General features: G+C 41.4%; 1 protein-coding gene across 1 annotated transcript; it reads right to left on the reverse strand.

Moving 5' to 3' along the window:
* Window positions 1-20,113: 20,113 nt before the first annotated feature.
* On the reverse strand, window positions 20,114-104,423 carry LOC103189819 (sine oculis-binding protein homolog). Its single transcript, XM_007910343.2, has 9 exons — window positions 104,280-104,423; window positions 94,796-94,984; window positions 77,196-77,347; window positions 67,877-67,942; window positions 62,163-62,252; window positions 50,130-50,150; window positions 45,568-45,693; window positions 34,414-36,377; window positions 20,114-20,549 (listed from the first exon to the last, which is right to left on the reverse strand). The coding sequence occupies exons 1-8, from the start codon at window positions 104,398-104,400 to the stop codon at window positions 34,416-34,418; spliced, it is 2,727 nt and encodes a 908-aa protein (XP_007908534.2). The 5' UTR covers window positions 104,401-104,423; the 3' UTR covers window positions 20,114-20,549; window positions 34,414-34,415.
* Between the last annotated feature and the right edge of the window lie 26,371 nt (window positions 104,424-130,794).

Below are 130,794 nucleotides of genomic sequence, written 5' to 3' on the forward strand. Positions count from 1 at the left end.
ACTGCCAGGGGGGATAGAAAGTGGCACAGATTTGGCACAACAACTCAAGAACATATTCAAGAGGAAAAATACCGTCATTCAAAACACCCTCAGTCAAGACATGTTTATTTAACGTGAAGCAGTTTTCTAACTTTGATGGTTTGACTGTCTGTTTTGCAACCACCTGAAGGAAGGGATGTTCAGTAACATTCCTTCCCTATTGCACACTGGCTAGTGTTACACAACTGGATACCTCTTGTAGCAATGCTACAGCACTACATGGAACCTGGGAACTTGAACTCTTGCTACTTTTAACATTAAGTGAGTAGGAGTGATTAACAATGGTGCTTATTTTACTTTGTTTTGATAATTGTTTTCTAACTCTTTAAACACCCACCCTGTGCCAGATCTCACTCCTCCACTGAGAGGGCAAACAGAGACAATCTGCTCACAGCTCTATGCTTGGGACGTTCCTGAGAAGCACACTAGGAAGCTTGTGAAAGCAGTCCAGTACTCTTTGACCTATTCTCTGTGCATTACCTCTCTTAGGTGCTTTAACCATTTCTGTTGAGATCTTGTGAGATCACCTGTCAGCCATGTTATAAGTTTTGTAAAAAGAATCACACAATTTCTATAAAATGACATTGAATCTGTTTTTAGTAAACTAGGAAAGAAATTGGATTTAATATAGCTCCTTATCCTTTATCACATCAAAGGATCTTTGCAGTAATGTACTTATTGTGTAGTGATTATTTTTGTATGAAACCTGAGAGAAAAGACATAGGGCGCTTTGGTTTAACATCTGAACCAAAGGACATCTGACAATGTAGCATCTCCTCCCTCCCCCCACTCCATAACTGCACTGGACCAGGGATGGCCAACTTGCAGCCAATGGTTACATGAGGACCGCAATACACATGCATAGTCACGGTCCGCGGGCTGCAAATTCACCATCCCTACGCTAGACTATGAGCTCAAGTTTAAGCAGGGCAAGGACAGTAGTTCTACAATAATAATGATAATCCTTGCATAGCGCTTCTCGTGTCTTCTAGACGTCTCAAAGTGCTTCACAGAATATACTGTAAAGTGAATTGACTGTATATTTGTGGGCGAAATGCAGCAGCCAATTGCGCACAGCAGTGTCCCACAAACAGTCGTGGATTGAAGTAACCAATTTATTATAGTTCTGTTTTTTCTACTTGCTTTCTTCTGCTAAACAAGTTGTTGAGTTTTGAAATCCTTATTTTACAGTACTTATAATGTTTAGACACAAAACAGATTCACGTGACGTTAGCATAATATCTGACAAACAGGTAGAGCGATTTAAAGAGAAGTTTTCATGATGGTAAGGTGTTCAAGTAAGAGCACTATGCTGTAATCTGAAGGTGACATGTTGATGTTAGGCTGTGTAATGATTGAGTGCAAGTTGTCACTCCAGATCAGGTCAGTTTTTAATCAGGATTGCTGATAGCACAGGTCAGACACTCACACTATAGCAGAGGCAGAATAATGCAGTCCAACCAATGTCACAATACATCTGAAGCGTTCTTTTGGAAAGTTCTTGCCTCAGGAACTGAGTCCCTTCAAACACAAGTTTTGCAATAAAGACTTGCATTTGTGTTGGGTTCTTTGATCTGACAGGACCCAAAACTGATTGATAAGCTATCAATTTCTACTCATCCTGATTAACAGTTATGATCATGCAGAATTTTGAAACATTCTTAAATCTTGGCTTAATTTGGAAGTGGGATTTCCGTAGTTATTTTTAAGCTTATCTTCAATGTTATGCTGATTGTCTTAGGGCTAAGACCGTAAGATATTTTGGGGCTCAAATGGGTAACAGTGAGGGAAGAACTGTAGCAAAGATACGCTTATAGTAGCATTAAGCAGAGATGTACACAAAATGCACTTTAGAGTAATTCAATAGGCACACAATGGTACAAAGTTGTGTAAAACATATTGTTTACATCACAGATTTCAACACAATACATCACTTCAAACTGGGGATGTTCTAGCAGCTAAATTAATTAATTCTATCTCTGAGGTACAAAGAGATAGGGAAATAGCACAGTGTAGGTTTGTGAGGATGATACCAGAGCTGGCACATTACTGCTGTCAGGATAGACTGGATAGGTTAGACCATGTTTCGCTAGTGAAGAAATGTTTAAGGGGGACCTAAAAGAAGTGTTTAAAATTATAAAAGAGTTTGACAAGGTTAACATAAATAGGCTGTTTCCACTGATGGGGAAAACTATAACCAAGGGGAATAAATATAATATTGCGACCACGGGATCTAAAAGAGAATTTAGGAGGAACTACTTCACGCAGAGGGTAGTGAGACTGTGGAACTCGCTGCCTGAAATAGTGGTTGAATCAGATATTGTAGATGCATTCAAGAGAAAGCTAGACCTTTAAATGAGGGAGAGGAGAATAAAAGAATATGGGATGGAATAGTAAAGGATGTGTGGAGACTCGTGTGGAGTATAACCACCACCACTTACTGAGTGGCCCATTTCTGTGCTGTACATTCTTTGTAAGATTAAGGAAACAGGCCACCTGACAATCCAGCTCCCCTTTACCTAGAGGCTGACCTGAAGGGTGAAGTAGCAGTACATTGGGACATGATACCGTAGGGTCGCATGACAAGCTCACATTGATCACACACCCGTCTTGATTCATTTCCTCAGCAAAAAAACAGGGTCACTGGGCAAGTCAAGGCTACCGTCACAGGCAATTGGATGTGAATTGTTTGAAGTGTAGCCACTTCTCAGATGAAAGAAAGCTGTTTTGTTTGAAATCTACCAAAGAAACAGGAAAAGGTATCTAATAGTACACTCATATGTTTTGTGTGAGTTGTACTATAGGTTACAGCCCTACTGTTTCTAGTTTAAAGACGGGTCATTAATACTGGAGTTTGTGTGCTTCTCAATAGCTCCTTTTCCCATGGTTATATATAGAGTATTTCCTTGTATATTTGTTTCTGTAATAATTGATATGTTGGTTAATTGGTATGCGAGGTTCAGTGATACAATGCAGGATTATGCTGCTGACAAGCCAAAAGACGAAGAGCTTCACTGGTGAAGTTAATGCCTGAATTCCTAGCACGGGCTATGTAAATGTGCCTAAATTAATTAGCAACTGACAAGTCAATCCAGTAACAACAGCAGCTGTATTTTCACTGTTTTTTGGAAGCATCTCTATTCTAGACCATTACCAACATACTGCAAGCGTTCAAGACACGGTCTGAGAATGCCAAAGAGTCTTAAGTGCACTAATCATGACTACTTTAAAGGACCTAGATGTTTTACTTGTTGACCTTTTTTATTGAAAGTTATTATAACTGAAATATATATCTTTAGCAGGTTTCAGTAGCATTTTCTATGGAAACGTTTTAAATGGTCAGCCTTTTGTTTAATGAAATAAATGAAATTGTTTACAGTGGTGCTAGATTCCATGCAGAACACTGTGTGGGGATTTGATTCCAAAATGCCAATCCTGCAAAACTGTCAACTACATAGATTTTTATAAAAGAATAATTTTATTTTTTAAAAGCACTTGTCGTTCAGACAGGATCTGAACTTTTAATCATTTCAGGTTGCCTTGGGTTTAGTTATAGCAGCTCAATTGTTTAGATCCTTAGAACTGCCAACACTGATGCAAAGGGTTGGATTCTCAAAACCTTATACATTGCACCCATTTGTTTGGCCTTTCTGCAAGTAAAAGGAATAAATGATGAACTGAAGTACTTCCGTATAATATGTTGAGATTCTAACTAGTACAATCAATGCTGTCTGTTCTTTCCTTCTCAGTTAGTCTTGAGTGGGCAAGTGGGATATCTTGCACGTGTCATTATCTTGCAATAGTATGTGGACCTCCCCTCTTCCTCAATAACAACAACTTGCACTTATATACTGTCCTTTACATTGATGGGGTAGGACACTGAGCATGGGAAAATTGGGAGGAGGTATATGGAAGTGCAACCTTGATATAACACTCTGTATGTTCACTGTTCTAAATCAATTCCATTTCCCTTTTCATTTCGGTTTCTCTCAGTTTGTTGGCCCTGTTCCTCTATCTGTTTTCTTTCAATCTCAGCCCCACTTACGCTTTCATATGACAGTGATGTTACAATGCCTTTTCCATTGAACTCCTGGCATTTGCTGGATGAAGTTAACATCACTCGGAGCTGCATTGATTAATGAGCGACAGGTAAACAAAGGAGAATAACATAAATGTTATAAACATAAGCCTTTGAGCAGTTCTAATGCTTTAAACCACATGAAACAAACTTGAGTACTTTATAATCAGCATCCACGTCTAGAGGTAAGATTACCTCCTCGAGGTTACTTTAAAGTAGGTTTTTTAGTACAGGACCTCTCTGCTCCTCCCGTTTTATTGGAGCTTTCCTCATAGTGCTATGGACCAGAGCTAACAGGAAGTGTGGTACACCTATCTTCTGCTCTGACTGACCTGCTTCCCACAGTAAAATGACTGACTTCCAGTTCATCAAATCGCTGTTGACATCACTTCCTATACAAATACTATGTAATATGCACAGAATGTCCTGTTGATATCCTGCTAATGTAACTTCCTGCACTGTTCAGTATGTTTAGTAGCGACTTGATGACTCTAAAGTCGGCCATTTTTCACTCTTTACTTGGAACACAGCCTCTGAGATACTCGATGTAGGTAATTGCGTTATAACTGTATGTATTGTTATAATGAGCAGTTTATAAGAGGTAGTTTTACTTTGATTTGGGTCCTTTGTGACTGCAGCTGTCTTGATGTTCCTTATTCATTTCTGTGTAATGTCATATGGCATATTTACATTGCATGTCAGCACGTTATGTCAGTTCAACAAAGCAGTTCTGGGCAATTCGCAATGTTTAGATAAGATGGCCCTTCAGCCCATTTGATTTAATCTTCCCAGAATACCCACTCAACCTTCTTCCCATTTCAGCATCAAGCAGCTTTTTAATTTGTTTTGGGGGCTAACACATGCGGAAAACCCATCACCGTGTTTTAGAATATCCAAACAAGACTGAGAGTTCCACATATGTCTACCATGGAAATTCCCATGTTTTGGAATCGAATGAGCACTCTCCCTGGAGGGACATATCTGCTTATCTAATTATGGAGAGCATTAGGTGCAGGGTGACAAGAGCCAAGTCTTGGGGATCCCAGAGCATGCGTGGAGTCCTAACCAGCTAAAACTGCAGAGCTTGCCATCAAACGCACTGTCTGGCAAGCTTCTCACTCTTATTCCAGCTAGGAACTCCCTACCCATTAGGGCTTTGACTTGCAGGGTTAACGGAAGCTGAGTGGAAAGAATCCCTGTCCCAGTGACTCGTCTGACCCCCCGAGTGCTGCCAATCAACCAGGCTGGCGAGCTGTCCTCTGCATCGTCTGTATGGCCTGGGCAGCCTCCTCATGTCAATAACCAGAACTCACAAGATCACACAAGAGAGATTCAGATGAAGAAGACACCTCTGCCCATTTGATCTCACCATCCAGAATACCCTATCATCATCTTCACAGCATCAAACGTTTACTTAAACATTCCAGTGTCCTGGCAACCTGTTCCAGCCATTAATTGTGTTCTGAGTAATACATATTTCTAGGTGCCTTTCCTGAAATTGCCCTTTGCAATCCTAAACCTGTGTCTCTTGTCCTGCTATCTAATAATTCTAGGGCCTTGGGGCAGTGTTGCAGTGATCAGAATTATACACTGCGGAACTGTAGGTATATACAAGACTTTTGTTGTAGCCTAATTTGAGCTTACTTCTGTTTTTATAGCCTAGACTCCTGGTTTGTCTTGTTTATTGCTGCCTTATTCTGTTTGGACATGGTGAGCCTACACAGACTCCCATGGTTTGGGGTTACTAATCAACAAAAACATAAGTTGTGAAGTGAACAGGACAAGTAGCTGTCAGTAACACTGAGAATAATAATATCACAAATTGACCTCTTTATTGTTTCTGGCCTTGTTGCTTTTTGACACTGCAGCATTGGTGTCAATCAGCATCTATGTCTCAACAGCTATTGGGAACTTGGAAATTGGTAATTAACCTCTGGGGATTTAATAATAATAATAATAGCACTTACACTTGATATGGTGCTTTTCATGTTAGGAGAACATCTTAAAGCACTTCACAGGATGTTCTGAAAGTGTAGCGACTATTTCATGGGAGAACTGACTGGTCTATTTATTGGTCTAGTTTGTAGCCTATATACTGAGAAATTGACCATTAGATACAGTTATAGACTGAAAAATCAATATAAGATTTTACTTTGCTGTAAAAGATACCTGGGTGGGGAAAGTCTCTGGATAGGATTTGCAAACTGAAGTGGGCTATTTTGCACCCAGTTTCGGGTAACATTAGAACTCAAATATTCATGTCCCTTTTCTAAAAATAAGTGGTGCTGTGCTGAAAGTTACAAAGAGGGTTGAAATATTGTGGTACACGTGTTCTTTCAAATATTTTGGACCATGGTTTCTACTGACATTTCTTGAGGTTCCAGCTATTGTAAATAAAGTATGTAACCTGGGGAAGAAATCTATATATACCAGATCACTGACTGGAACAGTCTGTCAGCAGTAGGGACGGGGCTTCACAACCACTTAAAGATAAAGCCTGACTAAAATCCAAACCTTGTCCCTGCAGAAATCATGCACCTGATTATTCACTTTTTGTTTGATTCATGCTGAGAGTCTACCAACTTGTTTTGAGTGGATTTACAGTAGGTGATATATTTAGTGATAGAGCCAACATTTAAATGAATTTAAAGGAAGCCATCTGCATATTACTGCTGAGGGAAATGTGGATGGAAGTCCTCTAGATAGATTTTCAAAGCAAACTTCTGATAGTCATGAAATTACCTTGTTCCAGTTGTAAAGTCTGCATGTGTGAGTGCATATTTATATATTCAAAAACTGTCAAGCTGAGGATATGTTTGATTGCCAGGAAGGACGACACCAAATCAAGCCTGTCAGTCTTCCAGTCTAATCTCAACTGTGATAACGCCTTCTACATTCCCTGGATTCAGTACAGTTATTTTCCCAAACTTGAAAAACTGCTATATTTGAGATCTATATTTTTTAACTAATTAATTTTTTGTTTTAACAAATAATTTATGCAGCTCTTTCTTTGGTGCTTGTCATCAATTACAGTTCTGTAGGCCGTTTTGGTTAAAATCTACACCATTCAGCTAATCCAGTTTCACTCTTCGGCCAAGGCAGGACTGAATGTAACATGATGGTAATTGGTACTGAAACCTGTTTGTGCACAGTTTCCATCCAGATTAGTCTCTACATTGGAAAAATTCAATGGAGCGACATTGAACTATCAAAATGTCTAAACATCTCGGTAAACTTGTACAACTGGGAAGGTTTAAATATTTGTTAAATTGGGATCGGAAATGAGGCACTGAGAGTACTTTCCAAAGATAGTAGTCCATCACTCAGATTACCGTCTCTTAAACAATTTCTTAATAAGAAAACCGGAAATACTTCACGCGAGCCGCATGGCATCTCCTTTCGGGGACAATCTTTCAGAGCAGCGATCCGCTGGGACAGTGTGACATTCACATGGTTTGCGGAGGATGTCTCCACTTGGATTCTTGATTAAAAATCCTATTAGAAATCATCATCAATTATATCTTGCCTTCAAACCTTACGTCAAAAAGATCTGTGTGGAGAAGCTTTTGTTAATTTGCTTTTTGATTTAGAAGTGCATCTATAAATGTACAGGATGTATTTTTATCTGTGTAGTTACTGACGACAAACATCAGTGATCGCCTGGCAATCTGTCTCCCAACTTACTTTTTTTAATTTCAGTGTATCAAACTTTTGAGATCTCTTGTTATATTCAACTGTTATTAAGTACTTTAATGTTATAGTTTCATTATGTAATCCAGTATAAAGTTGTCTACTCCAGGAGCAACCTACAAATGTTTTGAAATCAACCGCCAATCCTATAACATTAAATGCCAGTATAAGCATTAAAACTCAGTCAGCATTAAAACCATTTGCTGGTACCCCATCGCAATTCGTACTGTTTTTTCTTATCTTATCAGCTGACCACTGCCTCCCACCATCGTACGTGACCTCTGTTCATATGTAGTAATAAGTGGCAATGACTGACCAGGCAGTAAATAAATAAATGTATGGCTGCCTGTACAGTAATGACTGCAGCGGTAGCCTTGCTCCCGTCCTGTTCTTTTTGCTGAAGTAAAACATGGTGTAAAACGTGTTTGTGTGGCTTGCCATTGTGTTTCTGAAAGAACTGACAATCATTTAATGTATTTGTTACCAAGTTTAAATAAAAAGATGTATATCTATGTAACCTATGTATGTACTGCTGTAATCATTTGATGTCTAACAATAATAATCCTTTCAGTTGATAGAGCCTCATCATGTTGATGAAACATCTTAGAATTGTTACTGTGAAGATTAGTAACTATTTATAGGCCAATGCAGCAGCCACTCTGCACTGTCCAACAGATAGCCATGAAGTGAGTGGCCAATTTTATTTGGGGTATTGTTGCTCAGGACACTGGGAGAAACTCATAGAAATAGGAAGGAACATAAGAACTTCTGTTTGCAAGTACCACAGGATCTTTAACATCCACAAAACCTCAGTTTAACACCTCAATCGAAGAATGGCTCCTCTGACAATGTACCCCCAGCACTGTATTGTCCTGTGATCCGAGTCTGCGAGCTCAAAGTCCTGATGTGGAGCTGAACCCACAAACTTCTGACATTAGATTGCAGGTTGTGCAAGTCCACCTGGACTCAGCAGATACCGATTTCATTGATTGCCTGGACATTGAAGATGAAGTGATGAGTTATGCGTGTGCTCGATATTATTTGCCACCACTATATGTCCACAGGGAAAGTAATTGTGAAAAATTACGACTCAGCCACACAGATCAGGAAGGCCCTGTCCCTGGTTTCATCGCGTCTATGGTGAGCTTTTGCTTGCCTTGTTAACAAGTGGCAAAACCGTGATAAGATGTCCCACCCCACGTCTGACTATTAATTTACAAGAGTGGAACATGTGTTTGACTTTGAGGCAGAACCTAGGTGAAGCCCAAAGCCCATTAAACTATCAAGGTTGAAAAGTGTAGCAGAGAAATCCAGACTAGAAGCAGTTAGTTGATGCCTAGTTTGGGTTATGACAGCTTGCAGCCTGCAAGAGGAAGGGAAGACTCAGAGGTGAAGAGTTCTGTAGTGGTGTAGTAAAAATAACAGCCATTGGAGCTATGCTTGAGTGTATTTATCAGAGAGGGACATAGACAGAAAGAAATTGGAACATTTTCCACATTTGCAGCCAGTATTGTCATTGATGCCTTGAAGTCTTGCACCATATTTGGTTTCAGTTCAGTCAAAAGAATCCTCCCCAATTTCTCAACAATGTGCCTCAGCCCCATCCTCTTCAACGCAGCAATGTCAATGTCACCCTGGAGTTTTCATCCACACCAGTAATTCTCAGGGTTTGTCTGAGTGAAATTTCCAATTACTGCTCCATTAAGCATAGCTTCATGCTGTGGACCCAGTAGGAAGTGGACAAATTAAATTCACATCATATTGTCAATAGTCAAGATCTTAGGAGAGATTTACACGCAGTCAACACCTTGCATTTATGTAGTGCCCCTCACGCAAGGAAGCGTCCCAGAGTGCTCGACAGTGGCGGAGCATGACTCTGACCCAGGGGAGGGGGATGTGACCGTAGTACGGTCGAAGAGGAAGGTCTTCAGGTGCGACCTGAAGATGAGGAATGAAGGGGCAAGGCGAAGGGATAGAGGAAGAGTGTTCTAGAGTTTCGGGGAGTAGTGGCTGAAAGTGCAGCCGCCAAATAGTGGAATGGAGGGCACGCAGAAGGGACATGCAGAATGCCGGAGGCAGCCGGTTGTGGATTGGGGGGTAAGCAGGTCGGAGAGGTAGGGAGGTGCCAGAGCATGAAGGGGTTTGAAAACAAGTGTGAGGATCTTGAAACGCAAGAGCTGAGTGATCTGCAACAGTCAGTAGGCAACGGTGAGATACTGTATCCTGAGCATTTAGCAATATACAAATGTGAACGAGACAAGGACAAGTTCCTTCTATTGCCCAGTGGGGTCAATAGGAAAAACACTTTAAAGGCAGTAAAGGCCCACTATGAACTTACTCATACCAAAAGTTTACAAGTGTTAACTGCTGGTCGGTACTGAATTAACTGATCTCAGCCGTGTCAGTGGTTAGGGGTAAAATAGGTGGCCTCAACACCCTGGGTTTCGATGGGAGAAATAGTTAGGGATCCTGTTTCTGATCGGTGCCAAAGGCCACTGCTGGAAGGCATGTGCTTGTGAATATTGGGTGAGGCCAGGATTGGGCTTAGCTGTGATGCTCCCAGCAGCTGAGTGATCTGTTCACACTCACTGTCAAGACTCATGCATGAAAAATACCAGTTAGGAAGAACTGGAGGGCTTGTAAACAAGAATGAGACAACTTGCAGAACTGTGCTCAGAAAGCAAAATAAATCAAAAGAAACTGTCAGAAGAGGAAAGTGGGGGAGGAAACTAGCGGAAAATTCACAACCAAAAAAAATGATGTGAAATCAGTGGAACAACACTGCATTGGCCGATTGTTATAGGAATGTACACTGACTTTTCAAGCATTTATTTTTTTGGCTTCATATGTAATACACGGAGGAAAGAAAATCACAAATACATCTTTTTGTTTTGAACGTTACACGGAAATAAAATCCCAGGACTTCCTCGTTCACAACCTGAATGACACCGTCAATCTAAAACTTAAATTAAAATTGTATTATGCTTGGCCACTCAGTCTCTATTGTGAGGTCTTTTCAGACTACATGGCACTGCCCACACAAGAACAGAGCTGCAATGCACCCAACATATATCCATCCGCCTCGCTAATGGACTGAAAGGTTTGGTTGCTTTATCCAAACTTTTTTTNGAAGATTTTTAATAAATAATACTATAAAATGTTTAGGAAGCATACTGAAATGAGATATAAAAACACTACAAGGTCTCATTTACATTTACATAACTGCATTTGAATATACAAGTAGTTAAAGTTCTGTTAAAACAGGTCACATAAATGTTGAGAAACCATCCAACACTAGCAAGTATAACAAAGTTTTAAAACAAGGTCGGTAAGTGACACCGAAGCAGGCATTCACAAAACAATGTAATTACGCAAGCATTAAATTAAGGCAGCATTTGTCATCGTTCCATACAGACATCCTAAAAACATTGCGTTCAGCATGAATTGGGAACTTCTCCGATAGACTGGGCCTCGTATCTGCTCACAAAAGTATCATATCTGCAACCTGCACGGATACCTTCTCTTAGTTCTACAATTACAGGTATTTATTTTTATATTGGAGATCTGTGCTTTCATTTTTTTAAAACAATTAAGTCTATGGTTAATTTGCTTTGTGGGATTCAAGTTTATTGATGCAGAAAAATAGGCAACTCACAATATTTTTACAGCATTTCACCACTTGCCAGAAATATCTGGTAAAAGAATACCTTTTCCCTCGGTTAGTAAAATTAGGAGGTGAAAACGTGTTCCTATAGTCTGTATCTTATATAGGTGTATGCATCTTGGTATATGCAGGTGTGTAAACACACAATGTGCATTTATATATATATTGACACTGAGGCACCAGATCCCACACTGAGGTCTATCATACCCTAAATGCTAAAAATAGTCAACAAAATGATCCCCATTTTTAGTAATAGATTTACGCTGGACTCTATTGTGTGAAGACACACAAACGTTGTTGGTGCAGATAGGACATGTGTGCAAATACATGGGCAATACATGTGTATACACGGTGTATCCTGTGGAAAATGTGCCTTTACAGATACATGTGTGCAAATATAGACAGAGGTCTAAAATTCCACCTAGTTTAGTGATTAATTTTATCCTTTGTGGTGACCATTTTGTCTTGAAATATAAGACAATAGAAAATATCAGAATTGCTGAATGTTCATATATTTAGCCTTAAATTGGAAGCTGGTTCTTTGTAAGAACTGTGGGAAAACGTTTTCTGAATCAAGACTGAATTTAAGAATTCAACAATTCCGCACGATCTTAAATTTTAAGATAAAATAGTCTTCAAGGCTAAGACTAGGTGAAATTGTAGTTCTATTACATATATGTGTGTATGCCTATCCAGAGACACTTTTGTGTCAATATATTTAACTAGGTCTAGATATACCTATACATCACGTAAATATGCCCTGGTTCTCAGAGCACAGATTGCATTTCTAATTGAATGGATACCCTGTTTTTCTATAGAGAAGGTCAATGTGCCTTTGCCAACCACTGAAATGGGGGGTGGAGGAGGAAGAACATTTTCATATTTTCAGCGATGGCATGCCCAAATCTTTAATTTGAAAGTATGTTTTAAAAAAGCAAATATTATTTAGGATTCAAAGACGTTTTCAAAACCAATTTGGCACTGAAAGAATCCTTAGCATTTAATGTTTAACCAAACAACCCAGATACTATTTGGGGATGGGGAAAAGAAACAGAGAGGTAAGATAGTGGCTTTTGCTGGAGTTCCTCATCATTATTCAGGTTATGCTTTGGCATTGTGTTATACTTAATGTGACTGGGTAACCTAACACTGTTGTTGCCTCAGAAGTACAAGGTAGAAATCTCTCATGAGCAAAGAGGAGACCCCAAATTTCTCAAGGTTTTTGGCTTAAGATAATGCAAATACTTAGAAAAAAGATTCCAGATTAAGAGTGAATTTAAAAATTTTCCAAAGAATTTTCCAGAAACCAGCTTCCAAATCAGAAGCACATCATACATATTAAGGCAATGGTCTTAAGTCAGAAACCATAAAGATTTTCAGGCCACTGAATGTAACATGTGATGCAAGGACTCATAAAGGAGTTGGTACAAAAAAGTGGCTCAACAGTTATTCTGAATTCTAGAAGCAAAGTCTGCTTAGAAAATATTCCCTGTAATACATTTCACTTTCTGCTCCAACAAAGTCACTTTACTATACATTCCTAAAGTTCCTGTATTAGGTGATTGAAATGTAGGTTTCAGTGTTCACTGCAGGTGAAGTTACAGGAGCTCATGTAAGAATTAGACAAGTCATTGTGGGGGAATATATATTAACATAAAACCTGAAGGAATCATTGACCATTATTTGTTAAATGTCTATTCATTCTGCGTTTTAATTTTTAAAAATACTCCTTTTACTCCTTTCAAGCCAGGAACAAATGTTAGGCTATATTCTAGGCAGGGTTACAGGGAGCAGTTTGTTTTGTGAACAAATTGGAGACTGGTAAGGTGCATCACAAAGCTGCAACGTTCTCGATGTTCGGCCAGTGTCACAAACCGAGAGAAAGGCTTTCAAGTGTATCAACAACAACAAAATTACATTGATACAGCACTTTTCACGTTGAAGGACATGCCAAGGAGCTGGTGTCGAATGCTGACGTCCCCCAAACAATTTAAAAAATTTTATGTACTGGTTAATAATATGAACTTTATCAGGGATTTCTGCTAAGTTTATTACTGTCTCATTGTAACTTCCATCAGCATTGCTCCTTGAACGCAAAACAAATACTGGATTTCAATTTGAATCTCCAAAATATGACAGGAGTACAACATTATAACACTGGAGCAAAGTGAAACAAAACCAGTTCAAAGGAAGGAGATAACTCACCGAGAATTAATGTGCACTGTTTTAAAGAGATACAACTTCCCTTGCACTTAACATCAGATAGTAACACAACTAGGGGTGATGGGGAACAGCATTCAAGAAATGTCAGACTGTAAGAGCATCAACAGCATTGGGACCTTGATATGCAATAGTGTCTTGAAGCACACTCACTCCTATGTGTATCAATCTATATTAAACATATATAAAAATAGTTACCATTTTATGAAAACCTATTGTGGGGCTGAGTGGTACATTTCCAGACAGCAGGCACCTGTGACTGTATCATACAATTCAAACCAACCACAATGATGGGGGCTTTGACCTCAGGATCACCTTGTGCGTGATGCAGGAAAGGTTAACCTATTCCATGACAGTGCAGAGCACACACATGGTATAGAAATTTTCACTGCAACACTGGGGAAAAAAACAGTACTGACTGTCTCACATCATTGTAAACATTGCTTTCAAAATCATTGCTTCTGCAACTGTGTGTTTAAGAGCGCGCCCCTCAGTTGTTGCAAATATCTAGCTGTCGTCCCACAGCGTCATAGCTGCTGTGTCCCACTTCTTTCACACCCCGGGTGAAGTACAGTACCAGCTCCTTGAGGGAAGAAGATAATCTACAAAAAATATTGTTAGTCACAACATCAGACAACCTTGTTTAATTCAGTGACCCACTAGTCCCACAGCGTTGGCTGTGGACGCCTTGCCTACTATTGAATGTGCCAATGAACCTCTTTCTCAGCAAGGAGACTGAAGCCCTGCAACACATTAAAGAGAATGGCGAGGAGGACAAGGGGAACGACATGGCACAATTACACTGACATATCAAAATAGGAAAGTAAAATAAGTCTGACACCAAGAAAATATAGCTTTGCACGGCCACCTTAGTCTTTCCCTCCCTCCCCCCAACCCCCCACAATGTTTTGTGTTCAATGAGGTGAGGGAACGGAACATTTTCCCACTAAGCCCCAAGTAACAGTATCAAGCACTCATTCACTGGTAGCGCTAGTCAATGCAGAGCAACATTCACTACCTGGCCCAGCAATATAACAATGTACTTCAGTGCCAAGCTCAGAGATCACCCCTTACTGCACCAGTGCAGCTTGTTCCATTTTTCACACCTAAGGTTGCCAGTTTAATGTCACTGTGTTGTGGAACCTGCTTTAAACTGCCCGAAGGGTCTCATAGAGAGTCCTTCATCTGCCAGTTGGGTTGGATTGGTACCATTCCCAGAGAAAAAACGTGTGCTGTTCCACTCAGTCGCTTCCTTATATCCTCTTTGTTTAAGTTAAAAATGTGTTTTATTTGAATGCCTTCTACAAGATAAAGAAATGTAAACATCCAAAATATTGGAGGACTCTGTCGACACCATCATTTTTCTGTAGAATTCTTGGCTAAAAATGTGTCTTTCTGAATGCTCAACTCTGGGAGTGTTCAGAAAGTACTGGAGCCATTGTCGTGACATTTCGCACTCCTTCACCGGTTCAGTGACCTCCACAATGGCACGGACTCACTGACTGCTTATATGAGAACACTGCAAAATCCTAACACATAAAAATGTAACAACTAGTGCACACCTATGACTTTACATAATTTACGCACCCTGCAACCCATTTGAAAGGAGAGGCTGACAAAGGAACTGCAACATCAATGGGAAATCCGCTCATGGTCTAGAGTCAAGATTGCTCACACTCGGACAATTAACATTTGATGACTGTAAGGCCAAGGCTGTTAGGCAGAGTATTAACACAGGAGGAATCTTAACATTATTGTCATCAACTCATTCTTGCACTGTTTATTATTTCCTGTTGAAATCTACTTTCTTTTAAAAAAAAGGTTGAGTCAGATCAGGGTTTATTGGGAGGAACCTTACCAGCTGAAGTCTTTCTTAGTAGGAATTTAGTTAATCGCATACAGACAGTACACAGCAGTCCATAACAGCCATTGAAATCCATGTGGGGAGCTTGCAGAGAGCAGAATAGCCAAGGACTCTTACAGACTTCTGCACCTTAGTTTTTCAGAATTTGGAATTATTTTGTTTAGTTCCTAACAGTCATTTCAAAGGTGGTTTCATGAGTCACATCTAATCTTCCAAACTTAATTTAGACTTTATCAACCGATCAATGATAACAAAAATCTTTTTTTTCAGGTTTTTGCTCAGCAATTTTCGTTCCCCCCCGATAGCCCTCAAATGCTGTGGAGGGTTCCACAGGTGCTCTCTGGACACTCACTGGGTGCGCTCACTTGACACTGGGTTTGAAAAGATGCACAAACAGCAACACAGCTATGTTACTGGTGCCTCACAAAGCAACAGTGATGAAAATGATGTGCTGTGCCAAAATATTTTTACACTGCAATATCCCTTATCACATCACAACACGCCAGCTCCAGAAACCGCAATTACAAATAAAATATTTTTTTAAATGGTTAAAAGGAAAACTTGGATTTGAGCAAAAAGATTCCTGAGTCAGAGTGGCATCCGTTCATTTCCCTCAATAAACCTCACTCAGTTCGTATTAAGGTCTTTTTCTGGCTTGAGGCTCCAGTAATGTGTATTTTATGCTGATTGACCACTTTTTCAACCCCATTAACTGTGGAATTACGAAGGGTGGGGGCGGGGGAAGGCACATCACAGCAGATCCTGTCCCAGTCATCGCCTGATGGTCCTGGATCAACAACATCCAGCAAGGACCCTGGCTGATTCTTCCCTCTCTGAATGTAGTTCCCAGGGACTCTGTATCTAATTATATATCTCAATTGTTGCCATGACTCAGATCAGCCAACTCAACAAGAACAACTTGCATTTAAACAGCGCCCTTCATGCAGGATAGCATCTCGCAGCATTGAGAACTCAGCACAGGGCAAGAGTTTTAACCTGAGACCTTCTGCTCCTTATGGGTTTGTGCTGCACTGGGTGACGCCTTCATCCATTGGGCCAGGAGAATCGAATTGAAAACATTTCTTACAAAATTAAATCAAATTATTGAACGTTGATCTCAGTCATTAAATCTTCTTTTCCCCACACCTGCCCTGTTGTGTAAGCCTATTACTCACTGGTGCAAATAACCTACAAATAAATGCAAGATGTGGAGTCCTGTAGCTCAGTGGTTAGAGCACTCGCCTTGTAAGCGAGAGATCTGGGTTCTGTTCCCGGCAGGGCGAAATGTTGAGCAAGTTTCCTTACTCCACACACCTGTTTACCTAGCAGTAAGTAGGAACCCGATTATTAGTCGATTGGTGGATCGCTTATCTGGGGATGATAATCTCTCAAAAAAAATACAATAACAATTTGGTCACTCAATCCACGACTGTTTGTGGGACACTGCTGTGCGCAATTGTCTGCCGTGTTTCGCCCACAAATATTGTCAATCCATTTTACAATATATTCTGTGAAGCGTTTTGAGATGTCAAAAGCGCAATATCAAATACAAATTATTATCAGACACTGGATTCCCTACCACAAAACTCAAAAGGGTGTCAGCATTGTTCACCTTAGTAATGGGTTTAAAAACTGGCCCTTCTGTTCCTTTGTTTGAATAATCTTAGAAACTTTAATTTAATAATCTAAGGTGATCTTCAAAAGTCAGATTTGTTACCAATTATTAATTATTTCCATAAATACCCGGGGGGGGGGGTGGAAATCGATGAAAGTCTGTTGATAAAATGTTTTTCCTGGGAAGAAAATCAAAACGACCCGTTTGTTTCCGAGATATACTTGTAGTACAATCAGCTGCAAGTTGTTCTCTCATAAGTGACCTCTGAACTCTCTGGTGGTGTACAGATGACCTGTCCTCAGTATGTACATTACATGCACCTGGGGACGTCCTCTCGATATGAAAAGTGCTATATAAATTTAAATTTGTATTGTATGGTTCTGGAGGCGCTCTTGACCTACAAGTATGTTACTTAGTGCCAGAATCGCTGGCTTTGTCGGCAGTGATGTGAGAGTGATGGAGGATCTGTTTGGAGTTGTATGAATCATGTTGTGGTGTCCTCTGTCTTCCTTTAACACGGGAACAAAATGTCAAGCAGTGGCAGGTCTTTTACTGATTTTCACAAAATTTACTCAAGGCTTTTTAAAAAAAACATTTAAACCCCCTCAATTTCCTGCCAGTTTTGATGCAAAGTATAGTCCCTGTGGATGTTTTTAAAAAAACTTGATCATCCTAACTAATTTGAGAGGATTTTTCTGCTCCATTCTGTGCTAATCAGTCCATCAGTGAACCTCCCTACCAGTATTCCAGTTACACTGGGACTTTGATTTAATTGCAGTTTAAATCCCATGCTTCCAGGAAACACTGCTTGATGGGCCTTATCTACTTAGCAATATAAAGTAGCTTGGTGCTGGCACTGCAATATTGCTCAAAGAGTCCAGTGGTATATTTTTTTATAAAATGGAGGGCGGAGAGGTATGGAAGACAAAGTTGGAGGGGGTGGAGGGGGGGAGAGATGGTTGAAAATAAATTAGTCTGATATTTAATCCCTCTCTTGGCATAAGAAACCTTGTCCACCATCACCATCAACTCAAATTTCAACACCAAATCTCTGACTCAACGATCTGTGATCTGCAACCCGGGTTCACATTACAACTCAAAAGCAGACAGAGACAGACAAACACTTTTCTTTCCGCAAGTCCATACACCCTTGCATTCAGAATACATGGTGTTCTGTCATCGGGAGATATACCTTTCCACTCCTGCATCCTTGAAACCTTCTTGCTGTCTGAGTCCAAGAATCAGAGAAACACGAAGAGAATGGGTGTGAGGGGGCTAGGGCGAAGTAGGGGGGAGACAGTAGTGGGGCCTGGGTATTGTCTGGTCTCACAGCTCAGATTTGCAATCCCTTTTCATCTTTTGGTCACCCGATCCGATGACATCAGCCCCGCCGCTCTCCAGCTATAGAACATTTCTGAAAAGTTACACCCAGAGAAATAAAACCCACTGATGGATCCGCACTTTAAAAAAGAGATGGATAAAAACATGTAACAATTAGACTTAAAAAAAAGGTTAAAAACTGAATTATACATTCATGAAACAAAACTCTTGTGAAAGATCAATATTTCCTAGTAGGTCTCAGGTTGCATCTCGCTGTGTCCATTCTATTATCCCTCCCTCCCCACTGCCTTACCCCCTCCGCACTCTCCCAATATGTGGCCTGGGTATCACATGCTTTATAAGCACAGGTTGGCATCTGTCAAGAGAACAGAACTGGCTTTGGGGGCCTCCTCATTGCTATATTTCACTCCCAGGTTAAGGCTCTCCCCAAGGGCCAGGCACAACGTGTGTGATCATGGTAGACATGAATTTATTGTTTTGTTAATTACATTGGAGAGGTGATATTACACTGATGCTAACTACAATTAGACAAAGAAAACAATTGATGGCATCATTTTATCTGATTTTCAAAAAGAAAATTCTCACATAAAACATTGAAACAAATGTTGATTGCACAACTTAAATAACCATGCAAATAATGGACACCTAAGAACCCTGTCCTGCAAGGACAGTGCCCGCAGGTTCTTGGCTTGGGACTTATAGTAGTGCAGACAAGTACATCCTACCCTGTTTCCTCCACCCAGCATCTGAGGATTAAATTGCACATTTCTCTTCAGCTCAGACGGGAGAAAGCAAACTCATAAATAAAAAAAATCACAGGCTCATTCTCCCTCTCCTTGTTTTTCCGATGTTTTCGTTGGTTTGTCGAGGCCGCTGCACTGACCAGGAAGGGGGCTGTGTGTGCGGGCAGATTGTCTGATCAGCTTCCTCCAACCAACTGGGGCTGAAATTTCATCTCAGTCGATCAATGGCACCTGACAAATCCTTCCTCCCATCGCAGGCTACGTTTCACCTTTCGTCTTCAATTCAATGCTTCTCCAGGGGAAGCCACTGGGGGCAGGAGGAGAAGAGTCTGAAGGGAAAACCCCACAATACTGAACAATTGTAAGGTCCTCTTGGCATAGAAGTTAGCAGCCACAGTTTAAAAAAAACACCTCCTCGTTCAGCTTCTCACACCAGTCAAAATAAAACCAAGGGTCAGAAAAGTGCGTAACACTGAAAAACATATTTAATCCCTCTCTTGGCATAAGTGGCTAAAGGCAGGAGTAATGAGGGCTGGTGGGGGTGGGTGAGGGAAAGAGAACGTACAATAGAAATAAAAAGATAAAGAAGCTTTCAATGTTGACCCTAAAGTCTGTCGCTAATTCTGAGAAGACAGTTAATCAACAACCATCTGTCTCTGTTCGCTCACACGAGAAGATTCTGCTTTGTGCACATCAGTTGAGGTTCCAAGCGCTTGAGCAAGGTAGAGAGCAGGTCCTTGAACAAGCCAGGGCAGCAGTAAACACAGCTCTTCCATCCTCACATCCTCTCAGTACAGTATGCTCTGTAATCCAATTATTCAGAGTGACCTCAGCAATGGGGAGAGGGGGGTGGGGGGGGGGGTGGGAGTGGGGGGGAGGGATTCAAAAAGAGCTTTGCGAAATTGGTCCATATACTTAATAGGAAAACAGCAAAGGGTAAGAGGGGTGGAGAGAACAAAATAGGCCCCAAACAGGTCATTCCGAGAATTGTTCAAAGTCACAAGAAAAAATAGCCTGAAAGAGGAATGCCACACTCTTGTTCTGACGGCTGTAAACCCTGCCCTTGCTCCTCTAGTCTGAGGACGAGACAGGGGGCTCGGTTTGCTGCTGAACTGAATTGTTCCACGTTGTTTCTTTCAACTCAGAACACTGTAGGTAGTGCCGCTTCCTGTGCGAGGTCAGGTGGCTGGCAGCTTGGCGGTCTGGGCCGCTCTCTGGAGAGCTCCTGGTGGAGGGGAACTTGACTGCACTGCTCCATTTCTCCAGGCAGGTCAGAGGACTGTCAACCGAGATTCCTGCAAACAGAACAGAGCTGTGGGTAAACTATCTCTGGTTCTTTTTTAGGCCGACGAGAGCAAGATGTTTGAGCTGATTGACGATAACCACTAACAGACCTGTGAAGCCTCACAACTCGCAAACACAAGAATTGGAGTTGATGCTGTTTATCAGACTAAGTAAAAAATATATCTCAAGGCAAAAGCTGGGCGCTAAGTCGGGTAGGGAACTTTGTATGTTCACCTCAGTATCAGCTTTCGTTGGTGCATGCTATAGAAAATGTATCCCCATAACAGAGGAGCCAATATTTGAGAGGAGCACAAGCTTTAGTCAGTGGTGTAATAGCCACTGTTCACTTGGTTAGTGCAGTGATGTATCTCCACTGTGTGGCATCTGTTCACATTACACAAGAACCATTGTCAATCCTGGGGACTAATTTGCAAGTCGTGTAAACCACTGGTGATCATGGGGGAGAGGGGGAAGGTGAAAGAAGAGAAACTCTTTAGGGGGACAATTTTTTTGTTTTATTTACATCATTTTTTGCTACAACAGCTTGTATTTATATAGTGCCCCTCACACTGGGCAGCGTCCCAGAGCGTTTAATATATACATTTTTAATTAACTTTTAATTCATTAATTAATATATATGTCTCAAAGACGTGAAAAGTGCTATATCAAATGCAAGGATTATTATATTATTACCTTGTATATATTGCCGCCACCACGCCCCGATCGATGACCATGAGCAAGGGGATGGTAAAGCAGAAACAGAAATTGATGTTTAATTCGCAAAATGGATTGATTATCAAACCACTCAGGCTTGTCAATCAACTGTCAGGATTTCTGTACTTATTAGTTCTGTATTTGATTTTGTGTTTGATCGCAGTAACAAATGTTGTAGAAGCGCACACCGGCCGTGTCACTATTATAAAGAACAAGCTCGGGTCGACCATGTCGATACAAATCTTTTGGTTTTGCCCTGTGCAAGTGATATTTTAGAATCAATCACAAACAATTAGATTATATTGAGTTTTGCACTGATACGCCCAATGAGAAAGAAACTCCTATCTTTTTAATGGTTTTTGCTACTTTTAGTAATATAAAAGCTTAGCATAATGATTGTCTTAAGTATATGGTTAAATATATATTAATTTAGTTCTAGACACTGGTGGGCTGGGGGGGGAAATTAGCTCAAATGAGGGGGCCTCTTCCAGGACCAGGGGAACTATGGACACCATGTATAAATGCTGGTGAACCAGAGGAAATTACTGCTGATTTTTGAATCCTATTCATCGATTGCTAGTTACATAATTGAGGGTTCCTGCAATTCCCTCTGTACGATTGCATTATACATAATTTACACAACTTGCAAATTAAAGCTCTCACTTCTTCTTGAACATCATAAAACCTAAAAACAAGTCTGAGTTCATTGAAATTTGTAGACTTTTGTCTAGTAGACAGGATCAACTTCAATATGCATAAGAACTTCTGAATTTTAATCAGAATAGTGCGGAAAACAGGTAATTGCTCTATGGACTGAAGCATGCTTCAACTTCTATATCACAATACTCACCATCACAAATCTAAAGGAGAAACAGAATGATTTTACAATAGGTAATATACATGCAAAGACAGCTCAGAAAAAAGTAAGTGTTCAAAAGGGAAAAAGTGCAAAGAAGATTAATAACAGTCATCGAAAGCCAGTTTTCAAACAAAGTAATATCTTATGTAAAGCAATGTAACAATGCCTTCCTTACCTGTGACACACTTTGTTAAACACTAAAAAAGGTAAGTTACACATCTAAATGCCACTATTTTACTAAGGTCCTGTCATTAGTGATATGCAGCACAGATAATCTATCAGGTTAGATATTACAAAAAATATTTTCTCAACAAGAATAAGAAATATTCCTAAGTCTAACTAATGTGATGTTAATATAATTCTGAAATTGTCCTGGTGTAACTGAGATTAAAAACATGTGCACTGATGTTCCTGTGAGACACTATGTCTGTCACATGCTGATCAACAACATGGTGGATTTCAATTGCAAGGTTATAATGGGGTTCCCAATGAAGGTATGGAAATGGAGAGAAGATCAGGAGAGGAGGCTCATGTGAAATTTAAACATCAGCACAGGCTAGAAACGTAGTCACATAGAAATTTTCTGCACAGAAGTGGGCCATTCAGCCCATCATGTCTGTGACACTTCTGCCTGTTCCTCTAATTAATTTGGGCTGAATGGCCTGTTTTTTTACTTTAACAGTTTATGTAATCCAACGTTATATGGTTTCACTTTGCTTCTGATACTCCAATAAACACTGACATTTCAGAGTGCTGTAAGGATCTCACTGGCTCAAGGAACAAATGGATGCTCTGGGTAAGCTCTAAGGAACAAAATGGATGTTAGTGGCCGAGTGTAGTCTCTTTCTCAGCAGATAAGAGTCTCAGGTTCTTGAATGCCTCATTCAGTTATGATTGGTAAATAACATGCGGAGAAAGCAGATATAGCATTCAACACCGACGTTTACTGGAGTAAAAAGCATACACTATCTATCGCCCTGTGTTTTTTTTGCTCACCAAACATCAAATGAGAATGTCGTAACTACCACTAATTGGGAAATTTCTACCCTGTACTCCCTAAATGGTTAACTTTTAAAGCATTTAAATGCATTGTGCTAACGTGCTGTAAAGGCAGGAGTTTACACTAGCCACTGTGACAAACGATTAAAACATTAAATATAGTTCTCAAAGCATTGTCTGAGGCTTTCTGGGAACCAAGGATTTAGGAAATCATCCTTGGCCCAGATGTCTGAATGCAGTATGCAACGATTCACATCACTAACACAAACCTATTCATGCAAGTGGTATAACAGTATTTCATGTTTGCACAATAACTGCTTTGTGAGCTGTTCAGCATCCCCCACCTCAGGAGATACAATGTGCATCATATCTAACTCCAGACCATTAGTGGACCTTAGAGTATTGAAGTAGAGAAATACAGAAGAAAGAAATTATGGTTTCACTGTTATACTGTCACAATTGGAAATGCAGGTTTGCAGTTTCAGCGAACTTTCTAAATCCATTAAAACTACTAAATAAACACTATAAAACTGAAGTTGAAAATGAGTTGCAAAGGCTAAATGGCTTGCATCCAGGCTGAGGTGTGATATGATACATATCTCAATTGGCAAGGTAAGATTCTGAAGCAGAAAGAGTGTCTGTATCTCACTGCTGGTCACAGTGGAGCTCACCCATCTTAGCACAATTGTGATCTTGCTTTTGGCAGCAATCACCTGTTACATGGCTGACCAGAACATACCCTCTACAATCATGTAGCTTTTTTAAAAAAAAGTTTCTCCCATGTCTCAACAGAGGATTTTGACTTGTTCCCATCTTCTGGAGCAAGGAACCATGGTCTTGGATCCCCAATGATTCCACCAAGTGGTCATTTTTCAGACGTGATGCTCAACAGTTAGAGACAACTGGCTATTCAAACCCTGGGGATGGGGGAAACTGCAGCTCAGCCTGATATTCTTCACACACAAATACATAGTTATCAGGAACAGAGTGGAACCAAACTTGGGCTGATTTCCACTGTTGAAAAGTTATCTGGAGTGGAAACCGTGGTTGATTTATCCCTCCCTCCCCCCATTAGCTTAATGGGTAGTTGGGTACTTCAAGTCCTGCCACCCCCGACCCCCCCCCCCCCCAACCCATATTAGATCAATTAAATCACCATAATCCATGAAATCAAACCTGAGACTCCCAGTTTGTATGGTTCAGCTACTCACTGAATAAACTCTTTAAACCATTAGGGGGCCCTTAGCTAATTGGGGAAAGCGTTAAGACACGGTAGAAAGAACTACTCTTGAACTCTACCTACTGCAGTGTGGGTTAGGAAGGAGACACGAGAAAGATAAATAGTATTAGTCCATACACATAAATAAAATATATAATAACCTTGCATTTGATATAATGCTTTTCACGTCTTCTAGACATCTCAAAGTGCATCATAGAATATACTGTAATGTGAATTGATTGTATATTTTGTGGGCAAAACGCAGCAGCCAATTGTGCACAGTCTCACAAACAGTTGTGGATTGAGTGACCAAATTATTATTGTACTTTTTTTTCTTGAGGGATTATTATCAGGCATGTGGAGTAAGGAAACTTGCCCAAGGTTCGCCCTGCCAGGAATTGAACCCAGGTCTCTCGCTTGCGAGACAAGTGCTCTAACTACTGAGCTACAGGACTCCTATAGCACATGCACGCAGATGTGCACCTAACTCAGTTAAAGCCACAAGTCATACATAAAGTTCGCAGACTTTTACTGATCAAAATGAATTTAAATAAATAAGAACACTTTTGCATCTTATTGATGTTGGGAAACTGCTAACACATTATAGCTGCTGGACAGTACAGCACAGGGCTTGTTTTCAGCACTGAGGATACTGGACGCCTCCTGGTAAATTAACAGACAGTAATCCAATCAAGGGGTTCAGATGGCATCAGAAACCATGTGTACAAAGTCTGAGTGCTTTGCATTTGTCATTGGAACCCCTTCAATAGGATTACTGCCTTCAATTCATTGAAAGGCATCTGGTATTAATGTATAGAGAAGCGATTTTTTCATGCAAAATAGGTTTTACATTTCAATGTTGGTTGTAAAGTTGAAAATAGCTCATAAAGTAGTTTTTTTTTGAAGTGCAGAGCAGTACAACGCATTTATTTATAATAACACTATTTTAATGGAAATTATAACATATTTGGGAGAGACATTGTTTACATCACAGTAAGGTCAATACTTTGGGTGTTTTTGTGATTTGAATGAAATACAGATAGAAAACTACACTTTAATTCAAGTCACAACACTTAACTTTAATAGTTATTCCACTTCGTAGCTTCGAGTCGATCATATTCACTACTTTGCATCATGCAAACATAACTGGAGAAAGTTGCACCACCAAAGAACATCTCTTCGTCAATTCCTACTTCCATCTTATAAGGATGAATTGATGACTAATAATATAATATTAATAATAACCATCATCATCGTTCCTACATTTGATATATCTACAATGGTAAATTTATAATTATTTTTATGAATGAATAATAATTATAATTTGAATAATCCTTACATTTGGTATAGAGCCTTTGATGTTGGAGGGACATCCTAAAACGTAGTGGCTGTGTGTTGTGGGTATATGGGGCAGCCAATTTGTGCACAGCCACGAAGCTAAATTATTTTTTTTAGTTGGGGGAACATTAGCCAGGACACTAGGAGAAACTCCCTTCTATTTTTGAATAGTGCTAAGGGATCTTTAGTGTCCACTAGGCTTAAGGATTACGAAGTCTCCAAACCAAACTACTGAGAGTTCCACATATGTGCAGTTAACTGCTTGTCTAGTATGGCACATGTACTTTACCGCAGAGTCGCACTGATTACGCAAACCCAGACAATGTGGAATCATGTACCCCAGTGGTTAGAGCACTCGCCTCGCAAGCAAGAGGACCTGGATTCGATTCCGGGCAGGGCGAAACATTGGGCAAGTTTCCTTACCCACATGGCTCTGTTTATCTAGCAGTAAGTAGGAACCCGGTTATTAGTCAATTGGTGGATCGCTTTTCCAGGGTAATAATCCCTTAAAAAAACAATAATTTGGTCACTCAATTCATAACTGTTTGTGAGACACTGCTGTGCGTAATTGGCTGCCACATTTCACCCACAAAATATACAGTCAATTCACTTTACTGTATATTCTCTGAAGCGCTTTGAGACGTCTCGAAGATGTGATAAGGCGCTATATCAAATGTAAGTATTATTATATTTATAATAATTATTATATTTATACTAATAATCCTTGCATTTGATATAGTGCCTTTTACGTTTGGGAGGACATCTCAAAGAGCTACACAGTATTTACTGCAAAGTTTATTTTGTGGGTGATTGCGGCAGCCAATTTGTGCGCAGCAGTTTCCCACAAACAATTTAGGTACATGTTGGCAAGGATGCAGTGCTAGGTACCAGATAAATCTGCATAGCCTACCATTGATAGCATGTCTGGCAGGTTTTCCTGCTGCTTGTCCAGCTAGGACCACCTTACCCGTAAGGGCTTTGGTGTGTAGTGTTTGACAGGAGCTGAGTGGGAAGATTCCTTGCTCCCAGTAACTGATCTGCTCCTTCGACTCCTGCCTATGAGTCAGGCTGGCTGGGCTGTCATCAACGGTGCCCTGGAATACTGCGAAGCTGCCTGGCTCAGGAACTAGCCTAACAAGTCTGCCACAGAGGGCTGGCTCGATTCCGATATTCTGTTGTCAGACAAGTCGTCTTGGAACTGACTTAGCCCCAAAGAGACCTAGTGTAATTCCTCCACATGGGGAAGAGTCAACTAGCTACATATACAGGTCTTTATCAGAGCCTGGTAAAAAGTGACCCCTAATAATGAGTGTGAGAGGCTCCAGCGATGTAGTATCATGCGCAGGTGTGCTCAGTCATTGGGGTGGTCAATTTTTTCTGCGGAGAGAAAATAAAAGGCAGCTATTAATATTAATAACTAATTTGTATAGTAATTATTAACAGAATTAATAATTCAGAGGGGACAGACAATGTTTGGGTACAAGTGGTTATATCGAAAGCAAGCAATTGTCATGGGATGTTTCTCAACTACAGTGTTATTGTTGCCCAAGCTTCATATCAGTTAAGATAAGGGCAAATGTGGCAAAGAAAAGAAGACTCACCAGTTTCATTGCCAGTCCCCCAGACTCACGAGGACTAAAGGTTGCTCTATCGCGATTCCCGATTTGTCAGCACTGCAAGTAGCATGATGGTCTCTTTATCTTCTTCTTGATTGTAATCCTTACATCCTGCTTGGTTCTTTGCTTGGCTGGTTACTGCTTTTCTTGCCATGCTTCTGGATGCATGGTTTGATGATACCGGGAGCTCCCATACTGAAGGCTCTTACCTCCTGAACATTAACACCTGCCAATTGGAAACTTGTGAATTGTGGATGGGTGGAAGTTGGCATTATAGATCTAGGCATGGTTGGGAAATGGGTGGCTGGGGCTTTCACATAAACCACCAATGTGGGAAACACAATATCCACTAATGGTGTGAATTACTGCTGTTCAATTATTGCTGTTGTAATAATATAATAATTGTTTCGTTAATACAGCCTATAATATTGTGGATGTCTCAAAGCCTTTCATAAAGTTTCTGCAAAATTGTGTGTCTATGGATTTATAGGCAAATGTAGCAGCCAGTTGGCACACAGCAATGTCACACAAACAGCCATGAAGTGAATGACCAATTTTGTCTGGAGGATTGGCTAGGACATTGGGAGAAACTTTATTCTCTATTGAATAATGCCATGGGAATACAGAAATTCGTGGGTAATGTACTTCCTTTTATCCCAGAGCTGCTGTTGCTGATCCCTGCTGAGTGTGAAACTCATTCTAACAGCTTAAACTACAAAAAGACAGTAGATCAAATCACAAACTGCACAAATCCTGCCTTGAAATAACTCATCTAGATTGCATCACTGTTCAACATCTGTCAAACAAGATTAATTCCCACTTTCTGTCTCAAAGGTTTAAAAGACTAAACATGGAATTATTTCATTTGTTGTAGTGTGTGACGATATTTCACAGCTTTCTGTCAATTGCCTTCAGGCCCACTGCACTTTCAGCGTGGCCTCATTCACATTCAGAAATTACTACTGCACATTATTTATCAGTGATAACTGGGTTAATGCAATCTTGCTTTTCTGATACACTGAATATCCCCAACGTACTGTACATAAAGCAGCCCTGACATTCATTCATAGCCTTGGATGTTATCTTAATCTCATCTCACAATTCTCCACAATGTGGGCAACAAAACTCTCAATCGAGTTTTACAAACTGGAAGTTGTAATTAACAGAACAATTCTGATTTGGGAATATCACTTTTTGAGACCAATGTTGCACATTTGGGAGGCGAAATTCCAGTAGCCATACAACACTTCTGGTAACTATATGGTAAAATTATTTGGACATTTTTTTGGGGAAAGAATGTGAGCACATCAAAATTCTCCTTTTTCAGTGTTAGTCTCTGACAGGGTCAATATGTACGGCTGAATTGTAGCTAGTCAGAAGCCATTTTCAGAAAAGGCTTTGACCTCTGTTCAACAAGCAAAACAAAGTGATAATTGCCACTTGGACATGTTGTTCTTATGTGCATACACTATAAATTCAAAATTAATTAAATGGAAATAGATGCACAATTATAATCTCCAGCAGAAAGTATAGAGAGTGAGGAAGAGACTGAGGTCCAGGGACAAGTGGTCCTGGCAGTGTAGCCCAGTGCAGACGAAGGAGTGAAAGAATAAAATGCTGGAGGTCATGCTTGGAGCCACTGGTCAATTCTTCAGTGGCTCTAAGTTGTCCCATCTGAGGATGAGGATGGCATCAGTGAGCTGAAAGCTAGTCTAAAGGTAAGATGGACAAAATGTACTGATGTTTAGGCCATTGTTTTAAAACATATACACATTCATAGCCTTGGATGTTATCTTAATCTCATCTCACAATCCTCCACATCTTCCATGTGTTAAAAACTGGGAACCAGCACAACAGAAAAATTAATGAATGTGCATGAGTTATTCTCAGAAGACTATTCTGTACAACTATAGCCAACGCGAAGGGGGTTAGAGGTGGACGGGGGGGTGAGAGAGGCTGAGGGCCCCCACAGATGCTGATGACAATGGAGGAAATCTGACTTCATTGATATCCCCAAAGAGAGAGGAAGAAAGCTATCACCAACTCAATAGTTATAAATGGTTAGTAATGAAGTTTTTAGTTTGAAGTTGTGGACCTGTACCTTTATTCCCATAATGATGTAGCTCCATTGATAGCGCTTTGGATTACACTTATCCATTTGCTTCTCATTTGTTTCTGTCAGACTTTCTGCCATCATTTACTTGGGAAAAACTCTTTCACCCACACATCAGCGCAGACAGAAACAGGAGCGACACCCTCGAGGAGGATGTCAGTGGCTTCACTCCCCAAGGAGAGTAGGAAGATGACGATGCCGACGACACCAAAGAAGAAATGGAAATGAAAGAGATCCAGGAGAAAGTTAGCTTGTTCACATCCTCCTCCTACCAAAAGCCTTGCATGACAAAGTTTCTTTCAAGGCTAGGGTGGACAATTCACCCTAATCTTGTGCAAAACTAAGATCTTTTTAGTAGTTCGCATAAGATAACCGTACCTTCAATATATAAGCACAAAAACCCTCACCGGTATTTAGGGTTACAATCAACACTTGATTTCCGAATAAATCCCCAAATTGTGTTAGCCGTCTTCATTTAGATAACTAACGTTCAGCACGGAATTTCGATCCCACGGTGAGCACAGGAAGATTACAACTGCCTGCTTAACTCAACTTTACAGTGACAATAAGCTCTTATGTTTGAAGCTGAGTCAGCTGAACTTAAGATGCTCATTCTGTGGGTTCTGATGGATTCACTGACTCTCTGCACACAGTTTCCAGATTTGGCTTCTTTACTTGTAACAGTTACAGTCGAATAGTTGATTTAAATAAACGCAAATCGCATGTGTTCAGTTCAAGAGATGCCCTCCCTCTATCCCTGGCTCATTTCTTAAAGGCTGTTTCTTTCTGCTGTTTCCTCTACAGAAATCCACAATAAACTTCTATATTTTACCAAGTTTCTGCCTGGCTCAGTTGGTTAACCCTTGTTCTGGATCCATATTCTGGATTATACAGAGGGAGTACTGCATTGTCAGAAATGCAATCCCCCAGATGAGACTTTAACTGAATTCTTATCTGCATATTCTTCAGGTCGACATTAAAGATCCCATGACACTTTTTCTGGTCAGCTAGGCATCTGATAGAAACCCATCACAATGCTTAAAGGGTCTCCAAAGTAAACTACTCAGAGTTCCAAATACAGTGCAACGTAACTCGCATTTATGTAGTGCCCTTCATGCAGGATAGGATCTCAGAGTCTTGCAGTGAAGCCCTGTTAGAAATGGTGTTTGGGATCCATAAAATGCCAACCCATGTCATAGGGAGACAGAATGGCTGAAAGCACGACAATCATGGAGTGATAGGGTGGGGCACATGAAGCAGGCCAGCATTTGCTGAGCAAAGGGATTAACATTAAATGGCTCCTTAAGCACATATACAATAGAAAATTACATTTGTTTCACACCTTTCATGTCGGGAGGATGTCCTAAGGCGCTGAACAGTCAGGGATTTGGACCCGAGCTGGGGGTCGGGATCGGAGAGGGTAGAGGGCAGGGAGGCTAGGAGGGTAGCCAAAGGCTCGGTCGAAGAGGAGGGTTTTGAGACATGCCTTGAAGAAGAGAGCGAGGCGAAGGGAATGTGGGATGGAGTTCCATAAGGGTGGGGGCAGAAAAGCTGAAGGCCGACCGCTGATGGTGGGGAGGTCAGGTGGAGGACTCGGAGCAGGACAGAGCCTGCTGAACGGAAGGATCCTACAGGTTGATATGGGGCCAACAGGTCACAGAGGTAGGGAAGGGCAAGGCCATGGAGAGCCTTGAAGGCGAGAACAAGGATTTTGAATTCTATCCTCTGAGGGATGGGGGCCCAGTGAAGCCGGGCGAGGGTGGGGGTGATGGGGTCACGGAGCCTGGTGCGGGAAAGGACATGAGATGCAGAGTTCTGGATGATCTGCAGCTTGTGGAGGGAAGAGTTGAGAAGGCAGTCAAACGGAGTTGGCATAGTCGAGCCAAGATGTGATTAAAGCGTGGGTGAGCGTTTTGGCGGCCTGAGGGATGAGTGGCATAGCCCGGCAACGTTGCTGTGGTGGGGAAAGGCAGACGTTGGCAAGGATGTGGGGTCGAAGCAATAACAAAAGCAATAACATATTCCACAATAAAAGATAATTTGCCTCATAATGTTTACTGCTTGCACAGTCCCCCGTAAGACCTACCTTTTCATGACTTTCACCTCATATAGGTTACTCATGCAAGGATATAGGGCAAAGGCAGGTAAATGGGACTGAATGGAATGTTCTTTTCAAAGAACCAGCAGAGAGGTGATGGTGATGGGCTGAATGGCCTTTTTCTGTCCTGTAAATTTCTGTGGTTTGATACTCAGACCATCACAATAACTTGCAGTTATATAGCGAGTAGGGTATACCTCCATGCAGGTAGGGTCTCAGAGCACTTCCAGAGGGAAAAGCTTTCTGCAAAGAGACCCTTTGGTCTTCAGTCAAACAAGAAACCACCTCAATACCTTCACTGCTTCTCTATGTTTTATGTAAAGAGAGCGACTTCTTACATAAAGAGAATCAGATGGCAGGCACAGACAGTGGTCCAAATAGCCTCCTTCTGTGCTAAACATTTCTAGGTTTCTACTCTCGCTTCCTTCGCTTAATAGACAACAAAACAGCTCAACTGTCCACTGCCAGTTTTAGCAACTTCTAAGTCATTTGGTCTTTGATCTCTCTCACTCTGCTCCCGCAATACTGTTCTCAAAGCAGAAACTACTTATCCAATTATTTTTTCCGTAAGTATCAACTTTCAGATAATTTAAACTGAAATTACTAACATTTTGAGAATTAAATACACACCAACAATTTACATTTATGTAGGACATCGCCTAGGATTATTGCTTCACAGTGGCAGGGTTGGAAGCCAAGCAGGGGATAAGGAGGAGGTGACTATAGGCCTGGTTGAAGAGGTGGGATTTAAGGTGGAATTTAAACATATTTAAATAAATTACACATTGTGAAGATAAAATAATAAATAAATAATAATAAGATGAAAAGTTATTAACTCCAGCAAGTAAACACTGCTTTTGATAACAAAACTGACACAAATAGTTTGCACACACCGCACTGCATTACTGGAGAAACGTTATCTGGAAACTCAGCACTGAAAGAGTTAATGTAGGTGAGTGTGATTAAATGTAACTGCTGGCCAGCACTGAGCAGCATGTGGAAAGCTGCCAGAGTGAAAGCAACCACATGCTGCAGCTGAATCTCAGACATGGACCTCCTGCGCAGAACAATTTTCGACTGAACATCAGAATGACTGTGAAAGACAGGCGCTTTCAGGATCTCTTGCAACCACATAGTCCAGGAAATGTGAGTGTAAAAGAAAAAGCTGAACAGCCTAATAAAGGCAGCTTTTATTGCTCCTAAATAAATTGATGACGAGAGTGCAGAGAGCAAAATAACGTTAACATTGACACTGTATTGGAAGCCAAGAAATAAAAACGATATTTTGAGGCTAAACTTAGGAACACAGGAAAATACAGGACAGCAAACAGTCACTGCGATTCCTTAGGATGGTCCCAAATTTCGACTAATGCTGTACAATACTCTATTTTTCAGTCAGTCAGGTGGTTGGTACATGCAGAAACCCATCACCATGCTTAAGGGTATCCACACCAAACAGATCTGTCTATCACCCACACATGGATATTTCCGTGTCTGGAATGGAATGAGAATTCTTTCCCTGGACGCATTCCGCTTACCCAATTTCGGAAAGTATTAGGCAAAGGTTGGCAGGAGCCAAGGTTTGGGGACCCCAGAGTATGCGCTGGGACACCATTGGAAATTAACCAGCTAAACCTGCATTAGCTTGCCACTAATATCTGTCTGGCAAGCTTTCCTGCTGCTTCTCCAGTGAGGACCACCCTACCTGTTGGGGCTTTGGCTCAGGGTTAACAGGAGCTGAGTGCTCTCAGTGCAGCTTTTGTATTGCTCAATCACATTGGATGTCAACAACGTGTTTATATTCTAAAACAAAGAAAGTATTGTAACCATGACCTTTGTTTATAGTTTCCCAGTGCTGGGGGTGTATGTGGAGGAATGAGATGTTCTCCGACGCATTTTACAGCTGTTAATCAAAGCTGATATACTAAATACAACAATAACAAATTACATTTATATAGCGTCTTTCACGTCAGGAGGACGTCCCGAGGCGCTGGACAGTCAGGGATCTGCACCTGAGCTGGTTGTTGGGATCAGGAGAGGCTGAGGACGGGGAAGGTAAGGGTAGGAGGGTGACCAAAATACTTCAGACTCCCCAGTTTCCTTTAAAAGAAATTAAATGGGAAGAAAGGGAATCTTTCTATGAGGCTGGGATACAGAGTTTCCCAACAAACTCAAAAGAGTGACACCCATCAACCCATTTCAAGTAGTAAACATTCAATAATAATAATAATAATATCTTGCTTGCAGGTTGTGGGTTTTTAGTGCTTAAAGGTGTCACAATGAACCACTCATTACTATCCTTGCCACAAGCATCCAGATTAGTCTTCACCTTGCTCCAAAATCAAATCACATTGAGAAAAATAATTTTCAACTCGAATATTATAAAGTGCACATATAGCAGTCACCAACTTTCAAGGGTACGTCTGTGCTCTTATCAGAATGAAGACATGTTAGAAAGCTCCTGAATGATAGAATACGCTATTATGTTATTTCATGCTTTTATAGAAAAACGTTTCATACCGTGCCATGTTTGAAGAGATAGTTTTTAGAGAGTAACAATTTAAAAGTTGAGAATTTCATGCTGTACTTGTGAGTGATTGATGTACCCAGAATCAGCAAGCATGAGAGAGCAGTGTCAGTGTACCACGATCCCAGTCATCTGCATATCAGCCATCTACCTGATCAGTGCTGGACACAACTACCAGTTTGAATGGTTAAAGCCTCACCAGGGGAGAAATGTTAGGCGTTGAAAGGGTTAAACACTCCTCAACCCCAAAAATCAATTTGTTATGTATTATTATAAGTGAGTTTGAAATGCTTTGCCGTCTTAACGGTCAGAAATGTCTTTCTGGAGTCCCCTTCGTTGTTTACTCTAAATATGCTGCCTTGCGGTTTTGGTAAACGCATTTCAAAACAAACCTTTACTTGTTCTGGTTTCGAATCCGAAGACATCTGCGTTTCAATGGCGGTTCAATGTCCTCAGGCCCTGTGTTGAGTATTGACGTTGAGGTTATGCAGGGTGCTATGGCAGTCTTTTCAGTCAGTTTTGGCACAGGCTGAATCAGGCAGCCCGTCTTGGGTACTACTCTCAAGGCATATGCATGGTCCTCATCTGCAGGATTATGATTTACATCCTGCTTGTCCACCCCACCCAGGGGTGATTCAATTGAGGCCTTCTTACCTGCCTCTAACTCCAGCTGACAGTTTGATGTGCAGTTCTCTTTGACTGATTCCAGCTCGTTGACTGCGGTCTCCTCCTGTTGCTGCTGCTCGTCCTGTAGCTGTTGCTGCGGCTGGTCTGATGCGTCGTCGGAGCAGGTGGAATTGTCCATACTCTTTGTGCCGTTCATAACCAGATTACAAGGCGTTAGACTGGAATCAACATCTGAGCTTCCAGAGTTTACCTGGGCAGTGCCACAGTGGGAAGAGTCACTACAAGCTAACACCTTTGATTCAACAAGGTTCAAACTAGGAAAATCCCTACAGTCATTACAGTTCCGTTTGTCCGGAATAGAAACAGTCAAATCTACAACACTGCTGCCTTCATTTTCGACTTTCACAGGTGGATGTAAAGGCCTGTGAGCGATGTGATTAAATCTGCTTCTATGACTAACAGTCAAGTCTATGACTTCATCTTGTGGAAAGTTTACTGCATTGGAGTAAGTAAAATCACTCTTAATTGGACCATTAGGCTTGACGGTTAGATCAACAACCTCGCCCCTGCTGGTGTCGAGAAGTGCGGCTAGCTGGTTCAAAGAATGGCCTAAGCAGTTAGCAGAGACTTCATTAGGTTTTGAATGTCGGTGCTGCCCCTTATCGGATGTTAAAGAAGCGCTTGGCTCTTTTGTTTCATCTCCATCGTTCAATGTGTTTGGAATGCGGCTGTCAGCATTGCTGGAAAAGCCATTGGTAGACTTGGAATCGAACATGTGTGGAATGGGAATGGGGATCGGAATAGGTACAGGCAGTGGAACAATAACAGGGTAGGGCACTAGAAGCGTTGGAGGAGGAACCAAGGGGGCAAGTGATGGCACGCCAAAATTTAAAAGATGCGGCATATGCATGTGGCCATTTGGCATCATATTTATGGGTGGAAAGGGAACATTAGGCAGCTGTGCTCCAGGGGGAAGTAACCCTTGATGATTCCCTGGTAGGGAGGGTGTTGATGGAGGGTGTAAGTGTGGTGAGAGCATTGGCCTATGCATGGGACTAGAATTAGGACCAATAGTTCGAGGTCCTCCTGGGGGACCAAGCCCTGGGATCATGTGGTTCGACAGAGGACTATTGGGACTAGAAGCATGAGGTCCTCGGATAAATGGTGGACGGATTTGGTGCATCATCTGCTGCTCCATAAATATTGGCAGAGGTACAGGCCCTCGATTTGTCATTACCATGGGGGGGCTCCCTGAAGGGACACCCACTGGAGGCACAATGTTGGCTGGTTGTTGGAGCTGCATTAGTGCAATATTTGGACTTCCGTTCACAGAAGCTGGCTTGCAGAGTGGAGTGGAAAGTTTGGCAGCAGAGCTACTGGCAGGATCAGATGGGGAGACGGCAGCAGAAGCCGAGGGGACTGTGACTTGAGTCTGCGCGGAAGGTGCCACAGGAGATGGGGCTTTTCTCCTAGCATCATGTCCTTTCAGTGGCATGTTCCAAGACTCTGGGGTCAGTAGTTGCACGCCTGTATTGTCTGATTTGCTTTCTACTGGAGGGTGCACATTGCTGCACAAGCCAGCAGGAAGGTTGGCCTGTGTCTCTTTGTAAAAAATGTCCATTTTGTACTGATTGAGGCATTTTGCACTGCAGAATTGTAGCCGCCGTTCCCCATCTCCAAAGTCCAGGTACTCTTTTGTGTGTCGGATGTGCTTGCACCAGTCGCATACCTGCAGTCAGAACAAGTGAAAACACATCAGAACATGCAGTCATTGGGAACTGAATAGTGATATATTACAAATAGTTCAAAAGGACATTTGTTCGCTTTCTCGTCACCTGCACAGATTTATTCTGTCATTTAAAGAGACAGCATTATTGTCAGTTGACCTACAGATGTCCAGTTTGCGGTAGAATTTCTTATTCCCGCAAACTGGATATCCTTCTGGAAATACTTTACGCAAGTCCATGGGAATTCTAATCCAATGTTATCCTCACATTTGATATAGTGATAATAATAATAATCCTCACATTTGATATAGTGCCTTTTAAGTTAGGAGGACGTCTGAAACCACTTCAGAGGATTTACTGTAAAGTCAGTGACTGAATTTTGTAGACAAATGCGCCAGCAATTAAGGCTGTGGGCGGGCAATGGGGGTGTGGACGGGCAATTGGGGTGTGGGCAGGCAGCAATGGGGTGTGGGTGGGTAGCAATGGGGCTGTGGGCGGGTAGCAATGGGGCTGTGGATGGGTAGCAATGGGGTGTGGGCAGGTAGCAATGGGGTGTGTGTGGGCAGCAATGGGGTGTGGGCCGGTAGCAATTGGGTGTGGGTGGGTAGCAATGTGGTGTGGGTGGGTAGCAATGGGATGTGTGTGAACAGCAATGGGGATGAGGCTCAGTTTTTATTTGGATCCTTCTCTGCTGGAAGCAACTCAATAGAAGAACAGTGGAAAACTGTGGGTTGGACAGTAACTCCTGAGCTCTGGTGGTCACACCGTTGGAGCTTGGAGAACAGCAAAAGAAAACAAATTACCTGGGGGCAAGCAAAATGTTTAGTGTTATTAATCCATTAAAAAGTTTTTTTGGTGGCATTTGCACTTCCCATTGCCATTGGCAGAAAGCTCCTCTGTCCTTTAGGAGCAGCTACTTAACCTTCTCTCCCATGTGTTTCTGAAGAAGTTGGCTCATGCTGTGCGAGCAGTTCAAAAGAGGCACTGGTCTATTCATTATAGACCTGCACTGTGAGAGTCCAGAGGTTATTGAGCTTCTAAAGGCATCACAGCCGAGATCAATCCAGCCTTTGCCCAAAGTTTACACCAGTACAGCTGCAACATAGTTAGCGATCAGGAATCCTGCCCCGTAGCTCATTGACAGTGATGTCAACATTAGTACTCCATGGAGGCTCTTAAGTGACTAGTTTCTCTTCTCTTTGTAGGTACATACAGGACATGTGCTGACTCTTTACATTCTCATATCATAAAATTATACAGCACAGAAGGAGGTCATTCGACCCATCGTGTTTTTGCCGGATCCACGACTAAATTACGGAAAGGCAGCACACATAACACACAGAACAACAAGGTGCATTTACTGAGCAATTCTTACAAATTAGATCGATTTCTGTTAGGAAATAATATCTCGGGATACAATATATAGCTTGGGATATGACATGTCATACAACTGCCAAGATGGTGGAAGGTGAAATGCATGGACCTTAGTCTTCTTGCGCCTAGCAAATTCTTATGTTCTTATGTTCTTCACGCATGTTTACATCTCAGAGCAGCTTTCTGCCAGTAACATATTACTTTTCTCCTGTTCAGAAGCTGAACAGCCCACTCTCCCGCACCTCTAGTAAATGCTGTACCATTCACTCCCTTCAAACATGACAAGGTGCTAAATGCTTCTTCTGTCCCTATTGTGTAAAAAATGCAATAATTTTAATATAAATGCAGATTTCATAAGTGGATTTCAGAGCCACAGCACCATGTAACTCTACTCCCAAATCCCCAGTTAAACCTCCACTCCCCAAACACTGCCAAACCCGCACTGAGAAATATTATTGCTGCTCAGATTTCACTGTAGCTTTCAGTTTCTGTGAATCAATAAAAATGAGCCAGTGGAGATGAGAAGGAAGCTTGCATCTCAGAGTTCCCCTCTATTTTATTATCTCTCATGTACGTTATCTCCTGCGTCTCTTTAGTCCTGCCTGTTCCTCAACCTCTACTGTTACCCTGTAGTGGTGCAAGGTGCAACTGGTAGATGTTATCCATCTGATATCCGAATCTCTGCTTACCCCTCCCTGCACAGAGATGGCACAAGCCCTGTTGAAACGGAATGGGGAAACAAACAAGACCCTCCTCTACGCCCATGCTTTCGGCCACTCTCCTACCCCTACCCTCCTGATCCCAATCCCATGCTCAGATCCAAATCCCTGACTGTCCAGCGCCTTGGGATGTCCTCCTGACATGAAAGGCACTATCCAAATGTAATTTGTTATTGTTGTAAGTTTAAAGGGGACAGTGGTTTAAGTACTCAAAACACTTTCTGCGAGAAGGAAGCTAAATACATACACGTTATGTCAGCCAGGCACTTACTGGAGTCGGGATGGATTTTTGTTTTGTTAGGCCAGGGTATTAAGAGATACAGGGCAAGGGCGGGAAACTGGACTTGAGGTACAGATCAGACATGATCTTATCGAATGGCGGAACAGGCTCGAGGGACTGAATAGCCTCCTCCAGTTTCTATGTTTCTATGAAACCCATCAATTCTCATAATGTTCTTGCTTACCCACCAGAAGGTGGAACCATGCTTAGTGTCTACTCTAACAACGATTCTATAACAACAACAACAAAATTACATTTATAGGGCGCCTTTCACGTCGGGAGGACATCCCAAGGCGCTGGATAGTCAGGGATCAGGACCTGAGCATGAGGGAGGGGTGGAGTAGGGGTGAGGGAAGGCAGAGAGGTGGGAAGGCGACCGAAGGCACGATCGAAGGATAGTCTTGAGACTGGCCATGAAGGAGGCAAGGGAGGATGCGAGGCGAAGGGACTGTGGGATGCAGTTCCAGAGTGTGGGGCAGAGAGACTGAAAGTTCGGCCACCGATGGTAGGGCAGGTCAGGCAGGAGACATGAAGTAGGCCAGAGCCCGCTGAGCGGAGGGAGCAGGCAAGTTGGTAGGGAGTCAGCAGGTCAGAGGCAGGAGGGGGCAAGGCTATGGATGGCCTTCAAAGTGAGGACAAGGTTCTTGAATTCGATCCTCTGAGGGATGGGGAGCCAGTGGAGTCGGGCGAGGGTGCAAGTGATGGGGTCACGGAGCCTGGTGCGCGAGTGTACATGAGTTTTGGATGAGTTGGGAAGGCCAATGAGGAGGGAATTTCCATAATCGAGCCTTGATGTGACGAATGTGTGGGTGAGGGTTTCGGCAGCCTGAGGGGTGAGGCAGTGGTGGAGTTTAGCAATGTTGCGGAGGTGGTGGTAGGCAGTGCCGGTCAAGGCAAGGATGTGAGGGAGAAAGGACAGTTCAGGGTCAAACAAGATACCCAGGTTCCTGACTGGCTTAGTGAGGTTGAGTGTGTAGCCGTGGAGGCTGATGCTGCCAGAGCCTGAGGTGCGGAGGCGCTGGCGCGAGCCAATCAGGAGGGCCTTGGTCTTGCTGACGTTGAGTTGGAGAAAGTTGTCCCTCTTGATGCCAGACAGGCAGGTCAGGACGCCAGTAGTCCTGGAGTTGAGGGTGGAGGCAGAGAGATAGAGTTGGGTGTCATCTGCATACATGTGGAAATTTACCCCGTGTCTGCGGACAATGTCACCAAGGGAGAGCATGTAGAGGGTGAAGAGGAGGGGACCGAGGACAGAGCCCTGAGCAACACCGTACAAGACAGTGTGGGGGCTGGAGGAGAAGCCGTTTGCTGAGACAAAGTGGAGGTGGTGTGAAAGGTAGGACCTGAACCAGTCGAGGACAGAACCTTGGAGGTTAAGGTGGGAGGAGAGGCGGTGGAGGAGGATTGAATGGTGCACACTGTCAAAAGCGGCAGAGAGGTCCAGGAGGAAGAGGAGACAGAGGGAGCCCTGGTCACACATGGTCAGAATGTCACTTATGACCTGGACCAGAGCAGTTTCCGTGCTGTGGGCAGCACAGAAACCCGATTGGAGGGGCTGATGAAGGGAGTGGGAGGAGAGAAAAGAGCGAAGCTGGGAGACAACAGCTTTCAAGGTTGGAAATGGGCCAGTAGCTGGATAGCTGCGATGGGTCAAGGAAAGGTTTCTTCAAGGTGGGGGTAATAGTGGCTGTTTTGAGGGGGGTACGAACAGTGCCAGTTGACAGGGTGAGGTTGACCAAAAACAATAATAAATTGGTCATTTTCAATCTACGACTGTTTGTGGGACATTGCTGTGCGCAATTGGCTGCCGTGTTCGCCCACAAATATACAGTCAATTCACTTTACAGTGTGTTCTGTGAAGCGCTTTCGGATGTCCTCCCGACGTGAAAAGCGCTATATCAAATGCAAAGATTATTATTATTATTATTATTATGATGTCGGTGAGTAGTGGGGCGAGGAGGTGGAGCTGGGATTTAAGGAGAGGGATGGGGATGGGGTCCAGGAAGCAGGTGGTGGGCTTCATGGAGGATATGGTGGTGATGATAGAGGAGGGGCTGACAGGTTCAAAGGTGTGGAAGAGGGATGGGTAGTGGTCGGAGTGTTGCGGGGCTGGTAGGGAGGGAGTGGAAGTTGGAAGGGCAGTGGCAGCTGAGCGGATTCCCTCGATTTTGGACTCGAGGAAGTCCAGCATTTCCCTGCAGGAGAAATTAGTGTTGCATTCCTCTCGATTATGCAACTGGTAAAATAATGTAAATACTACAAACGGGACAACAGTTTTCTCAATCAACTATACATCACAGCCTCTCTCATTTACAGTACCGCATTCAGCAAACTAGATGCTAAAAGTGCCCAGTCTTCTTAACAAGGAATTTGGCAATTTTCCCCCCCAAATTGATAAATACTTAACAGAATTTGTGATGAATTGCAAAAATACTGCTCAAGTGGTCCTGAAAATGGAGTCATGGTTTACAAGTGCACTACTCTGATTGTATACAGCTCCAATTAGCTGTGCTTGAACTTGAGGCACTGAAATTTACACAAATGGCCTCTGTTTTTATTCAAAGGGCACAGATATAGACTGGCACAAATGGCCTCTGTGCTCAGAAGCTGCTGATACAGACTGGCACAGACTGCCACTTTGCCTAAATAACAGTCACTACCCATGGAAATCATTTCTCATGAAGTGCTTCGAGATGTTTCCATTTGAAACGGTGACATTAGCGCCCACATTCTTTCTTTGAAGAGGTTGATTAATGCATTCAGTATCTCTAACCTGGGTCGCTCCTGAAATCTTGCACCAAAAACTCTGCTCTGTTTTTGCTTCAGGGTCAATTCTATTTAATATATTTTTTCTGCTCATCCCAGTTTTTATTTAACACGGACATTAGATTCGCAGGTACATAGTGATTGGTGGCACAGTATTAACGCTGAGTTTCCAACCAGATGGACTGGCCCTGCTCCTTCCTATGTTCTTATGCACTTTGACTGATAGTGTGAACAGATTGTCATAGCCCGCTGACACATAACTTGCCCCATGTGTGAGGCAGACAGGCTGCTATACCGACTGGACAAAAACTGACGCTCCAGTTACTGTCTATAACAAGGAGCAGTCCTATCATCAGTCGTTGAAGCACATTAATGCTTTCTCTCCATTGATAGACTGAGACCAGCTCAAAGCATTAACAGAATCAAAAAAAATCTGTATTCAGGAAGCAAGATTAGCAAACAAGGTTGGAGTTGACAGCTTGGACATGTTGTCATTTATCAACTCTCTGGACTGCTTCAGAAAGCACTTTCGGTCATTGTGTGATGAAGGTTTTGTCTGGTTAAATAAAAAATTGTGCGTGTATATGTGTGTGTGTGCTTTTCTATCCAGTCCTCAGATTCATGATAATTCTGCCTGGTTGTGACTTCATCTGGAAAGTGGAGCCTTTTGCTCCACTTTTCAGATGAAGCCACAGAAGGCAGTATCTGTTGCCAGTACATATAGTCCTGGTCTCACACACACACACACAAAGTACATTCAAGTGGAGGGTTTTGACTCTCTTTACTGCAGCTGCTGTGTTGACATTTAAAAATCCTAGGGTTTCTACTTTTTATTCTGAGCATGTGCAGAATGTATGTCATTGATAAGTTTTGGATCGCTAGCTATCACAAAATAATTTTTTGCCCTCAAAATATCCAGTCAATTCACTTTACAGTGTATCCTGTGAAGCGCTTTGAGACGCCTCAACAACGTGATAAGGCACCACATCAAATGCAAGGATTATTATTTATTATTATATTACCTCTATACCAAGTTGCCATTGTCAAAGAATAACACTACCACAGCCATGAGCTAATGCAATAATGATCCACACTTGTCTCAATGACTTTGTATTTTTGTGCATGTGTGGGTCTTTCCTTGAGACAGCTATTTACTCTGAACACGACTACCTGAATATTGATAGTAGAACCAAGGGAAAAAAGCCAGGAGCAAAGACATCTGATATGCAGGCACACTTCCAGCCTCCACTAACATTACTTCAGAACTGGTTAATTGGAAAAACACTGTCATGAAAGTCTCATGCATGCGTGAAGCAAACAGCATTTACTCAGTGATTTCATATGTTCCACAGATGAGTGGAACAAAAAACAGGAACCTTGAGGACTTTAATGTAAAAGCAGCAGCTGTACTAAAGTTCACTACTCAAGTATCAGTGTCTTTTACTTCTACACTGCTTTGGTTCTGTAATATAAGAGTAGTATTAAATGCTCTGTTTAGCACAAAGTTTTTAACTAATGTCCAACTCATTCCAAATTCCCATCATTTACAAATCCCAATTGTGTTGAGACCTTCAAATGGCTAGAGTTGAAAAAAAAACAAGACGGATAAGTACTGCACGTCTGGATTTATTTAGCGATTTGAACAGTCACCTCATACCCTCCCTCTCTGCTTTCAAAATTTATCTAAAAATCTATTTCTTTGGCTGTGTTCTCAGTCACTTCACACCATTTACCTCCCAGCTCAGGCTCCATCTGGTTTTAAGAAGTCCATTGAAAACAATTTATTCCCTCCAGGTTTTCCAAGGAAATAACCAGGAAAAACATTATCCTGCAATACTGACACTGATATACAGAGGGTATTGGGACCAGATACTCAAAGAATTGTGACCTCCCACAACGTAGCTGATCTGTGAAACATGCTCCTAAAAAGAAATTGATGCTGCAAAGATAATGATTATTGCTATTCATAATAATCATAATCATTTGTATTTGATATAATGCCTTTCATGTGAGAAGGATTTCTCAAAGTCCTTCATAGGATTTATTGTAAAGTATAGGGACTGTATTTTGTCCCTACACTTTACAATAAATCCTATGAAGCACTTTGAGAACTTAGCGATTGGCAAGTTTTAGCTGGTTAGATTTCAGCAGTATCCCAACACACACTCTGGGATCCCCAACCCTTGGCTCTTGCCAACCTGTGTCTAATACTCTTCCGAAGAAGGATATGTCCCTCCAAGAAGAGTATTCATTCCATTTCAATGCACATCTCAGAAAATTCCATTCGTAGGTGGGATCTATGTAATTCTAAGTTTGGTTTGGATACTCTTAAGCAAAAAAGTCATTTAATCATTTTTAAAGAGCTTATTGAACATTCACATTCAAACTATTGGTCTCAAATCCAGTGTTCAACCAACTGAGACACCTGGATATTCTTTTTCCTTTATTATCCACACTCGAGTGCTCTCAGAAAATATCTCCTGTGGAGTCCTGTAGCTTAGTGGTTAGAGCATTCACCTCACAAGCGAGAGATTGTTTGATTCCCGGCAGAGCAAAGTATTAGGCGAAAACATTTCGAGCGAAATACAGTTCCCTTATTCCACATGCCTCTGTTTGCCTAGCAGTAAGTATGAACCCATTTTTTAGTCCTTTGGCTGATCACTTTTCTAGGGGTCATAATCCCTTCAAATATAGATAAATAATCCTTGCATCTGATATAACAGTTTATCATGTCTTCGAGACGTTTCACAGAATATACTGTAAAGTGAATTGACTGTATACCTTGTGGGCGAAACGCAGCAGCCAATTGTGCACAGCATTCATTATAGCGCATTGCAAAGCTGGGAGATGTTGGAAGGGAAATCTAGACATTGTTCCTCATGTCCTCAGGTGACCCCTCTGCTGGAAGATACTTGTGTGTGGACTTCAGGAGATTCAGCTCAGCTTTCTGAGGTGAAAAGGTTACTCACTCAACAATAATGGTTGCTTGAGGGAGGTATCAGAGACACCCGTGGAACTGAGGGGGAAGTGTAGAAAAGAGAGACTGGTGGGGTATAGAGATGAGAGGATAGAAATGGGAGGCTGAGGGGAGGTTTGGAGGTGAGAGTCTCAATATTAAGGTCCCATATTTTGAACCACACAAGGATAAGGATTGCTGCAGGATTGACCAAACAACTGAAACACGTGGAAGAACGATGCTAATTGTGTTAAGTACACTATTGACGCTAGATGTAAATATACATGTGGAATCCTGTAGCTCAGTGGTTAACGCGCTCGCCTCGCAAGCAAGAGGACCTGGGTTTGATTACTGGGCAGGGCGAAACCTTAAACAAGTTTCCTTACTCCACACACACACATGTCTGTTTACCCAGCGGTAAGTAGGAACCCGCTTGTTAGTCGATTGTCGGATCACTTTTCCAGGGGTAATAATCCCTTTAAAAAAAAAAATAATTTGGTCACTTCAATCCACGACTGTTTGTGGGACACTGCTGTGCGCAATTGGCTGCTGCATTTCGCCCACAAAACATAGTGTCAATTCACTTACAGTGTGTCCTGTGAAGCAGTTTGAAACTTCTCAAAGACGTGATAAGACGCTATATCAAATGTAAGGATTATTAATATTATTATTATTAGGTTTGTGGCTGTAAGATGAATGTATCACTGACTATGTGGCAGATATTGGGGGAGGGAAATACAAGCTTGGTTACATTTTGCAATTTGTTGTCAGTGTCCAGAGATATCGTGTGAATTCGACTTGCTCAGTGAAGGGAATGGGTTCATTGGGCGTTTCCTCATCTTTATTCTTTAACGTTGAGCTTCCCTTGCCTGAAAGCTCTGGATATCCAGGTTACTCCTTGTAGCTGCACTTAGCCAAAATGATCATAATAAAAAGCGTTTTCACTTTTAGGTTTAACAGCTAAACTGCAAAGCAAAGTCTCTACCTCGTGTGAAAGGTATTATATAAATGCAAGCCATTGCCCTCCCCCCACCAATTTACTTTTTGGGCTAGAATTACAGATAGTAACGTACACCCAGTTGCGACTTTTTTCCACTCACCATGGAAGTTCTCCTAGGAATGGGCCAGACAGACTGACATTGCTTATCCTGTATTGATGATGTGCCAAGGTGGGCTGATATGTCATCATGTCCCCGGCCAGAAAGCACACAGGTTACCACTGCTTCCTGGAAGTAAGGTAAAGAACCAACTCTAGAGACGATAACTGGAAAAAGGCAGAAAAAGGCCAAGCGACCCATCAATTTGCTCTTTGCAGAATTCTCCCTCTCTGCTCTCCACACAATAAACATCTTCCCAGACTCCCAAAGGCAATCTAACGAGTTCCAGGACAGAGACGTGCCACCAAGGAATTGCTCAAAAATCCCCTTTCATCCTGCTACACCATAAATGACATTGAGTGCTTGCAGTAATCACCTCAGGCAACAACAGGGTCACCTTGTCTGGTTCAGAAGTCAAGTAGATATTGTGGAAGGATGGGCCAAAGAGCACACCTCTCTTTGATCTTGGGCTACTTTAAGTAAATGGGGCACAAGATTCTGACCGCTTGGCTGCCAGATATTAATAATCAACAGCGATAGGTAAGAAAATGAGTGAGATCAAAACTCATTAGAAAAAAAGATTCCCGTCCAAAATTGGTACCCTGATGATTAATGTGGTGGAGCTTCACCCTGAGCAGATGAAGGTTTAACTCCAGGGTCTGGAAGTCAACACAGGATGACCCTCTATGTAGAGCAGAAAGACAGTCTCAATATTTCTTACCTCCCCTGCTTCAAATTCAATGGTTTCAAATTAGACCTTTAATTCATTTTGCCGTTGTTTCGCTTGGGATAAATTGGCAAAAAAACATCTTTGACTGGTGTATTGATCCGTTTTGCTCCCAATGTCTACAGTGTTAGATAGAACTAAATAAATAAATATGTCTCAACCCAAACACATTCCTGAGGGCTCTGTGAAATTCTCCGCTGATATCTTTCGCTGTCAATAATTCATTGTCTAACAAATGCTGGTGCTGGGATAGGTGTGAATCGAGTGCCATTTCAAATCCTATCACATTGGTTAGTGCTGCCTGAGCTGGTTCACATCAGCTACAATCCAACGCGCTCATGCACTAAATTATTCAAATCATTAACAGATAGATTATCGCTAAGACTCAGAATTATTTTACAGCCATGACTGCTTAAGCATAACGGCCCTCAGGACCGGGGATTCTTTCCTCCAATACCAACCAGTATAGGGGTTTGGTATTGCTCTGAATGCATGTTCCTTATATACAGTATTGCTGTTCCCACCAGTCATTTTACTACTGCCCACTCCCACTGTCTCTTCTACTTTGCAGTTCTGTAGACAACCACTCCGAGACCTTTCCCACTCTCTTAATTTGTTGAGAAGCGTTAACTGTACATGGTGTATTAGACTCCTGTGAATGCCACAATGTTAAATATTATTCAGTTCCACACAAATTGTGGTATCAGTGAGCTCTAACGCAGGTTATGTTAACAACCCATATGCAAATTTTGTGGCTTGTGCTAACCATGTGCAAACACAAGTGAGCTTCCCTTGCCTAAAGCTCTGGATATCCAGGTTACTCCTTGGAGCTGCACTTAGCCAAAATGATCACAATAAAAAGCGTTTCCACTTTTAGGCTTATCAGCTAACTGCAAAGCAAGGATTCTACCCCGTGTGAAGGGTACTGTACAATGCAAGTTGTTGCCACCCCTCCATCAATTTACCATTTGGGGTCGAATTACAGATAGCAACATATACCCAGTTGCAACCCCATGTGAAGCGTCTGCAGCATTGAAGGCATGAAGCAATGTAGACATGAGAGGCTGCACCAATGTGCACAGAAACGTGTTAAACAGAAGCAGAGAACACAGAATAAAACAGAAACATATGTTTCCTCATCAAACAAGGCTGACTTCATCACATCATCTTATTGGGGACGGTTGAAGAAGGTTGAAGAAAAAGAAGCAAGAGACACTTCTTCACAATCATCTCTGTCATTCTTTAACTCGCTGAACATCAGACTACTCCTCACTGCAGTGCACTGGCCTGGCTGACTCCCATCTACGCTATCTGTGAAAACATGCCACTAACCTACAGAAATAGACTAATCAGAAGACAGCATGTTCTTGAGGGTGGGGTGGGGGGGGGGGGTGGGGGGGCAGATGGTGGGCAGGGAGACAGTGAAAATAAATACCCACCATAACTAAGCCAATCATCCGAGACATTAAAGACATAATTTTACCTTGGTGAATATTCCAGTGTTTGATTTAAACTCAGCAATAAATTTTCAGCCACTCCAGAAGGATCTGAGCACTGACAGCACACAGTCTGCTCCGGTTTGGTCAGAACGCTTTTGATTTGTGTTGCTTAATTAAGGCATTAATCAGTTGTCAGGCAGAGAAATATATTCCATCTATCAGCGCTGGTCAAAATCCCCCAAAGAGCAATACTCTGACACCTGACTTCCACAGCCTTGGACTGTGCCAGAGAGTAATTCTGCACAATGGGGAGCACAAACAGGCAATGAAAAAACGGATAACTAGCGATAACCGATTAAGAAAATAATATATAACGGGATTGTTTTAAAAAACAGAAAGTAAAAAAAGGAATGAAAATATTTTATTTTCAGAGGACGCCTTCCTGCTCAGAATCAAAAGAAACTCTAAACACAATAGCCAGGCGAGATATGATAAGCCTTTCATAATGTGAATACTCCAACCCCCATACAACGACGACAACAAAATTACATTTGTAAAGTGCCTTTCACATCAGGAGGCCCTGGACAGATAAGAGTTTACGGACCCGAGCTGGGGGTCGGGGTGGGGGAGGTTGGAGGGCAGGGGAGGAAGCAGGGAGATCGAAAGCACGCGTACACAACAACCATTCCTGTAGCTGTTTGCAATGTTTACTGGGGACTGGGAATCACACATCAAAGTTAATACATGTATTTTCGATGCTTGTGATCATTCTTTATCAATGTTAAGTGGCATGCACACACTCAGTGGATATTTTACATGTGTGTTACAGGGTTTGTATTTCCCATGTGCCAGTTATCAGCAGTTTCAGGCATTCACACCTATACCCCGCACCACCCCCTCCCCCCACACACAATAAATTGCCAATTATAATCTCTCTCATCGGGAAGGCTCCTTTTGACCTCGGACTTCGCTCTCAGGGAGCAGAGTGGTGCCCTGAACACTTGACCTAAATTGCAGTCTATTTGTGTTTTTATAGTATTTTTGGCTTGAATTCCACAAAAAGAATAATAGTAACACTCTGGGTCTAACACCTCGTGGTACCTGAGTGTGGAAACAGTCTGCCAACTGGAGATAACATGACACTCAGGCCCAGTGGGAAGATTACAATAAGTGGTTGGTAACTCAACCTTAAAAGGCATTTTTCTGTCACTTCTCTCCCCTTCCCCCATGACTCCTCCAATTACCCACCTCCCACCTCTCCACCTCCCATCACCCCCCTCCCCCAACGCCTTCTCCCATCAATCCCCTCCCACCATGCCTCCTCCCAGCACCCTCCCCTTCCCTCATGCCTCCTTCCAGCAACCCCCTCTCCTCACGCCTCCTCCCGTCAATCCCCTCCCCCAACGCCTCCTCCCATCACCCCTTCCCCTATTCCCATCACTCCGCCCTCCCATCAGCCACCGGCCCTCCCATCACCCCCTCATATCACCCTCCCGCCCACTTGCATAGAAATGGGCTCCCTCAGGTGCTATTACACTTAACAAAAAAAATCTTAGGTAATGAGGTCACATCTGAGGTCAATGTAAGATTGATCATTTGGGGTTGGCAAAGGGGAGCCCCTGGAACTGTGTCCTCAGTGGTGAAGCTGGAGAAGCTGGGTCCGTGGTGCTTCTGGCTGACAGTCAGCAGGACAAACAGTGGGGGAGAAAAGGCAAAGCCTCCGCCAAACGGCAGTAATAGGTTTCAATCCATGTCTGGCCTCATCACTGAGGATCGGGATGGGGGTGGTTGTTTGTCTCCCAGCCTATTTGATATGATAAATATTTTGTGTATGTTTAGCCCACAAAATATACTTTATAGTATAGTCTGTGAAGCGCTTTGAGAAGTCTCAACAACATGATAAGGTGCTATATGAAATGTGAATGCAAAAAATTGCAAGGATTACTATTATTAAGTATCACATTGATCTTAGATTTCACCCCACTATTTATTTAAACAATGCCAGCTATGACTTTCTTTTGGGGGTAAGACAAATATAATCAGAAATGTCAGTACCCAGGGGCAGAGGGTGCGTGACAAGCTGCTATTTACTCTGCTAGCTCAGACTCCAGCATAACCAAGCAAATGTTCACAAGAACCTCAGGATTAAATGAAACCCATCAACGCCAATTGCTAGCTTTGATCTATGCTTATTTTTCGCGTATAATATAATCTCAAACGAACAATCATTTAAATGGAGTGGAAATTCACTCTGAGCGAAGACAGGCAAGAGGCATTGCCACTCGTGCTGCCTTGTGGCTGTGGCTGGCTGGAAATTCATGTGCATTCATTGCCAAAGCAGAATTACAAGAAAATGAAAAGAATAATATAGATTATAATAATAAAAAAAGTATTCTTACTGTCATGTCTTTTATTCTATCCTAAAAAAATAGAAAAGAAAAAATGGTTTTAATGACAAATGCAACGAATTGTACCCTTTACAGGGGGTAAAAATTGCGTTCGGTGTAACATCAATCACTTTAGCCAATGTCAGCTTACAATGGGATTGCCCATTATAGTTACGGACTGTCTTTCGTAACACCAAACCCAATTTTTTTACCCAACACTTCTTTTAAAAAAACACCATCTTACTGTGCAGTTTGCTGACAAAAGTGCAACATTATGCGGTTAAAATCTGCACAACAATCTACAACAACAACTTGTGTTTATTTACTGCCCATCATTTAGGGTAGCGTCTCAGAGTGCTTGTTCTACACAAGCTTGTTGTGGTTGTAGTGAAACAACACACTACTTCAATATAGTGTGTAGTTACACACTACATAGAAGTGCCTTATGCAAAGGCCTATCTGTGAGATGCAACCCTAGTGCTGTCAGTCAACACAGGCTTTGCTGACATGAGTTTACAAACCACATAAAACGTATTACGCGTTTTTTTAAAACACTGCATGTTCAGTGTGCATGGACACTAGGTGAACAACAACAACAAATTGCATTTACATAGAGCCTCTCACGCGGGACAGAGTCCCAGAGCGCTTGATGCGGGGCAGAGTCCTAGAGCGCACTACTGTGCCCTCCACAGTGCCCTATCATGTCATGTCCACCCTGTGGGCACTGACTGTCCAGTCTCACATGTCAAAAACAGTAACTTACTTGAGGTACTGGAAGGCTGCCAACACCAGAGGAACTATATGCTCAGGACGTACTGTCTTCAAGAAATGAGGGGGAAGGGGAGAAAGTTGTGGAAATAAAAATTGTGCCTGTAATGCGGAACTTCCTTAATGTGGATATTGGCTGCTGCTGAATTGGTTATTGAATGACTGGTGCATTTTCTGACTGACGTTGTATTGACAACAAGACTGTATTATGATGTCTATCACAAATGTGCCTTTAGGTAAGGGAAAGCTTGTGAGAAACTGCAAGTTAATAAAAAGTCAACAACCTTAAAAATAAATGAACAATGAAAATATACAGAAGCAGGTCTCCTGTTCGTGGTGGCACTAAAGAGACCTATTTCATAAAACAACTTCACTCCTAAAACATAGGAGACCAGTTGCAATCTATAATAATAATAATCCTTGCATTTGATATAGAGCCTTATCACGCCTTCAAGACGTCTCAAAGCACTCCACATAATATACTGTAAAGTGAATTGACTCAAGCTGTATGCTTATTTCTGTAATTGTTTTGTGTTGTTATAACATAAATACAACCAAAGTATCATCTTAAATCTGTAGCCAGAGGCTCATCAACATTACCACCCTGACTGGTAATGTGTTACATCGTCAAACAATTTGCTATAATTTAAATTATTCATCTTATGCATGGATTATAATAATAATAATCCTTACGTTTGATATAGCGCCTTATCACATCTTCGAGACGTCTCAAAGCGCTTCACAGAATATACTGTAAGGTGAACTGACTGTATAGTTTGTGGGTGAAACACGGCAGCCAATTGCACACAGCAGTGTCCCACAAACAGTCATGGATTGAGTGACCAAATTATTATTAGTATTTTTTTGAACGGATTATTACCCCTGGAAAAGCGATCCGCCAATCGACTAATTACCGGGTTCTTACTTACTGTTAGGCCGTGTGGAGTAAGGAAACTTGCCCAAGCTTTCGCCCGTGAATGAAGTATTTTTTTCCATCCAAGAAATAAACAACAAGATTACATTTGTATAGTGCCTTTCACGTCGGGGGGATGTCCCAAGGCGCTGGGAAACCATGTCAATAACTGATTCCCCTTTGAGCTTTGTCAATCCACACTTGCTTTTTATTCTCAGTTGTGACTGAAAAAACCTCTAATGATGGATTCCTTACAATGATGTATTTTGTCTGATCCAATTCTTTCTACTTAATTGGAAGCACCATTATTCTCCCAGTATGTTCCAGACCAACCCTATGGATTATCCATTCCAGTATGAACATTTGCACTTGTCATTGACTATTGACTGAAATTATTATGCTGCCTGTATCTGGAATCTACTCACTTGCATTGATTGGCTTTTTTGGCATCTGTGTTTGCTAATGTTTTTATTCTCAGAAAGCGCCTATAAATAAACAGAGAGGAGCTAGAGGAAGCTTAATGTTTTTTCGAAAAAATGTATATGCTCCAAGACTCCTACTGTAGTGTGTAAATGCACCACAATTCTAGTGGTAGTTGGGAGTGCTGTTAGGTAGTGATACCATTGGGCAGACTGTGAGTAACAATGTGTTTTGGCCATTTCACTTTAAGCATCATTATTGGTAGCAGTGGTAGATAAGCAATATCTTTTGCACTTCAAACTTCCATAACATCAGAAAATTGCTTCATTTATGGCATCAAATGAAAGCCAGGTTCTGGCTCCAATTTAGAACTAGAAATGGGTCATTAAATAACTGGATCAGAACCAAGGTCAATCATGTCTGACACTGATCCTGACCTTGGATCACTTTAGTGCAGCTATTGATTACTCCAGAAGTGACACAATGCTTAAAAATAAAATGTTATTTCGGAAGTCAATAGCCCTTTGAAAGTGTGGTTAAGTGAATATTCAGAGCTCTCTGTCAAGTTTTAAACTTTATTTGAAAAGATTGTGCAATGTCTGGCTAAATAATAATACTTACATTTGACATTGCACATTTGACGTCAGGATGACGTCTCAAAGAACTTCACAGGATATACTGTAAAATGCAGTCACTGTGTTTACATTGTGGACATGTAAACCTGAGCTTTACTCCTAACTTGTCGAGTGTGTACCTTAACTAGAACATCCTCAACGCTGGCCGTGTAAAATATTCGGGAACAAACTGTTGCTCTGTAACATTAACTAGTTGCTTATGGAAGAAGAGACAAAAACGTCAAGAGTTGGTGACTGCAGTGTAAGAGAGCCCAAAGTTTAGGGAGGTAAGTTTGGGACATATTCATGTATATGTGAAAGGCATTATACAAATGTAATCTTGTTGTTGTATACAATTTTTATCAAAAGTTTATTTCAGACTTGCACTAAATCAACTTCATCATATAGTGTTGATATAACATTCACAACCCATTGTGGTTTGGGTTCATAAAATGAGTTTCTGTGTTATAACAGATCATGCTGTTGTGGAGTCCTGTAGCTCAGTGGTTAGAGCACTCGCTTTGCAAGTGAGAGACCTGAGTTCAATTCCAGTCAGGGCGAAACCTTGGGCAAGTTTCCTTACTCCACACGCCTAATAATAATCCCTCCAAAAAACCCAAAACAATAATAAATTGGTCATTTTCAATCTACGACTGTTTGTGGGACATTGCTGTGCGCAATTGGTTGCCGCGTTCGCCCACAAATATACAGTCAATTCACTTTACAGTATATTCTGTGAAGCGCTTTGGGACGTCCTCCCGACGTGAAAAGCGCTATATCAAATGCAAGGATTATTATTATATTATTATTATTATTATTATTATATTATTATTATTATTATTATGCTGCAGTGGAGTCTCGTCATGTATTGGTTATAACACTAGCCTCGCAAACGGGAGAAATAAAGTTCGATTCCCGGGCAGGGCGAAAACTTAGGCAAGTTTTTTTACTTCACACTCCTGTTTATTTTTAGCACCTTGGGACATCATCTCGACGAGAAAGGTGCTATACAAATGTAATTTGTTGTTGTTGTTATCACCTGTCAGTAGGTCTGGGTTGGCGGGTGGTCAGTAAGGATTGCTACTGACTTTACCATACTGCGCTGTAGAAGATGGTAACCACTCATGCATGTGTTTCCAGCGGTTACTGGGTCATCAGGAAGCCTCCTGCGCATGTGTTAGGTGCCGAATTCACCAGTGCCCAGATCTCCGGCATATCAAAGCATACAATTATAAAAATAATAAAAAATCCTTGCATTTTGATATAGCGCTTTTCACGTCGGGAGGACATCCCAAAGCGCTTCACAGAACACACTGTAAAGTGAATTGACTGTATATTTGTGGGCGAACGCGGCAGCCAATTGCGCACAGCAATGTCCCACAAACAGTCGTGGATTGAAAATGACCAATTTATTATTGTTTTTTGTTTTGGAGAGGATTATTATTAGGGGTGTGGAGTAAGGAAACTTGCCCAAGGTTTCGCCCTGACCTGCCTGGAATTGAACTCAGGTCTCTCACTTGTAAAGTGAGTGCTCTAACCACTGAGCTACAGGACTCCACAATTATGGGGTCCAATTGTGATGCTGCAAATACCAATCCATGAAATTTGTACAGTACAATTGAAGAGTAACTTTGCGCAATGCTGCCATAAGCCAATGGATGAAGAAACAGCTGGAGCAGCGCTGTTCTACTGTTATCAGCTTTGTTTTCTCCACGACAGGATACACTGAACTACACCACAACACACTAACCCACAATTTTGAAAATTCTAGGAGAATCATAGAAATTGACAGCGTATTCAGCCCTTCATGTCTGTGCTGGCTCTTTTAAAGAACATTTTTTCAATCCAATTTACCCTTCTTTTTCCCATTCCCCAAAGTTAGCAGACGGGGTGATGAGCTCGCACAGCCTCTGAGGGAGGATACTTAAAGTTAAACGCAGTTTCAACTCTGGGATTTAGGCTCTCTCATAATCATGGTTTACACTAAATTGGATCTGTGATATATATGTCAGGAAAATTTAATTTATTTCTGGCAGCTAACACATCAACTCAGGGCTATAAAAATGGGTATTATTTCCAACTACCTGCCAAAAGTTTTACCCCACTGCAGTATATAAAGACTTGGCGGAGTGTAGAGGAAATAGGTTATTGGTTTTATTGAATTACACAATCAGTAATAGAAATGATGACAAGGGGTTCAGGACACTGATTTAAGTGCATTTTTGAGTAATTGATTCATTTCATTGAGTCAAAAAGAGATTTTTCAGAAAATCCAAATAAATCCTGTCCCATTTAGTCCCGTTTATTCCTATTGCAACAACAGGAAGTGGATCCTCACACTCATGTTCATGCTCTCACCCTTCATGCCCTGGCACCTCCCTATCTCTCCACCTGCTTACCCCCAACCCACAACCCCTTACCTCTGCTCAACTGGCTCTGGCCTTCAGCATGTCCCTTGTGCCCTCCATTCTACCATTGGTGGCCGCACTTTCAACCACTGCGCCCCGAAACTCTGGAACACTCTTCCTTTATCCCTCTGCCTGGCCCCTTCCTTTTCCATTTTCAGGTTGCGCCTGAAGACCTTCCTATTCGACCATGCCTACGGTGACCTCTCCCTCCCCCCAGCTCGGGTCGTGCTCCGCCACTGTCAAGCAGTCTGGGATGCTACCCTGTGTGAGAGGCACTATATAAATGCAAGTTGTTGTTGAATGTCAGTCAGCGCTTGACTCTAACTTTGTGCAGGAAACTCGCAGATCTTCGTCTCTTCATGAATCATCCTCAGACAAATTCTATACCTTTGTGGTTCACATTCAAGTAGGACAAATGTGAAATGAACCAATTGATAGGAAGCCAAACTGACCAAATAAACCTGAGTGCACAACACTGATAAGCTGTCAGCCTGACGAGCTGATAGCAGTTGCACTTCTGAGTCCAAAGGTTGTGGGTCCCTATGTTGGTACAGTCCAAGCTGACACTCCAACATATTGCTGGGGGAGCACTGCATTATCAAAGGTGCTGTCCTTTGGATGAGGTGCAAAAACAAGGTCCCGTCTGTCTGTTCAAGTGGATGCTATATATCCCATGCCACTATTGAAAAAGAGAAGGAAGTTTCTTCTAGTTTCTGGAGAACAACCCTCCAGAAAAAAAATTGTCAGTCACTTCAAGGCTAGATGTAAGATATTAGCTACAGTGGTCGCCTGCAAATTCAGTCACAACACTTTACAGTAAATCCTGTAAATAATAATAATCCTTGCATTGATATAGCACCTTATCACGTCTGCTAGACGTCTCAAAGCGCTTCACAGAATATACTGTAAAATGAATTAATTGACTTTATGTTTTGTGGGCGAAACACAGCAGCCAATCGCGGTATATATATATGTATATATATATTTATGTAAACTGGTTCAGATGTCCATGTAAAGTTTAATTTCTTTTTATCAAGGGCTTTCCAAATATTACTGTACAAAATGTTCTTAACTGTCATGCTGTGGTATTTCATTTCTGAATGAGGGCTTCTTCAATAATTTATAATATTATTAGATGCAAATACACTGCTGGCAGAGAAACTCAAATCCCTCGGAAGCCTCTGCTGCACTTTATTTACTGATTCTCGTCTGTGCTGCAAAACTGTTTAAATATATATTTGTTTCCTCTCGGGTTTTTTTNACTGCTGATAGCAGGTCTGTGGGATTCAGCCTTATTGGTGTTTCCACTCTATTCCTCATTCTTTTCTCACCTGCCTGCTTATTAAATTAAAAGCTTGTGGCTTTGCACAATCTTTCTGCCCACAACAAGATGACATTCCTTCTGTTAACCACATCATTTTATCTGGTACCTTTTAGCTGAGTTCCTCCTGGAGTTTTCGGTACAAATCGCTTAAAAGGGTCAAAAACTGACAGGAAATTAATTGCATAATTTCATGTCCAACACCTCCTGCTTTGGGACTGATAGTCTGTCATATATTGCTTTGATCTTGAAAAGGGCTAAATGATGCACGGCAATTTATTGCAGTTTTTTTTAAAAAATGCATTAAATTGCCCATATAAGGTTTAGCCTTTTTAAGTTCAAAGCTGATGACATACAGAACTTAAGTAAGTACTTCCCTCTCCATCCCTCCTCCTGTCCCGAAGGCAACTTTAAGCATGCTGGGGCTTAACTTTATGGTTGTCAGATCTCCTTTACATTGCCTGAGAAGCCTTTATTTTGTATGAGACTGATCAGTAAGTTGGCAGTTACACTATTACTGGACCAATGGGGACAGGGGTTTAGTCAGACAAGGCCCATTTTTACTGGCGCTGCTTCCACCTCCAATATGAATTTTTCTGAAACCGAGAGGCAAAATAATTTAGCTAAGAGGCAAACCTCTCCTCAGGGGAACACAATCATTTCCTCTGATAAGAATTCAATGATGCGCTGTTGGTGTTGGTGGGAGATCCTGCAATAATAGAAGGTCCATGTGTGAGGCCACTGCTTCAGTGTTGTGATCAGCACAAAGAGCCAGTCCCTGCATTGGAGAAGTCAACAGTAAAGCCATTCTAATAGATGGTACTCTAAGATTGTGAAGATGGCCACACAGTAGGTATGAGAACATTCTATTATAAATGCTGCAATCGTCTCATCTCTCTCTTCTCTCACCTCATCACAGATGACTCCTCTAGGTCTTTCCCACACTCCTAAGAATGAGGTTTGTAAAGGAGTGAACATTTGTAACATAAGTTACATTTATATAGCGCCTTTCACATTGGGAACCATATCGCCGAGCCCTTGGAATCAAATCCAAAGATGCTTGTTTGCAACAGCAGGGAGCCTCCCACAGAATTGTCCCTTGTGCTGGGCGTGAGATTTGAGATCACACCAACAGGTCAGCCTGGGATGTGCACACCAGCTCATCCTCTCTTCTGAGAGATAAAGTGCAAAAATGGGAGAAAGTGAACTGGTTGGTGAAAACAGGGTGAACTGGCTTGCTTGATGGCCCACTGCAAATTCACCTTCACACTTCTTTATTTTTCTCTCCTTCTCCCTCTGCTGAAGCCACTAACACATGCTGAGATACAGCTGCAAGCTAGCCCTGGTGGACATTGCTCACTAGTGAGTACAGACAGTGAATCCTCAGCAGGCTGTGCAACTGTGAGGCTGACCCTAATTTTAACCTGATATCTATATACAGTACCTTACAGCAAAGCAAGCCTTGCTGAATGATTATTAGGAACCCTGATATTTCCCCTAACCTCATGGGCAACTCCAGCCAAGATTTGCATAAATCTGAAACCTTCCAGGTCTGAGTCCATCTATAATGCATTGAGCTGTTAGGTTGAACTTTCAACCAAAGAACTTTATTTTCATATAACACAATGATTACCCACTAAAGTTAGGGGTGTCATCATAGCAGTGAAACATTCTAATCAAAGACATCATTAAAGAGGACCAGAACAGTCATCCATCCCCACATCTCCTCTATTGAAATTTGGCCTTTCACAGATCACAGACAGTGTTTGTTTATTATTGAAATCTCTTTATCCTTCCATCATGATAATAATCCCTGCATTTGATATAGATCTTTGCATTATTACGCTGTAGAGGCATCTCAAATTGCTTCATAGGATTTACTTTAAAGTATAGTGACTGTGTACTTATAGACATAGATGGCAGCCAATTTGCATACACCAATGTCCCAAACAGTAATGAAGTGAATGACCAATTTTATTTGGAGGATTGTGAGAGAGGACATTGGAAGAAACTCCCTTTACTTTGAATAGTGCCCATAGGATCTTTCTTGTCCACTTGAACAGGTAGACCGGTGCTTGGTTTAATGTTTCATCGAAACACAGCATCTCCGACAATGAAGTACACCCCAGCACATCATTGGAGTATCATCATAGACTGTATGGGTTGCAAATCCTGATGTGGGGCTTAAACCCACAATAATGGCTCTGTGGCGAGAGTGCTACCAAGTGAGCTAGACAATGACACACACAATATTATTATCACTCACGTACTTATCCAGCTACTTTTGAAGCAGTTATTACTGCAGCATCATCTACCTTTTCTTGAGTGTTTGTTCTCATGTCTACTACTCAATGAGAAATAACACTCTTCCAACATTTCATCCCACTGGTGGCTTTTGAACATTAAACCCTCCAGATCTACTCTTAGACGCAAGTCAAACTATCCATTCACCTACATCATGCATGCCTTTTGTCATATTAAAAACCTGGATCATGGCTCCTCTCAAAAGTTTTTCCAATAAGAGTAAGTTTGGCTCCATCAGCCTCTACTCATAACTCCAGGAATAATCTTTTTGCTCTCCTCTGAAAGCCTCCTAATGGTTCAGTGTCCTTTTCAAGGTAGGAACATGGAACATTGGAACTTGAGTGGGCCCATCAAGCCTGCTTGGCAGTGCCAAAACTGCACACTATGGTAAATAACACCTCAGCAGTAATGAACACAAGGTTATGAGACCTTCTTTCAACTTGGTCAATACCCTATTCTTTAAACACTTTGGGATATCTTCCCATCATGAAAGGTGCTACATAAATGTAAATTTGTATAGTAAGTACCCTGGTCAAACACAGTGCATTCTGCATTAGTAATATGGTAAGACCCCAGTATATAAGAGGGCCAAAGGTTTATTTTATAGGAAGTCTTGACTTACCCTTCCAAGCACTTGATATGAAAGTATATGAGAGTAAGCAAGTATAATGAGCATAGTGACAGACTCCAGGAGGAATACAAAAGGAGAAAGAAGTCCACGTATATTGCAACTATCTCACTTCCAAAGAGTGCAGTTACAGAACGTCACACAAATTGCAGGGTGCTGATTGCTGCTCGCTCCAGCCTTGCTCCAGTTTTGTTGGCCCATTACCAGAGCCCTGTGAATGTGCCATATCGTATAACATGCTCTGAAGAATTCTTTCATTCTGCAGGATATCAAAATCTTGGCAATTATAGATTTATTTCTCATTTATCAATGAAACTGAATGTTACAATTACTTCACTGTATTTTAAGATGCAAACTCAACAGAAACAGGAAGCAATTTTCAGGCTGAGAAAATGTCACTTGAGGTGCAGCTATTTCTGTGTCATCACTACTCCACCAGGAGCTGCCTTGCTTCAGGGGCTCCCACTCATTGATGAAGAGAAAGCCAAAGGCAGTAGGTGAACAAAGGGCAAGGCTACCGTTTTCCTCCACTTAATGAAAGCATCTTGCTCTTTAGTGTGTAAAAGCAAGCCAGAGAGAGCTTCCCTACATTGGCAATTATCCGTTTATCAGTTTCTGAAATAAATTCCTTTCTTTGATTTATTTCCAAGCTTTGTAACCCAAAGTAAAAGTGGCAGATGGGAATATGTTCAGGAGCTCCAGAAACTGCCATTTCAATAAAAGACCTCACATTTCGGCAAAATCCCTCAATATGGAATCAATGATTGGTAGCCATGACGGAGAGAGCGAGTAGCTCGACACCAGAAAGCCCGGTCGGTCTCTTGTAACTAATGCACTGCTCCACATATTTTAATACAGAAGTCTACATTGTGCAAGCAATGCTTTGTGCATTGGTACAATTAAAAAACTCAGTATGATAAAACACCATGCTTGTGTTGACACTAAACTCACACCACTTGGAAATATGACAACTCTCTGCACTGCAGTTAAATATGACAATTAACTGCTGTGAATTATCACTCAACCCTGCTCTGTGTACTAGTTCCAGAACTCATTAGTCGTGATCTCCCCGACCAACCTGTGAGACACAGCCTAGTGCCCATCAATGGTATATTACAGATATTGTACCTCCTCATTCCCAAAGCAGGTTTGCAACAGGGAATGGGGAGGTACAGAAAATGCACAAAGCATTTCTTGCACAAGGTTGGTATGGGTATCCGGCACTTCTGCAATATCCTAAAACCTAAATGTCCTGACAGTGGGAGATATTTATTGTTTCATTACCTTTGAATTTCTCCATTTAGTTTCCTGCATATTCCACCTTTAGTTCTGCTACACGATCAGACAGCACTTGTCACATAGTCAAACAAATGTCTCAGTTATTTCTCCCCATCTTCAACATTAATACCCATTTCACCCAGCACTACAGCTGAGAACAAATGCTCTTAATAGTGAGAAGCAGGCAATGCTGACTTATGGCATGAATCTGACACCATCTGATCAAGGACTCTGCTGAACCTCCAATGACTCCTTGTTGAAAAATGACAAGACACGACTGGTCTTATGCTCCAGCTGACACAAGCTAAGGATGCACTAAATGTGGTTACACACAGAAGTATTATAACTGGTTTTCATTCAATGTGTTAAGACCATAGCTGAGTTCACATAATGCGCAGAAATGGGCGGGAGTGGCATTGTCTTAGATAGCTGCAACAGAGAGCAATTCTTGCAATCCCTGGGGGACTACACTTCAATTGTCTCTGTCAGGAGGCCAGAACTCTCCCCTCAGGAGAAGGCAGAGGTACAAAGAGTGTTATCTTTATAAAGGACACCCATGGTTGTTCTCCCAATAGAGTGCATCCCAAACGCTGGTATTTGCAACACAACAGGACTGCTCCTAAACTACTTCCCAGGCTAATTTTTTTGAATGCCATTGTGCACCACTGTTCACACTAGAATATTTTCTACCACTGATCGTCTGCTCGTTAAAGCCAATCCCACTTAATGACCAGGACTTTAGAATCAATGGTGAATTGTTTTTCACACTCCAAACAAGACTGAATCCAATTCAATCTGGTTTGGGTTAAAATTTAAGGATCGCTGATATTACACATCTCCTCTACGGCCCTTTCCAGCAGTTTGCAATGAAATATGGAACAGTAAGTGATGCTAATCCTTTTTTGTTGAAGTATCTGTAATTCATAGTTCCAATAAAACGGTCATCTGAAAATTACAGCTCAGCCCAGGAGACATCACTGGGGAGTAAATTACCACCTTGTGCAGTGGAAAGCTAAATCAGTAGAGTTGTGCAAAATGGATCTCCACAATTTACAGAGTCAGTCGGAAATGAGTTCCACAAGCTTGGCCTCAAGCCAAGAGCATATCTAGCACTAGTTAAAGATTAAGTGGCATTAGAAAGAACTCCAGAATTATAAGTCCTCAGAACGATAAGTACCATAATGTGGATGCTTGGAATGACTGGCTGTAACATTGATTGTCTGAATTATAAATGGGCGAGCAGATAGGCTGAATGTTTCTATCTCAATCCATTTGTGTTTTGTCACCAAAGAATTCATATATAAAACCACCATTGTAAATCTAGTGAGTGATGAGAGGAGCAACTTCTTTTATTATTAAAGAATGACCCTATTATAACATGGTGTTATTACCTGGATTCCTGCACCCAGTGCAGAACGCAGGAAGCCAATCGGTCCGTGGTAGGAGCTAGATTGTACCACACCTCTGGTAATCAAGGAAACCTGCATTATAAACAAACTCATGCTTTAGCGAGGAATTTAATGATGGGTTCACCCTATATTGAGAAAGCCAGGTGAAAAGCCAAGTACCACAGTGCAGGATACTGTTAACATTAAAGATGTTCCCTACATTTGGCTACAGAAGACATAGTTCCTACACTTTACAATATATCCTTGAATCGTTTTAAAACCTCCTCTTGGCATGGTATCAAATGCAAGGATTATTTATTTAGATAAGAGGAGACAGGGTAATACATGCAAATAAATAATAATCCTTGTGTTAGCCTGCAAAATATAGTCACACTTTATAAAAACGTTGTGAATTGCCATGAGATGTGTGAGATGTTATAGGTTTTATATTGAATGAAAGTGTTACTATTTTTATAAAACAGTGGCACTAGGTTTGGGTGTAGGAGGAAGGGAAGACAGATGGGGTCTGAAGAAGCTTGGAAAATAATAGGTTGGAGTCTGATAAGCCTTGAATTCAGTAGAGAAGGTCGGAATAATCCTTACATTTGGTATAGCCTTTATCGTTTGAAGGATATCCCAAAGAGCTTCGCAGGATATTCTGTAAAGTGCAATGAATGTGTGTTTTGTTGGGGAAGATAGCAAGAATAATAATACTAATCCTTGCATTTGATATAGCGCCTTATCAGGTCTTCGAGATGTCTCAAAGTGCTTCATAGAATATTCTGTAAAGTGAATTGATTTTATATTTTGTGGGCAAAACAGGACGCAACAACAACAAATTACACTTGCATAGCCCCTTTCACATTGGAAAGATGTTGGATGCAGTGGGATAAAGAAAAAAATACAGCGACACTATGTGCAGCCAGGCAGAATTGAAGAGAAATATTATAAATATGGATTTTTTTTTACAAAAAAATTTGGCACCTGGTCAGGTACAGGAAAGGAAGACTACATTTCCTATGCTTTAGTCCACTGAGAAACCAGTGACTAGTGTAGACACCACAGTGCAGGCAGGTTATTAGTATTCACATCATGCACACTGAGCCTCCCAGGAGAACGTAAGCAGACGAGCCCATCACTGGCTGATTCCCTGAATCCAGCCTGGCAGCTTCCTTTCAGCACAAACATTTCCACTATCAGAAGGCTGGTCCGCCAATCGCAATGACACATGGTGTAAAATGGCAGCTGATCCCCGAAGCTAAGAAAGCACTCCATGTCTGGATTCATAATATCAAGATACAAAACAGATCCCCCCTCCCCCTAAGATAGTTTTTGAAAAGGGTTAAAGAAGAGTATGTTCACCCTGGAACTTTTTGTCACTAATAAATTACAATTGCAGTCTGGACTTGATTCATCACCGGCACAATGGGGAAAATTAGATGGATGTGAAGAAATGTTGGATTACGAGGGAGAAATTCCAGCTGGGTCTAGATGTTTTGAATGAGCTAGTTTATTGGTGGTGGAGCTGGGGATCCCGAGGCATTAGAAAAATCAAGTCTGGAGTTGACAAAGGCATGAATGAAGGTTTCAGCAGCTTTGGGGTCTGAGTTGGGGCAGAGTGGGCGATGTGGTGAAGATGCAGAAAAGCAGGCCAAGTCAATAAACAGCCAACTTGTTATACAGTAGTTTTTTGAGATTCCGCATTTGGACAAGGTATTCAGGACACTGCTGACTACTATTCAATGTATGAGTGACTAATAATGTTCTAAGAGCAATTAGGTAATTTTAATACATAGGAAAGCAGAATTTTTTCTTCTATGGACGACTGGCAAATTTCATGTGGAACGGCTGCACCTCCGGAATTTCCAAACTCTGTCATTCATCGGGAGATCTGAAATATTCGATTTCCTACAAAATCATTTGTCCTCAGGAAGCTTTTAGAATTTTTTTGAAAAAAAATTTAACTCTTTGATTCTCCTAGTTCTAACACTGAATGTCAGAAGCACTGATTTCCTTGCAACCCATCCTTCTGGTAATGTGCACAAACAGTTACAGTAAAATGAGTGATTACCAAGGCAATGTAAATTTCAATGCAACAAGGTTCCAGAAAGATTTAAGATTATTCACGCATTTTTCTCCTCACAGATTTCTGGATACACTTATGTGTAATGGACGTTAGGTAAAGAGGTGAATGGAAACCGGCTAGATACAGGATTAAGTGTTATTATGATACATTTAGAAAGAGGCAAACTCGATGTATGGAATATGAGCTGCTGGCTGCATAGAAATTATACGCCAAAGAAGGCAACCAGTCAAGAATAAGTAGGATATAAGATTATACAAATTTCCAGGTGTTTTGTTTGATTTTGATTTGGATGAGGGGGAGCACAAAATGCCTTTACTGAACATTTTTCTCAAGAGATGGAACATGTTTGGGAGTGTTGCCAAAATGCACAATCTTTCATAGCCTGTGTTATGTAACATCCAATGTACTGCGATTGAGCAAGATGTGCAAATATCACTGAATGAGTTGATAAGCCACCAATGTGGTCTACGACTGTGGACAGTTTGTATTCCGTATAGTGACGTTAGTTGAAACAGAAGCCTGATAACTGCAGTGAGGTAAAATATCGATTTTATTTTAGTTCAAGCTGTTCATAAATGGCATCCCATCTGTTGCAATAGTATAGAGTTTGCTGATAATACTTGATATGTGATGGATACTACACACATCGCATTACAGAGCTGCCACTAACAAACCCTTTCTGCAAAGGGCATTTTTAGGACAGACATCAGGGAGCATTTCCTTAGCCAGTGGATAATTAGGGGCTGGAACTGGTAACCAGGAAGGTCCAATGAGGCCAGGATACTGGACTCGTTTCAGATGCTGCTTGATGCTGAAATGGGAGGACCATAAGGCGGGTGTTATATGGCAGAGTGAGATCAAATGAGCCAAAGGACCTAATTCTTCTGACCCTCTCTTGTGAGCTTGTGAATACACCTGACAATTTTGCATTGTTATAAAAAATATCATCTGTGGAGTTTTTCTGAAACAACTGAAATGCGAGCAGCAGGGCCCTGCCAGCACGTGGTGCCTTGGTGTGGTGGTCGCAGGCTCGGGTCCTATTCCTCCGCTGGGGCCGCGAGGAAACTTGAGCACAAGGCAGACGATTTCTCACAGAGAGAAAGAGGCAGAATCTTGCTCGAGTTTTTCTCTTTCAGCTTGCATTATTTGGGGGAGAACGACAACAACAGCTTGCATTTATATTGCGCCCATCACACGTGGTAGCATCCCGGAGCAAGTTAGATCATGGATAGGGAAGAAACAAGGATTTTAAAATCTGAGAAAATAATAATAATCTTTGCATTTGATATAACGTCTCAACACACCAGTGAAATGTCTCAAAGGATTTCACAGAATTTACTATAAAGTGTAATTATAATAAAAACAACAAGCATTTATATAGCGCCGATCACGCAAGGTCACGTCCCAGAACCCTTCCTGAATTTGCAGGCAAATGTCTCATCCAAAGGACACACAGCACTCCCCTAGCACTGCATAGGAGTACCTAGACTGTCAGTTCAAAGTCCCCATGTAAGATTTGATATGGAGCCCACAAACTTCTGACTCAGGCGAGAATGCTACCAATCGAGCCAGTGACATCTAATCTGACATATAATTTTCCACTACCTCGAACTACAGTATTAACCTATATCAGCTTCCTGAAAAGCTGTGGACTTAAAATTGCCACCGAATCATTTTTAAAAAGTACACACACACACAACCAGCTAATTCTGTTGTGGATGTGACACGGTCAGCACAGTGTTGCACCACTGCTGTTGAAAACCCCACATGGATGTACAACTACAGGGAAGGTTTGAGAATGAACAAGACATAGCCCGCAACCGGTACAATTACACAAAAAACATTTGAAGAACATTTTGTTCAAATTCTTCCCCAGCCTCTCGTACTAATTTGACTGGAGACTGGAAGAGTGGAGTGAAAGGAGACACACTGGTGAGACGCTCATTAGCACATTCACTGAGCTGACATTTCCACTTGGTCCTATAATCATTTCACCTAATCCCTATCGAGTCCCTCACATCAACTGGAAGATCACTGGTTAGCCGTGCCATTCACATATGGTGTGCACATAATTACACTCATTTCATTTTGCAGTCCATAAAGATGATGACTTTCTGGCTATGTGCCACCGTTTCACCCGCACTAAATATGCTGAATGTCGCAGAAAAGGGAGGGGGGGGAGATGGAGTTTCAGCTCCAAAGCAGAATCGACAGACAGCTGAAGAAAGGCACTGAAAAGACATCTCTTCCACAGAGTTAAAAAAACTTAATAAATAACCACTTTGTACATAGAAGATTTCAATAATATTCATCTTTCGTTTGCCTGTATTTTGCTTTCCATTAGAAGCAACACGATACAGCTCCAATCTTACACATTCCTCCAACAATGGATCCTCCTGGATCTGACAGTGGGGGTGTCTATAAAGAGCAACAACTACTGCACCTTGGGTTTCCTGAGGGACAGAATACACCACTGTAGCAATACACATCCTCCAACAGCTTGACCTAACATACACAAAACCCACTTCAGGCACCAATAATGAACAAACAACCAGCTTTGACTAACGCCTTCAACTAACGTCTTCCACAGTCGGCATTGCTCTGAGTTTCTGACAGATTGGTCTACATCTTAGCAACTTACTGTGTATTCCAAAATACAATTAACACAAAATGTTATGTACAGCTGTTACCTGCTCTCAACCACGTTGTGTGAAAGAGGGAGAGCAAATCAACCGGGGTACTCGCTTATATACTTCTGTGGATGGTTAGACTGGAACAAGGTTGGAACTGACACTCAATGTCTTCTCTTGAGCCATGCAAAACCATTATTTCGCCACTGTCATATCCCACCAGGTGGCCTAGTGTTGAAGATTGTGAGTGCAGTGCAAAAGGAGCCCAGGTGAGTCTGCCAACAGCACAATATCACGTATAAAAGAAGTGCCACAACCCTGTCAAAAAGGCCTGGACAGATACACCAAGTCCAGCTTCAGAGGCAATATCTCGCCTGAGGCATTAGCCAGTAGGTAAGTGTCTGGAGGACATCAAATTGTGGAGCACATCACTGCTGATTCTGCCTCCAGCTCTCCCAACTCACCCCCTACCCCACACACTCACTTCACAATCTCAAGATCAAAATGTCAAAATTTGAAATTGTGCAGTATTTTAGAAATTCTTAAATTGAGCCTTAATTTGGATAACGGTTTCCTGCACTTCTAAACATCAGTTTCCCAATTTTTTCCAAAATTCCTCACTCTCTTAAACTTAAGAGAGTGAGACTTTCTCTCCTCTGATGTCCACCTTCCAGCCAACAGTCACTAACTATTTTTATTCCCCTAAACTGTCTGCCCTACTGATTGTACTGACCCAATCTGAGATCGGCTAACTCAGCAACTATTCCCAGGATAATCCTGGGAAACATCCTGGGCTCTATGGCTCAATTGCTGCAACAGGTTTGGGATTTACACCTTTGAACAAACCTTGAACTGTGCGAGTGGAACCCGAACAAGCCTTTAAGACATCTTATACAAGTCTGATTCACAATGAATGGCTAAGTTATTTAATTCTCAGATACATCTTTTAAAAAAAAGCTTAACACCATTTCTATAGTATGAAAGTGATCATTGAATATCACCTGTTGAACACGATGGGACCCAGGGCTACTTTCAAACGGCCAACCCTCCGCAGTATGTGGCAGACTCTGGCCGCATCACATGAAATGATATAAATACAAGGTAAAATATACAGAGATTTTCAAAAAATTTCACAATGACAATATATGGCTTTCATCTATCAAATATGAGTGAATATGCTGTGCCTATTCCAATCTTCACAATTCATTTATCTTAAGAATGGTGTTTCCAGCTAAATACTTTCTATACGCAATGGGAGAATGCTGGATATTCGCTGTACATATTTGCCTGCACCTACTGTATTGAATATAACTATACCAATTGATTTCTTTTGTGTAAACAGAATTCTTCACAAATTCTCCTCAGGGCAATTTTTAAAAATTATTTTGTTTAAAAACAGAAACTTAACACAAATTGGACATGGTTAAGATTTTGCACATCAATTTGCAGGTCTTAAGAAAATTGTTTTGATTCACCGCAACTAAGGCCACTGTCAGCGTCATAAAAACATTAATATAGTGTGACATCTTTTCTTTGCCCTGCTATGCTAGTAAACGTCAATGTGCATTCTCGTTTTGTGGCAAAGACTATTCTCAAAATTAGATATGACTGGACTCTGTGGACATTGACCAGTCAATTTCTAACCCTGTTAAGTGTAGCGCAGAAGCAAGGACTATGGTTTGTCTGTTCTTATAACCGTCATGTTTATCCTTATTGTGATCTGTCGGACATAAAAAAATTATCTAGTGGGTCCTTTTTTTTCCAATTGAATGAGCTGCCTTTTTGGACGTAGGATTAGGCATCAAAGGGCTATGAACACTTGCAACTAAATAAAACTTTTTTTTTGGAAAAATGGGTTTTCCCTCCACGTTTTGGTCAAATATAATTTGGGGTAAGGATTGCACAATAAAATACCAAGCCTCACTTGTTTGTCCAGAGCCTGGTGACCTGAGTAGGTAAAATGATGGGCTGCCACTCAGCTTCCTCTCCCTTTAACTGGCCATTATGGATTGTCTGATGTTTAGCATGAGACAGGATACGTTTTTTTCCGGATGAGGTTTTCCTATCGCAACATGCCTCATCTAGTGACTGGACACAAATTCTTGGAGGCTAAGAATCTCAGGCAAGATTGGGATTCCAATTCAGAGACCCCAGCTAGAACTTCATTGCTCTTCCAGAGGAGATCTGCACTCCTTGGTGCCATAGGGAGCAATTGCAAAGCTGTAATCCCACCACCATGGAATTTAAATGACATCAGGTAAAACAAGAGGATATTTCCATTACTTCAATCTGTGGGCAAGATAATAGCCTTAAAGGAATTCCATCCAGGGTAGATTATTGTTTGCACTCTACAGCACAAAATTCAGAGGTTGGTCTTATTTAGCCTGAGGTCTCCCTCCCTTCTCCAAAAAAGTCTGACAATCTGCAGACTCTGTGGCATTATTGTTTTAAAATATTGATGGCAATCGTGTGATACTAAATAATGGGGGGTGGGAGGGTTTAATTCACAGCCAGGATACATTATAATGTTGCATATCTGATTCCAATGAGCATTTCTGAATGTATACCGTAATATTTATATATAGCCTTATGTATATACCCCTAAAGGTTTATTTTGGGTGAGTATTACGGTGTACTTTCACTTTGCATTCCACTCATAGGATCTAAAAGAAACAATGTGGAAAAAGCGCTGGAGACACCCTAAGAGGAGATTCTAGTTCTGATCCCAGGCTCGACTAACAATCTCACCCTAGCTTTATCTGAGTGTCTGGTCACATGACGATTGGTGGATGGGTGGGGGAACGTAACGGACATAAATAGAAAGAGAACAGTTCTCTCTTTTTGGAAGAGCAGTGCCTGGAAAGGCAATTCTGCTCTTCCAAAACAGGATTAAAAAATATACTGAGTGAAACTGAAAAAAAACATGATTTCCCCCAAACTTCTAGGTGCAGAACCCAAATAGCTTGAACTTTAAAATAATCAGCATCAAATCTATGCAATATCCTCATTTAACTGTGTGATATCTGAAGTCAAACAAACTAAAGACAGGGATGACCTATTTGCTGAAAGCAAATTTATTTTGATTCTCCAAAAAAAGTGTTTTAGAAATATATTTGGTACATTAACACTGAACCTTATCAAAATACAAGTTCATTGAAGCTTACTGTGAGGCTGGAGTGTGTTTATGCAAATAATGTTCTGCTGAATTTCTTTAAAAACTGAGCTTTGACAGTTTTTGAAGCACAGTCCTGCAGCATCTTATTCTTTCGTGAGCTCTGACTGGATTGGTTTTGGACTATCCGATTAAACTTTGTTCACTAATTAAATTGCAGACATGGGCAACAGGAAAACATTATGACGAGCGATTGAACGTTTTTAATTTGAACAAAAAAGCATCAAATCCACTATCTACCTGGACAATACAAACTAAGGAGAAATTCTCTGCAGTTGGATAAACAAATCTCCAGGCAGGTCAGGAACCAGCTGCAATCTCTAACACAGAGGACTGCAGTTGTATTTTCTGCACCACAAATAAAGTAGGGAAAACAAAACAAATCAAGACTGCATTTTTCTGCTTTATTAAAAAAACTGTAGATTAAGAAAATGTTCTACAATGGTGTACACAGCTCCAACTCATAGCATTAGAAATTTACAATTGTTTTTGTAGGTCGTTGTATAAGAAAAAACATATTTGGACGTTGTTAGCTGCAAAGGGTACTCAGCACTCAAAGAGTCAATGCACAGAGATGGTGCAGCAGGGTGCACAAGTACAAATACAGCCCCATTTCAAACAAGATTATTTACCAACAGTTTTAAAAGAATCCAACATGGCAGATGTCAAGCGATATATTCCTGATGTTTTCTGCAGTGATTATGGATGCCCGAGTTATCAATTAAAACAGGGACAAAACTGAACTCTGAGTCACGATTGATCAGAATGATTTATAATAATGTATATTTTGAAGCTAACTTTCTAAATTTTCCCTTATGATCAAAAAAACAAATGAAGCCGATGACGCATTTCCAAGCTAATCCATAATGTTGCTGTGAAAATCTGGTTCCGGTCTAAACTGGACACTTTGTACAAATATTGGAGCATGTGGATGAGTATTGCTTGCTCATTGGTTTCATGGACTCCCGATACCAGTATTGCTTTGGAGTAAAACTACCTCTTGTGGCTCATGTTATTTGCATCTCTACGCTGACCAGTCGATATCCAATTAAATGTAATCGATAGGAAAGATTAAGCCACAAGCTTATCCCTTCACCCTTTTCTTTTGTGCAAGGGTCAAATCCCAGGCTGCTCTGGGAAAGCTTTGACAGAAGGCATCCATTCCATCACTTAATCCGACATCGTTTAACTGTGAGAATATATGTATTGATGATGCACGGGGTTAAGAAAAAGTTATTTGGTCCATAAAGTCTGCTTTTTTCAGATCATGCATAACCTACTGTTATGTATTCCTCCTCCCGAGCTCCCCCCCCTCACCCCCACATTTACTGGGTGGGAAATCTGAAGTAATTTACCCTAATCCCAAACGTAAAGAACCCAAACTCCATCCAACACCCGCAAAATATACAATCACTGCACTTTATAGTATATTCTATGTAGCACATTGGGATGTGATAGGCATTATACCAAATGTAAGGATTATTATTATCTCCAATTTCCTCTATTCATCCCTGGCCTGCCTACCTCCACAGACATTTTCCTCACCTTCCCCACCCCATAGCCAGCAGTACAGAACCGATTGTGTTATGAAACTCTCTTCCTCTCTCTAAAACTCAATATTGTGTTCAGCCAGATCTTTATCCACTTCTTTTTGACGGAGTTAATTGACACAGTTGTCCTAATTCAACCTTAATTATTGTTCTGCGTTTACTTTCTCTACCCCATTATCATACATAAGTTAGGTGATTACTGTGTGGCACCTCACTATAGAAAGACTATCAAACCCATGGAAAGGGTTCAGCAAAGTTTCACGAGGATGATACCAGAGAGAAGGGCATCTGAGGAGGTGAGGACACTTTCCAGTGGAGCAGAGAAAGTTAAGGGTGAAATTATAGAGGTTTTGAGGGAATAAATCGTGTGGAACTATTTCTACCAGTAAGTGATCTGAGGACAAGAGGGCATGAATTTAAGATTATGACTAGGAGAGTAAAAGGGGATCCTCAGCTTGGGATGAAAAAGTGTTTGCAATGTTTAATCTTTGTTTTAATTCCTGTTTTGTGTCTATTCACAGCTGGTGGGAGGGGGGCAGTACATGTGTGAGATCCACTTGTGAGATCCAAGCCCTTTGTGGTGGGGGGGGGTGGAATTGTGAACAATAAAAGATGCACTCAATATCACTACAGTACAGTCAATCAGGAGGTCCTCGGTCTTGCTGACATTCAACTGAAGAAAGTTAGCTCTCATCCAGGACTTGATGTCTGACAGCCATTCTGTCAGGACAGCAGTGGTCCTGGAGTCAAGGGTGGAGGCAGAGAGGTAGAGTTGGGTGTCATCCGCATACATGTAGAAATTGACCCCATGTCTGCGGATGATGTCACTATGAGGGAGCATAGAGATATTGAAGAGGAGGAAACCAAGGACAGAGCCCTGAGGAACTCCACATGAGATGGTGTGGGGGCTAGAGGAGAAACCGTTTGTGGAGATGAAGTGGAGGTGGTGTGAGAGGTAGGTTCTGAACCATTCATGGACAGAACCATGAAGGTTGAGGTGAGAGGAGAGGTGGTGGATCAGGATAGAGTGGTCAACGGGATCGAAGGCAACAGAGAGGTCAAGGAGGATGAGGAGGCAGAGGGGGAGTCATGGTTGCAGATGGACAAAATGTAATTTGTCACTTTGACCAAAGCTATATCTATGCTGTGGGCAGCACGGAAACCTGTTTGGAGAGGTTCGTGAAGGGAGTGGAAGGAGCAAAGCTGGGAAGCAACGACTTATTCCAGGGCCTTGGAAAGGAAAGCTGGCGCTGAGGCGGTAGTTTGAGAGCAGAGATGGGTCCAGGGAGGGTTTTTTAAGAATAGGAGTGATGACGGCCATTTTTAATGGGGTGGGAACAGTACCAGTGGACAGGGAGAGGTTTATGATGTCGGTGAGTAGGGGGGCAAGGAGGTGGAGCTGGGAGGTAAGGAGAGGGTAAGGATGGGGTCGAGGGAGCTGGTGGTCAGTTTCATGTGAGTTATGGTGGTGATGAGAGAGGAAGGGGTTGACAGGTTCGAAGGTATGGAGGGACAGATGGGTAGGGGCCGGGGTGTGATGGAGAGATGGGGAGGGGGTCGTGGTCGGAAGACCAGAGGCAGCTGAGCGAATTCTTTCGACTTTGGTTTCGAAATAAACCTTCTGGGCGAAACGTGGCAGCCAGTTGCGCGCATCAATGTGCCGCAAGCAGCCATGGAGTGAGCGACCAATTACTTTGATGAATCAAACCATGTGATTAATTGATCTCTGCTGGGTTTCTGTGGTAACTACTTCCGTAACAGTAACGGGCAATTGTGTTAAATGTAGCTTAGAGGCTGCACATACAATCCCATGATTACAGCAGCGTCAGTGTACAGCTGTCAGCCGAGCACTGGGAGCTGGGGTTCGTACACCTGTGTGAGAACCTATTGTTTCTCAAAGGCATCAAAGCGAAAAATACTCAACAAGGTTAAGAATCCGTGACTATTTTTACTTTTTCTTTTAGAAAAAAATCAGTTGAGAGCTAAAGCCATTTAATCTAGTATTTCTGGCAATGTCAACTTTGAGTTGACCACACACAAAACAAAATCACATCTGTCAACACAAATTCAGCAGCTGCAAATATTCACAGTAACTTGATCCTGGTGTGCTTTTGTGGCGCGATGTGTTTAATGGAGAATAATCACAACACTCTTCATCCAACTCTCGAGAACAATGCAGAATCATTTTCTTCACCCCTCCCACCTTTTAAATTGTTTTTTTCTTTCTAAAAGGAGCATTGCTTCCCATTGAAATACGCAGGATGTGGCATTGTATCATTTTATCACACTGACTCCAATAGGGAATATTTTGAGAGATTAAAATAAACTCTTCTTATTACTGTACATACAAGAAAGACAAGCGTGACAATAAGAAGCCAGATTATATGGTTTCTAGGTTAGTAAAGGTGCTAGAAGCAAAATGCATATTTATATCACCAAATGCGGTGTAACAGAGCGCTGGTATTCCTGCAAGACAACAACAACGTGCATTTATATAGCACCCTTCATGCAGGGTAGAGTCCAGAGCGCTTGACAGTGGCGGAGCACAACTCTGGGGGGAGGGGGAGGTGACCGTAGGCACAGTCGAATAGGAAGGTTCAGGCTCAACTGGAAGATGGGGAAGGAAGGCACAAGGTGGAGGGATAGAGGGATAGAGAAAGAGTGTTCCAGAATTTCAGGGCATAGTGGCTGAAAGCACAGCAATCAATGGTGGAATGGAGGGCACGAGGGACATGCAGAAGGCTGGAGCCAGTCGAGCAGAGGCAGCAGGTTGTGGGTTGGGGGATAAGCAGGTCGGAGAGGTAGGTAGGTGGCAGGCAGGGTATGAAGGGATTTGAAAACGAGTGTGAAAACGAGTGTGACACAGATAGTTACACCCAAGACATTTATTTGCTGCCGGTCATTTGAAATTTCTATATCTCATGTACCTGAAGGAGTGACCTGAACGCTGGCTGCCACAGTCAGTGCAGAGGAAGTGTGAGTTTTAAAAAGTTCATTTTCTTTTTGGAGTTGTGAAGAATGTATGAGACTGTTTCCATGCATTTCTAAACTTTCAAACTACATTTAGTACTAACCGTTCCTTGATACCAGGTTCAACTAATGCCACTTAATGCAAATTTAAACAACTTAAATCCCGAAATTCCCCCTCAAAGTGATGTTCCTAATCAGCAATGATTTAACGGATTGCTGAGGACAATTCTTTGTCCTCAGCAATCAGTTAAATAAAAATTCCCGTCTTGCCCACTTAAGAGCAGCATTTGTAGATAAAAGTAGACACTAACACATACAACATCAAATGTATCAAATATAAGGTGATTATCATATGAAAAACGTATTTAGGCCACTTATATGGCTGTGGTATTTTCACTCATATTACGCAAATCAATCCCAGACTCCTATTATATAGGGAGAATCAAACTAATTAGTTTACATCTATGTACAGGAGTCAAACATGAGGATTGCACTGTGCCTGTGGGAATGCTTTGCAGCTTTTCCCTGGTACAAACTGTAGTTCCTTTTTAAATGTGAAGTTACTATAAATGTTATAGAACACAGATGTGTACATACAAAACCTTACCATCCAGGTTGGTATAAGGTCGAACAGAGTTGACTAAAACTGAGCGTTACCAAATCCAGCTTTTCCTGGGCTGATGAGGTCTGAGATTTAGAACATAATTTTAATCTGTTAAAATGTGGCTCTAATTCAAAGTGATGTCCTTTTTAATTAGCATTGGTAGAATTTAAGCCTATAAATGCTGAATGACTTTGTCACGTTGTATTCTCAAAAATATTTTGCAAATATTGCAGAGCAGTAAAAGAAGTAACAGATTCACAACACTCTTAACCAGCACAACAGTTCCCTTTTACAGCTCCACTCAAGACACAATACTTAGTCACCAAACATAGAATCAATGGAGGGATCTCAAAATCAGCAACTAAGCCTATATAAACAAGCCTCACACTTTGTAAAATGCATGCACTTTACAAATGTGTACAAACAACAAAACATGAAGCACAAGAAATACGTTAAAGGAAGAAAACAGTTTCATTCAAATATTAGCATGATATTGCTTGGTCAGCAATTGAAAGTAAATATCTGAGTTGAGCTTCACTAAGCAATGGACAAGTATTTCAGCTTCCACTACAGGCACTAGGAAAACTACAAGTTTTCTACAATTAGACCACGTTACATAAGCAGGTAGTGGCTGAACCACCATCCGGGGACGATTCTATTTATGAGACCAAATTAAAAGTCCATTTTTGTGTTCGGATACAGTCCCTATCATTACTTCACATATTCTACGGCCACAATAAGCTTGAAGCTATATTCCTGCCAAAGTCAACATTTTAATCAATTCACCATCAGTTTCAGTTAATCCTCCAAAAGAAATCTGTTTCAGTTCAGTTTGTTTCCACAGCTCTGACAGCTCCAACTGGGTACAGTTCAATGAGGCTCTTTGACGATTATAACAATTTATTTTAGATGCCTTTACTGAAGCTATCTATCTCTAACTACCATGAGGTAGAAAACAAATCAGGATTGATATAGGATGTGAATTCTTATAAATTTAAATTTACTATAAATGTGTTTAGAGCAAGCTTGCGGGAATACTAAGATATGGCGTTTCTTTCTGAATTCCCTCATGGTCTGACTGCAATCAATAATCCACTTGACCTCCTTTTCAATGAATGCCTTTTCATAAAATTCACAAATGTTTAAACAAACAATACTTTGTGGGTTTCCTCACGGATCTTTCAGGTACATCGACAAGTCCATTTCAACTTTAAAAAGACAAGGTAATATATCTGAGAGCTGGACAGACTACATATAATCTGGTAAAAGCCGTACATTCAGGTTCTGGTGATCTGCAAATTCTGATGTGTGATGCATAAGATCAGTCTTTAACCCCTTTGAGCACTGAATATCCCTTTGCAGCTTAAAGAAATATACTATTTCTGATAAATATTTATATATAGCATTTGCAGAAATGAAGGTTTGTCAAATTCCAGTGATAATCAAATATTCAGAAATGTACAGAAGCTTCAAACATGATTAAACTTTTCTAGACATCTTGGTGGCAAATAGTAGTATCTGTTGGCCATGTGAGTGGGAGTTGTGCCTTAGAGACCCAGAGTTTCCCATCACCTCATGCAGGTGGGTTTTCTCTGCTTTACTGGAGTGTCACTCGGAGCCAAAGATGATAGGAGGTGGCGAAGGAGGGTATGAGTCGGTGTAGCTGGCATTAGCCGACCATGAGCATCCCTTCTGTCACAAATAGAAAAAAGTGACAAAGGGAACACACACTACGAGAGTGGGGTAGGGTGTATGTGTGTGTGTGTGGTGGGGGGGAATATCAGAGAAAAGGGGAGAAACAATAAAAATACATTTTTATATTCTGGTGCAGAATTACTGTTGCAGTCCTCAATCCTAAAAATAGTCAGTTTTCATACCACCTATTCATTTAGGGGAGAAAAAAATGGTTTACATGAGCTCAGACTCTCACGGGAAACACTAGATGCTGTGAATGCCAAATATTACCGCATCTCTTCACAGTTCTACATTACTCTATAAGTAGGATCTTCTAAATGGTCTCTTACCTTGTTACGCTTGAAATAAGCCCGTCTGCAGGCTGCAAAGCATTTTTCACTGCAGAAACTTTTTACCTCGCTTCCCATGCTGAGGGAGTAACGTTTAATTCCCAGCTTCTGGCACCAAGCACAAACTATCTGCACATTTACCATTTCATCCTCTGAAATACACAAAAACAAAAAGAAAGCAAAAAATTATCAGCAAAACCATTTTTAGTGTTTTTCTTTCAATGTGCCTTAAACCTGTCTAATACAGGCATCTAATATTTATTGCTACATCCCTACAGGAATGCAGTTCAAGCATTCCACAGCTTGAATTCAGCCTCCCTTTGGCACCTGGTGAGGATAACCTCAAAAAAGTTGCATCTTCCCAATTTAACTTTCAGAGATGCTCGGTTATGTCTGCAGGGTAGAGACATACCCAACTGTTGGGATCTAACAACACTATTTGAGATAAGAGAATTGATTACATCTATAATAATAATAATAATAATCCTTGCATTTGATATAGCGCTTTTCACGTTGGGAGGACGTCCCAAAGCGCTTCACAGAACACACTGTGAAGTGAATTGACTGTATATTTGTGGGCAAACGCGGCAGCCAATTGCGCACAGCAGTGTCCGACAAACAGTGGTAGATTGAAAATGACCAATTTATTATTGTTTTTGGTTTTGGAGGGATTATTATTAGGCGTGTGGAGTAAGGAAACTTGCCCAAGGTTTCGCCCTGCCTGGAATTGAACCCAGGTCTCTCGCTTGCAAAGCGAGTGCTCTAACCACTGAGCTACAGGACTCCACTAGATTTCCCATCATTGCAAGTGTTTGAAAGAGCTCGATTACATCCTCATGCAATCTTCCTTTTTCCTTATCACAGACATGAACAAGCAAACACACACATAGTAAAAATCCTTTTATAAAGAATAGAGAGGAAACCGCCAATGATATTTTTATCCTGATCCATTAAAGAATTTAAATTCCCTCATGTAACTGCTCAATATTCCTGTCACTTTTAATTCCCATTTATTATAAGTCAGACCACAAATCGCACCGAGAGCAGTGCAATCACGTAAATAACGGTAAACCGGATGTGTGCAAAACAGTTCAAATCAGAAACAATCTTTTCTTTCAGTCAAACAGCTGCTGAACAACCACTCATTTGTCTCTCCCATGTGGTTACAATTAAACAGTACAGTAGAAGCTCTGTGTAACAAACATTCCCTCATCAGCTCAGGGTCCGCTCGCTTGCCACTAAATAAAAATTGCAATTGTGTCCTGAACATGTTTTTAACTGGACTGTATGAATCCAGCACTAACATCTACTCCTAGCTTGGCTCCGTTATTATCACTTGCATGTCATGTCTTTAACCCATTATCCCATGTCCTCTACCCTATTTTCTCCTCTGTCTTCCTTGCCCTGCCTCCCCACTCTCTGTTAGCCCTTAAAAGCCTCTCCCTCCCAACATGCCCCAGTTCTGAAGAAGGGTCGTGGACCCGAAACATTGACTCACTTTCCTTTCTCCATAGATGCTGCCTGACCTGCTGAGTGTTCCCAGCGACTTCTATTTTTGTATTAAACCCTGGTATTGTTTGTTCAGGTAGATCCCACAACATTATTTGAAAAGAGAGCAGAGTTTCACCTTGTGTCCTGACCAACAGTTCTCCAGATGGATTTGTTATTTCCCTCATAATAACAATGTGTCAGGCTGGCTCACTTGGTACCAGTCTTGAGTCAGAAAGTTGTAGGTTTAAGGTCCACATTGGGACTTAGAAGTCATACAGTCTAAGCTAACACTCCAATGCAGTGTTGGAGGTGTGCTGCATTGTTGGAAGTTTCATCTTTGGATCAGATGCTAAACTGAGGTCCCATCTGCCTGTTCAGATGGATGTTAAAGATGCCAGGACACTACTCAATAAAAGGGAATTTCTCATAGTGCCCTGGCCAACAAACCTCAAATAAAATTGATCATTTACTCCATGGCTGTTTGTGGGATGATGTTGTGCGTAAAATTGCCTGCAGTGTTCACTCACATCACTCTACTTTACATTATATCCTGTGAAGCACTTTGGGATAATAATAATCCTTGCATTTGATATAGCGCTTTTCACGTCTTCTTGACGTCTCAAAGCGCTTCACAGAATATAGTCAATTCACTTTACAGTATATTTGTGGGCAAAACGTGGCAACCAATTGCAAACAATAGTGTCCCACAAACAGTCGTAGATTAAGTGACCAAATAATTTTTTTTTGAAGGATTATTGTCCCCGGAAAAGCAATCCGCCAATTGACTAAAAACCGGGATCCTATTACTGCTAGGTAAACAGAGGCATGTGGAGTAAGGAAACTTGTTCAACGATTCACCCTGCCGGGAATCAAACCCAGGTCTCGCTTGCGAGGCGAGTGCTCTAACCACTGAGCCACAGGACTCCATGATATCTTCCTGATATATTTAATCATAATAATAATCATCCTTACATTTGGTATTGCGTCTTTCACATCGGGAGGCCATCCCAAAGTGCTTCACATGATATAATGTAAAGTGCAGTGATTGTGTGTTTTGCGGGCAAATGTTATGCCCGTTTGTGAGATCTTATAAATATTTGGCAATGGTTGCTCATGAAATGCTTCGACATGATATAATGCCTTTAATAATCCTTGCATTTGATATAGCGCTTTTCACGTCGGGAGGACATCCCAAAGCGCTTCACAGAACACATTGTAAAGTGAATTGACTGTATATTTGTGGGCGAACGCGGCAGCCAATTGCGCACAGCAATGTCCCACAAACAGTCGTAGATTGAAAATTACCAATTTATTATTGTTTTGTTTTGGAGGGATTATTATTAGGCTCTGTGTGGAGTAAGGAAACTTGCCCAAGGTTTCGCCCTGACCTGCCTGGAATTGAACTCGGGTCTCTCGCTTGCAAAGCGAGTGCTCTAACCACTGAGCTACAGGACTCCAGGTCTTTTATTATTATTTATTATAATGCCTTTGACACAATAAAGGACTACAAAAAGCCAAGTGAACGGTCCAGCACCTTGGGATAACCTCCCGATGTGAAAGGGCTATAGAAATGTAAAGTTGTTGTTGCTGTTGTAGAAAATACTGCCTACAGTACACATGATCAAAGTATTCCCCTATAAAATGCACACACTGTATAATATACCCTGTAAAGTGCTTCGAGATGTGAAAGGAGCTACACCAAATCTAATGAATAATATTTATCATTTGACAAGCTCACTATTACGTGTCAACTTGTGATGATTCTGTGCGTTAGAAAATGCAACAGCCTGATCTGTCTCCTTATTCACTTCAGCTTTCTCAACCCACTCCCCTAGGGTGCACTTTACACATTTGTTTCCTTCCAGGCAGTTGTTAGTGCTCCTTAAGGGTTAACCTGCAATTACTGGCTTAAATACCACCAGAAAGCTGTGTTAGGATGGAGCTGGATAGCCAGGGGTTGTGTGGCTGTGGTGAGCTTTCCATCCAACCCTCAAACCAAGCAAACTATTCAATGTGCCACATGTTTAAGGCTGGCTTCTGTTCCAATATCTCGAAAGGCACAAACTCCACTGTAAGAAATATAACCAAAGAGGGAGCAAGAGAGAGAGAGAGAGATTGCTTCGCCAAGTGATGCGTCACCTCATATTGCTTTCAAACAACAGAGGCTACAGAATCTGCTTTACGTGAGAGCCTCCTCTGCACTCCTGTTTTGATCGGACCAACTAAATTCACAGGGAGAAGCAATCATAATAAGCACAGGGTTTATACACAGAGCAAAACAATGAATGCACACATACTATCTTTTGAAACTGACTGCACTGATCGATGGTTACAGTGTGGGTGGGGGGGAGGGGGGCAAGAGTGAGTTATTCCGCATTCAGATTCCAAATCGACGGGATAAATAAGAAACAGTTTATTGACTGAACATAAAAGGCAATTATGATGTATCCTTATCACCAGGTATTTAATAGTGCTTTTCGCGTTGAAATGACGTCTCAAAACACTCCACACAACTGATTGCGAGTCTGAATTGGGGGGAGGAGGGGAAGAGAAATAAGGGAGGCGAGATGAAGAAACTTTGGATAAGGAAACTAGGACTCGAGTCAAATGGATCAAAGAGCATGTGTCTAGTTTGCAGAGGGATGTTCATTCAGACCACACGGAAAGAGACGCAGACAAAGAGAGAGAGACGCACATCAGTGAGACAGTGACAATGAACCATGCAACACTGGTGGGAAGGCAATAGAAAGACACAGAAACATTACCTTAAATTGGGTTCTTTATTACACATCTCTTTATTGATGTACATTTTTGGTTTTCAAATAGTTTTATTACTGGTGGCTGGATTGCCATTTCAGGAAAGCAAAAATAAAAGAGAAAAGCATCCAGCCACACAGTCTGGGTAGATACATATGGAGCATAAAACAAGCAACTCTTTCCTACTGCAACCAAGAGATCCGGTCACAGCTGAACCCGTGTTTAACAGCTCCACAGACATTCCATAGCACAACCATGTGCCCAATGCAGTGCATATTACAAGGCTTGGATAAGATGATAACAGTCATCTCCTGCCAGTCACATGATTGATAATTAGAACCTGCTTATCTCAAATCACATCAAATGACCAATTACTTCTATTTCAAACGCTCTGGGACGCTACCCTGAGTGAGGGGATTATATAAACACAAGTTGTTGTTATTTGGTGATGTCAAAATGGTAGCCACTTGGTGGAAAAAAAGGTCACATTATTTCAACCAGCCTTCTTTTTGTGTTTTGGGGTTGGAAATTATGTTTTATGCTTTATGAAATAATATGCACTAACAAAGGGGCTTAGTACTGTTACAAATTTCTCAGGGTTACAAGTCTGTTAGCACTGATCAAGCTATGATTGGTCTGAAACCTCATATTGAATACAGAAAATGGATCCTGTAAGTGAGTTTCTAGTCAGGAAATGGACTGAGGAGTTCAGACAACATCAAATCCAGGAGAGTGAATCTCAAGTGGTTTATGTTTGTTATTCGAACCCAAGGATAGGATTACTGCTTTACCATTAACTTCTAGGGATCAGTTACCATTTATAATACCTAGCAGACAGTGAATATTAATGGTAAAAGGATCTCTTCTCGCTTGTCTGGTTCTTTGATGCAGTGATTTTCCGATGGGATCACAATTAAATCTAACACTGCGCACACTACTCAGGAAAACACAGGGAAAGGTGCTGCAGTCTAGAAATACTGAGAGTAAAAATCCCACAGAGAGTTACACACAGCCTCTTCGGCACTTTGCAAATATAATGGCAAGTCCCATTTGAGGCCAACATTGCCAAAGGTGATGTGGGTAGTGCTCTAAGGAAATTTTTACCCTAGAGCTCTGAGGCAGGTAGAAAAGAACACGGTTTAGATGATGTGCTAAAACAGGCAGCTGTCATGTCATCCGTGCAGTGACTGGATAATAAGTGCCCTGTACACCCAGCTGCGGAGTAAGCAGAGAGAGCACATAACAAGACAATTTCATTTTGAAAGGAGTAAAGCATTAATGGAGGACATTAGCTAATCTTACGACACAGTGTGTGCAATACATCAAGCAACAGAACTGCAGTTATTACAAGATTGATCACTTCCCACCACAGATTAGGGTAACTTTCACTATTTGATATATAGAATAAATGAGTCCAGCAGACAGTTACGAGAGCATTTCAGTACTTTTAACACAATTAAACAGATCTGATGAAGTCATAAAGCAGAGCAATGAAGAATGAAGGATTTATATCATCACCAGAACACTCCCTCCCCTGAGTGCACTGTACCTTTCAAACCTACAACTGAGCTCAGAGTGAGCCCTCTGTTTTTTTTTTGCAATTTCCTTCTCCCCCTGTCCCCCTCTCTGTTTGAGAATGAATCACATGCTGGATAAGGATTCTCAGTCCATGGTGGCAAAGTAACCAATCGACACATGCGAGCTGAGGTGGTGGGTGATGTATGTTTGAGCGTGGCTATGTTACAACCAAACATGATCTTTTCTCACCCTCTCCTCTCACACTCTTGCATACCATATGTTATCTTAGGCCAGAGAGAGAGAGTAAACCTCCCTGGACTCCACATTAAATACACCGTAATTTCAGCTTCAGGAAAGCACCTCTTCTGGTACAGAGGCAAATTTCCACCATCTCACCTTGTAGTTTCCTTACCAATGATAATAATCCTTGCAATTGATACAACTCCTTTCACGTCGGGAGGACATCACAAAGCGCTTCATAGGATATGCTGTGTGACAAGGTATTTGTAGCCGATTTGCGCACACAATCCACAAATGGTCACAAATTGAATGACCAATTTTATTTGGGGGATTTCTTGGTCAGGACACAGGGAGAAACTACTTTTTCTTTTCGAATAGTGCCCTGGGATCTTTAAAGTCCACCTTAACAGGCAGACAGAACCTCAGTTTAACTTCTTATCCGAACAACTCACCTCCACCAATACAGCACACCCCCAGTAATGCAGTGCACTAGACCTAGACTACATGAGTTCAAAGACCAGACAATCTTCTGACTCAGAGGTTAAATTGCTGAGCCAGGCTGACACACACAAAATTAATCATTAATTTAAATATTAGTGCTCATAATAATAATCCTTGCATTTGATATAGTGCCTTAACACATCGTTGAGACGTCTCAAAGCGCTTCACAGGATACATGGCAAAGTGGCATTACTGTGCTGTGCCCTGACACACATAATGAAATGGGTTAAAACTGCACACACTCAGTCGATAGTTTTCCTATTATTCACAGGCACCAAAACACACCAAAAATATATGGGAACCACTAAAATTATCCCAATGCTTTATTTTATACTCTTAATTCTGAGTTAGAAAGACAATCTCCAGGTTGGTATTTGAGTTCACAGTCTAGCCTGACACTCCAATCTAGTGCTGGAAGAGATACTGCATTGGAGACATCAACCTTTCAATGTCACTTTAAACCAAAGTCCCATTTGTTTGTTTTAAGTTGGCCGTTCAAGAACCCATGATACTATTCACGAAGAGAGTTTTTTCAGTGACCTGGCCCACAATCCTCCAGAGACCTGACCCACAATTCTCCAGAATGACTATTCATTCACCTCAAGCCTATTTCTGGATCTCAGTCACTGCATTCAACAATAACGGCCTGTGAAATGATTTGAGATGTTTCAACATGGTAAGGCACTATAAATGTGCGAGTTTTTTCTTTCCTTGGTGTGTATAAGAACAGCCCAAACTTACAGAAAGTGAGAAAAGAATGACAATTGTAATGTACAGGAAAACTGAGGATGATCAGGAGCCACTGTGATGGCAACACAACAGAACTTTCTAGAAAAACAAAATGAGAAAAGACAAAAGGAGAAAGGCAGGGGTCACTTCAAGGGTGTAACACAAGCCTGAAGCTCAGATGATAATGATAAACTGTGCAAGAATCCCTCTCATGACTGATGTAATATAAATCCCCCGGAGTGGATTACAGACTTGTGATTCCACCTGTAATTCTCTACGTAACTCATTCAAAGCCAGAGGTTTTATATACAGTAATCACATGTTCTCTCAACCACTGAGTATCAATTCAGTGATAGGGAATAAGCATTTAATGGTACAATTTGTTCTTTGGAATGGGAGGGGGAAGGTCTTTCACAAACAAAAGAAATTTGTATTACTTTTAAAAGAAAGGGTAAATATACCCAACTTTTTACCTTGTGGGAGGAGCAAGAGGTAAAATCCTCTTTTAAGAGGCAAGAGGTTACCCTATTAAAAGAGGGTAAAATCATTGCTGTGTATGTCTATTTTTTCTTGATATCGGTATTGTTTATTGTGTACACATTGTTCAGCATCATTGTCAAAGTATAAATCAAATAATAATCCTTGCATTTGACATAGCGCCACTCACATCAAGGTACTATCCAAAAACACTTCATAGGATATACTGTCAAATGTAACAATTGTGTATTTTGTGGACAAACCCAGCAGCAAATTATCACACAGCAACATCTCACAAACAGCTATGAAGTGAATTACTAATTTTATTTGGGAGATTGTTGGTTAGGATACTGGGAGAAACTTCCTTCTCTTATCGAACAGTGCCATGGAATCTTTAACATCCACCTGAACAGGCAGATGGGTTTAATGTTCATCCAAAGGACAGTACTTCCAACAATTCAGCAGAATGTTCCAAAGAAACAGAAGTCATTACATCTCATCAACAGATTGAGCCATGTCTTTTCATCCTGAGTTAATGTCTCCATTGAAAAACATTTTTAAAAAATATATTTGTGGGCTTTTGTTGCTGGAGTCTAGTAGATGGCAGCAACGACTATCAAAAAGATTTCTGAGAGGGATTTGAAGCAACGTATCAAGGCAGGGGAAAGGATTTTTGGGAATGAGCGGATACAAAATGACTAAAAGCTTGACTGCCAATGGTGGGGCAGGAGAGAGAAACAAGTAGGAGATCAGAGGTTGTGTAACAAAGATTACAGACAAAATAGTGCTAAAGGAGATTGCAGAGGTAGGATGTGCGAGGTCGTGAAACAATTTGAAGATCTAGACAAGGGACCTGAAAGTCAATCTCCTAGGGAACTGGAAACCGGGAAATCTTGCCAAGGTTGGGGATAATGGGTGTAACCAGCCATAACAGTCACTGCACTTCAAAGTACTTGGAGAAGTTTTGACCTAATAATCGCAGTATCAGATCTACACATTAATATTACTTCTCTTAACATTATTACTTCTCTTAACATTAATATTACTTCTCTTAACTTTTTCTGTATGATCTCTGTGGGTGCAGAAAGTATGCTAAGTATCATCATCAAAATAAATAAATGAAAATGTTCCACTAGCAAAGTTTCAGGTTCAATTCCTGGTCTGTGCTGAGATCTCAGTGAGGAAGTCTTTAGGAGGGTCTACAATTGGCTTTCAGTGTCCCCGAGCTAGGGCGGAAAATATCAACCCGGATTCCCCGATTCTGGTTCTCTACGTAACCCAGCACCCCTGCTGGAGGAATAACTGCTGGAGGAATAATTACTAGAGGTGCAGATGTCTGGAGGTCAGGTGAGGATGGGTTGGGCTCTGTTGCCCCCACATGGCTGAATGGCCCATCAGCACTCAGTTACTGACCTCAAACACAAAGACTGTGTGTAAAATGCCAGCCAAGTTCACCCACAAGACACACAAGATAGGCCCAAGTCAATGGATAGCAATCACTACACTTTACAACGTTTCTTCAATCTTGTGAAGCACTTTGAGATGTCCTACCAATGTAGAAGGTGCTACACTAAATGTAAGGAGTATTATTATTATTATTAAGTGGTTTAATAATAATAATAATCCTTGCATTTGATATAGCGTTTTTCACGTCGGGAGGACGTCCCAAAGCGCTTCACAGAACACACTGTAAATTGAATTGACTGTATATTTGTGGGCGAACGCGGCAGCCAATTGCGCACAGCAATGTCCCACAAACAGTCATGGATTGAAAATGACCAATTTATTATTGTTTTTTGTTTTGGGGGATTATTATTAGGCGTGTGGAGTAAGGAAACTTGCCCAAAGTTTCGCCCTGTCTGGAATTGAACTCAGGTCTCTCGCTTGCAAAGCGAGTGCTCTAACCACTGAGCTACAGGACTCCGTATTCACCATGTGTTCCTATCCCCCATGCTGACTCCAGCACTGACACAGAACCTTCAGGTCCAGCTGCAGCTCATGTACACCTGGCAAAAACAGAGGATGTGGATTAAGAGCTAGCAACTCAACTCTTGTTGTCACAATCTTGTCAACAATCAAGAGGTTACAATGTCAAAACGGAAGCAGAACCTCTCCAGGATTAAATATCAGCCTTATGTACACTGCAAAAAGCTTGTCAGTCTGCGTAACATAATTTGTGTTAAATAGAGTTGTGTTAAACAGAAGATGCACTGAGCACCACAGTGGCAGTGGAATCATGTCAGATTTATAAGGCAGTAAGAGTGCCAGTGATAGGGACCTAGGAACCTGAAGGTATACAATATCATGTTATTTGTACAGTGATAAATGAACTTTATGCTTGGAAAAACACAGGAAAATATGATTTACATATAACTACTGTACTACAAACAGTTGAAGCCTTGTTCTCCACACCCCTACAAACAAAATAACCTCTCTCTCCAACTCCTCACTGGTACATGAAGATCGTGCTGTTAACAGAATGTGGAGGGTCAGCAGCTGAGCCCAGTCCTCTCTCAACTTAACCCACACTTTGCTGCAGCAGTCAGTGGATAGTGATCAGCAGCAGGAGAACTGACCTAAATATACCTTTTGCCTTCATAGATTTATACAGCACAGAAGGAGGCCATTCGTGTCTATGTCGGCTCTTTGAAAAGAGCTATCCAAATCAATCCCAGCCCTCTGCTCTCTCCCCATAGCCCTGCAATCTTGTCCGCCTTGAGATCAGCCAACTCAGCAGAATCAGTGATCTAACCTGAGGCGTTCACGGTCTGTATCACACCAATCCACACTGAGCAAAGCCTTTAGCAACTCAGCAATTAGAGAGCGCCGACAATTTATTTCAAAACAACATTCAAAGCACCTGAGGCAGGTACTTTTCTGAGAACTTGAGACTAATTATATGAAGAGATTTCTTAGGTCGCTGGGAAGCTGACGTCATTGAAACGAAGATACATTTAGGAGAATGCCCATCAGGTCGCATTGCGATGAATCTGAAAGGAATTGCACCACAATCTTAAATACCAGCAGAATTCTTTCATAAGGGACCATGTACTAGAGGTATGTCTGATTGGTGCACCTTTCTCCTGTCTCCATAAAGTGGGAGAGTGCAGTAGGTCGAAGTCTCCAGTGAATGTTGTACAACTCCAAACGTACACTGCAGAATCAGCCGTGTACTGTGCCCAGCTTAATATGCTGGTCAACAACTCTGCACTGACTGTCCCAGTTCACAGACAGAGCCATCTACAGCTTCCTGTTACTGGCCAAAAAGACCACTTCATGAAAACTGGTGGAATGACTCTGGCTGGTCGGCAAGCCCTGGTATTTCCACAGCCTAAGAATGAGTCACGGCATTTGTTAATTTCCATTTGACCCCTGGGATTTATAGACTTTCATGGATGTGACACTACACTTTATATAATGCCCGCTACAGTTGGCTGCTATACAAAATGTAGATCACGAGGTATGGATTTGGCCAGAAAGCATTTGTCTTTCCAATAGTCAAATATTCACTAGAACCACAGCATATAATAAATAATAGAACACTTATAAGGAGATCTGTATCCTAGTCAGAAAAAGCAACATATTATTATCTGTACAACAGCATCTCCACATATACACAGGTTTGACACCAGTATTCTATATGTATATGTATTATCTATATATAAAGGGGATACTAAATGTGGTTGAATTCAATTTAAAAAATGCCTATTTAAGGAGTGAATAATAAATCTGGAACACACCAACACCCACAACACACAAAACACACCCCTCTGCTTGGAGTGTGTTTTGAACCAATAAGACAAATCAAGCGGTTCATCTACTCCTTAAAATCCCTGGACTGCAGCCAGGATCGCATGCTACACAGAATAGCCTCTATTATGTGCGTCAGACACATGATACAATCTCACATTTGATGCATGGGTTTGTTCAGTCACCACCAGGTGTTGCTGCCTGGCTTCCTATTGTCATCAGCTTACACCTGCTCATTTGTAACTTATGATTTTCGGCTTCTTACAAGGCTACTGAATGTCTTGTATAGATTATCAATCGAATGCATATCAATGGGTGGTTTACCAAAATTTATCCCACTGATAACATAACTGGGAGTTTGGAGCCAGAGAGAGTGGGATGGTGGCTGAAGTCACAGTTGAAGATGAGGGTCTTGAGGTGTGCCTTGAAGGAGGTAAGGGCGGGAGGGAGTGAGGCGAAGGTAATGTGGGATGGAGTTCCAGAGGGTGGGGGTTGAAGCCCGACTGCCAATGGTGGGGTAGGTCGGAAGGGGTACATGGAGCAGGCCAGAGCCTGCTGAGCGGAGGGATCGGAGAGGTTGAAAAGGGATAAGGAGGACGGGGCAAGGCCATGGAAGGCCTTGAAGGTGAGGACGAGAATGTTGAACTCGATCCTCCAAAGGAAGGGGAGTCAGTGGAGCCGGACGAGGGTACGGGTGATGGGGTCACGGAGCCTGGTGCTGGAGAGCACACAAGCTGCAGAGTTCTGGATGTTCTGTAGCTTGTGGAGCGGAGAATTGGGAAGGCCGACAATCAGGGCGTTCGTATAGTCGAGCCTAGTTGTAATGAAAGCATTAATGAAGGTAATAACAATTACAGAGGGACGTAAGTGAGACACAGTACACAGAGAAAGACGAAATGCATTCAAGTGAGAAAGAGAGAGTTGAGCAAATGAAAAGCGAAGAGTCAGTCAGTTCACTCTTATCCTTATATGAAGCAAATTCCATAAGGTAGCTAGGAACATACACACGATATCCACCCTCCCCCACCCCTAGACATACCCAAAGACACAGGTACAAAACCACAGACACAGATACACATGCACACACAATCGTGTACACACACACTGACACACGTGTACACACACAGACACCCACACACGCTCATATAGACATCCGCTGACACAGACACACATATGGGCAGGAAACATTTATAAATACTTAAGAGTACGTTGGAAAATACAGGAATCACCTAGCCATTGGGTTAATAAAATAATTCAATGCTTTGCACATAAACAGAGCCTTTCCTGCCACTTCCCTGTTGACTTCACTCTGGTTAAGTTTCCCAGCAAAACGGCTTTTTTTTCAGATTGTTCACAGTTGATGTAATTTATTATATTTGACACCACCAGCTTAAAGGTTGGAACTGTTTTCAATGGAAACTGCAAACCCCAGGCCCATAGTGAACAGTGCAAGTTTCAATGCTTTACTCACAACCAAACCCTCCTCCATATGTCAGGCTATGCTTCGCTCTGCTATCAAGCAATTTTGTTTCAAACATAAAATGGTGTGAGGACTTCAAACCAACAAGTGGTGAGGACTTCTAACCAAGTTGGCTGCAATTTGTAGTCCAAAATGATCCAAAAGCTGAATACTGAATCTTACTGTCAGATCATTTTGTAACTATGAACTTGGGAGTAATATAGTACATTTCCTTCAGGATTGCCACTATTTGTCAAAACTGGACAGGGGTGGGACAGGGCTGTGAAAGGGGTTGAGATAATGGTAGGTTTTCATGTTTGTTTTACTAATGATGAAAATGAATCAAAAGGCTTATTGCCTTCCCGGTCACCCAGAAGTGGGAAAAAGTTACATTTTTATTTTAAAATTACTCTTTGAAGGCAGAATTGTTCCCCTATTCTAAATCACTGAGGAAAATAACTTCCTTAAGTTTATGATTGTACACAGTCATCTTCATACAGCTGACTCCTATATCCAGCTATTTGTTAATCTCAGTCTGCATGAATCTCTGTATCCTGTTTCCAATCAGGTACTTAGCCTTTTTTTTGAAAGAATTAAATTGAAACAGAACCAAATGCTTTTCTTATTAATCTGTTACACATATCTGTAAGTGTACACGTGTGTGCGCGTGCACATGTGTATGTGCATGAGTGAATGCATGCATGTGTGCATGTATGCATTGCAGCACATGTGCGCATGAATTTGTGTATGAGTATGCTTCTGTATGTGTGTGGATGCACGTGCGTGTAAACGTGCGTGTGTGCGTGCACTTGCGCGTGTGAGCAAGCGCGCGTGTGTGTGCGTGCGTGCACGTGTGCTGAGAGACAATTGGCTGGTCATGTCTAGTCTTCCTTGAAGTTTATTCATTTTGTTAACCTCATCTATGCTTCTCAAATCTGGATCATGACCCCATAAATCTTCTTTCTCCAGTGAAAACAAGTTCCGCTCTGTCAGCCGAAGAATTCAACAGTAAATCCCAAAATCAAAGACCAAATTACAATTCCAGAGGTGAAAACGTTCAGCAGTAATTTTCTACAAAATGACATTGCATAAAATTTAATTTTCTGCAATCCATGGGAATAAAGTGACCAGGGCAAACACAGAATTGGAAGTCAAAAGCCTTGTTTTATTTTTAAAAAATACTAAGAGTGTGGATTTGAAAAGAGCTCAAAATATTGAAAAGAGCTAAAAAATACACAATATTGGTTGCAAAATGTCATTTCAGCCAGTGTGATTTACTGCGCTTAATGGCATTTCCAGGCTTACAAAAGAGAAAGACGGTTAAAAGTAATTTTGTCCTTTGCTAGCTATAGGATCTGGGTCTGTTGCCAAACAGCTGTGGGTCTGACAGCTATGAAGCATCCATCTACTCCCAATCGAAGAGGATCCTCCAGCATAAAAATGTCCTCAGTCTATGCCTAAAACCAACAATATCAAATCAAAAGCACACTCAAGAGATGAATATTCAGTGATGCAAACACCTTCCATCACCTGGCTGTACATACCAGGCTTATATGGTATGGTATACCAGGCCCGCACCAAACTCCGCTCCCCGATCACCCCAGTCCTTGCCAGACTGCACTGGCTGCCTGTCCCAGAGAGGATCGATTTCAAGATCCTCACCCTTGTTTTCAAATCCCTCCACTCCTCTGCACCCCACTATCTCTCTGACCTCCTCTCTCCTCAAAACAGTACCCGTTGCCTTCGTTCCTCCGGGTCTGGCCTCCTCCTCGTCCCCCGAGTCCTCCGCTCCACCCTCGGCGGCCGTGCCTTCAGCCACTATACCCCGAGGCTCTGGAATTCCCTTCCTCAATCCCTTCACCTCGCTCCCTCTCTTCCTATTTTCAGGTCCCTGCTGAAGACCTTTCTCTTCGACCGGGCCTTTGGTCACTTTCCTCCCCATCCCCCTGGCTCGGCTCCGGGATCCGTTACTGTGAAGCGCTTTGAGACGCCATCCAGCATGGAGGGCGCTCTATAAATCCAAGTTGTTATATATCTACTCCAAGATAATCTTCGAGGCCAAAGACAACCCTAGGCTACTCTTCACCACCAACCGGCTCCTCCAACCACACTCTCACGCCTCGCTTATCCTCACCTCCAATGCCAACTGTGAGGCGATGCTGGATTTCCGCGAATCCAAAGTCGAGGGGATCCGCTCAGCTACTTCTGTCCTTTCAACTACAACCCCCTTCCCATCTCACCCTTCCACCCTGGTGCCTCCCCATCCCTCCCTCCACACCTTTGAACTTGTCTCCCATTCTTTCTCGCCACCACTATAACCTGCATGAAACCGACCACCTGCTCTCTCTACCCCATCCTTACCCCTCTCCATGCCTCCCAGCCCCACCTCCTTGCCCCTCTACTCACAGATGATAAACCTCTCCCTGTCCACTGGTACCGTTCCCACTCCTATCCTTAAAAAAACTCTCCCTGGACCCATCTCTGCTCTCAAACTACTGCCCCATCTCCAATCTCCCTTTCCTCTCCAAGGTCCTGGAATGAGTTGTTGCTTCCCAGCTTTGCTCTTTCCTCTCCTGCCACTCCCTTCATAAACCCCTCCAATCGGGATTCCGTGCTGTCAACAGTACTGAAACAGCTCTGGTCAAAGTGACAAATGACATTCTGTCCGTCTGTTCCAGGGCTCCCTCTGCCTCCTCGTTCTCCTTGCTGCCTTCGACACCGTTGACCATTCTATCCTCATCCACTGCCTCTCCTCTCACCTCAATCTTTATGGTGCTGTTCTTGAATGGTTTAGATTGTACCTCTCACACCTCCTCACTTCTTCTCCACAAATGGTTTCTCCTCTAGCCCCCGCACCATCTCAGGCGGTGTTCCTCAGGGCTCTGTCCTTGGTCCCCTCCTTTTCAATGTCTATCTGCTCCTTCTTGGTGACATCATCTGCAGACATGGGGACACTTCCACATGTATGCAGATGACACCCAACTGTATCTCTCTGCCTCCACCCTTGGCTCCAGGACCACCGCTGTCCTGACAGAATGTCTGTCAGACATCGAGTCCTGGATGAGAGTTAACATTCGACAGTTGAGTGTCAAGAAGACAGAGGCTCTCCTGATTGGCTCCCGTTAGCGCCTCCACACCTCAGGTGCTGATAGCATCACCATCCATGGATGCACACTCCATTTTACTAAGCCAATCCAGAACCTTGGCATCTTGTTTGACTCCTAACTATGCTTTCTGCCCCACATCTGTGCCTTCCCCCACCTACTCAACCTGGCTGTATATACCTGGCTGTATATACCTGGCACCTGATCGTTTTTTGTTGTTTAAACATGGCACAGAAGCGAGCTAGGAACCCTGACAAAAATGATGCAGCATATGGGCGACGATCAGCAGTCATGTAACAAGCAGCATTTGATAGCACAGCTTGCGGTACTCCACAAAAGCCAGCAAGCTCATGTCAGGGAAGCTCCTGCAGTATAAAGATCTTCCAGAGTATTTATGGCAAAACCCATTACGTGCCTTGCATCAGCTGAATGGACTTAACCCAAAGCATACGGGACTTTTGAATGAATGAGTTCCATCATCTAATGCACAGATACAGAAATGGATCTAATGACTGCTGCTTTTCTATGCTTTTTGTTACTTTGAGAAGCAGACTTGCATCTCATCAACTCGTGCTGCACATCTCTTAATTATTGCAGTTTATGTCCAACATAATGTGAAGACAAGTAAAACAGCGTTTTGTTGAAATATTATTCTTAAAAAACATACATTGGATTTGGTTCTTTTTTGTGAGCACGTTCAACCCCTCCACCCCACCCCCCACCCCCTTTAAGGGCACACATTCCTTTATTTAATCCGCAGTATGCTCCTCTCTTTGAACCTTTCTGAATCAGGCAGCCCCTGTGTGTGAGACAGCAGGAGAAGTGGTTATACTCCACGTAAACCCCACCTCTCCTAATCCCCTTTCCTATTCCATTCTCCCTCATGTATGCATCAAGCTTCCTCACAGGAAAAAAATCTAATTCGCCCCACTTCACAACAGGCCAAAGTGAAGAGGTAGGTAACATGCAACATTGAACACCTTCAATGGGAGCCAATAAAAACACTGCTGCTCTAAAGGCTTGTAGTTTTAGTTGGTTAGACTCCAGTAGCACTCCAATGCACTCTCTAAGGTCTTGCAAATCTGTGTCTGATCTCTGCGGGATTGGGTATCAGAGTGTACCTCTCCGACGAGAAGGACTAATTCCAATCCAGACACAAGGAAAACACACATGTGTGCAATTTGGCTTGGAGAATTTGAAGCATGATAGGTTTCTGTGTGTGTCAGATGTGCTGATAAAAGAAATCAAATGGTTCTTATCACATGAGAATAATATGGTACACTTACTATTTCCATAATTAATGTTGAATAAATAAAATTACACATGAACATCATGCTGTCCTGTTTGTAGCCTTCCCTCTCAGTGTTTCAAAGAAAACGGCGATATACAAGTGCGTCCAAAGTATGTGCAAATAATGCATTTATTTATCCATGTTTCATGGTAAGTCATATTGCTGGACCGCAAATAATGAGTCTTTGCTCAGATGATAATGACAAGTTTCGTAATGGGCTCAAATGCTTTGTTCTGCTTTATTGCACAGAACTCACTTTTCATGCAAAGTGAAGCTGTCTTACCTGTTGGTGGCTTTAGCATAGGCGGTGGGATTAATGGTACAATAATGGGCATGCTGCCGTGATCCTTTGACCCTGTTGATGTGTCTGCAAGTCCATTTCCTGTGGTCATTCCTGAAAAGTTGGAATTAAGGTTGGCTGATGAAGTAATAACACTGTCTTCAGATAATCTCGGTCTTGGTAAGGAATTTTCTACAAATAGAAAAAAAAACAAAGATTATTACACTAAGGACTTATCAATGTTGCTGCAAACTGCTGCTGAGAATATTCACCAGTCATTAACCATAAATAATTGAAGAGATGTTGAGAGAGATAGGTTTTATTGTTACCAAGCATGTTAATGGTTTGCACAGTGAGATAAATCCAACCTTGCTGGTGATTCAATGCTTATAATTCCAAGAAATTCTGAGTGAAGGGAGAGATTGAGATGTCTCTACCACAAAAGTCCTGTAGCTCAGTGGTTAGAGCACTCGCTTTGCAAGCGAGAGACCTGAGTTCAATTCCAGGCAGGGCGAAACCTTGGGCAAGTTTCCTTACTCCACGCGCCTAATAATAATCCCTCCAAAAAAAAAAAACAATAATAAATTGGTCATTTTCAATCTACGACTGTTTGTGGGACATTGCTGTGCGCAATTGGCTGCCGCGTTCGCCCACAAATATACAGTCAATTCACTTTACAGTGTGTTCTGTGAAGCGCTTTGGGACGTCCTCCCGACGTGAAAAGCGCTATATCAAATGCAAGGATTATTATTATTATTATTATTAAAAGAGGTTTGACTGAAGAAGACTTTGGCCCATTTAATAATACACACATTTGATGTATTGCCTATAACATCAAAACATCTCAAAGCATTTCAGAAAGTTATCCAAAAGTGTAAGGACAGTGTATTTGTAGGCAAATGTGGCTGCCAATTTCTACAATTTAATCTCACAAATCAGCCATAAAGGGAATGACCAATTTATCTGAAGGATAGTTTAGTGAAATTCTTCTCGTCAAATTACGTTATGGGATCTTTAATATCCCCTGAATCTTGGGTCTTCGGTTTAACGTCTCATCCCGATAATGGAACCTCAAACAATGCAAATTTCTCTAAACAATGAACTGGTTAGTTTAAACTATGAGGACAAAATCAGTTGCTCTCATTCTTCCAGATTACCAAATATCTTCCTTGACAGCATCAAAGAGGTTCTTAAATGAGTCGAGGAATCAGATCACTGTTACAATTCCTAGTTGTTCATTACTTTTGGCATGAGGAAATGCATTCTGACATCTGCCCTAAGTTTCTTTCACAATAAAAATGAGAATAGATACAAAATGAGCAAAAACATTCCAGTCCACAAATTCATTTCTGCTGTTACAGATTATGTGGCTGTGCGACACAACCAAGGAATTATACCACAGAACAAACATTCAATTTCTGTTAAATTGTGAGCTCTGTAAGTTTGTATTTTACAATAAGTGCAGCAAAAATGCTGAAAACCCTTACTGATCTGAACACAGTTAGTGTTAGCAACGTACAATGTAAGCAAAGTTTCCCAACTGCTGTGACACGCTCACTCTAGCTTGAAGTTAGAAAATTTTCCAATAAATACACCAACTCTCTCATTTAAAAGTGCCAGAATTAATGGAATCTAAGGGTGCATGAATACATGTACATTCAACAATAAATATGCATGTAAATCTCTTTGCAAAGAATATTTAATCACGGCAAAATCTTTCTTAGTGACCATTAGCTGAAATGTAATGAAAGAATTCCGATTATCTACTGATAAAAGGGTTTAAAATCCTAACTTTGTCATCTTTAATATAATAATACTTGCATTTGATGTAGCATTTTATAATATCAAAATGTTTCAAAGCGTTTCATAGAATTTAATGTAAAGTGTACTGTTGAGGGCAAACGTGGTAACCAATTTGCACACAGCAATGTCCCACAAACAGCTATGAAGTGAATAATTAATTTTATTTGAGGAATTGTTGGCTAGGAAATTAGGAGAAACTCCCTTCTCTTTTTGAATAGTGCCTTGGGTTGTTTACGCCCACCTAAACAGGCAGACAGAAGCTCAGTTCAACGTCTCATCTGAACGATGGCATCTCTGACAATGCAATCCACCCACCCCCACTGCACTGGAGCATCAGCCTAGACTATAAGGTCAAACTCCCAACACAAGATTTGAATCAACTTTATCACATAAGGTGAGAGTGCTACTCAGTGAGTCAAGCTGAGGATTGAAGGGTAACACTGAAAACCCGAGTGACTTATCAAGTTTAACATATTTCTGTAGTTGTTTTCCTGCTGTAACTTTTTGTAACTTTACTTTTACAACTTTATCATTGACCTAGAGCAGGAGTTGGGTTCCTACTTACTCGTTATCAGTTTATCAAATGTACTTTGTCTGTGTTCGGCCACCCGCTGTGTGAATGATTAATTTGGCTGTTAAGACAGTTACCCAAGGATGGCAGAAACAAACAGTTTGAGTCTTACAAGAGTTACCCCCTGGCCCAAGGGACCTGTTTTGGTGTTTGAGTCCCTAATCTCTCCTGTGTAACAATAAGTCTGAATAGTAAAGTAGGCAGACGATTTACTGACGTTAAGCCTGACACTCTGGATGACATACCCAACACCAATTGCACCTGTGAAAACAGGATCGGGAGATCACAGGCCCAGTGTTCAGCAGGCATCAGGTGGAGCAAAGACAGTGCCAGATTTAACCTCAAAACACACTGCTGCATTTCTTTTTGTAACAAGAAGTCGACTGTATCAAGCCGGTCTTAGGTTTCTTCCTTATCTTGGATTGGGTGAACGTAATGTACAAATACACCATCTATTCCCTTAAGAAAATAAACCAAACCTTCAGTTCTGAGTCACAAAACAGAAGCTCATTGAAAACCCATTCGTCGCTCAGGAGCGCTGTCATCTCCAATAACAGGGATGGCAAAGATATCAGCACTCAAGTGGAACCAGCTGCCGGTGGCTCATTCACAGCAACAATTCAAGCCACAAGGTGACAAGCACAGGCTCCTGATTTCTGTGACACCAGCCCACCACTGCTTATGTCTATTATTTGGGCAAGGTAAATCTGTTTTGTCCCATTACTAAGTGGGCAACTGCCTGATCACAATCCGAAGTCCAGAGGCACGTGTCAGCCTGGGTAACAACAGAGCATTTGCTTACTCTTAGGAGATGTAGGAAGAATGTTCATTAGCCTGCAATATTTCCTAAGTGAAGATACCCAAAAATTATACACAAGGATGATGAAAACAAGACTATTTATTTACTATTCTGTAAAATAGCACAGCATGGTAGTTCCAGTGCACTCTAAACGTTAAATCATCTTGTCATGAATACAACACATTGGGGCACTCTTATTCGGCTCAAAATTCAACCTGGTTGCAGCCTGTGAAGCTATTTGGAGATAAATCCCACCTGGGTCTAGATTTAATCTTTTTATGTATCATTTAAGAGCACCCAGAATTTGGCAATGTTGAACTTCAGTCTTGAAGTTGGTTTTCTATAGTTCTTTAGAATTTACAGGAAACCTGGCTTGAAAACTAAGGTCTGTGTTTAAAAAGATCGTCAAATTCTGGACATGCTGAAGTGCTACATAAATAAAGTAAATCTGGACCCAGGTGGGAATTATCCCCAGTTCTACCTTAAAAGATAGGATCACACTGAATTGTGGAAAACACTTAAATTAGTCTCAATTTGGAATCCGGTTTGTTATAAGAACTGCAGACGGCCAAATTAAAGATGAATTTCAAAATTGTTTATAATTCTGCACATTCTTAAATGTTAAAACAAATTAATCTGATGGTCTAAGAAATTTTGGACCCATATTCAGGGAACATTAGGGCAATGATTTGGGAATAAGCCAAGACACAGTACATGCTCAGAGTTCCTCATCAAGTGCTGGTTTCACCAATTTTCCTTCTCCGAGGCCCCTTCTGCCTGTTCAGGTGGACGTTAAAGATCCTATGGTACCATTCAAAAGGCGAAGGGAGTTTCTCAAAGTATTCTGGTCAACAATCCCCTAACTAAAATTGGTCTTTCACTCCATTGTTGCTTGTGTGACATATGTAAATTGGCTGCCACGTTCGCTCACAAAAAACAAAAATTCTGTAGCATAGTGGTTAGCGGATTACTTTCCAGGGATAAAAGTCCCTCCAAAACAAAAAATTGGGTCACTCAATCCATGACTATTTGAGGGACACTGCTGTGCACAGTTGATTGCCGTGTTTATAATATATTCTGCGAAGTGCTTTCAATGACGTGATATGGCGCTTTATCAAATGCAAGGATTATTATTACTATTATTACCTGTGATATACTTTGGGATGTCCTCCTGATGTGAAAAGGCTATACCGAATGTAAGGATTATTATTATTTATATTATTACTTTCCTGTAAAATGTAAGAATCCCTGTGGAAATAGGACAGTAAGCTATTCCTCCCGGGCTCACAGCTGGTGTATCTGGCAGTGCTCCCTGTGTCCATTAGATAACTAATGAACCAGAAACTCACCTCCCAACCCAATGAATGTGTATTTCCGTCACCCACCAGCACAACAATGGGTAAAATGATAATAACAGACACTGCAGAAAATAAGCGGGGTACACTGCATGCCAGTCAAATCCGACACATGCTGAAGATCCTGGTCACGGGTTGAATGTTTTGCACATTCTGCACAATGAGTAGAGAAGCGCAGCATCTTAAACGTAAATGTAATGATCTGCAATACTGAAGCTGTATTTGCTGCACAACACAGTAGGGCAAGTGGGGAGCGATACCACCTCAAGAGGCAAGCTCTCTTTAAACTTCTGAAAGCAGCAGCGATGTGACAGGCCTCCTCCTGCTCCCTTCTCCTGGCCCTGCGTGCTCATTCCCCAGGCTAAACGTGGTGTGAGCACTGGGCCTACCATTCCAGGCCGGCGATGGTCAGTGCAAACCATTAACAATCTCAGATAAAGAAAAGAAACTTACATCTTTTACCGCATGTACATTACATAAAAATCTCTCGATAATACAACACAATTTACAGTTGTATAGTGCCTTTCACGTCGGAAGGACATCTCAAAGGTCTCAACGGCTCAAGGAACTGTACAAGTAATTATTGTCATCAACGGTTGAGGAGAGCAGGCCCAGGCGCAATTTTGTGTGGAACTTGTAGGGGATCCTATGTGCTCTCTGTCCACAGACTCCAACTCAAAGTCAATGAGGGATGCAATTCTATCAGATTTTTTTTTTAAAAAACTGAAAAGGAAATTTAGCCCCAATGTCTTGCTTAGTAAACATGGTGTGAAACAGACACAGCACAGGAAGCTCCAGGATTTGATCCCTGGATGATTTTGTTGATCGTTATCCAGTGACCATTGCAAGAAAGTTAGCAACTTGATTGAGCGAGTAAGGCAATTAATTAATTCAAAGAGCTCTGAGACGCCGTCCGGCGTGGAGGGCGCTATATAAATCCAAGTTGTTGTTGTTAATACTTTAGAATGTAATAATTAGCATTTATACATCACCACTTGTGGATAATAAACATAAAGCACTTAACAGGTTGTAATTCATTAGAAACTAAAATGATTAATGTTATTAGTAGCTTGATGTTGTGATGGGAATATGGTAGAGTCGGTGTTTTGGAAGGATGAAATCAAATTCTTTATCCAACCTCTCTTGTGATCTCCAGAGTATCCAAACCAAATTGAGAATTCCTTGTAAGCCACCTATACATGGTAATTCCAGACATGGGAATTTCCACGTGTAGATAGAATGCATGGAACTCTCAGTCGGCTTGGATACTCTATTCATGGCGATGGGTTTCCGTGTGTCAGATACTCGTTTGACAAAAACTGTGACTCCAGTGATCAGGTGAACCCCGCCATCCTTAAAAAAGAACTTTCTCTTGTGATTTTTGCAAGTTTCTCTGTTTATTTGAGCATCACAACATTTGAAAATAATGTCAAATAAAACTTCAGGGAAGAGAAACTTCAAAATAGAGTCCGCAGACTGTTGCTCACCTGCCATGAGTTACTCTAGTCACCGCACAAAACTCTGTTATATTGAGATTCAATTGCACAGGGTGCGATTTGTTTTGTTTTGACTCCAGCAAATAAAGCCTCTTTCATTCAAGCCATCAGCCCTTTGAAAAACAAACAACCAGACAACTTTTCAACCACAGATTCTTTATGGAATGGCTACAAACTGCGTAAAGAAAGCAGGATTGCCAGCATCACTTTGAAGTTTTGACAAGGAACGGTCTATGTTACCAATCCAAACAAGTTCCCGGTATGCTAATGGCACTTGTGACAGGATGGAATGCATTGTGTTAGTCTCTATTTTGTGGGGTCACTGTAAGAAAACACAATGCACTTTTTTTCTCGTACCACTGAAGGTAAGAATTTAGGGCTTGTTCTCTGCCTGAACCTCGGTCCTGTAGGTGGAGCTGTAAAATAGTTATTCAAAACAGCACGGTCTGGAAGCACTAAAAACAAACCTGATTAGCATGTCAAGTGTGCATTGAGTTCTGTTCATTACCACTCACTACTCGAGGCTTATTTTGGTGTGTGAGGGAGGGAATCAGAGAATCAAATCTCCCCTTCCAGTGATTTGAGGCACAGACAAACAATCGAGGGAGTGCGGAAATCAGATAGATTTCTATCCTGTAAGTTGCTGAGGGCCGGATGCGTGTGAACAGGAGCAGAAATAAAAATAGTAATCCTTGCATTTCATATTCTGCCTTATCATGTCAGGAGCATGTCTACAAGCACTTCATGAGATTTTCCTGTTATGTGTAGTGAACTGAGCCAATAGAAAAATGCGGCCATACCTTTTCCGCGGAATCCGCTACAAATGTAGTTTCTGGCCCGCAGGCCTCCCAGCTGTTTACCTGACGTCACTGTGGGAGGGGGAGCTCCGGATGTGCATGCGTGGTGTAACACAAGCGGCAAATGGACTTCACTCTGAGGCGCTGCTGTTGTGATTGTCTGCGTGTGAGTGTCTGTGTCTCTCTATGCATTTGTGAGTGTCTGTCTGTGTGTGTCTGTGTGCATGTCTCTCTCTCTCTCTGTTTGCGAGTGTCTGCGTGAGTATGTCTGTGTCTCCCTCTCCTCTGTGTGTTTGTGGGTGTCTCTATGAAAGTGTGCATCACTCTCTGAGAATGTGTGTCTCTCTCTGTGTTTCTGAGTGTGTGTTTCTCTGTCTGTGAGTGTGTGTATGTCAATCACTGTGTGGCTCAATGGGTTATTTTCATGAATCCTTCAACTCAACACCTTGCTAATAAAATTACAATTGTTCACCAAATCCAATTTTTTTTCCACAGAGACAGGATGAGCCGACGGGCTGCTTAAACGCTGCACATTCCGAACATGGACCTTCTTCCAGCTGCATATTTACATTGAGGCAGTTCCCTCCCAAACAGTAAATGTCACACTACAAACAGAGCTCGACTTACGCCTGCTGTGAGCAATTGCAGCTGTGGATACGCAAGATCCAACAACATCATTCCCTGGTGCTAAGATCAGATCCTACCAATGCCCATCAATGTCAACTTCTAGATGTTGGTAGTTAAAACAAAGCCCAAACAAATCGGGCCCTGACGTTGCAAAGACGGTTTGGATGTGTCATAATTGGGGTTACATTTAATTCACAGTTAAAATGCTCTGCACATGGTCCCATTAAAAGCTGTCTCCCAGATATTGGCACAGGATTTGGTTTGAGCTCGTTTTCCAAGTTACCTGATGGAACAATCCAGGAAGAACTTTATGATAGGTGTTTGAAAGTAATGTTGAAAGTACAGATATTGTAAGCTACTCACTAACTTTGCTAGTGATGGATCAATATTAATTTTAAACGTGATCACGTTGCTGGCACCCGGCACCAGAAAACATCCATCGCCAGGTAACCTGCACCTTCTGCAAGTACCCCTTTAAGCCTCTATTCTTCATAGCCCTGTCTATTTCCCTCTTAAAACCCACACTGGACTCTGGCTCTATCCCCTTGCTCGGCAGGGCATTCAACATCCCAACAACTCTCAGAATGAAATGTTTTTATCTAAGATCTCTTTTCACTCTTCTTGTGACTCTTATAACTATGGCTCTTCATCAATCACTCGCCTACAGATGGAAATAGCTTCTCCCCATTTACCCTGCCAATCCCTGGAAATTGATCAGCTGAGGTCAAATATGGAACCTCTGTTATCACCTAACTGATATGAGATCAGCTAATTCAACACTCACTCAGGGAAACAGCATGGCTCATTTACACCATACGCCGTGAATTTTACCAACAGAGCCATTGTGTATAAACCTAGCTAAAATGTAAAATACAGGTGACAACTACTCTCATTGCAATATAGGATCTGGTGCAGTGTAAATTTTCAGATAAGCAGCTGGGCCTATTGAATCAGCATTTTCTAAATCAGCTGTTGCTGGATTTCAGCCTGCTGGAAACTCCCCCAAAACAATGATAAGGTCCTTTTCAAACTAAAGCCGTTTAAATGCGAAGACAAATAACCCTGTAAAGCTTTGCAAAACCATTAAGTCAGATGTATATTATAACAGAGTGTCTGTAAATCAATTGCACATGGGTTTTTAACAAGTGACAATAGTAGCAATATAATAAAAAACAGGCAGTGAGCAGATGACACTATACAGTACCACCTTCCTCAGTCATAACCAGCCTGAAACTGCTGCAAATCAGCAGGGAACACAAATCAAGCAGTGGGTAACCAGTTAAACTCAGTTAATTTCAGCAAACCCTGCACAAACAACCACCAATTCTCAACCGGAACAGCAAAACTTCAGTTACTTTAGAATCAAATGTTCACTTTATTCAACATCCTAAAAGTTGGTCAAGAATCGCCGATTTTACAATGAGGCATTTTTCTGACAGACTGACTGGCAACCGTCGCTGTCCCTTAGATTATATTGGATTACACACAAAATTCTAAACACTTAAAACAATAAAAATCAATCATTCTCCAGGGGACCACAAATCCACCTAGTCTTAGCCTGCAAAATCGTTTGTCCTAAAATATAAGATGAATTGTGTAAAATATCTCAAATGTGGTCTTCGTTTGGAGGCTGGTTTCCTATAGTTATTAAGAAGAAACCAGCTTCCAAGTGAATGGTGAATTTACGATATTTTCCACAATTCTGAGGGAATTCAAATTTTAAGACAAGATAGTTTTATAGGATAAGTCAAGATGAAGACAAGGTGAAATTTTAGGCTGCAGGTTTGATGGACAAATTTCAGTTATTATTGTTTTGTTAAATGTTTGTGGTCATATAATCAGCATTCACCTATTCTCCAGAAAGCCATAAAATAGGGGAACAAATTTAATTTAAAATGCATAACATTTGCAGTAGGGCTCTGGGGAAATCAAAGTGCTGGTCACCCTAGCCTGTTGCTAAATAGTCATGTAAGTCAACCAACAACACATGACATGACACAACATTGGAACATACAAGACAAGACACAGGGATTTGTTACCTTTCAACACTGAAACGTGCTGGCGTCCCTCACCATCCAAAGCGTAGTTCTTAATTTCAATGTCTTCCCCATCTTTTAATTCCACTTTATCATAGCCATACCAGCCAAGGAGTTCATTCATGGTGTTTTCTGCGAAACTCTGACAGAAAGGAATTAAACATTGGTGTAAGCAATCAATAATCATTTGGGAAGATCAGCTGGATGTATTAACAATGTTTCCCTTGCAGCACGCACTTGTAAACCTGCCCCTCCCCATATAGTCTGATCCTCAACGTAAAGCTGTGAAGGGCGCTATATAAATGCAAGTTGTTGTAGTGTGCATTCAACCATGATTCCAGATAAGGTATTCTCCATCCTAACAACTTTCTGTGTATAAAAAATTCTCATAATCTCTCTCTTTGCTGTTTTGGTAATTAAATATTTGCCCTCCAGTTACTCCCTCCTTCCCAGTACCACTCATTTCCTCCCATCACCACTCACTCACTAGTTCTCTCCTACACCTCTCTCCATCCCTCCCAGCAATCTGAAATTTTGGCCACCAACACAGCAAACATCTGCTTCAATCAACGGTTAAATACATATTCCATTTTATGAAAGCCATGTCCTGAGGCCTTTACACTGACATATCCTGAAGGAATAGAATTTTGGCATCAAGAATGTCTCAGCATACTTTGTATTGCGTAATAATATAAAAATATCTTTCAAAAAAATGATCACTTAATTTTCCATTTAATTCTTGACATTTCAGAAAATAGACTTGGTTATAGTCTACACAGAGCAAAGTAACATATCAAATAATATATCTTAAGGGCTTGTAATCCTAATATGAGAAGACACCTTTCGACATTTGTTAAATTTCACGGTACAAATCAATGCAATGTACATTACAGTATTTTGCTGCAGTGAAAGTCATTTTCATCATTCGTCTACTGCCCTTTGCTATGGTGGGTGAATTGTTCTCCCAAATGTAACACTAAAGAGGGGTCAGAAGATAAATGAATATAGCACCATCTCAAGTTTACTTTACTCAAAACAACTGTTCCCACAATAGTCCATCTACCGCCTGTCAAAGCTCTAAACTGGGGACCCTCCCCAGTTACCTGGTGGGTAAAGACCCTGTCTGTGCAGCAGTAGATTATACAGGTCTGAAAGTTTCTGTGCTGAGTCAGCTGTTCTCAGCCAAGACAGCAGTTGAGGCTGTTACAATTGCTTTAGCAACACTAATAATAATAATCCTTGCATTTGATATAGCGCTTTTCACGTCGGGAGGACGTCCCAAAGCGCTTCACAGAACACACTATTTGTGGGCGAACGCGGCAGCCAATTGCGCACAGCAATGTCCCACAAACAGTCGTAGATTGAAAATGACCAATTTATTATTGTTTTTGTTGGGATTATTATTAGGGGTGTGGAGTAAGGAAACTTGCCCAAGGTTTCGCCCTGACCTGCCTGGAATTGAACTCAGGTCTCTCACTTGCAAAGCGAGTGCTCTAACCACTGCGCTGTAGGACTCCACAAATAAATGGAAATAAATTGAGAAGTGTTGGGCTTACAGAGGCCCAATTGCAATACCAGCTTTATAAATAATAATAAATAATAATAATCCTGGTGTTTGATATGACATCCTTTCACATCTGCAGCATATGTCAAAGTGCTTCAGAAGATTTACTATAAAGTGTAGTGACTTTGCATTTTGTAGGTGAACGCAGCAGACAAGCTGATACATGTATATTCAATATTGCATCCTGTTTTTGTAGGGATGCATTTTGCACACTGTTCCACATTTATTTGTAAATATGTATATTTGTTTTCATGTTTGTTATAAAATTGAAAAAAATCTTAATAAAAAAATCCAAATAGCACAGATCAATGAAATAGGAAATAAATTCACTGGGTCACATCAAAAGCCTCCACACCTCAGGCGCTGACAGCATCACCATCCATGGATGCACACTCCACCTTACTAAGCCAGTCCAGAACCTTGGCGGCTTCTTTGACTCTCAACTATCCTTTCTACCCCACATCTGCGCCATGACCCGCTCTGCCTTCCTCCACCTCCGCAACATCACCCGGCTCCGTCACTGTCTCACACCTCCAGTCGCCGAAACCCTCATACACGCATTCATAACATTGAGGCTTGACTATGCAAACTCCTTGCTTGTCGGCCTCCCCAACTCTTCCCTCCATAGGCTGCAGATCATCCAGAATGCTGCAGTCCATGTCCTCCCCCGCACCAGGCTCTGTGACCCTATCACCCCCATCCTCGCCCGACTCCACTGGCTTCCCATCAAGATCCTGGTCCTTACCTTCAAAGCCCTCCATGGCCTTGCTCCCCCCTACCTCTGCGACCTCCTAACTCCCTACCATCCTGCTCGCTCCCACCGCTCAGCGGCCTCTAGCCATTGGCGGGCGGGCCTTCTGCCACTCTGCCCCTACCCTCTGGAATTCCATCCCGCAGTCCCTCCACCTCGCCCCCTCCCCTGCCACCTTCAAGACCTATCTCAAGACCCTCCTCTTTGACCCTGTTTTCGATCATCTTGCTTCCCCCCCAACCCCCAGCTCAGGTCCAAAACACTGACCGTCCAGCACCTTGGGACATCCTCCCGATGTGAAAGGCGCTATATAAATGTAATTTTGTTGTTGTTGTTGTTCATTTAAGTCTAAAGGCGAAATGAGGTTGGAGTCTGATGCCAGGGGTGGATTATTTAGCACATTGCTCAGATCCAAACTTCTTGTATTTATTCATTACTGACCCCAGTGTGGGATAGAATCAAAACGTAGTACAGTCTTAAGTGTTTAAAATACTTGCAATTGAGAAGAGGCAAAAAATGTAAGTAGCAGGAACTAAGAGTCAGGGTGCTGTTTAGGGTTATTTTCTGAAGACTGCAATTGCTGATCACTTGGCTCATGTCAGCAGCACAAGTTTAGAAAAACAAATAAACGACTGGGAATAAATAAACTTTTAGTCGTCTAACTGCACAAGTGGGATAAGACCCATTAGGATACACAGAACATCAATGGGTTATTTGAAGTGGATTATTTCTGAAACCAGCTCTCGTCTTGTTCTTCAACTCATGAGTGCACACAATGTACAAGTAACCAATTCTCCTCCATCTTTTCATACCAGATACAATGGAAGCCTTTCAACAATATCCATTCCTTATGGATTCCAGTTATAACAATCAGGAAAAAGAATGACAATATTGACTGCTAGTTATGATGCTCTTCAATGCATCTCCTCCCAGTCTGCCAGTAGCCCCTTCCAGCCTCCCCCAAGAGTGATCAAAGAGGAAATCACAGTACAACTCTCTCACAGAGCCTGCAAGAGTCGTCACTTATATGCTCTGCCTGACGTGTAGAGGACAAGATGCAGAAGAGGATTTAATAATGATATTTGCCTTTGTGTCTTATATCAAAATGTTTTAAAACGTTTCAAACAATAAGTTACTTTAAAGTGTAGTGAATAAGTCTACACTGTTCCCCAAACAGATCATGACAGCCAGCTAATGGCTCTTCTTGGTTGAATCTGGATGAGGGAGGAATATTTGCTAGGACATCAGGAGAACTCTCTGCTCCACTTTATAAGTAGTCCCAAAATCACTTTAACGTCCACCAAGACAAATCCTAGCTTTAAAGTCACATCAAAAGCTGCATAACCTCCACTGCCATGAGCATTCCCTCAATGCTGTGCTGGCATTTTAGCCCAGTTTATGAGCTCAGGTTTTAGAGTGGGCTTCAAAACCAACTTCTGACCCAATAGTGTGGGCATTTCAACAAAGCCAATTGACACTCAACTGACGTGGTAGTTATAACAATAATAATCCTTTAATTTGATATAGTGCCTTATCACGTCTTCGATACATGTCAAAGCGCTTCACAGAATATACTGGGTGAAATTCGGCAGCCAATTGTGTACAGCAGTATCCCACAAACAGTCGTGGATTGAGCGACTAATCTATTTTTTTTTTAAAAGGATTATTACCCCCGGAAAAGAGATCCACCAATCAACTAACAACCGGGTTCCTACTTACCTCTAGGTAAACAGAAGCTTGTGGAGTAAGGAAACTTGCCCAACACTTCGCCCTGCCGGGAATCATACCCAGGCTAGTTTACAGAACTATGAACTATGAGCCACTGCATAGCCAAGCTGGTCTAATTTACTTGCACTGCAGGCTAAGGCTACGCACCCAAATCAGTGGATTACAACTTAGTAAAATGAAACCAGTCATGCAAACCCTACAAATAAAAATTTAATTGAAACAATAAAATGTTTATACAGAGAATAATCAGATCAAGGCATTCACATGGCATCATAAACCATAAATGAATGTAGTTTATACTGAAATCTTTCAGGTATCCCTCACACAATGTATAACATGGACTCTCTCACTCCCCATACTGTGTTAACATGCAATCTCCTCATACTCCCTCACTCTTCAGACTGAGTATATTGTGTCCTGTAGTTTAGTGGTTAGAGCACTCACCTCACAAGCAAAGGGATCTGGGCTCAATTCCCGGCTATGGAAAAACATTGGGCAAGATTCCTTACTCCACATGCCTCGGTTTACCTAGCAGTAAGTAGGAATCCAGTTGTTAAGTCGATTGGCGGATCATTTTTACGGAGGTAATAATCCTTTCAAATTTTTTTAAAAAATGTAAAATAATAAATTGTGGGGCATTGCTGTGTGCAATTGGCTGCCATGTTCCGCACACAAAATACAGTCAATTCACTTTACAGTATGTTCTGTGAAGCACTTTGAGACATTTCAAAGACGTGATAAGGCACTCTATCAAATGCAAGGATTATTATTGTAACGTGCACTCTCCCTCACAACCTATCATGTATAACATGTGTTAACTTATTATAGCATTAACATACACATTATAAAGCAGCTGCTGGACAGCACCTTTAGGTTGGTAGGTTGCTGCTGAGGTCACTGACTTGCACTGTGCACAGGAAGCCGCCAACCCCGCTCTCGCCAGTATTCCTAGGAAATGTACACTGTATGTGTTGGGGGCAGGGATAAGCGCACATTGTACAAATCATATCCTAATATAACAAAAACTACAGCAAAGAACGGGCATTCTCTCTCTCTTCCCCTACAATCACATGTATTGAATTCCTTCCGTGTTAAAATGTAACAAATTGTGCCTGTGTTTCCAGCAACCTCACATAAAGCACAAATCTGTATAGATGAAATGTAAAACCCAGAATGACAATATTGTAATTTTTCAAGTTGTAAAACCACACTGCCCCCAGCAGATTACCCTATGTGAAGGGTGCTATATAAATGCAAGTTGTTGTTGCAGCACTTTTGGCGCTGGTATATACAATAATAATCCTTGCATTTGATATAGCGTCTTATTATGTCTCCGAGACGTCTCAAAGCGCTTCATAGGATATACTGTAAAGTGAATTGACTGTATATGTTTTGGGCGAATTGTGGTATATGCGGCTTGGTATAACTAAACAGTAGAACTCCCTGTCTGATCGCAAACACAGACCTGACACCACAATCTTACACAGTGAACCTTGTCGCTGGCAAAATAAAACAAACTGTCAACAACTGTCAATCAAAAAATACAGCACAAACATTTTCCCCATATTGTTTGTATTGTACGACCTTCTAGTTAACAGTTACTATAAACCAGTTTCTTTGAAACATGCGACTAGCAATGAAGTCCTAAGATAGTAAATGATAAATAATAGTCCTTGCATTTGATATAGTACCTTTCCTGTCAGGAGGGTGCCTCATAATATTTCACAGGATTTACTGTATAGTGACTGTGCATTTTATAGGCAGCCAATTACACACAGGAATGTCCTGCAAACATGCCATGAAGCATGCAATGCAACAAGAGGGTGTAGAAATCACACATTAGTAAAGAGACTCATTTCAGGGCAAAAGCAAGGAAACTATGTCATGACTGTGAGAAGCCTCCAAAGAGTAACTTTCACTGAGTTCAGTTGTCTAAGATTTCAAGAGAACGATATCAGTTTGAAAAGGAATGCACACAAGGATCAGACATGCTGAATTTGGCACAAATATTCCTGAAGTCACTGAATGACAAACATACCCAGGAGAAAAAAAAACCTCTGGCAAAAGCCACAAAGCCCAGCTTTTGGAGGAAATCCACACAATAATTAGACAGTCTACATTCCAAATAGGAGGCAAATCCATTTTACATTTCTTAAGTTATTGAGGTGAGACTAAAAACCAATGTGATATAATGGAGTCGTCTTTAATTTCATCAACATGATCCTTTCCCGCTTTGTAGAAATTAAACTGAATCTCTCGCTTAGATATTGTTACCCTGCAAAAGACCTACATCTGTGCAGGCTTTATGGCTGAGACATTGCTGCACCAAATGCCCAGCAAAGAAGAAATGACTTATTCACTGAACCAACAGGAAATACAGCATATAAAGTAAAGGCTCTCCTCAGTACTCAACATCAATGATTGTCCAAAATACCTTCAATTAAGTCAGGAATATCAATTATTTTTAAAAGAGACTAGCATTTATATTGAAATATAAGGGACCACAAGATTTACTAAGATTACAGTGTAGCTAAAGGACATTCCTGCTGCACTGATGCGATCATTTCTTCCTCCATTTGCATAATTGTGTAAAAAATATGTTGGTTCTGAGAAACGCAATGAGAAATGAAAAGACTATTCAGCCCACCAAACACATTACATTCACAGATAAGCATAATGTTCATAAGGGCAAGATTTAGGCTTTAGAAACTGGGGCTATAACCACTGGAGCAGAGAAAAGTAAGAGGGGATTTAATAAAAGTATTCAAAATATTCGAAAGGGTTTGAAAGTGTGAATGGTACAGATTATTTCCATTGGTGGATGACTTGGAGAAAAGGGGTTATGATTAGCATAGAGGGGGAAGTTAGAGAAAATGTTTTCTTTTTAACAAAAGCAGCTTTTGAAATAAAGTTAAATATCATGTCAAAAAGGACACTTGAAGAACAAAGTTATAAATGAACTTGGGGGAAACGATGAGAAATGGTATTAGTTCACACTGTTATAGCAAGTCACAATGAGCCAAGTGACCTCCTCCACGGCTGAAATTCCTATCATGGATATCATCCCACCCACTCTGCCTCACGAGAGCCAAACCCCTAATAAGCAGGTGGTCCTGGTCGGGCAATTACAAACAGCTATCTCCTGCAGGGAAGAATTGCAATGGGTAATCCAGCAAAAACTCCAACCCACAACTCTAGTATATTGCAACCTGCCACCCTGTGTTTACGATTAAGGAAAATTTGCATCTTCCAGTGTTTACTACGGAACTTTACTGTGGTCTAGTTTCTTATTACAAGCATCACACTAGACTACACAGGCCCTTTTAAGCCAAGTCTAATGAAAGCACTGAGTGCTGGCCGAGGCTTTCGTATGTTACTACCACACCGCAAGAGGGGGTTTATGCCAATTATGTTTCTCTCAACATAAACATTGCTGCTAAAGTGAAGCCTGAACAAACACATCCCAGGCAGGATCCAGAAAACCATCAGAAATCCCATTAACTCCCTTTAGCTACCTGTCCCAGGCCAGGAAGCGTTCGGTAAATTAGTTGTTTTATTTCAGAACTCAATTGTATTAAAAAAGTAATAATCCTTGGATTTGACATAGCGCCTTATCATGTCGTTGAGACATTTCAAAGTGCTTCACGGAATATACTGTAAAGTGAATTGACTGCATATTTTGTGGGTGAAATTCATTAGATAAAGGTACATATTTTACACATAACTGCAATTATAAACACCAAAAGAGACTTTCAGACCCCATATTAACATCCATTAGGTGCAGAGTCTAACAGCATAAGGGGGATTTGCACAGTCCATATCTCTCTCAAAGAATGAGTGAGGTTTGTATTGTCTGATCCAATCCTTTCAACAGAAACTTCAACACTCAGCTCACAAATAAGAATACCGTTGCCATAAATAATTGACTATAAATAGCTCAACTTTTGAGTGCTTTTAGATTTCCACTCTTTTCATCCTCCTTTGCCTTTTAATGGCCAACGTCCAGCAAGGGCACACCAGCAGAGAGTGTAACGTTCATAGCCGCAACATCAAGATATTGATGCTTAAGGCTTTGCTTGCGCTAACTGACCCAAACACTAACACAGGTACGTTGGACACCTATTCCTGCCACCGCAACCAACAGATGATGGATATCTAGCCAGCTGCCTGGATGAGCACTGACAGATTACATTCCACTAAAGTACACAGCTTAAAGCATTTCCCTGCTTACTGGGCTCCAGCCCTCGCCTGCTACAACAGAGGGAGACACAATGATTAGTGTAGGAGGCTCAAGTTACAAGATAACCAGGTAATAATGCACTCCAAAGTAAATCTGTAAAATGTAATCCTTCCACTACTCACGTGATGTATCACTGCATTCGTGCACATCACAAATGCTTAAAATATCCTTTCATTGATAACTTGCAGCCCTGCGTTCGCAACAGGGAGCAACTAATTCTACCGCTCTGAGAGCAGTAAGTAGCAAGCTGCGCTGTGCTTAGCAGGCCCCCAACACAAACTCTGATATATAACACGTTTCACCAACAGGGAAACGATGCAACACCCGGCTCTTTAGAACATTGGTTTTGTATGGCTCCCACACCAATGTCCCAAAGAAGATCTATTGCACTGTATAAAATAACAAGTAACAGACACTCCACCAGGCGTACAGGCTGTAATACAATCTCCGGTTTCAGGTAACATTAATAAACTGTGAGTTGTCATGTGAGCCCTTGTGCTTGTGTTACAGCTGTGTGGCTTCCTCCTAGGTATCTATTATTCTATATGCAGACTGCTGTGCTACAGTTTCCACTCAAGCATTTTAAGAAACTATATATGTTGTTCCTACAGATGTCTATGGTGTGCTGTGCACTGTCTCGCATCAACATGGTAATGTGAGAGGATATTGGACATGGCATCGTATGATAACGTGCTGGATTGTATTACACTTCTGAGTTACAACTTGGAATGTAACTGGCTTGAAAGCATTTCCACGAAAAGAAGTGAAGTGGATCTTTCTGCGACTCAGCCCACTAACAGCAGGAAAGTCCGCTTACAAGAACACGTGTTTGCTACTTTCTTTGCTTTTGTGAGATATGTCCCTTTCTCTTGTTCTTCCCACACTGCCCTACATTAAGATAGAGGACAGGCAATCTTCCATGCACACTTCTGCCAATTCTGCTGTTGACTGGCTGCCAGAAAGTCTACTGGAGCAATCTGTAGACACTCTCCTTCCTTCTGTCCTAAAGGCACTACTGAGTTTGACAAGTCACTGGATTGGGTGTATCAAGGGCTGAGCTTTGCAGTAAACAGCACCTGACACTATTTAAGAATCATTTAGACCATATGGAAATCACTGACTGCGTAAACAACAGTGATCCACCTTGTACATAGTTCGGAGAAACTGCAATTGATTTGACCTTGTATCGGACTGTACTCGCACTCTGTTCAAAACTCTTTGAAAACTAAATTTGTTATTCTTGATGTGTAAACCTAGAGTGAGCACTTTGATAACTGGGATGGGGACCACAGCCAAGCCTCACCTGTGGGCTGGAATTCCAGTCAGAGTTACTATAACATCTTCGGCAATGGTCGACTACTAATGGGATTTCCCAATTATAGTCACACATCACCAAAGGTACATTGAACAGAATTTCAAACCACCGATATCTGCTCACATGCACGTTCCAGCTAGAGTCACTGGACAGCAATCAGAAATTGAAACACTGGTTGAACTTGTTTCCCTCTCTTGGCATGAAGGTCAATTGTAGCGCTCAGATGAGATACACAAGCTCAGTATTGGCTGGCAATCAAACCCAGGACTTTCCTGGTTTGTCCAGTTCAGTTCCTTGCCAGCAAGCGAGCCATCAGAGGAGCCCTGCAGAAGACTAAATAACTCGGGAAGAATTTGTATCAGTGCAACTTTGTGGAGTCCTGTAGCTCAGTGGTTAGAGCACTCGCCTTGCAAGCGAGAGACCTGAGTTCAATTCCAGGCAGGGCGAAACCTTGGGCAAGTTTCCTTACTCCACACGCCTAATAATAATCCCTCCAAAACAAAACAAAATAATAAATTGGTCATTTTCAATCCACAACTGTTTGTGGGACATTGCTGTGTGCAATTGGCTGCCGTGTTTCACTCACAAATATACAGTCAATTCACTTTACAGCATATTCTGTGAAGAGCTTTGAGACGTCTAGAAGACATGAAAAGTACTAGATCAAAAAAAATTATTATTATTATAATTTCCACATAGTCTTCTGGAAAATCTTGGATCATGGGCTGAATGCCCTCTTCGTCTTCCATTACTTTCTTAAAGGACTAGCGAATTTGCCAATGATAAAGTTATTGTTTGTCTTTCTTGCCCACACATGTGGGCAGTGTAAATAGAAGACCAAGTTTAGCAATTTAAAACAATATTTACCTTATGCAATATTCTTTTACAGTCAGGTAATATTAGACTCTTGCGACTTTGATCAAATCCTTTATTCAAAAGCCAAAAGCCAAGTAGCCTCTTTATGTTGATCAGCAGTGCAGAATATTCTGGTGTACAATCAAACTAAACTGAACTAAAACAAAAACAAAACACAATTTTGGTCCGGTGTCTTTTCAGATCAAAACTCCTGCTTTCCTCCCTGTTTCCTAATGTTTCAGCAACACCACAACAAGACTCACCCAAGTGACTGCTTCACTGGAGTAACTCAGGAAAGGTAGGGGTTCACAGAATGCAGAATTCAATATTCTTTACATTCTCTTCCGAGTCAAACTCAGCAATCAATGTCTGACGTGTTCACGCTTGGAGGAGGAGGAAAGAGTGGGAGAGGTGGTCATTCCTTCTGTACACAACAACTTGAGTTTATATAGTGCCTTTCATGTCAGGAGGATATCCCAAGGTGCTGAACAGTGAAGGGTTTGGACCCAAACTGGGAGTTTACATGCTCTAAGATTATTTGTTGAAATCTATTCATTTAAATTTTTCTTTTAAAAATAATCTTGGCTTGGTGCTGCTATTTTCTGCTCTGCCTGGACTGCTGCACCTGTTGAACCCACTTCCACCAAATGCAGCCATTGCGACCTACGTAAGTGGAGTTTGTGGGAGTGTGTGTGTATGGGGGGGGGGGGGGGGGGGAGGAGAGAGAGCCTCTTCTTCTCATTTTGCCTCCCTTTTGGTGGGGAAGAAGCTGGACCACACTGGGCACCTCCCACAGCAATGTGCCTAAAGTAAGGACCTCAGAGGAATGATGTGTGCTAGAAATATTTGGAAATGTTCACTCAGTAAGCTATCACTCTGATCACTTTCGCTGCAGGAAAGAATCCTCAAGCACTCATATTGCCACTTGATGGCACCGATCTTTTAATTCCCGTGATTGAACAGCGAATGCTGGCATTCCTTCGATGGTGTGTCCCAAAACACTTCACAGGTAACTGCCGTCAAATGTATTGACTGTTTTTGTAGGACACCAGCTTTTAAAGTTCTGTATTTACTAAAAAGCTAGTATCCTGCTAAGTGGTGCTTAAAGTTTTGATAATAATAATAATTCTTGCATTTGATATAGCACCTTATCACGTTTTTGCGATGTCTCAAAGCGCATAGAACATGCTGTAACATGGATTGATTGTGTATTTTGTGATCCTCAAGCTGGAAGCTTCATGGCCATCACTGGAGAACAACGTTGGGAATTGATTCACAAAGTTCCTACATGCTCCATTTGATGCTCTAAAATGACCTCTTTGCCCTCTTTGACTTCATTATCTCTTCTGATTGCACATGGAACCCAAAGCAGAGACGCTCTCTGAATTCTGAATAAAAGAGCTCTCCCAAGCTATGCCCAAAAGTGCATCTCCATTCCATTCAGTATCCAGCATTGAACTTTGTCAGTGGAGTAGATAAATCAAAAATCATCTGAAAATGAGTCCAGGGCTAACTAAACGGAAACGGAGAGAAAAATGGAAACAGTCTGCAGCAGAATGGTGGTCAACTTAGGATCTCACGCTGAAAGCATCAAATAATAATAATCCTTGCATTTGATATAGCGCTTTTTCACGTCTTCTCGACTTCTCAAAGCGCTTCACAGAATATACTGTAAAGTGAATTGACTGTATATTTGTGGGCGAAAATGAGCACTGGAGGGAGCTGGAGCCACAAGAGCCAAGTATTACACACATTCCAGCCACAGGACTGCATCCAGCACGTCTGGTTAGACATCTAGAAAACCACAAGCACCAAACTGGCAACACTTGCCCTCCCCCAAAAGCAACTGCATATCTGCTCAGCTCACCAGCAGGTGGAACATGGTATAAAGGACATAGGGACTCAGCTCTGCTGAAGTGGAAAGTACACTGTTGCTCTTCTATAAATATAATAAATACCGGTTGTTAGTTGATTGACAGATTGCTTTTTCTGGGGGTAACCATCCCTTTTAAAAAAAATAATAATTTGATCACTCAATCCACGACTGTTTGTGGGATACTGCTGTGCGTAATTGGCTGCCGCGTTTTGCCCACAAAATCTACGGTCAATTCACTTTATAGTTTATTCTGTGAACGCTTTGAGACGTCTAGAAGACTTGATTAGGCACTACATCAAACGCAAGGATTATTATTATTACTCATAAAAAAAAATCAGTGTGGACAGATCTGTAGAAACATGGACATTCTGGACACCTTCCTGGAGCAACAGCATCTTCATAAAGGGGAAATTGGCATGCTGGAAAGGATGATACTGGCAAACTTTTGCATCAAGTTCTCTTGTGATATGTCAATTTACATCCAGGATATACGATATGAACATAATGTCCCGTAACCAGACAGCACAGTGAGATATGTTAAACAGTGAGCAAGCTTTCATTAGCTCAAAATACAATTGGTCATTTAGAAATAAAAAAAAGCCCATAATAACCAAAGGTAGAGCACTAGCAGAGTTTGGTTCTCAGTCTTGTGATATCTTATTACTGCTGGTAATAAGATCCGATACTGGTATCAGATTTTATATATAATAATGCTTGCATTTGATATAGCGCCTTATTATGCCTTTGAAACATCTCAAAGTACTTCACAGGATATATTGTAAAGTGTATTGACTGTGTATTTTTGTGGGCAAAATGGATGTTTTCCCCTCACCTCTATGGGGTATTTATAAAGCATGATGAGCTAAGGGTTTGGGGGTGAGGTGGGGGGGAAGAGATACTATAAGGATGCAGGCCTAACAGTTATATAGAATGATACCACGCACTAAATTAGTCCATGATGGTGTTTGTACGCCGCATGAGCCGCCATCGCTCCTAACAGCCTCGCCAGTACAATATAATTAACATTTATATAGCAGCTTTCACATCAGGACTACATCGCACAAGCGCTTACCCCTCTAAAACTCTAAACCCTCTGAAAGAAATAGGAGGGAAAGACTTACTGTAGATGAAACATCAGCTGCATCTAGTCAGATGAAGCCTCCACAGAGAAATTATTCTGTCACTAGCTGAAGGGGGGAGGATTCACATAGAAACATAGAAATTCAGAAACCTATTTAAACTGTCACAAAGAACTACAATTAATGTTCCTTTTCTCTATCCAGACTATTTCTGTGGCATTTCATCTGATTAAAAAAAATTGTGCAGCGAGAACTAGTGGCATAATTGCTTGAGCTGGTTGTGAGGAGTCCTGTGACCAGGACAAAGGAGGACCTGAATTGACTGCAGGATATCCAGTCACTGAACAGCACTGGGTAAATGCTGCCTCTGGACTAAGGTAAGGTCAGCTTCCTTATACTATTCCAGCATTAGTATCATCCATACTCAACAATCAGTACGCGGCAGGACAAGATGGTGTTTACCCAGCAGTAAGTCGTTAGTCGATTGGCGGATCGCTTTTCCAGAGGTAATAATTCCTTAAAAAAAAATTGGTGACTTAATCCACGACTGTTTGTGGGACACTGCTGTGCGCAACTGCCTGCCGCATTTCGCCCACAAAATATATAGTTAATTCACTTTACAGTATATTCTGTGAGGCGCTTTGAGATGTCTCGAAGACGTGATAAGGCACTATATCAAATGCAAGGATTATTATTATTTATATAAAAAGAATGTTTTTTTATTTGAGGGGGGTGGATTGAGGCTATAGTGGGGGGGACGGCGCGAGGATAAGAATCAGTAGAAAGAAGAGGAAAAATTATATTAAAGTTAAAGGTAGTTCTTCCCAATGATTTGGATTAAGATCAAATCTTACTTAAATTATTTTTTCTCCAACACATGGAATTGATCTCAAAACAGCTCCTTGATAATCGTAAGACTTAGAGAGAAATTATGAACAATTGCACTGTTTGTTCTACAGCATTCCTTTAGATTTTCCTTCTTTCCCCTCCATTAAGAGTCCTATATGTATACCATATGATCCAGTAAAGATTAGAGCAAGATAACGGAAAAGAATACTCTGAAGCATGTCAGTGATACTGTAGGACAACTTTTCCTTGTTCACAAAGATTACTCTTAGCCCAAGGGTACAGTAAAACTGTGACACATTCTGGCAATACTGCTACAGTATTTGCTCACCACTTGCCCTTGGAGCACGTTTCATAATCAGATAAGCACTTATAACTAACTGAAGCAATATTTCAGCATTAGCGTCCTCCGCAGTGTTTGCTGCTGTTTGCAAAGCACTGTAAGCAACGTCTTCACATCAGAGTGTTTCCATTCGCATATCTTCATTCTGATATCAACACAAATCAGTAAATTGACAACAATAATAATCCTTACATTTGGTAGACTACCTTTTACGGTGGCAGGACATCTCAAAGCATTTCACAGGATATACTGTAAAGTGTAGTAACTATGTGTTTTGTGGGCAAACACGAAAATCAGGGTACTCTTGGACTGTGTGCAACCAAGAATGCTGCTAGATGTTGGCGTAAATATGAAGATACTTCTGGTAGGAACATAATTACCACCTGTTTACTTGGGTCGACTGTCAACCTGACTGCGTCCAGATATTGTCAGAGTTGCTAACACAAGGGATAGTTGTCCCTGAAGAGCAGAACCAAGGAATGTCACTACTCCCGGTGGTGACTGAGCTTCAATAGTAAATGAGCTACAGTGAGTGGGCAGTGGTGTAAGTGCACTGGAGTTTCCAACGAACTGATCACCATGATCACCATCCCCATCACAGAATGTTTTACAATGATTAGTACATGTAAAAATCTCAATCCATTACTAACACAGGTGACCAGATTACCGGCGCCAGTAAAATGGTGACGTGCCTGCTTTAACTCAAATACCGACGGGCTTAGTACACTGACTGAGGGAAAGTGATATTTGTGCTGGTAAGAGCAGGAATAAAATGTTGGTCAATGTTGATCCTCACTATGGTCCTGGTCACGGTGGACTCTCAAAAACAATGGAGTGATTCACAGTTAGTGTTGATATAATATAAACTGCGCCCCCTTTAGGAAAGGCCATTATACACCTGAAGGCATAAACTGAATTTAAACGGAAGGAGAGTAAATCCCAGTGTTTTAAGTCACTCCTTTGTGCCCACTCCTCTAAACACAGGGAATTAATTCATTTACTGTGCAAACGAGCCCAAATTTCACAATTATTAAGGCAATTAATAATAATAACCTTACATTTGATATAGCGCCTTACCTCAAAGTACTTTACAAGGATTTACTGTGAAGTATAGTAACCGTGTATTTGTGGGCAAACACAGCAGTCAATTTGCACAAAGCAATGTTCCACAAACAATTGTGAAGTAGATGACCAATTTTATCTGGGGGATTGTTGGCCAGGACACTGGGATAAACACCCTTTTTGAACAATGCCATGGGATCTTTAACACCCACCTAAACAGGCAGACGCTTAGGCAGAGTAAATAAAAGCATTCACAAATCATCCATCCCTAAATCCTGGAATTATTATCCATTTCTTTGATAGATATCGCTGCAGACTTCAAGAGCAAAAATGTAAAAACAATGTGCACTGATTGGTTCAGTGAGCTAAGGTACAAAATGAACTTTGACACAGTCTATTAGTAAGTCCCAGTTGTGCATTGAATGTAAGAATTATTGTTTTTTATATAAAACAAGTGGAATGCATGTGGTAATGCACATTATTACAACACCATGTCTCCATTATATTGAGGTATTACTGGTTATATCTGTCACATCATATTAACCCATGGCCCTTATTCCATGCTATTATACACCAATTATTTTTATTTGGGGACGATGGAGGGAGGAGGGGGGAGAGAAAGCTACCATTAAATGAACACAGCTCTTTGCAGAAATACAATCCTCTGGGATAACCAAAATCGTCACGGTAAAATAATTTGCATGTCAATTTCAGGAGAGGTGCATTGGTGTGATTGGTGATTCAATCACACATTGTATCTGTGTTTAAGAATAGACAAACCGAGTGAAAGCTTCACTTAATCATTAACTCAATCACGCTTGGATCACTCAATTGATACAGCCACTGACCACTGTGCAGCAGAAACATACAAGTCCCAAGATTTAATTGATTTCAATGGGGGAGGGGTTATAATTGGTTTCACTGTCTCAAGGTATTTGAAAAGCAGCTTTCATTTAAAAAGTTTGATGCAGTAATTAGGAATGGTAGGATGGGTTTTCTAGAGGGATGAGATTGGATGAGCCAAAAGGCTTTTTTCCTCCAGACCAATCATGTGACTGTAATAATAACTAATAATCATTGCATTTAATAGAGCACGTTATCACATCGTTGAGACGTCTAAAACGCTTCACAGAATATATTGTAAAGTGAATTGACTGTGTATTTTGTGGACAAAACGCAGCAGCCAATTGCTATAACAGTCGTGGATTGAGTGACCCAATATCTTTTTGGATTATGTGTGATCTTGTGAGGGCCAGGGAGAGAAAACCCAAACAACTATGGGTTCAGGCTTGACCGCGTCCAGTGGCCTCTGCTGGAAAGTGCAATAGTGGGGTCAGGACTACAATCATCGTATTCTTAGTTGGTTGGATAACCTGACCATCCTCTGTCTCCGGCTCACACACGAAGAGCGTCGCCTGAGAGAGCTAGTGGAGGGCAACTGTGAATCTAACCTTAATCTTAATGTGCCCCAGAACAAAAATGGTAGTGAGAATGTGGAGTGCAGTACTCCTGAAGGCCACCAGTACAGAATTGATTGGAATGTTTCAAAGGGAGAAAGGTAATATTTGAGAAACAAGGGTATTAAGGTCTATGGCGAAAAGGCAGGGAAATGGGATTTAAAATATCCATCTTCATACAATAAGCTTATTGAACAGGCTGGGTGAGCTAAATGGTCTCCTCCTGTTCTGATGCTCCTTGAATAAGTCGTTGCACCTTTGGGAGAGGAGCTGAGAAAATTAGAAGTGTTCACTCAATAGCTCTAACTGGGGTAACTCTCCCTCAAATAGTACAGTGCCAACGTACACTCTGGGGTCCCCTAGCCTTGGCTCTTGCCAACCTGCATCTAATACTTTCCGGAAATAGGTAAACAGGATACGTCCCCCCAGGGAGAGAGTGTGCATTCCAATGCAACAATTTATCTCTGAAATTTGCATGTGTAGGTGGGATGCATGGAAATTTCAGCTTTGTTCAGCTGCTCTTAAGCATGGTGATGAATTTTCTCATGTGTCAAGACACCCAGCTGACCCTCTCTAAAATGCACAGTACTAGGTTTTTAGAATAACTAATACTAAGAAAAGTACCTCAAACTTTTCTTTTACTGATGCATGATGAACATGTATCCTCTGGTGGATTGACTAATAATTCACTCAAAATTGTTACTAACTGAGAAAAAATAAGAAACTAGGACCATTGCATTAATAAATAACTATAATTATAATCCTTGCATTTGGTACAGTTACTTTCATGACAGGAAGATGTCTCAAAGTGCTTTACAGGATTTACTGTAAAGTGCAGTGACTTTTGTAAGCATCAGTACAACCTCTGTGTCCTTCAGTTAGTGCCCGAAAATAGTCTTATAAAAGGATGTTTACATTGTAAATGCTTTATTTTTTTTAATCAATCTTCTACCAAATTTATGAAATGTGAAACATTCTCCATTAATGTTGTGTCAATTATCCAGATTCTGTACATTATATATACATTTTTCAACATCCAGATATTGATTTATTCCATAATCATAATCCTTGCATTCTCACAAAATATATTGTAAAGGGGATTGACTGTAATTTATAAACCAAACTGTCCTAACCTCGGCTTATTTGAAATAAAATTCTCACCTTTCTCCTCATAATTCATCATTATCTGCCTATTTTCCACAATATATGGACACACTGCCTAATATTAGCAGACTTCAGCAAAATTGTTATTTTCAAAAGGAGTCATCAAAGCTGGTACAAGTGGTTGGTGACTGCTATCAAGGAAATCAAATCAATCATGAAATCAATTATGTGGAAAGTGCCACATCTCCAGTGACGCACTGCTTGAGTCTGTGTATAGGTAAAAAAAATCAGTCAGACCCCAGTCAGGAACCTGGTCAGCCCCCGGTGAAGTGACTGGCCACAAGAACAAAAAGAGAAAAGACTAGTTGGTACACTATGTCTGCTCCTTCCACACATCATGCAATCCTGCAAGTCAAAGTTCTTAAATGGGTAGGGTGTTCCCAGCTGCACAAGCAGCAGGGGGCTTGCCAAACAAGCGTGATGGCAAGCTATCTGGTTTTAGTTAGTTGAACTCCAGCAGTACCCCAACACACACTCTGAAGTCCTTAAGCCTTCTCTCTTGTCAACCGCCAGAATTAGGTAAGCAGGATGGTCTCTCCAGGGAGAAAGTATGCATTCCATTCCAGACACACGGAAATTTGTGTAGGTAGCAACTCTCCCTCCAGTTTGGATATTCAAACCCAGTGAAGGGTTTCTGCGTGTGTCATCCTATCCACTAATTCCCTTGGGGAAATGCTCGGCACACATACCTCCCAAACCCCAAAAGAAACAAGCAAATTGCTGTTCAGAAACCATTGTGTCCCATGCAGTTATTGGTCTTTTCGGACTGCACTTAGCCCTATGCCCTCCAACATTGATCCCAATCAACACATATCCACACTGAGCACAATCAGGAACTGTGACTTGCAAAGGAGTTGTGCACAAAGAATCTGCTTCTAGTTTACATTGATTCAACATAGAAAAAAACCCTAGTAAATGCCAAAAATGAAAGTACAAACAAAGGATTGACTGACAAAACAAATTGTTACTTCAATAAATGCAGCACAATGTTCATCAGAGTCAAAAACTCCTGTGCGAAAGTCAAAGGATAAGATATTTGATCCACAGTATATTTAGAACAATGCTGGTGAAATAATTATCAGTCGATATTAGGAAGACTTCAAAATAGTTGTGCATAACTGCATATCAATATGCAATTAATGCACAAAGGAGTTTACTACAACTATGCAGTCAGATAGCTACAGCACGGTATCCATACAGCACAGCATCTATACACATCAGGTACAGCATTGTATTTGATTTATGCACATCAGGTGAATTGTGTAGATATATATATATGACAGTATTTTTTAGGTTCCTTTGGCTGCCCTACTATTCTGACATGCACAGGTATGTAGTGTGAGGGTGCCCACAGCCTCATGCTCATAAAGTAAAGACAATATCTCTTACCTATGGGATTGTCTTGGAGGTTTAAGCCATTTCCACGCACACTCAGAGTGACTCTGGCTTTCTATCCAGTCTCTGGTAGATATATGTTCACCGACAAATACGCAGTCACTGCATCATCACAGTAATCTCCTGTGAAGCGCTTTGAGACATCTCGACAACATAATAAAGCACTATACCAAGTACAAGGCTGCTGCATATTTCACAAGACCACACAAGATCACTTTGGTTAAAGAAGACTCCTCAGCCCATTTATCCTTCCAGAATATCCACCTGAGAGTCTTCCCAACAAAGCAGCAAGCTAGTTTTAAAGTCCTGTTGTCAAACACCCTTCTTGGCAACTTGTTCCTGTCATTAGTCAGTACCTTCAAACTAAGTTGTTTATTCACCTCCAGTATGACACGGTCTTTTTAAAAGAATTGAAAGGGGGACAAAAGGATGTGCAGGGGAATAAAAAATCAGAAATAAAATCCTGTAACAATTCAGTAAAAACCACTGTGAAACCATTTGTGGTTTAATCACTTGGTGCTTTTACCAGTTATGTAGATTTTAGTGGGAAAAAGTGTCTGTTTTAAGTAAACACTTCAATATCTTTTGAGGAATTGGACCATAGACCAAACGCAGCCAGCAGTTCAGAGGCAATGTCAATATGCAGTTGAAAGAGATGCACACAGAATCCCAGACTCGAGACTCACCAACCTACAAGGTCCTGGGAAACCTGTGGGCTGGGAAAAAGGTCAATTTTAGGTACACAATCAATAAAAACTGAAAACCTTACAACCAATTCATACAAGCTACATGCAAACACAGTTACTCCAACATCAGGAGTTCATTTATAATCAGTCAGCAGTAAAATACTAAAAAATAAACACTCCATAGCCAAATAAAATAATTAATATTGTAATACTGCATAAATACGCATCAATTATGCATTATACATAGTGCAATGTGAACTACAGTAGGGTCCCATTATATCTCAGCAGTTGGGATACATAAAATCCCAATCCGCCTTATAACGAGGCTGTGGTATCTGTCAAAATATTTATTTCGAGGAACTATCCCGAGACCTAACACATTTAGCAAGGGACATATGTCCAAACCCTCCATATCTATTTTACAAGGCAAAACTAGATAATCCATTTTTTAATGTTAATCTTAACAGCGTGATAGGATGCTATATTAAATGCAAGAATTATTATTGTTATTATTTAAAATATACAATAAATGGATAAGCTCAAAGGCAGGAAGGTGAACAGACCGATCGGATATAATTACTTTATACAGGGGGGCGGCAAAAATGTGATAAACTTCCCAGGAAGGTGGATTGTGTCAGCAGGTTTAAGAGGGAATTAGATAGATATTTGGCAAAGAAATTGATTGAAGGGTATGACTGAGAGAGAGAGAGGAGAGGGAGAGAGAATAGTGCAGGAATTTTATTCAATTTGGGACCACCCCAATGCCCCAAATAGCCTTTCCCATCTCTATACAATCCTATGTTTCTAGGCAACTAAAGCTATTCAAAAGAGAAGGGTTTCTCCTGGTGTCTGGGCCAATAGTTCCTCAGATAAAATTGGTCATTCATTTCAAGGCCGTTTGTGGGATATTGCTGTTCATAAATTGGCTACTGTGTTTGCCTACATCATCACTAACTTTGCAGTAAATTGCACAAAGAGCTTTGAGATGTCCTCTGACATGAAATGGGCCTTATCAAATGCAATGTTTAATTAATTGTTATTGTGATTAGTGTTGTTATTAATAATAATAATTGTGATTGCTAATGATAACAGCAGGGAAACTTGAACTCCAAACAGACAAGTAGCAACAAACAACAATAAGGCAGGGGGAAGAATACAATACAGAGAAAGTGAGAAAACTTAGTTCCTAATGAAAACTGCTTTAAAATCATTAGATGTATTTCAGGGATATTACTGTCATATTTAATGCAACCCACCCATCTGTTCAGGAATCAGGAGCTAGGAGAACAGACTGAGACAGACATGCTTAGCAGAGGAGAGTAACATTTGAACAAGTCTTTTTTTGCTAAATTGTATTGGACCATGTCAATCAGATGCCATTGACAAAATTAATTCATTGTTATTTTGATGTTGGATAGGATCAAGTATGAATAATATTTCTCCATAAATCAAGCTGCTGTAAAACTATTAAATCAACAGATATCAGCAAATAATGACCAAAATGACACTTGCAGCCGGAGTCAGAACTTATATAAATGAGCGAAAGATTAACCTATTACGCAGAGCCAGGAATGAGGAACCATTCTTAGCAAATTACACTTGAACTACAGCTTGTATCTACTGGTAAAATGAATCCCAATGTCAACACTTATGAGTCGGACAGATCTGAGCAATCCAGCAGTCACCTTCCGCCAAGTCAAGTTCAAATCAAAAAAGAGAATAACAACTGAAAACAATAAACCAGACAACAGGAATGATCCTAGGCACTATTCAAAAAGAGAAGGGCGTTTATCCCAATGTCCTGGCCAACAATTCCCTAAATATAATTGGTCACTCACTCCATGACTATTTCTTACACAATGCTGAACACAAATCGTCTGCCGTGCACAAATTACAGTCATTGCACTTTGCAGCATATCCTGTGAAGCACTTCAACATGTCTTGATGAAGTGATGACGCTATATCAAATGCAAGGGATAATTTATTATTAATTATTATAATAATGAATATTATAAGAGGTGATGGAACAATCACGAGACACCTCTTTAATCCAAAAAGCAGTACAGTCTGGTGTACTGTCCATCCTTAAGTGGCGTCCAAGATTAACCGAAGTTCCAGTGCATCTTCCCACCCATTTAATGCATTCATGACTGACCTCAACCACTCTTCCTGGTAACTTTTTCCAGTTGACTGTTATATCATCAAAGCGTCTCAAAGTGCTTCACAGGATATACTGTAAATGTAGTGATTGTGCGTTTGTAGGCAATGTCACCAAACCGCCATAAAATGAATGACCAATTTAATTAAAATAATCCCGTTGTCAGGATCCTAGGAGAGATTCCTTTCTCGTTTTGAACAGGCCCTTGGGATCTTCCAGCTGAACAGGCAGGAGGAACAATAAAATCACATTTGTGTAGCATCTTTCACGTCGGGAGTACGTCCCAAGGCGCTGAGGTGCTTCAGTTTCACGTCTCCTCCAAAGGATGGCACCTTCAGCACTTCATTGGAGTATCATCTTAGACTATCAGCTCAAAATCCTGGCTTGGGGCTTGAACCTACAACCCTCTGACTCAACTGAGCTAGGCTGATATCCTCTGGGGAAAGAAATAATGCTGTCTGTCCTGAAATTGCTCTTTCCAACCCTGGATTTGTGCCTGTTTATTCTGCTGCCTTGATGTATAAGAAAGTATAGTCCTGGGTTCCTGAATCGCATCTCAATATTCCTCAATAAGGTCCCCTCTGAAATGTCTCTGTTAAGGCTGCACTGAGGTGGCAATAAAGCAGAAAGGTGTGCTTCTCGAAAGTGCCTGAGGGACTGAAACGAAGCTCAGTGCAGACCTTATCACGTCTTTGAGACGTCTCAAAGCGCTTCACAGAATATACTGTAAAATGAATTGACTGTATATTTTGTGGGCGAAATGCGGCAGCAACTTGTGCACAGCAGTGTCCCACAAACAATGGTGGATTGAGTGACCAAATTATTATTTTTTTAAGGAATTATTACCTCTCGAAAAGCGATCCGCCAATCGACTAACGACCGGGTTGCTACTTACTGCAAACAGAGGCATGTGGAGTAAAGAAACTTGCCCAATGTTTCACCCTGCCCGGGAATTGAACCCAGGACTCTCGCTTGCGAGGCAGGTGCTCTAACCACTAAGCTACCTGACCCTGGTGTGTGTGGGGCCCCAATCCCGGGGAAATGTATGTCCTTTGCGAGTCGGGGTGTTTCTGCTCTGATATCTCTTCAATTTAAACCTGGTTGCTGACCCGCAGTCCTCTTGGCTTCACAGACACAGCTCTATTCTACAGTGAACAAAAGTGGGGTTTGCAGTAGCTTTCAGCCAATTAAAACTCCTCTTTATCCCTGACTAAAATTAAATTGTGGGTAATCTGGAAGTCTGATTTAATTACAAGAAAAGTGGGTGGGAAGGGGGGGAAAAAGGAAATACCAGTACTCTAATCCACCTCACTCACCTTTCGCCATCTAGTGCTCTGTGATTCACTGTTGCATAAAATATAATTTATTGTTTTTAACTAATTCATTAAATGTTATTGTTTTTCCATATAACATTTAGAAACAACAATGTTGTGACGGGACTGCAACCTCCCTTTTTAACGTTAGTTTGTGTTCTTAACATCCCGCACTGCAACTCCAACTGCAAGGATTATTATTCATTTGTGGTGGTGGTGTTATCCACTTCCCACCCGTCCACCACCACCAAGGGAGAAACAAATGATGGAGAAAAGAGAAGTTGAAATAACCAGGACAGTTGAACCAGTGATTTAAAAAGTGAATGTAAAAATGGGTCAGTGTACCCTGTGATGTATCTCTGCAGCGCCAGGGCTTTTTACCCCTTTATTATCCAATAAGAAATATAATGGGGTATTGTCTCCTATCGAGGGCTGTCATGCCTCTCTTCCTCCCCACCCTAGGGGTATCATGTCTTCCTCACCCCCAAGGACTGCTTGTCCCTTGCACCAAGAACATCACTTATACACTGAGTTCCAGTTAAGGTTGAGTTTCCTGCGCATCGATATCTAAATAAACTAAGAGTTAATAATTTTTGCCAAATGGGATTTGAAACTGCAATTTGAAAATGCCATCTGCTAAAATCATCATCAGGTATGTTCAACTCAATCCAGTTACTTTGTGATAATATTTCTGCAGACAGGCAGAGAAAAAAATAACTTTTTCAAACGATTATCTTATTATTTTAAGTCCGGTTGGCTCCAGATGAACACTTACTGATTCAGGCAGAGAATTCCATTCCAGTAACTCTCTTCCCATTCACTCCTGTTGGGTAGCGTTCCAGATCCAGGCATAAAAGGTTGCCTATTTTTCACAATTTTATTCCTTGCTGCATTGAAGGGTCTTTGAATGTATGTTAACCACCTTTTGTAAGCAAACAAGTACACAATCACTACACTTCACAGTGTATCCTGTGAACTTCGTTGAGACAGGTGAAAAGTGCCAGATCAAATCTAAGCATTATTAGTTATTTTTTAAATAAAATCGCTTTTGGATGAGACTTGGTTTTAATTCAGTAACAGAACCATTAAAGGGGCTAAGGTACAACTTGCTTTTCCTTTCATCAGCTGTCCATCGAAGCAGTAATCTCAATTCAAACATGTTAGTTTCTGAAAAAGTGACTTTATTCTGTTCAATCTTCCAAAATGATTACACAAGAGAGAGCGAGACCTATTTTCTGTTCTAATTGAACCCACAAACTTCCATGAAGTGAATGATTCTTTTTTATCTGGAGGATTGTTGTTCGCTTTTCGAGTAGCGCCATGAGATTTTTAATGTCCACCTGAACAGACAGATGGGGGCCACTGTCATTTGAAGGAGAGCGCCTCCCACATGCAGCACATCCCCCAGCAACAGCTTATGGACGATAGATTCAAAGTCCCAACATGGGGCTTGCACCCACAACATTCTGGCTTAGAGGCTAGATTGCTACCAGCTGGACTAGGCTGACATATACATTGATCAGAACCAGCTGTCTAACCGTGCGGCTCTTATCTCTATCATGCAAAGGTTTGCACCTGTGATTCTCCACACAGTGAGTTTCTGATCTCTATGACACTGCTGTGGGAATGGACAGAGTGGAGGCTCATTGCAGGGAAGGTGCTCATGAGAGTCAACCTTTCAGCAGTTACAGGCAGTGTGGCACAGCTGCTCCAACTGTGGAAACATTGGTTTGCTCAGAACAGTGGGTAAAAGAAATGTGTATATAAAGCAAAAAAATCCAATCTGGAACAGCTTGGATGTTAAAGCTGCTGTGGGAGCAATTGCAGTTTTGAACTTCTGACTATTGATCTTTGTCATGAATTTAACATCTTTCTATAAAAAAAACTATACAGTACTGATAACTTTTGCAATGTTTACTGAATGTTTGTCTTTAACTGGTGCTATTGTGCTGTAATAGTGTGTTAATTTCAGTGAGTGTTTCTCTGGTAAACAGTATTCCTGATGTTGGCATTGCATGTCACTGGCACAGATGGATGTTGTTTGCCCAGTGTACTGTGTGGGTTATGTTGCGAGACAGTAATGTTGTTAAATGGCATTACAAGTTTCAAGGTGGTTTATCAACCCCAGACTACTGTATGTTCCTGCCTTGAAAGGTACACCAGACTGTACTGCTTTTTGGATTAAAGAGGTGTCTCGTGATTGTTCCATCACCTCTTATAATATTCATTATTATAATAATTAATAATAAATTATCCCTTGCATTTGATATAGCGTCATCACTTCATCAAGACATGTTGAAGTGCTTCACAGGATATGCTGCAAAGTGCAATGACTGTAATTTGTGCACGGCAGACGATTTGTGTTCAGCATTGTGTAAGAAATAGTCATGGAGTGAGTGACCAATTATATTTAGGGAATTGTTGGCCAGGACATTGGGATAAACGCCCTTCTCTTTTTGAATAGTGCCTAGGATCATTCCTGTTGTCTGGTTTATTGTTTTCAGTTGTTATTCTCTTTTTTGATTTGAACTTGACTTGGCGGAAGGTGACTGCTGGATTGCTCAGATCTGTCCGACTCATAAGTGTTGACATTGGGATTCATTTTACCAGTAGATACAAGCTGTAGTTCAAGTGTAATTTGCTAAGAATGGTTCCTCATTCCTGGCTCTGCGTAATAGGTTAATCT

The sequence above is a fragment of the Callorhinchus milii genome, unplaced genomic scaffold (assembly GCF_018977255.1).
Source record: "Callorhinchus milii isolate IMCB2004 unplaced genomic scaffold, IMCB_Cmil_1.0 Scaffold3, whole genome shotgun sequence".
Classification (NCBI taxonomy): domain Eukaryota; kingdom Metazoa; phylum Chordata; class Chondrichthyes; order Chimaeriformes; family Callorhinchidae; genus Callorhinchus; species Callorhinchus milii.

Coding starts and splice junctions, on each gene's coding strand:
- LOC103189819 (XM_007910343.2), bottom strand. CDS start 104,400: ATGAATGAACTCCTTGGCTGGTATGGCTATGATAAAGTGGAATTAAAA. Junction 45,694..50,129: donor ATAGAATAAAAGACATGACA/GTAAGAATACTT, acceptor CCTTACTTCCAG/GAAGCAGTGGTAACCTGTGT. Junction 36,378..45,567: donor TTCCTAGGAGAACTTCCATG/GTGAGTGGAAAA, acceptor TTCTGACTGCAG/GTATGCGACTGGTGCAAGCA.